This window comes from Mus musculus, chromosome 4, assembly GCF_000001635.26.
Source record: "Mus musculus strain C57BL/6J chromosome 4, GRCm38.p6 C57BL/6J".
NCBI lineage: Eukaryota > Metazoa > Chordata > Mammalia > Rodentia > Muridae > Mus > Mus musculus.
Window position 1 is genome coordinate 11147175 of NC_000070.6, and position 112626 is coordinate 11259800.

The following is a 112626-nucleotide window of genomic DNA, read 5'->3' on the forward strand; positions in this document are numbered from 1 at the left end:
GAGAAAAGGTTACAACAGTTAGCGACAGAAATAGAAACTGAAACCACAACAACCTAAAAGCCTACCGTTACAAAAACAGAGTTTCACAGCAGTGGGGGTTGGGGGTCTGCTCCAGGTGGCTTCCAGAGGAGGGAGGCAGCATAGGTGACTTCATAGCAGATGAGACTGGGACGCTCCCTTCTGAGCAGGATGCACGGCACCCATCCTTGTGTCCTAAAGCCCACCCCCTCTTTTTCTTGTTTATTCATTCCACCATGGCAGTCCACAGAACACGCTGTGGACTGGAGCCGTTGTCACTGGGTGAACTTAAAATCAGTCAACAGCTTCTGAGAGGTATCGGTTGGATCCAGGTTTGCCTTCAGGTAACTTAGTCAACGCCTGGAAAGTACCACGACTGAAACAGCAGGGCCTTCCTGAGGCCAGGGGCTTAACCTGTCTCTTCAGGTGAGCCTGTGTCCAGGAGCAAGGGCTGGAAGCCTGTCACCTGGCAGCACGGAGGCTGTCTCGTAGCTAGGAGACTTTGTGTATGTGTGCTTGTTCAATTGCTCTGTACAAAATGTGAAGCCAAGGTCTATTTATTGATTCATTTGTTTAACATTTGGGCTGCAACGCACAAGAGCTGAGATAAGAGAGTTTGTAGACGCAACATTGAAAAGTCACATATTCCTTGGCACCAAGAGAGGATATGATCTGCATATGGAAATCCCATGATGTAACCCTCTGAAACGGCCGTGGGAGACCTGCCAAGTTCACCATCAAGTTGACTAAGCTCAGTTCAAACAAATAGGCCAAGGCTGGTCATAGTTTCAAAATATTCAACCTTTAGACCTGGTTTCTAAGGTGTTTTAGTTTGTCAGACAAGCCTATCTTTTCTCCCTGATCCCTGCCATGAACTCGCTGACCTCATGAGCCTTCAGTATTGAGTATATAGGCTGCCAGGGCAGCTGTCATTTGATATGTGAACAGGTTTCCTTCTCTGGATCCTGAAGGAGAATTCTGATCAGTCCCTCTCAAAGGGAGGATTAAAATGTAGTTTGGTGGCTCTCAACGGCTGCAGGATGAGAATTCCTGGGGTCAAGCACAGGCCCCAGTGACTCACAGGTTATGTGACACGACCAAGTCATTTAACACCTCTTGATGCCATCCCTTCTCAGGTAGGCCTTGCTACTATTACCCCATCTGTTCTCCAGCCAGTCTCAGCTTCTCTGTGACACCCTTCTCTTCAGTAATACCTGGGTGTCATTTCTTCCCTAATAGAAATCTGAGATGAGACCAAAATGTCCCTGCCTCCCACTCCCCTCTAGCTGCCTGGAGCTCTCCTCTCTAGCATCCTTTTTCTTCACTTTTGTTTTTGTTTTGGGACAGTCTCAGATACCCGAGACAGGCCTCTAACTCTATGCAGCTGTGGTTGCCTCCAGCCTTTGGTCTTCTTGCCTCTACTTCCCAAGGGTACAGGTGTGTACCACCATGCCTAGCTCAGAAGTTCCTTTACAAGATCTGGTGGGGCTAGAGAGAAGACTCCGTGGTAAAGAACACATGCTGCTCGTGCAGAAGCACCCACGCATCATCTTGCAACTGTCCAGGGGATCTGACACACTCTTGTGGTTTTCATGGGCACCAGGCACACACATGGTGCTCACACATCCCTGCAGGCAAACACTCACACACCTAAAATAAAAATAAATCTTAAAAGTATTGCATGGTTGCATGAACTGAATTGTGTCCCCCACCCTGAAATGCATGATAAGAAGCCTGGTCCCTGGCACTTCAGAGTGTGGCTAGACTTGGAAAGTTAGATAGACCATCTGATCTCATTGCCTTCCTTCAGACTTTTACCCTCCAAAGGGCTAGACACTATCAACTCTTCTGGGAACCTGCTTAAGGCTGCTGAGCAGACAAATACAGTTAAGACATTTTAAATTTTGTTTTACTTTTAAGATTTATTTATTTTATGTGTATGAGTGTTTTGCTCACATGTATGCCTGTGTACCTCAGGTGTGCCTGGTGTCCACAGAGAAGGGCCTCAGATCTCTGGAACCAAGGATTTGGGCTTCCATACAGCTGGGAATCAAACCCAGGTCCTCTTTAAGAACAAGTGCTCTTAACAACTGATTCATCCCTCTAGCCCTACAATTAGACTTTCTATTCCTATTGTTCTTTTTAACCTCTCCCAAGCAGGATTTTCCCAGTACCCACAAACTGTTGTATCAGGGTTACCACTGACCACTACCTAACAGATCCAAAGCCACTGGGCTATAGGTTTGAAATCTAGTGTCCCTGGGCCATCACTGGGGGCTTCTTTGCAGCTGCTCAGACTTTCTGGAGGAAGCTATTTTTAGGGACTCTAGCATGACATTCTCATTTTTCCACTTTCTAACAGGTTGTTTCTTTTCCAGCCCTCTTCTGAATCCAGTCTTCTTTACAGCACTCCACTCACTTCTGTTGCTCTAAATATGACAGAACCACCGAGAAGTCACACCTTTACCTCAGCCATTCCACCTCTCCCTGGAGCTGCAGACCAAACTCTCCAATGGCCCTGGACATTTCCACGGAAAGACCTGAAGATCATTTCCAGTCCAACACCCATCCCCATCCCCACCTTTCCTCTATTGCCCCCATTTCCTTTAATGGTGTTAGGATTCACCAGCAGTCAGAATCCCACCACCACCCCATACACAGCTCAGTCAGTCTCACCTCTTAAAATAAACCATGCTTTCAAGATGATTTTCAAGATGGCTGCTGCCCATTTCCCTGCTCACCTCTGGGTTCTCCTCCTGACTGAGGGCCTGTTGGTCATTGAGCCTACTCATTTTTCAGCAGCCTTTTTTTTTTTTCTTTCAATACTGGGTATTGAATCAAGAGCCTTGTACACAGTAGACAAGTAGTGGGCACTGAGCTGTATCTCCTACCTTTAATCTTTAAAACTCTTTTATTTCAAGTAACAGGAGTTGCTCAGGAAGGCCTTGCAATCTCCCTGCCTATCCTTCTGAGTCACTGGAATGACAGATCCATACCACAGAGTATGGCTTCTCATCCTATCTCCAATACAATGCAGGCTTGCTCTGGCTGGCAAGTTCCCTCCTGACAGTGGCCCCATCTAGCTAGGTGACCACACTGCCTTCCTGGCTGCCAATGACCCTTTAGCTACATTGCCAGTCTCCTGCAGTGACTGGTGGTGGCAGGGCCTAGTCTCACCATTCCCTCTACTTCTCCTACTAGCCGTTTCTTAGAGCCTCACAGAGCCTGCTTGCTCACTGGGTCATTTAGGGTTTGGCTCAAAGCTCATCTCCTGGAGAGGCCTTTCTTGAAACCCTCCTCTCACCTAGCACTTGCTGGAAAGTCAGAGAAACCAGCACACTCAGGTAACACCCAAACTACGAGCCTAACATCTTATCAGATACTTCATATTTATTACTTCAGTTAGTTCTTAGAATAGCTTTTTAAAGGGCACCCCCCCCCAAATCCTTATTTTATAAATCAAAAATCTAAGGTGAGGAGAGGTTCAAGGTCCCAAACTAGCCCTCTAACCCTACTTCTTACACCCACTTTCAATCCTATTCTGTGCTATGGGTGAGATGGGCTCTAAGAGGCTGGTTCTCCAGGGTGGGCTGTGCTGGGGAATGGGGGTGGGTGGGCCAGGACAGTTTTCTATCACTCTTGCATTTGGCATTTGGGCGGATATAGCCACCTAGGTGCATCAGTGTGTGCTGGGGAGTGCGGGGGACAGATCAGAGCCCATCGAGCTTTTACTCCCACACTTGGAAGTCTAGAGCAGGAGCACTGCCATAGGCTCGAAGTTAGCCTAAGCTAAGCTAAGGAGAGCAAATAAACAAAACAGAACAGAAACATAAACAAACAAAAAGCAACAGCCAAAACCGAGGCCAGCCTGGTCTACAAAGTGAGTTCCAGGACAGCCAGGGCTATACAGAGAACTCCCCCCCCCCCCGCCCCCTGTCTCAAAAAACAAAACAAAACAAACAAACACCCCCCCCTAAAAAAAAGATCTGGGGTAGGCATAAATTCTCTCGGGTCTAGACACCTTTATGGGTTCCACTCTTAGTACCAAAACACAAAACAAAAACTAAGAAGACAATTTATAGAAGTTACAAAAGTTGCAGAGCCCCCCTCCCCCGCTTTTTTTTTCAGGGTGCAAAGGTTGGCACCTAAAGCTTTATGCATGGTAGGCACAAGCTCTACTGCTGAACTACATCTCCAGCCCAGAAACTGTAGTCTTGAGCAGCTATTATGCTTACAGTTCTGGAGCAATCCTTCACTCCTAGCTCTGTCTTTATGTTTCATTTAGAGAGTAGAGTTCCACTTGTTCCAGCACTTGGGAGGCAGGAATAAGACCCACACAGGTGTAGACTACAGTGGTCTGTCTACACAGCTAGTCACAGCCTGCCAGGGTTACATAGACCCTGGCTCAACAAGAGCGGCTGCAGAGATGGGTCTGAGGTTAAGAACACTGCCTGATCTTCCAGAGGACTTGGGTTCAATTCCCAGCATCAATTGTCTATAATTCATCTTAGGCTCTGACACCCTTTCTTGGCCACTGTGGGCACTAAGCATGGATATTGGGTACAGACACATATGCAGACAAAACACTCATACAAAAAAGAAGTGGGGTCCAGGAAATTTCTTCCTTTTTCCTTGTCTTAAGTCATTGTTCTATTCTTGTGACGAGACACCAAGACAACTCTTAGGAAAGAAAGCATTTAGGTGAAGCTTGTTTACAGTTTCAGAGGTTTAGTCCATTGTAACCATGACGGGGTGGCAGAAATACTACTAGACAGTAGCTGAGAGTGCTACATCCAGATGAGAAGATAGCAGGAAGAAAAACACTGGACATGCCCACAGTGACAAACTTCCTTCAAGAAGGCCACACCCACTCCAACAAGCCAGGCCCCCTAATACATCTCAAGAGTGCCACATCTATGAGCTGGTGTCAGCTATTCTTATTCAAACCACCACACTTCTGTTCCAGGCTTTTTGGTACATTCTCTTCATTTGGAATAATGGAATTTTAAGTGGCTGGTGATCTTAAATGCAATCTAGACCAGCTCTGCATTTTCCCTAGACAGCTAGCAACAGTTTGGCCTGTAGTCAAAGCCCATCTGAATGTCTCTGTTGGTACACAGACTGAAAATGACCGAGCCGACTTCACTTTGGGATTCTCTATAGTTCTGCAGTATAGCTTAACAGTTCGGTGATTTATGTTGGAAGGAGGCCTGTAGGGTCCTCCTTTGTGGCTTGGGAGGAAACAACATGCTTTAGCAATCTCAGCGCAGCTAGCAGCGTGACAGCCACACCTAATTTTGTGAGCAGGAGGCAGGAGCATTACTTGTATCTGGATGATGGCATAAATGTGATTCAGTCCTGTGATCCTTCAAACAAAACTTGAGGTTGAATTCCTTTTTGTTCTGGTAGATAAGGAAGAGTATTGAGTACCCCAGAAAACAGACAAGGGTACTCTGACAGATGGAGAGAAGGTCGCCCAGGGCAGGGGGCAGCCTGGAACTGGGTACTATAGCAACACTCTGAGAATTAGCCTATGAATTAAAGGATGGTTGCATTCAAGGGGTCTGGCCAGGCAAAGAATGGCCAGGTCTTTTGTCATCCAACACTGAGAAGATTGTGTTGCTGGTGTGTGATTTGAGTTCAGATGCATGCAGACAGCTTCATGCTGCAGAGGTGACTTTACTCCTGTGTCTTACTTCATACAAGTATGCAAACCAGAGTGTTCCAAGCAGGGAGGCAGCAGGAACGACCCACCCTGGTATCCTGATGTGGGCAGTAGGCAGTCAAGGATTTTGGTGATTTCTGTTGTTAGTAGGAATTTCAAAACAATTTTTAAAACGAAGAGTAACATTCCTTTTAATATATCTAGTTCCCACCCCTCCAGACAATGTCAGTGATAAAATACTACTTTCTCATAGGGACAGGCATATAAACTTTCTACAAACAATTATCAGTGTTTCTTGGTACATCACAGGAATAAAACAAGTACCAGTGGTGAGGCTATACACAGCAGCAAGAGTAAACAGAAAGCAAGTGATGCCTGAGGTAACAGATGGCTTTCCTTTCCTTTTGTGGTTACTCTATCACTGAGCTAACATGCTTGGCCTGATGAAAAAAATAAAAAACTTGTTAATAAGAAATGGGTATGTCTGTGATGGGCCTTTTGGGAGATTTGTTGCTGTTGTTGGTGGAATGATTTCTGTTGTTGTTGTTGTTATTGTTGTTTGGGTTTGATTGGTGTGTTGTTTGAGACAAGGTCTCTGGTAGACCAGATAGACCTCAGCTTGGAAGATGACCTTGAACGCCTAGTCTTCCTGCCTCCACCTCACAAGCTAAGATTACAAATACGTGCTACCACCCTCCTCTGGGCTTCTGGCTTTTCAGTTTGTATTTGTTCATCTGTTGTTTTAGGTTCAGTCCTAAAAAAACAAAAGCAAAACAGCAAACCTCCTGCATTTAATGCATTAAAGCAATTATTTGCTGGGTATAGTAGCACATGCCTGTGACCTAAGTTCTTCGGAGCCAGAGGCAGGAGAATCAGAAATGTAAGGGCAGCCTGGGCTACACAGTGAGGTTTTGTCTTGTTTTTAATTAAAAAAAGGAAAAGGAAAAGAGAGAGAGAGGGAGAGAGAGAGGGAGAGGGAGAGGGAGAGGGAGAAGGAGAGGGAGAGGGAGAGGGGGAGGGAGAGGGAGAGGGAGAGGGGGAGGGAGAGGGAGAGAGTAAAAGAAAAAGAAAGAGAGCGAGCAATCATTTGTTTGCTTAGGATTCTGCCTTTTTGGCAGGACTCAGTGGAGTCAGCTTATCACAAAATGGTCTGCTGAAGCTGGAACTGCCTAGAGGGTCCTTTTCTCTCATTCCTATCTGGTATCCTGGCTTGGATGAGATGAACTGTGCTCCAGGGCCTGGCTAGGCATCTTTTACCTTGTGGCCTCTTAACACAGATGGTTTGAACTTCTTCACTGCATGACTGAGTCTGTCCTGTCTTGTGGTTGTCTTCTACTAGACTACAAAGCAGACACTGCCAGATTCTCTTCATGCTCAAAAGTATAAGTCCATTACTGGTACACTGTGTGGTCAAAGCACCAACAGAGCTAGCCCAGATTCAGGGTGCATGGGTATGGGGTAGAGGATTATATTTCATGATGGAGGCCTATGGTGGCTGTCTCTGGAAGCATCATTTACCTCAGGTTGTTTCTGTCATAACAAGGTACTGCTTTCACAGCCCCCCCCCCCCTTGGTTTTTTCGAGACAGGGTTTCTCTGTGTAGCCCTGGCTGTCCTGGAACACACTCTGTAGACCAGGCTGGCCTCGAATTCAGAAATTCACCTGCTTCTGCCTCCCAAGTGCTGGGATTAAAGGCATGCACCACCACTGCCCGGCTGCTTTCACACTTTTGCCTTTAGGAATAACAAACTTATTAAGCTGCACGAGGTAAGTTTTTTTTTTTTTTTTTAAGAAAAAAACTAGACTTTTATAATTGTTAATAAATTTTGGTTCTAAATGGGAAGATGACCTCTAGATGGGTTCCTTCCCTCCTCCACCCCAAACCCCCAGGGACACAGTGGCCTCTAGATGGATTGATTCTTAAAGGGAAACAACAGATGGTAGGGCTCCTAACATAGCAATAATATTTGACAGAAAATATTTGATTTGCCAAAATCTAAAATCCAGACTGAGCACAGATCACCCTTGAAGCATGTATGGTCAAATGATCAACACATACTGATCATTACCTGAGTGTCAGACCAATTCTCTGACTCCCTGCAGAGAGCAGAGGGTCTTGGAGATCAAAACCCATTTCTCCCCTGGAAGGCTCGGTGTTTTAAGTGTTTTTTTGTGGTCTGGAATGGGTTCCCCTCTCCTAATTTGGGGTTGGTAAATTAAACAACAGGGAGCTGATGGGCCCACAGTTTCAGGAAAACATGTCCAGGACTAGCCTGGACCAATCACCAAGAAGAGAACCCCTGCTGACAGGAGAAAAAGCACACAAACAAGGTCTTTGTCTCATGTCAAGAGGACGAGGAAGAAGCCAGATATTTGTCATCTTTATCTATAACCTGTTTCTTTGTCCGCACATCTGTATAGCCCAGCGGTTCTCAACCTTGTTAATGCTGTGACCCTTTAATACAGTTCTCATGTTGTGGTGACCCAAATATAAAAACTGTTTTTGTTACTATTTCATAAGTATAATTTGCTACTGTGAATTGTAAATATCTGTGTTTTCCGATGATGTTTTCTTAGGTGACAAACAGGCTGTGACTCGATGGTCTATCCGAGACCTAGGAGTCTCTTGAGACTACCAAGGCCAGAAGATTACATCTCAGCCCCACAGAATCCATATAACTGACAGGACCAACATGACTCCTGTCACTCCTAGTTAATCCCCCAATGTATGTGCAGTAGAGCTTTGGATTAGACTCTCTTTATAAATGTAGTGTCTCATTTTCTTCTCACTATAAATAGCTGGTGAGGACCTAGGCGTCCTGTGAATGTTTACATTTTGTAAAAAAGGTCATAACCTCCTCAGTTCTTATAAGGCTTTAGATGCAGACCCCTGGGAAGAAACAGAGGTAATTCTTCACTCGGGGTTCCTCTTTTCGGAAGTTAAGGCCCTTTAGGCCGAGTTCTGGCCTCCTCTGCCCGACTTTTGTCTTTCTAGAGCAGACTCTTGGGGGGCAAGACCTGAGAGCTTCCTGTTCAAGTTCATAAGGCAGACTAGGCCCCGGCTTACTGTCTAAGGGGTGAGGAATGAGTGGGACACAGGCATCCCATGTATTTGGGGCCCTGACTTCTTTTAAAACAATGTCCAGCGGTGGGTTGCCTTCAGCATCGCGACTATTGGTTTCTCTCCACACTGACCAGAGGAGCAACTACTATCCCTAACCAGCCCCTCAGCAAAAGGGGGCTGAGTGCCTTGTACCCACACTCTGGGCTCCTCACTCAGCCGAAGCGGCTCCGGGGGTCGGGCTCTTCTCCTCTCGGTCCCGCCGGCTCCCACCACGGCCAGTCCCGGGCCGCTGTTCTTCCCCCTCCTCCCGCTCACCCGGAGTGTTCTCCGGCTCCCGCTTTGTTGCCCGGGCTTGTTTCTGCCCCGGGCGCGCCGCCGGCCCAGTGCCAGGTCACGTGCGTTAGTGACAACCTCTCGCAGGGCGGCCCCGGAGGCCCCCGCGCAGCCGATTGGTCGGCCTGCGGCTGGCGCGGCTCGGGGCGGGGCTGGGAAGCCGATCAGCTGTTCCCAGAGCTGCACAACAACAAAAGGACCCGGACGGGCCGGCGGCGGCCAGGGCAGCGACCGCAGCGCAGGAGCCCGGCCTGCCGCAGCTACCTCAGCACCCGCAGCTCTGCTCGGCTCACGTAAGTGCGGGCTACACAGGCGGGAGGGCGGCGGTTGGTTGCCCGCTCTCTGGCTTTCATGCCGGACTCTCTCCCTGCCGTGACGAGCACGGCGACACCGAGAACCTGCGGGTGACGGGAAACCTGCTCCGTTACCCGGAGACCCGCCCGACCCCTCCTGACCTCGCGCATCACCGAGCCTGCACCTGTGGGGAGAGCACTTCCCGTCGCTTCCGTCCTCATCAGTTTGGTCGCTGGCACTTGGGGTGTGCTAGAGACTGCTGTGGGTTCTAAATACTTCGTTTCAGTCGCGACCGCCCTGCGAGGCCCCAACATTGCTTATTTAAGCGGAGGAAACTTGGAGGCACAGAAAGTAATTTTAAGGCCACACAGCTAACTAAAAGGAAGCGGTGTTTACTATTTGCAGAGGGATTTCACGTGCAATTCCTTCATTTTGCTTCCACTTTCACGGTGTGTTTACTCCGTGTAAAAGTTCAGAGCAGATTAACGGGGAACCCCTTTCCACCTGTTAACTCCTTAAAGACTAAAGGAGTTCCTGGCTGAAAGAGCTCTTTCAGAATGCTGAGTAGTTTTGAGCTTGGGTCTTCGGACCGACATCATTACAAATGCCCCAAGATCTTTCTCCCCCCCCCCCCCCTTTGGTTTTATTCGAGACAGGGTTTCTCTGTATAGCCCTGGTTGTCCTGGAACTCACTTTGTACACCAGGCTGGCCTCGAACTCAGAAATCTGCCTGCTTCTGCCTCCCAAGTGCTGGGATTAAAGGCGTGCACCACCACGCCCGGCTATGCCCCCAAGATCTTAAAAATCACATCTTTGGTGGTGATTGTAAGGTGTGAAAACACTAGGCAGCTTGTACAAGCCTCAGCCACTATAATTTTCAAAGTCCTTGCTGGAAACCATGGCCTACTAATTTTTGTGACCAGTGTCTCTTTTGTTTTTCATCTTGTCTTTTACTCCTTTCTGCTCCCTAGTGTATTTCTCATGGAAACGACTGCTTTCAAAAGTTAAGGTTAACAAAGCAGTGAATTACCAACCTAACCGCTCTCTGTTCACTGTTTTCAGACTTCTGAACAGGATGTGGTAAGTCCTTGTAAATTAGCTAAATAGACAGAGGTGTAAGGAGCACAGGCAACTCTTTTGGCTTGGTATTTTTGTAGTTCAAAATTGATTTTTAAATTACTTGAATCAAAGGTGGCCCATGCCACCAAGTACTAAACAGGTGGCAGTGGGAGAATCAGTTCAAGGCCATCCCTTGTTTCTGACTAAAAGAACAAACCTTTTTATTAGCATCTTTGTTTTTTTGAACTGCTAGGTTCTCTTCTTCCACCATGTATATTCTGGGGATCACACTCAAGCCATCAGGCTTGCCACCATACACGTTGCCATGTTGAGTTATCTTTCTGGCCCATAAGAAATCATTTTTGTTTGTTTGTTTTGTTTTAATTTATTTATTATTATATCCAAGTACACTGTAGCTGTCTTCAGATGCACCAGAAGTGGGCATCAGATCTCATTATGGATGGTTGTGAGCCACCATGTGGTTGCTGGGATTTGAACTCAGGACTTTCAGAAGAGCAGTCGGCACTCTTAACCACTGAGCCAGCTTTCCAGCCCCACAAGTAATCGTTTTAAGGTTGCTTTTCATCAGTATGTTTAGCCAGCTGGTATTTCAAAACTGCATTCATCAAAGTTGTGGGTGCTTTTGTTGTTGTTTTTAATTTTAAAAGATGTTTTTGGAGCCTCCTGCTGGCAGCCAAAGCCACTGAAAAGTGCTAGTCTCTGAAGTTTTTAGAATCAGGCTGGAAGGAGCCTGAGGTCATGTGCAGGGAAAAGCAAGGAAGGCACCAGGTTGAAAGGATTCCTGCCCTACTGCTGCCTCAAGACACCAGCTCACTTGCTGTTGGGCAAGTTATTTTCACTTCATTCTGGAGCTCAGTTTCCTCATCACAGGTCAGAGAAATAAATCTCTCAACTGCCTATCACAAACCATAAGCATTCTGAGATATATGTATATGTACATATATATGTATATATATATATATATGTACACACACACACACACACACACACACACACACACACATATATATCCTTCAAAGAAAAAAATATATAACTAATTCCCACATGTGGTAGAAGGACCAAGTTTCCAAAATCAACAGTTAAGTCCACACCATCTTTCCCTGGGTATGTATCTCAAAACTGAGAAAAGTGCCTGCTGGGTGGTGGTGGCCCATGCTTTTAATCCCAGCACTAAAAAGGCAGGCAGATCTCTCAGGAGTTTGTGGCCAGTCTGATCTACAGAGTGACTTCCAGGACAGCTAAAGCTACACAGAGAAACTGTCTCAAAACAAAAACAAAAACCAAACCAAGAAAGGCATACCAGCAAGATCTTACAAAGTAATCACTCCACTGTAAGTTCTCAAAGGAGAATGTTTTACCCACAAGTAAACTCAGCTACTTTCTCTGTCCACAAAATATTTTACTCATATGTGATAAACAAGATAAAATGTTAAATTTTAGGTATGACTTTTAAAAAATTATGCCTATAAGAAAACCAAAAAACAAAGAACAAAGGAAAATGGGCCAGATGCTAACAATGATTAGACAGAGTGGTAGAACAGAATCAATTCATCTTCATGTTCTCAACTTATTATGACTTACTTTTGTTCATCTTGGAGATTAAAAAGAAGATAGCATGTATTTTTGTAATGCAGGATAGATATTTTATATTTTTGGTTGTGAGCCTAGCCTTTAACGGCTGAGCCATCTCTCCAGCCCAATAGAGATATTTTAAAGCAAGCAAACAGTAATGGGTAACACTTCTTGGGTAGATGATCAATGACCATATGGGCAAACTCTGAAGCCTTGCTGCTCCTCTTGGTTTCTACAAAGAACCTGCTCCCCTCTTGGAGCTACCATCTCTGGGGAGGTGCCAAAAGGAATAGTGGCTATTAGAAGGGTCATTTTCTGGGTCATCTGTGGAAGGACAGGGTATTCAAGTTTAGGATGAGTTTTAAAAGATGTTTAATTTTTATCTCCCCCCCCCCACACACATGTACAGAGAGACTAGATAGATGAGAGAACATGCATGTAGGTACTTGCAGAGGCCAGAAGAGGGCATGAGATCCTTTGGAGCTGGAGTTAGAGGCAGTTGTGAACCACCCGTGGGGATGGGCATCAAACTCTAGACCTTTTGCAGGAAAGCAAACACTCTTAACTGCTTAACTATCTCTTCAGCCCCTAGGATTTTTTTTTTAAAAACACAACAGCACTATCTTATGTGGATGCTTAAATTTTCAGTACTTATGTTAACTACCAAAAACATCATTACAATGACATGTAATTGATATAAAATTATTAATGAGATATTTAATGTTTTTCAGTACCAAATCTTTCCAATACATTCCAGTATATACCTTATATGAGTGGCATAATCAGATGCAAAGTTCTCACAGGAAATACTTAAAGCATATTTAGGTTTTTTTTTTAAAAAGATTTATTTATTTATTTATTTATTTATTTATTTATTATATGTAAGTACACTGTAGCTGTCCTCAGACACTCCAGAAGAGGGAGTCAGATCTCGTTATGGATGGTTGCGAGCCAACATGTGGTTGCTGGGATTTGAACTCCTGACCTTCGGAAGAACAGTTGGGTGCTCTTACCCACTGAGCCATCTCACCAGCCCACATATTTAGGTTTTTTGTTTTAAGAATAGTTTATTGAGGCTGGGTGGTGGTGGTGCATGCCGTTAATCCCAGCACTTGGGAGGCAGAGGCAGGTGGATTTCTGAGTTCGAGGCCAGCCTGGTCTACAAAGTGAGTTCCAGGACAGCCAGGACTATACAGAGAAACCCTGTTTTGAAAAACAAAACAAACAAACAAAAACAAAAAAAATAGTTTATTGAGTATACAAGGGAGCAGTTGGCTGGGTAAAAGCTAGAATACTCCCTGCCTGGCTTTGTGTTTGGTTGATAAAGTTTACAGCTGAAAAAGATGTAGTTGAAAGTTTGACTCAAATATCAGTTTACTTAAGTTGGGTTAAAATTGAAAATTAAGGGATGGGAATATGGTATATATACCTTTAATCTTGGAGTGGGCAGGCAGAGACAGGTTGCTTTCCTGTGAGTTTGTAGTCAGGCTGGTCTCCATCAAAAGTTCTGGGGTAGGCACATAATAAGACCTAGTTTTTATTTAAAAACAAAGCAACCTAAATTGAGGGACTGGCAAGACAGTTCAGTGTGCACAGGTATGTGCTAGTGTACACATACATACATGAAAAATTTTAGCCAGGCATTGATGGTACATGCCCTTAATCCCAGCACTTGGGAGTCAGAAGCTGGAGGATCTCTTGAGGTTGAAACTCGCCTGGTGTACAAAATGAGTTAGTTCCAGGGCTTCACAGAGAAAACCTGTCTTGAAAGAAAGAAAAAAATTAAAAAAAAAAAAAGTAAACCAACAGAAGTTTTAAATGTTAAGATTTAAGCAGGGCATGGTAGAGTCCAGATATTACAGGCATATCCAGCCTCCCTGGGTTTGGCTGTAGCTAAAGGAGGCAGTTTGCAGTTGCCCCAATACCCTTGATTCCAGCCATATTTTGTGGCTTGTGGTCACTGATAGGGCCTGAATCCAAGTGCCAAGTTTGTCCCAAGGTGGTATCATAGGTGGAGGTTAAGGCTCTCACTCAGGATCACTGACGAATTCTCCTGTGGGTTCTCTCTACTCCACAGCAGTTCTAGTTAATCAGGACATACACCTTAATACTTAGGCGCGCTCAGCTCATTCAGCATAGTTGTACTTGGACTGATAGTTGCCCTCGTAACCTAAGATAAATTGGGAACGTTTGAAAGTGTCTTTACTCCCTCTTTCTTACATGCGCAAAACCTTTCATGTACACTCAACCTCATAATGACTCATTCTTTGGGTCAGGCAGACCACACAGTCCATTTTTTTTATAATTTCTCTTGATTTCTATTAGTCTGCAGTCCTCACAACCTGCTCATGTTCTTTCCAAGACAGTTTCAAAAAAACTGGTTACGCAAGTGATATTTCCTGTTTACCCACTTTTAATAATTAATGGCTGGGGATGATACATTACAACCCCAAAGTGTTTTAATGTCGTATTTTGAGATGTTTTGCCCTTATATGCAAACAGTTGTGGCATTCTATTTTATAAAAGAGAGTGGCCACAGATGTTTTAGCTGCACAGCCCAACTATTCTTTAAAGATGCTTTTGAAAGTGAGCTGGGTGTTGTATGTAATGTATGCAATCTTAGCTGATGCAGAAAGATCACTGTTTCAAACCAACCTGGACTAGAGTTAGAGTGAGACCCTGTCCAAAACAAAGCAGAGTCTATTTGTCATTCCTGTTGTGTTGATACTTCCTAAATTTGCACACCTGGCTAAAACCACACCCCCAAACTTCTATTCTACTGCCTAAGGTCTCTAACATGATACATTCCCCTAAGTCAGCACAGCAGAGATGGATGCATCTGTATTCCTGCCTCTAAATGCTCTCCCTAAAACTCAACTTATCCAGAAACCTAGTTCTTCCTGACCACCCCTCCCCCTTTTTTCTTCTGAGACAGCATTTCTCTGTAGTCTTAGCTGTCCTGTAGATCAGGCTGCTTACCAACTCCTGAGAGACCTGCCTGCCTCTGCCTCCTGAGTGCTGGAATTAAAAGCACGGCCACCACTGCTAGATTTTTTGGGTTTTTGTTTTTAAAATAGCATTTCACTATGTTACCTCAAGATGGCCAAGAAATTTGATCCTTTAGTCACAATTTGTCAAATGCTAAGGTTAATTTTCTTTTTTTTTTTTTTCTTAAGATTTATTGTATGTATATGAGTACACTATTGCTGTCTTCAGACACACCACAAGAGGGCATTGGATCCCATTACAGATGGTTGAGCCACGATGTGGGTTTTGGGAATTGAACTCAGGACCTCTGGAAGAACAGCCAGTGTTTAACCAAGCTGAGCCACCTCTCCAGCCACCCAGGGGTTTCTCTTCTTAATTTCTTCCCTCTAAGGTCCTGCAGGATCTGGTCCTACTTGGCCCCTAGCTTCTTCTTGTGACCCTGTCTGGATCTTAAGCTATCTGAACACTGCCATGCTCTTGCTTATGCAGGCTTTCATAGTATTCTGTCTGCCTCTTCTCCACTTCAGATCTCAGGTATCCAAGGTCACTTACTGGAAAGCTACACTAAGGAGGTCTGAGAACCATCTAGTATTATTTCTGCTACATCCATAATTGCTCCGTTTCACTTTCTATGGGATTCTTTTTCACTGCTGGCCCCCTGTGTCCAGTACTATGCCTTATAAATAGTAGGTATTCACTAAATATTTGTAGAGTAACAGTTGATTTGTGCAGGGAACTTTGAGCCAGGAAAGCAAAGAAATATTCTTGAGAAAATAATTAAAATTTCTTCTTTTTTTAAAAGATTTATTTCTTATTTATTATATGTAAGTACACTGTAGCTGTCTTCAGACACTCCAGAAGAGGGCGTCAGATCTCGTTACAGATGGTTGTGAGCCAACATGTGGTTGCTGGGACTTGAACTCCGGACCTTCGGAAGAGCAGTCAGGTGCTCTTGCCCACTGAGCCATCTCACCAGCCCTAAAATTTATTCTTGATGTGTGTTCAGTTTACTATGCTCTCAGATAGCCAGGTAGAAATGGGCACTTTTAACTGTACTTTGTGCTTAGATAAAATAAGCTGGGTTTTGTCATTTAGAACTCACCAGAACTACCTAAAGTAGGAGCCATTATCAATTGAAGTTGTGTAGCTTCCTAAATCTTTTTTTAAAATGTGTATGTGTAGCACATGTGTTGGGGTTGGAGGATAAGTATAAGTTGGTTCTCTCCTTCTACTGTGTTTGTCTCGGGGATCAAAGTGAAGTCATTAGGCTTAGACCTAAAGGCAAGTGCCTTTACCACTGAGCTATCTTACTAGCTCATCTTCCTAACTCCCCCCAACATAGCCCCCCAGATTTATCTATTTTATTTTTTGTTTGTTTGTTTTTGTTTTGTCTTGAGACAGGGTTTCTCTGTATAGCCCTGGCTGTCCTGGAACTCACTTTGTAGACCAGGATGGCCTCGAACTCAGAAATCTGCCTGCCTCTGCCTCCCAAGTGCTGGGATTAAAGGTGTGCGCCACCACCACCCGGCTTATTTATTTTATGTGTATAAGTGTTTTACCTGCATGTGTGTATATGTACTATGTGTATGCCAGGTGCCCTCTGGAGGATGTTAGATCTCCTGGAATTGGAGTTTACAGATGATTGTGAGCCACTATGTAGGTGCTGGGAACTGAACTGGTTATCTGCAAGAGCAACTCATGATCTTAACCATATTGTCTCTCTAGCTCCATCTATCTAAGCTTTAAAGTGAGAAAGGGGGAAACCAAGGTTTGAGTAACATGTGCACACTGACTCCTGACCCACTCACTCCACAGAGAATAGTGTTGCCAGCCCCAGTTCTTGCATGGGTAAGTTTCCACAGTATAAAATTTCCCCATGCCAGTAATATACAACAAATATAAGATATATTGAAAGACATACATAATGAATACAAACAGCAGGACAATAGGGTAGGGAAATGATGGCTTGTGGAAGCAAGAGAGGATTGGAAGTAAAGGCCAACCTTATCTCCAAAAACAAAAAAAACAGGAAACAAAACAAAAAAAAAAAACCTCAAACAACAACAGCAGCAACAAACTCACAACAAATAAAAATAAATCGCCATCTTCTGTTTTATTTTAGGGATGATGACTCTTCTTGCTCTTCATCTAAGTTGAAGAAACACTGTGCACTTTAATCTCTCGTCTGTGATATTGGGCCAACTGAAGACAGGGTTTTGAAATCTCAGCTATAAAGATATCTAGCCAAAATCTCAATCTTGCCTTAACAATGTTTCAGAGACTGAATAAAATGTTTGTAGGCGAAGTCACTACTTCTTCCAGCCAAGAACCAGAATTCAGTGAGAAAGAAGATGATGAATGGATTCTTGTTGACTTCATAGGTAAGGCATACGCAACAATTAATGGTCACAAGAAGTGGCATCAAACAAGCTGTGTAGCTGACAATAATCTTACATACTCTTGATCCTCCTGCCTTTATTTCCCCACCACACTTGGCTCAAAAGTGGGAACTTCTGGGGCTGGAGGCTCAGCAGTAAAGTGCTTCTGCACAAACATAGACCTTCTTAGTGTCCTCAAACATATATACATATATACAGAGAAAATGTGAACTCTTAGTTTTGTAACCCCTAAAGCCTGGTCCAAGTAGAGGTGCTTTGATAGGAAACCCTCATATGAGAAACAGGAAAGCACAGGGCTCATAATAAAAGAAGTCCTAATGCCATTCTTCAATGTCTGTGTAACAGTACACAGAGATTGGAAATTATAATTGTTACAAGCAAATATAAATGCCTTTGTGAGCATCTGTTAATATAGTATTGTCCTTTATTCTGTGTTTGATCTTGACGGGTGACTCCACAACTGACTTGTACCCTCCTGTATGCACTGTGGCTCACAATCTAGATACCTGCCCTGGTTTCTCAGCAGAGGAAGAGGAAGAAGATGAAGACATTGGTGAAGAGTCCTCAGCAGAGCACACTTCTGTCTTCTCCTGTTTACCTGCATCTTTGGAATGCTTGACTGACACCAGTGATTCCTGCTTCCTTCAGTTTGAGTCCTGTCCAATGGAGGAGAGCTGGTTCATCACTCCTCCCCCATGTTTTACAGCAGGTGGATTAACCACTATCAAGGTGGAAACAAGTCCTATGGAAAACCTTCTCATTGAACATCCCAGCATGTCTGTCTATGCTGTGCACAACTCCTGTCCTGGTCTCAGTGAGGCGAGTTGTGGAAATGATGAATATAACTCAAGTGGTCCCAGGTATGCTACAAGCACTTCATTCTCTGCATAAGTAGTCTGATAAGCAAAATTTTATTTCTACACAGAACAAAGCTAAGGCTTTAGAAGACTTAAAACTAATTGTGCTAGAAATTTACTTAAGTAACTTGGGCTATAAATACAACATTCAGGTCAAGATAGAGTTTTATAAGGTTATTAATTGTAGCATGCCTCAGTTGTATAATAGCCATCTCCTTTATAAAATCATGCTACTGAAGGGAAATGAAAAGACTAGTATTTCTGATAAGTATATTAGAATGTAATTCTGGTATATTATAGACTAGATTATTTTAGGGTATTAAATTCATGTCTCAAAATTGATTTTCTTCTATATATTCTTAGCTAAGTCATCTTAAATGGTGCTTAATCTTGAAAATCCAAGTATTTGTTCCGAGGGCTGCTCTCAGAATTCAGAAATGATGTTCTGTTACATGGTAGTCCGAAATGGAGATAGGTGAAGACCCAGTAAGCTCAGGGAAGAGAAGTGAGTTAAGATTAGTGTGTTCCAAATCCACCTTCCAGATACTCTGTGGCCTTCATCAAGAGAACATTCTCAGTAATACATCTGAGATGATTCTCACAAAAACCAAGTCCTCTTCTCCATCTCATCTGCTTACAGTCTGGCTAATCCATCATGCATGTCCATGGAACATGCCCTGTGACATCAAAGCATGTTGTGAGTGTTGCCACTGACTTATTCCTTTTTGTAGGTAGAGGATTCAGGTAAGTCTGGATCCTTTGGAGTACTGCACTGTCATCTGAAGGGCTCCTTTTGCATGGTTTAGGCTGTGGCTTCACTGGACCACTGTATATAGCTGGTTTCCCATCGATGGAGTATAAATAAAACTCAGGCAATGCTAACCTTTCTAGAATTACTAACCTCTTAAAACAGATACATTTTAGCAAGGCTAAATATATTTCCTCTTTCTTGTACCAAAACAAAAATCATGTCTTTATACAATCACAAAGTACCAGGCATAATCTGGGTCTTCAAGTGGCACTTTATTGAAAGCCATAATTTTGCCGAGTTAAGTGTTTTCAGCATCCCAACTAAAATATTTTAATTGCTTTATAGTTGCTTTAAGCATTTCTTCAGTTCTTAAAAATTCTTCCCTACTGATTCTGATGATTAGGGACTAGAAAGATGGCTCAGTTATTAAGAGCACTGGTGGTTCTTTCATGTAACCCAAGTTCAAGTCCCAGAATCCATGTCTGCTCATGACTGTGTCTCCAGTCCCTGTGTATGATGCCATCTTCTGGCCTCTATGGGTACTGCAGGGGTGTGGTGCAGATTTACAAGCAGGCAAAGCATTCATATACACACAAATGAATAAAATCTCAAAAAATTTATACTTATAAAAAATAACATGGTTAACAAATTATCACTTTTAATTTATTTACTGGCAGTTGATACTTTTCAGTACTAATGTACATTTGTGTGTGTATAGTCAGCAGCTTTGCATAGTAATATATTACAGTAGATATTCATTGCCAAAAATTTAAATATGTAGAAATGACATCCCTCAAGATCCACAGATGAATACTATTAACACCCCAGGAATATTCTTTGTTGTTTTTACTATATGGGCTCATACCAGTAACTATTCGCCTATACTCTGAACCCATGCTTTCTATACTATTAATGCACATATGTAGAGTACAACTAAAACAAATAGCATTAAGAAATTACTAGAGGGCTGGGATGCAGCGCAGTGGTAGTGTTTCAGATCATACTCTAATCTCCCCTAAGAACCTAGCCCCAGACAGCACTTCATCAACTTTATTCAACCAGCATCTGGGTACTGTATCTAGGACCTTAGTGTTTGTAACTTGATGCCACAGAAGTTGGTTTTGCATTCCTACGTCATAAGTATTAACATGTAGGTAGGACCAACAAACAGATAGCTTCATAAATGAATTATCAAAGGCCAGACATGGTGGTATGTGATTGTAATCCCAGCATTTAGGAGAGTGAGGCAGGAGGATCACTAGTGTAAGAGCAGCTTGAAATACACAGTGAGATACTGTCTCAAAAGGGCTATATATGTACATATGTTTCTAAATCAAGGTAGAATCAAGTGTTACTAAAATGGCAAGACTTTATATAGTATACAGTCCTTACTTTTGAGCAAGCAATAAACCCTGTCCTTCAAACACATTACTTCTACTCTGTCCTCAGGGATATCAGTAGAAACCACATGAGTATGAAGCTAAGTACTTATAATGGCTTTAGAGTGTATGTTTTATTGCATCTTAGCCTTTATTGTTTGTGAAAGTTTATGAACAACCATAATTTTAAGTAATATATGTCTTCAATTGCCCATAGTACCTCAGTTTTAATAAAGAAAAATGACCATGTCCTAGGAGTAAAGTTAAAATGGCATTTTAAATCTTACTAGTGATTTAATAGTTCACCATTTAACATTTGTAGGGCCAGAAAAAGCTGCTTATAAGACTCACGGGCACAGAGTAAGTATGTTTACTTTGGGACCATATGATCTGTGTTATCAGTCTGAGCAGGGAGACTAGGAACTCAAATGCCCACCTTCTAACAATCATTGAGTTTATATTAGCTTTTTTTTCCTATTTGCTTGTTTCTTTCTTTTATACTTTTATTTTTCCCTACTACTAGGGATCAAGCCCAGGGCCTTGTACATACTGGACAAGCATTCTACCATTGAGCTGCATCCCAACCCTCTGTTAATTTCCTAGTGGGATCTTTTAGTTCTACTGTGTGTATGCATGTGTATGCATGCATATGTATATATTTCCTCTGATCATTTTTAGACAAAATATGTATACCCTTCCTGAATAAAATAACTGGTAAAAAATCTTAAAACTCAGACTGGCATATAGCTCAGTTTATAGAGTGCTTGCCTGGTGTACAAGAAAACTTAGGTTCAGCTGCTAGTGAATAAACTGGATGTGGTGGTGCACACCTATAAACACAGCCCTAGAGGGGTACAGGTGGGAGAATCACAAGTTCAAGGTCTTTCCTGGCTAAATTGAGAGCTTGAAGCTGTCTGGATAGAATAACCTATTCAGGAATCATCTTATTCATCACAGTTGTGCTGAGAATGTAGCTATCTGGTCAAGCATTTGTCAGCTGTGCAAGAGGCCTGAGATCAGTACACAGCACTGCAGAAAATGAACTTTGTTATGTGTTAATATAGCTTATACTAGTTCAACTTGATTGGCTTTTAGTATAGAAAACAATCTTACTATATACAACCATGTTCTAAGATACATGGTTTTTGGGTTGGGTTGGGTTTGGGTTTTTGAGACAGTTTCTCTATGTAGCCCTGATTGTCCTGGAACTAAAACTCTGTAGACTACAGTGGCTTCCAAATTCAGAGATCTACCTGCCTCTGCCTCTTGAATGCTAGGATTAACGCTACAGCCTGGCTTAAGATACTGGTCTTAAAGCACTTCCATATAAATGTCATTCCAAAATATGTACTTCTGTGGCATAAATAAAAAACTGATGTGTGTAATAGGCATTGACTTCTTACCTAGAAAAATGTCAAGTTGGTGGAATGTCCTTATATGCATTTCTATGAAATATGATTCACATGTTACCTAGGATATTTTACTTGTATCCAGAAATCATCTGCGAAGGTACTGTTGATATATATGCTTTTTGATCAAATTTGAAAATTAAGAATGAAATATCTTCAAAACAGTTGAAAGCTGGGTGTGATGGTCCATACTGGTAATTCCAGCATGTGGGAAGCTGAGGCAGGAGGATCAATAACTCAAGGCAAGTGTAAGCTACATAAGAAATTGAAGGCCATTCATCCTAAGCTACATGAGATTCTGTCTCAGAAAATTAAATAGAATTGCAGGTATTCAGTAGACGTAAGTTCTCCTGGAGAACCACAGCACATTTTAATTTAGCCATCTCTGGACAATACAGTCTATGTTTCTATTAAAATTAATCTTTCAGCTAGGAGTTATGACACATTTGTAATTCTAAAACTTGGGAGGCTGAAGGAGGAGGATGGCAAAATTGAGGGTAGCCTGGGCTTAATATCAAGACCAACCTCAAAAACAGTAACATAACAGTTGATTGGTATCTCCCTCCTACCACTCTCATCAAATGGTCATAAAATCTAAGTCTATCATCCACGAGACTCCAAGTTCTTACCCAACCATATACAAATAAGTGTAAAAAAATCAAATTACTAAGTATCTTTTTTAGTAATATACTCTGTTATTGATACACTTACTTTGGTCTATTTCAGAATGGAAGCCCAGAGTGAAATGGGGAAGCACATTCACTGCTGTGTGGCAGCACTTGCTGCTCAGGCAACATTTTTGGAACAACCCAAGAGTTTTCGCCCTTCCCAGTGGATAAAAGGACACAGTGAAAGACAGTCTTTGAACAGAAATGGTCTCCGTCGCCAGAACCTTACCAGGGATTGCCACACTCGACAAATGAAGCACAGTGGCTGGGTGGTTCACCAGCCCTGCCCACGCCAGTACAATTACTGAGAATGTTGAGTTATGTTGGTTTGTTTCCTTAGGTTTTGTGCATATGTATTGGATGTGTGTGTGTACAATGAAAGTGCTGTCTCCTTCCAGCCAAGTGAAGACCAATCGCCTAGTGTATCAGTGTGTTTAGACACTATCACAACCAGATTTTTGTGCTGTGTTTCACATAATGCCTTGCTCCTGACAATTACTTTTTAAAAAACCTTTTAGCATATTTTTGGAAACATATCAATACAGTGACAGTGTTTGGGGTTGTCTTTAAGTACAGTAAGGTATATATATGAGTTAGCATCTTAAGGACATTTCTAACCCCAAGTCTAAGAGTAGACATCTTTTCAATTTCCTTTATTTTGTATTATTTAATCTTTTGTGTAAGCAAAAATCTATTCTCAGGGTCAGCCATATACTTTATTGACCAGTACTTGATAGCCTTTTCTGTATATAATGAGTACATTTTTACACTAACACAAGCATTAACAGGTGATTTTTTGCCATGGATATAATGGAATTAATGGTTGAACTTACTTTTGAAAGAAAACTTGACATATTTCTGTATATATGTTTTTTTTTCTCCCAGATTAGTCATTGTAGTTCATTGTGGAATTCAGGTACATTAACTTTGGTGAACAATATATTCAGTAATTCTGATGTGACTCCACGATATGGTACAAATACTACAGATGTCGTGGCCAAAAGCATTTGTTTCATATGCAGAGGGAAAAATCAGACCCATGAGATGATATCTGGAATCTATTTGTAGATAACCCACAGAGCAGTCAGTATTTGGAGATGTCTAGATTCCTAACTGCCAGCTCAGCTAAAAATGCACAAGCCCAGGCACTCAGTGACGTCATGCTTGTGTCTGCCACAAGAAAGGGAGAGAAACAGTGGTAACTCCTCAGACATGGAGCCTGTCTTCCCAAGGGATTTCTGGTGGCATCTGTTTGCGCCTAAGTGAAGATTGATGGGTTGGTTTCCACAAGCTTTCGTTTTTAAACTTCACAATATCCTTAGCCACTTTGGCCTCTCTTTCCTCCACAGCAGGCGAGTACTAATACTTACCACAGCAGGAGAGTACTAATACTTACCACAGCAGGCGAGTACTAATACTTACCACAGCAGGCGGGTACTAATACTTACCTCCCTCACAGAGTTGTGAGGATTGTATACTGATTGGAAGTGGGGCTGTCAGAACTGAACTCTGTGAACTTTCAGGGTCTTTCTCCTGAACCTAGTTGTGGGAGGCTACGGCAGTTTACTGCCATGATTATTCTTCAGGGTTGGTGCTAATGAGGCTAGAGCACAGGGTTCCACTCATATATACCAGTTAACGTGGTGTAGAGGAAAGTCCATTCTCTTACCTCTATCTGGTCAGCTCTTAAAGAATAGTTTTGGTGGATTTTGATGAGCCATCCACACTTGCTGGAAGATTAAACACATTTACAGCTTGAAGCACATTCTAATACCATTGCCGCATATTCAAAGTGCTCATTTCCCTAGCCCCTTTGCAACCATAACTAAACATTTGTTTATGAAATAATTTCAAGGAAAAAAAGAAACATACTGTTATGTGAAGTATTATTCCTGAAGCAGCTTGATGCAGGGAACCCTGGGAAACTTTCAGGAAGGTACAGTGCTTTTCTCTGATGAGGCTGGGCATTTAGAGCTGCAGTCAGATGGGGAAGAGAGTTAACACTGGCTCTGATTAGGTGCCAGGCAGGATGTCTCCTAAGAACAGGAATCTAGACTTAATTCTTTCCTTAAGTCTTTTCCATATTGACTTCCCCTTTTATTTATTTGTTTTCTAATTAAGGGGCCAAGTCTGTAGAGTTTGTTAAACTGAGAAGTTGTTACTATTTGTTGTCATGGAGGTGTGCATATTTTATACCACAGCTATTATAGGGTCATATGTTGGTAACTTGAAATAGACCAGTTAAGTGTCTTCTGGACAAAGGTTCTGAATCCATGTAGCTTTGCCCCTACTCCCTTACATCACACGAAAGCTGTCTTACAAGCTGGAAGTTCAGCCGTCAGAATTTGTTTGGCCAGCATGAATTGGTTTATGTATTAAACTATACTTTTTTTTTTGTTTTTTTAAAAACCTTCCCACCACATTTATTTATCCCTTAAGTACACTTACATCTCTGTCACTTACCGACTTTTCATTTGCTTTGTCTATGCTTAGTGTTTTGTTCCTGTAAATCAGCAAACAATCAATTATTGGGATTTTTTCTTTGGGGTTAAGATTACCACACCACCTATAGTAAGTGGGTAGCACACTGTGGTTTTTGTGTGAGAATCTAACATTTATATCTAAAATTGGCAAGTTTTTAATCACTAGGTGTTTTGTTAGGCAACTATAAGTCTAATAACACAGAACAATTTTTTTGAAACCTGGCCAAAAATACATTTTATGAGTTAATTACTCATTATCATCATCACCATCATTTTGCTATTATACCTACTAGTGGTTTACAGTGTTCTTCAATGCACTGAAAGTACAAGTAAGAAGACCCCAAGAGTTGAGGATGTAGCTTAGTGGTAGAGGATTTGCCTAGCATGTGCAAGGTCCTGAGTTCCATCCCCAGCACTGTAGGATGAAAACAAAATAAGCAAGACTCCAGAATTCAGTAGTACTGACCATTTCTAAACCAATAGCCTAGAATAATGCTTGCAAAGTCTGGAATACATGGTATGTATCAGTCATACATCTGGAGTCTTAATTTTTTAGCTTTTATAGTAGACCCCACATTCCCCAAAGTTTGTATTTTATGTTCAGCATTTTAGAATGTGTATTCTGTTAATTACTATATCCTGGGTTATATTCTGTACTGTACATAGCTACTTAAAGCTCGCCATACTTATCTTTTGTGACAATTTGTATTTGTATGGTTGCATAGGTGGGGAATTTTTTGCAAGATGAAAAAAGGTTGGATTTTACTTGCCACTGCAGAAAGTTCAAAACAAAACAGAACATTAACTTTCTGTATATTTTTCCAATTCCCATGCAGACTGTTCTTGTTTTATTAGGTCTTTGGTTTTAGCAAAAAGAGTGTTTACTTAAAATGTGTGAGGGTTCATATGTCTGGTTGTCGTTTTTGTTTCTCAAATCTGTACAGGTTTACAGTCTTCGCTTTTGTTAAAGTTTGAATTGCTTTGCTATTTTGCTCTGTCCTCACAGAGGTATTCAGTCTCTGTATACTCTTAAAAGAAGAAAAAGCAAAGGAGGGTATCTTTATTCTTTATCGTTTTCTTTGAGTTGGAAACAAAAGTATGTATGAAGGACTACAACTAGAAGATAGACATGCATTTAAATAGGCTAGTGGAAAAAAGTTTTTACCGTTTTCTTTCTGTTTTAGAGACAGTTAAAAGACTGCTCCTTGTACTGGGAGATACCAGTGTATGCTTCTATTGTTGCCTTGAAATTATCTTTTTATTTTTTAAGGCCTATAGATACTATTACCTTTAAAGTCTTTAAAGTTAGGTTTCATGCCAGCAGCCTCTAATGTATTATAAATGGCAACCCTATCTTCTTATTCTGTTAAAATTGTATATGAACACCTGTCTATTTTACAAACTTACATATATGACAGTGTTGTCTACTTTGTCATAGGCCAGTTTCTCTTGAAATGTGACACCAATTCAAGTGGCTTAGGTGCAGGGAGAGACCAAGAATAGATGCAGAGAGGCAGGAAGAGAAGTTACTATTCAGAGGAAGGCAGCTTAAATGGATGATGTTCTGTGTATCATTGATAAGTTTCCTTGTGGTATTGAAAAATGTTTCTAATTGTACTTGCCTGATGTTTTAGTATTGTTTTCTAGATGGACTTGTAAAAACCAAACCGTGATTTGTGAGGTTAGAAGTGTGTATTTGGGGGCCTCAGGTGTGTGTGTGGTTTTATTTTCCTCCAGACGTTTTGAACTTTAGTCAATAATTGTGTGTGTTATTTTTAAGAAGTAACTTTTATTTTTTCTCTAGTAAAATTGTGAACACATTTTCCTTCTGAAGGCAGGATATGAGCTATGGATTCTGAAAAGTATTGTAGGTTGTACTATGTGCCTTCTTAGTGTGTTTATGGGCACAATGTTTTCTCTCATCAACTTGAAACTTAAAAGGGACATTTTGGTTAGATTACTGTACACCAATCTATGCATAAATGGCAGCTTGTTTTCTTGAGCCACTATCTAATTGTTCTTTTTTTATATATAAATTTTTTTATATTGATTGGGTCAGAGATGGTCAGTTTTATACAGAATGAACAGCACAGCACTTTGCCAAAAAACCCCAAAAAACAAAAAACATGTAGCATTGCTTAACCATTGTGTATTAATACCAGTTCTTTGTAATGGGTTCAGTAGTGCATTTTGCACTGCACAGAGTTTTTAAATCTGTCAGTAAATAAAATGTCCTTTAACTTAACATGTGGAGGATTCTTTTATCTTCATGGTCATTACTCTTGAAAGTAATACAACTTACTTAAAGCACTTGCTATTTAGCATTGCTTTGTGCAAAAAGTTGTTTGATATGCACTGTAAATGTTTCTTTTCAAAGCATGTTACTGAACACATGAAATCTCAATATTCAATAACTGCTGGGGTAGAAGTATTGTTGCAAATACAAGGCCAGCTTGGGCTACATAGCAAAACCCTGTCTTTTTAAAAAGCCTTTGTTAACACATATACTATCGTGTGTGTGTGTGTGTGTATGTATGTGTGTGTGTGTGTGTGTGTATATATATATATGTGTGTGTGTGTGTGTGTATATATATATACATACATACATACATACACACACACACATATTTTTCCATCTAAAGTGAGACATTATTTAAATAAAGAGGAATTTAAGGGTGATCTCCAACTAGTACTTTTCCCACTAACCAATCTATTCTTTAGGGGGAAAGGCTATATGGGTACTAAGCTTACATGTGTATCTGTGTACCATTTGCATGCAGTGCCCATAGGAGGCCAGAAGAGGGTGACAGATTCCCTGGGAGTAGAATTATAGACAGTTGTGAACCACCAACCTGGAATCAAATCCAGGTTCACTGGAAGATTAACCAGTGTTCTTAACCACTGAGCTATCTCTTCAGCCCCAAAATTATTTTTCTTGAGACAGTGTTCCAGAGTGGTCTTTGAACTCTTGATCTGTTATTTTTCAAATTAAGGTAGAAATAAACTTGTATTTGAAGGGCCAGAACTTTAAAAGTGAAGATTTTACTTCTAACATGAATAAAACTTCAGTTTTTCATTAAAATTTTCTATGTATGCATCTTTTGTGTGTGTGTTGTTGGAGGGAAGAAGCTAACTAAAAGTTAATGCTGGGTGTCTTCCTCAGTGGCTGCTGCTTTATTTTACTGAGGCAGGATCTCACATGAACTTAGAGCTCTCCAGCTTTCTTGAGGTGGCTACTCACTACCTAATACTTAACTTGGATGCTGGGGCTCTTAGCTCCAGTCTGCATGCCTGCATAGCAAGTGCTTTACTCACTGAGCACTAACCTCTTTTAAGTTTTGTCAAAAAGGATGTGTTCAAAAAATTACCTCAATAAACCTTAGTCTAAAAGCTGTTAGTAAAATGTAACTTAAAATTGGCATCATATTCAAATTAAAAAAAAAAAAAAAGGAGAAATCCACTTTATAGTTCAGCATTTACTGACTGCCTCCCAAAGATAAAACACTGGGGGTAGCAAGAGACTACAGACTATGGGAACACAGAGAGGTATGAATAGGCTTTTAAAGCAGAGTTGAGGACATGAGGGAAAAAGGATGGCAGTGACTAGTGCAAGCTACTGAGGATACAAGCACAGTACATACGGTCTATGCTACCTGTCTGCCAGCCCTTTAGAACCAAATCACAGGATGAAAATTACCCATCAAACTTTTGGCAACCATACCCAAGGGTTAAATTGTCCCAACAATAGAGAAATTGAAAGACGCCAGTGGGGAGACCCCACTCAAGTCTCTGGATGGCGCGCACCCAAGGAAACATGAAAGACCGTCTTGATGCAAACACATGAGGTAGTTTAATGACGGAGCTCCAGGCCGACATGTGTCTCACACAAGAGACAGAGGAATTGACCCCGAGGCTCAAAAATTAGGGGTTTATATAGAAAAAAAGTCGGGGGATAGGGGAAATTGGCGCGGTTACACACAATTGGACAGTTTAAACACCAGCAAGCAGTACATGCGGGTCGGGATAACAGCAACTCTAAAGGGAGGGTGCTTATCTTTATGGGCAGAGCATCTGGTTAAACTCAAACTATATCAGAAGGAGACCAGACCAGGTGGCCCATTACTTAACTGGGCTTGTCTGGAGATTGTCCTTGCATGCCTCTCTTATGTTTATGGCCAGTCAGTTCCTGGAATGACTTAACAGCCTTTGTGCTGGCCTGTCTGGTCATGCCCGGGCCTGTTCTGCTATGCTCTCTGCCTTAGGTCTGTAAACCTTCTGACTAGTCATCATGAGCCGTATGAATCATGGGCCTTGAATTTAATTTTCTTTCTTTCATTCCCTTCTTCTTTTACTAAATAATTCTAATCTTAGAATTTCAAAGGTCTGTATCCTCATGTGGGGGTAGAAATCATATTCTTCTTCTATCTTCACTATAGGTTGATATTGGTGTTGGAGAACCATAAGCTGCACTGCATTCACTCTACTCTTAACAAAAGCAATTCCCTTATTTATTAAGCAGGGTCCAAAGATCAAAACCCAAACATATAGTAAGAATTGGTCCGGCTAAAGCGGAAAGTAAAGTGGTTATTTGTGGAGATTTAAGAGTACCACGACTCGAACCATCCCTGTTGAGCTTCTCGATCTCGCTTTCTCCTTTCCAGTCTTTCCCTCAATTTCTGCATAGAATCTCTGATATTCCCGTGTGGTCTGTGTAGAAGCAGCATTCTTCTTTTAAGGTTGCACATAGTCCACCTTCTTTTAAAAACAATAAATCTAAACCTCTTCTGTTTTGTAATACTACTTCCGATAGGGAGGTCAAGGATTTCTCTAATGCATCGATAGATTTTTCTAGCATGCTTAAATCTTCATTTATAGCTTCTCTTAAAGATTGGATTCCTTGTCTACCCTCAATCAAGGCTGTTACGCCCATTCCTACTCCTACCGTAAGACCGACCCCCATCAACATAGCTAGGGTAAGGGAGACTGGTTCTCTTTTCAATCTCTTATTGGTATACTCATCTTCTAGGCGGGAAGCAGGATAATAATACATGTGAGGTAGGAGCTTAATTGTAACACAGAAATTACGAGAGGGGTCAAAAACACTAGTTGATACGCATGGGGTGGCTCTGTGTTACAGGACCACCAACTGACTGGATATGGCACAAGGTAATAGTTGGTATTTGTCTTGGACACAGGATGAGTCCGACCACATAGTGTTGGTGGGAAGGGGGAGGTATCCCTATGCAGAGACCAGGGCTCCTCCCTGACACTTCAGTCAGGGTTAATTTCTTTCCTGTTCCCCACGAGCAGGAGGCATGACTACTGGTTTTATTAAAATCCCCATTAAAGGCAATCCCTTCATAGTAGGGAGGGCCTGAGGATAGGCATAGCCAGCAGTCAGTAGTAGCATCTGGATCCTTGCTGTTAAGGGCATAAAAGGCTCCTCTAATCAGGTTGAACAGTCTCTGTCCTGTGAAGGGATCTGAGGGGATTGTGGTCGGGGGGGTCTTGGGGGGTTACAACCTTGAGGGGGTTCTCAACTATCAGAGCCGGGGGTTTGGGTTTGGCAGGGAGGCCCTGTTCCGGAAGGACCTTATTAGGTTCTATGGGCACTGGGGATGGATACTCTCTACAGTCAATTTGATTTTGAAAACTAATCCAGAGTCTTTCCCTACTGCGTCCAATCGCAAACCTCAATTGTTTCCCTTAAGCCAGCTCTGTCGTTCTCGTTTCCCCTGGTCAGTAAACTTTATACGTATGGGGTTGCAACAATTATCTTTACAAGGTCCATTAGGGCTGTTGAACCAGGCACACCGGCTTTCAAGGTATTCAGAACTATCTCAGCACAGTAAAAGTCCGGTGCCCCTCTACACTGATGCCGAAGCTTTCGTGGTTGGCTTTGGCCAGGGCAAACATAAAATTCTGCAGACCGAAGATTGGCTCTAGGTAGAACTGTCCCGAGCATCCAAACGTGCTCCCTATCCCGCTTGGGACACACTGTTTATCAGGTGGTGGTTTATGAAGGTTGGTATGGTCAGGGAGGTCCCAGGTAAGTGACTCTGCTACTAACTTACAAATATCAGGTGTGAGGTCAGGCCACCAGGTCCACAGGGGTTGAACTGCAGTGGTCGACCATACAATGTCCCCCTCCACATTAAGCACTTCCCAAGTTTGTTGAATTGGAGTATGAGGGTTGAAGTCTCTGTTCTGAGTCGCTCTTGTAATGCAAGTGCAACTTAAGAGGGTTATTAGTCTTTTCCAGAGTTCACTCATCACGATCAGTCTCAGGGGGAGCCCTCTTGACGTGTGAGGCATGAACCCAAGAGGGGACTCCTTCTACTTTAAGTGCAGTGGGTGTAGTCAATAGTACCAGGTAGGGTCCTTTCCACCGAGGCTTGAGGTTCCCCACTCGGTGCCTCCTCACCAGGATCGTGTCTCCCACTTCAAACTGATGTGGAACCTGTAAGTCACCAGCAGCGTAGGTTTCTTTCAACTGCTCCCAGGTTTCTTTCCTCATGACTTCAAGAACCTTCAGCTGGGCTAGGAGGCAAGATGAGGGAATGGAGGAAACATCAGGACAAGTTCTATTTTCTACAGTCACATAAATAGGCAGGGGCACCCCAAACATTAGTTCGAAAGGTGTTAGACCTGAGGCTCCGGGAGTGTTCCGGACCCGGAATAGGGCATAAGGGAGAAGGGCTGTCCAATCACTCCCGCCAGTCACCAAGGTCAATTTAGTCAAGGTCTCTTTTAGAGTCCTATTCATTCTTTCTACCTGTCCTGAACTCTGGGGTCTGTAAGCACAATGTAACTTCCAATTTATCCCCAGCTGTCTGGCCAGTCCCTGGCTTACCTGGGAGACAAAGGCAGGCCCATTGTCTGACCCAATTACCTTAGGTACCCTGAAACGGGGAAGGGTTTCTTCGAGTATCTTCTTAGTCACATTAGCCCTTTCTCTCTTGGTGGGGAATGCTTCAACCCACCCTGAAAAGATATCTACAAAAGCTAGAAGGTACTTATTTCCATATTGGGCTGGCTTGACCTGGGTAAAGTCAACCTCCCAGTAAGTCCCAGGCCTATCTCCTCGTAAGCGTCTTCTGCCATGGTGCTTGCTGGACCGGGCATTAGTGAGAGCACATGCTCTACAGTTCTTCACTAGGTCCTCTACTACCTTCTGTAGTCTAGGGATATGGTAAGGGGATCTATTGACTAGTTCTATCATCGCTTTTGGTCCCACGTGAGTGAGGCAGTGTATATTAGTCAAGTATTCTAGCCCCTCTTCTGTGAGGATCCTTCTTTCTGGGATCTTCTCAACCTGCTAGGGTGTGATTTTGACTACTAAAGTCATTGGCCCTTGTGCTGCCTCCTTGGCCACCTGGTCAGCCATCTGATTTCCTCTTCCTATTAGTCCAGCCCCCTTTTGATGTCCTGGGCAATGGATGATCGCCACCTTGCGGGGCAAGTGGACAGCTTCTAACAAGCTAAGAATCTCTTCTTTATTTTTAATGTCCTTCCCAGCAGAGGTCAATAGTCCATGTTGTCTGTAGATTGCCCCGTGAACATGAGCTGTTGCAAAAGCATACCAGCTGCCGGTATAAATATTGATAACCTTTCCCTTTGCTAGCCTTAAAGCTTGAATTAAGGCAGTAAGTTCTGCTTTTTGGGCTGATGTCCCTTCAGGCAGGCTGCTGGCCCATATAACAGATTTCCCGTCCACTACTGCTGCCCCAGCTCTGCACTTACCCTCTACCATGAAACTGCTTCCATTGGTGAGCCAGGCTACCGTTTCAGGCCAAGGTCGATTGGCTAGGTCTGGCTGAGTCCCAGTTTCCTCCGCCAGTATCTCCTCACACTGATGTACGGGGGTCTCGTCAGCTTCAGGCAGTAGGGTGGCAGGATTAAGAGTGGCAAGTGGAGCGAAAGTCACTTGATCAGTCAATAACAAGCTCTGGTAGTGGGTCATCTCAGCATTAGTCATCCAGCGGTCTGGTGGCTGCTGAATGATGCTCTCAAGGGAGTGCGGGGCCACCATAGTCACATTCTGGCCCATAGTTAGTTTATCAGCATCTTTCACCAGTACAGCCGTAGCTGCTATTGCCCAGAGGCAGGAGGGTCATCCGCTGGCCACAGGGTCCAGCTTCTTTGACAGATAGGCTACTAGGCACTTCCAGGGTCCTAGGGTTTGAGTGAGGACCCCACCTCAGGCTACTCCATTTCTCTCATCGATGTATAGGGTGAAAGGCTTGTTTAAATCAGGCAGTGCTAGGGCAGGGGCCTGTAGCAGTGCCTTTTTGAGAGTTTCAAAAGCCAATTGATATTCCTTAGCCCAAATGAACTTTCGTTTTTCTTTTGTTAAGGGGTATAATGGGGCTGCTAAAGTAGTGAACCCTGGGATCCAGAGTCTACAGAATCCCGTAGTCCCCAGGAATTCTCTTACCTGGTGAGGGGTGGTTGGGGTCAAGATCTGTGTCACTGTCCACTTCCTAGCTTCTGTGAGCCATCGTTGCCCATTCTTCAGGGTATATCCCAGGTAGGTCACCTCAGTCCGGCATAACTGTGCCTTCTTAGCCGAAGCCCGGTACCCCAACTCACCTAACTCGGCCAGAATTTTCTGAGTCCTGAGTTCACACTCTTCACGTGTTTCTGTGGCCACCAAAAGGTCATCTACATATTGTAAGAAAGTCACCTGGGGATTGTTGGCCTGAAAGGAGGCAAGATCTCGATGTAGAGCTTCATCAAACAAGGTGGGTGAATTCTTAAATCCCTGAGGCAGTCTCATCCATGTGAGCTGCCCGGATCTTCTGTTCTCTAGGTCTTGCCATTCAAAGGCAAACAAGGGCTGGCTGTTGGGGTGTAGTTTCAGGCAAAAGAAAGCGTCTTTAAGATCTAAGATTGTATACCAGGTTCGTTCGGGTGGCAGCGTGCTGAGCAGGTTGTAAGGATTGGGCACTGTTGGGTGGATATCTTGAACTCTTTTATTGACCTCTCTAAGGTCCTGTACAGGGCGATAGTCATTCGTCCCCAGTTTCTTTACCGGGAGTAGGGGGGTATTCCAAGGAGACTTACATGGGACTAGGGTCCCCTGTTGGAGCAGTCTGGTGATATGGGGGCGTATGCCCTCCTGCACTTCTCTGCCCATGGAGTACTGTCAGACCCCAATGGGAGTGGCCCCAGACTTAAGTTCAATTACCACGGGGGGGAACTAATCTGGCCATTCCCATTCCCCGTTTTGGCCCATGTCTGAGGAAATCGAGTAAGCCAGTCCTGTAGTCCCTCAGGGGTTTTCATTTCATTTTGATAAATCTGATACTCTTCTCCTAATTGTAAAGACAACACTAAGGTCTGAGGTGTCTCAATCCCCCAGGACAATTCTGGTCCAGAGGGGGCAAATGTTATTTGTGCCTTTAATTTGGTCAATAAGTCTCTTCCCAGTAAAGGCATAGGGCACTCCAGAATGACCAAAAAAATGAGTGAATTAGCTCTTTCCTAGGTCCACTGTCCGGGAAGTGGTCCATGGGTATGGTTTCTACCCCATGGCCCCAATCACTAGCATCTTTTTGTTTTTTTTCTTACCCAAAGGTGTTTTGAGTACTGAATATTCTGCACCCGTATTGACCAAGAAACTTATAGGGGTCCCCTTCACTTTTAATGTTATCCTAGGCTCGGGGAGGGGAGCTGAGCTCTGTCTCCTCTAGTCTTCATCATCTTCAAGGGACAGTACTTTTGCTCCCTGTGTCTTCTTGGGGCACTCGAGAGCCCAGTGACCTTTGTCTTTGCAGTGTGCACATTGATCTTTTTCCAGGGGTGGTCTATCTCTTCTGGGTCTCCTTGGCCCCTGCCGTTTCTCATCTCCCAGGTCCCCTGACTGCCTAGTCCTGTCTCTTTTATCTCTATCTACTACTGTGGCCAGTATTCGAGTCAAGAGTCTTTTCCTGTCTCTCCTGTCTTCATCCTCTCTCTTCTCTCTCTTTTCTCTTTCTTGTTTCTCATCCTCTGTCTCTCTCTTATGATATACTTTCTCAGCCTCTTTAACCACATCCCTTATAGTATAATCTTGTAATCCCTCAACCCGTTGCAATTTCCTTTTGATGTCGGGGGCTGACTGTCTGATAAAAGCCATAATTTCAGAAGCTCGCTGCCCTTCAGACATAGGGTCAAAAGGGATGTACCTTCTGTAAGCCTCCATGAGTCATTCAAGAAAGACTGAGGGGGAGTCAGTCGTCCCCTGTATAACCTCTCTTACCTTAGCCAAATTTGTGGGCCTTTGTATGGCACCTCTGAGACCCGCCACTAGAGCCCGCCGGTAATTAGATAACTGTTCCCTACCTCATGCCGTGTTATGATCCCACTGAGGGTGGGTCAAGAGGAATCCTTCATCTATCTCGGCCGGGGTCTGGACAGGGTGTCGGCATCATCCCGGACATTCTTCTGAGCTTTGAGAATTCTCTTTCTCTTCTCAGTGGTGAACAAGGTCTGTAAAAGCTGTTGACAGTCATCCCAAGTAGGCTGATGAGAGTACATCAGGAACTCTATCAAGCCTGTAAGCCCTGCAGGGTTTTCTGAAAAGTGAGGGTGATTAATCTTCCAGTTATAAAGATCAGAGGAAGAAAAGGGCCAATAATGTAAAAGTTGTAAGTCATTCTGATCGGCTGGGGGTGGCCCAACAGCCCTAAGGGGAAGTGCTACAGTGGAGTCGGCCGGTCCTTCAGGGGTGGCTCCCCATCAGCTCCTCGTCCCTGTTGAGGGACCTCCTCTTCCTCCGGTCCCAGGGACCAGGGCCAGAAGAGGGGATGGAGGAGCAGAGGGTTGGGATACAGGTTGGGGAGCTCGAGGATAAGGTGAGGGCAGAGGAATAGGCCACTCAGGGGGTTCTTCTATTTCAGGGTAGATCTTAGAGGTGGGTGCCGGTGGAGTGCTGTGCTCGCCATCTTCTTTAGGCTGTGGCTTCGGCTTCGGCTTCTCTTCACAGCACTCTCTTGGACAGGCAGGATCCTGGAGCCGGGACAATGGGGTAGGAGGAATGGTCGGACCCACTGGGGTGGGGATTGTGCCAAATCCTCCCACACTGTGATGTATGGCTGTTGGTCTGGGTGTGATCCCGATCCTTCCTGAAAAAACAACAGTCCTCACGGCCCTGGTTGGGGGGTAAATCAAAAGTTCCCTTGGGCGGCCAGCGTACCCCAAAGGCAGGCCATTCTGAGGTACAGAAAGTCTACCAGGTTTTCTTCTTAACTATTACTGATAAATTTTGTCCTCTCGCCCTAATGTCCGCCCAATGGTCCTCAGTTAAAGACAAAGGGGTTGACACAGTCTGTCCCATGACAAAAATCAGAAAAAACAAGAACAAAACAAGGACAAAAGACACTAGCACATCCAAACACACTTGCCCGCATCTGGACTTAAACAACCAGCCAAACGCGACCTCTGACGGGGTGGGATTCCGCTTCCACTCATTTCCCAGTAGAAGGAGTACTCAGTCTCCTTTGTTCTGAAAGATAACAGTCAGGCTCTCCTGACTTCCTTCCACCCTTGGCCAGGTTTGCAGCCTGCAGCCCTAGGACGTCTCCTTCCGCAGCCACTGGGTCCTCATGGCCCACAGCGGCAGCTGCCAGAAAACTGAAACCAGACACAAACCCAGTGGCACTGCACTCAGACAACATGTAAGACTCACACAGACATACCTCCAAGGGGGTCTTCGGGGTTCCTGGGTGTCACGCAAATCCCGAACGAGCCCCCACATGAAAGACCCCTGTGGGGAGACCCCCACTCAAGACTCGGGATGGCGCTCACTCAAGGAAACATGAAAAACCAGACCATCTTGATGCAAACACATGAGGTAGTTTAATGACGGAGCTCCAGGCCAACATGTGTCTCACACAAGAGACAGAGGAATTGACCCCGAGGCTCAAAAATTAGGGGTTTATATAGAAAAAAAGTCGGGGGATAGGGGAAATTGGCGCGGTTACACAATTGGACAGTTTAAACATCAGCAAGCAGTACATGCAGGTCGAGACAACAGCAACTCTAAAGGGAGGGTGCTTATCTTTATGGGCAGAGCATCTGGTTAAACTCAAACTATATCAGAAGGAGACCAGACCAGGTGGCCCATTACTTAACTGGGCTTGTCTGGAGATTGTCCTTGCATGCCTCTCTTATGTTTATGGCCAGTTAGTTCCTGGAATGACTTAACAGCCTTTGTGCTGGCCTGTCTGGTCATGCCCAGGCCTGTTCTGCTATGCTCTCTGCCTTAGGTCTGTAAACCTTCTGACTAGTCATGAGCCGTATGAATCATGGGCCTTGAATTTAATTTTCTTTCTTTCAAAATCAAAATATTTTATTCAGTGATCTCACATTCTAAATCCAGTCCCCTCAGCAGTTTACACAGGTGAAAATGATTAGCAGTCAAAGAGATGACCATCCTTTTTCTGAGATAAACCAATCCTTTGAAATCACAACATAGGCTGACTTGGTATGGTAGCATAGAGCTCCAGGCCCCACCCTGCACCAGCTTGCCCGGAAACACCAAGGGACTCAGGATAAGGCCACAAAGAGCCAAGTACAAATCTCAGGAGTCTCAAAGAGCATTCAAATGGTCATATGGCATCATTATTTGAGGGATCTTTTTCTTTGAGGAGTCTAGACTGCGTCACTCAGGAAGAGAGCCACTGAATACTTTGTTAAACTGAGAAAATTGCTAACTGGAGAGAGGCAGAAGGGTCGGGGACTCAAGGTCATCCTTGACACAGCAAATTTGAGGCCAGCCTAGACTATGTGGGACCCTGTCTGAAAAGAAAAAAAGTTTCTGAGTGTTAAGGAGTCAATCAATATTTCATTCAAAAGAAAAATAAACCAAAACCCCCAAAATATTTCATTCAACAAGTCTGAAAGACTTGAAATTAGGAAATAACTTTCAAAAGAAAGGTTTTTGTTTTTTGTTGTTTTAGGGAAAGGGATAGTTAGGCAGGGTCTCAGGGTCCCAAACTTGTGGCCCTCCTCCTTCCCCTGATTATCAAGTGCTAGAATTTATAGGTGTGCTCATCTAGCTCAAAAGAAAGCCCTATGGATCTAGGGCTGGTGAGATGCTCAGTGGGTAAGAGCACCCAACTGTTCTTCCGAAGGTCCAGAGTTCAAATCCCAGCAACCACATGGTGGCTCACAACCATCTGTAACAAGATCTGACTCCCTCTTCTGGAGTGTCTGAAGAGCTACAGTGTACTTACATATAATAAATAAATCTTAAAAAAAAAAAAGCCCTATGGATCTAAAAATATTGGACAAATGTGTTAGAAAATGTCAGTACAGCCCTAGAGTTGTACACAAGTGCCTAAGGGACTACTGGCCTAAAGAATCTTCCATAAAATTCGTGCACTTAAGAAACAAATAGGGGCGGGGATGTAACTAATTTGGTGGAGGTCTTGCCTAGCATGTACGAAGCCCAGACACATTAGATGAAATTGGGTATGGTGGTATATGCAGGTAATCCCAGCACTTGGGGTGGTGTAGGTTAGTATGATCAGAAGTTTGGATTCTGATTCTTAGAACTATGTGAATTGCTCTTGTACACCTAGTCATAGAACTAGATTGGTAAAACAGTAATTCTTATGATATAGCATTTATTGAAGGACCTGACACAGCAAAGAGTTTTTATGCTCTAACTAAACTATTTGACCTATGGACCAGAGGTACAACTTAGTCAGTGCTCTTTCCTACTAGGCAGGAGGTCCTGAGTTTGGTCCAAAGTACTGCCAAAACAATGTAACTAAGACCAACCCATTTCTTGTAGATTTAATGTTTCTCTTATTTTTTGTTTTTGTTGTTGGGGGTCTCAGTGTCTGTCTCTCTCTGTCTCTCTCTCTCTCTCTGTGTGTGTGTGTGTGTGTGTGTGTGTGTGTGTGTGTGTGTATAAAAGTGCTTGCCATGAAAGCCAGACACCTGAATTCAATCTCTGAATCCCAAAGTAAACAAGTGAGCAGACTCCTAAATTGTCCTCTGATGGCCACATATGTGCTGTGACACAGATGCTCCCATAATTTCCTCAGGTACATACTATTAAAAATAAAAACTCAAATTCATAGTCAGGCAGTGGTGGCACAGGCCTTTAATTCTAGCACTTGGGAGGCAGAGGCAAGCAAATCTCTGAGTTTGAGGCTAGCCTGGTCTACAGAGGGGTTCCAGAGCAGACAAGGCTACACAGAGAACCCTGTCTTAACAACAACCACAACAAAACTCGGTACATAGTTCTTCATTTGCAATACCAAAGTGTGAAAAGCTCTTAAAACTAAGATCATCCATTAAGTTTGGCAACAAACTTATTTCCCCTCCCCCCAATCTGTCTTAACTGACCTAAAACTCAGTTGTCACAACATTCTCTATAATGGCTCTCCCAAGTCTGAAAGTCTTTGCTGTTTTGTTTTTCTGTAACTATTAAAGTATTAAACAATGAATCAAAGATAGAGAGGTGCAAGGACTGAAGTGAGGGCTCATCCACTAAGAGAGCTGGCCAGTATTCCAGAGGACCCAGGTTCAGGTCATCTATCTCAGCACCCACACACCTAACTAACTTAATACCCACACAGTAGCTCCACCTTAAACTCCAATTCCAAAGGATCTGATGCCCTCTTCTGGACTCAGAAGGCACTTCATACATGTAGTGCACAGTGCAGGCAAAACACCACTTACTAAAAAAAAAAACAAAGAAAACAAAAAAAGGAAGGGCTTGAGAAATGGCTTTGTTATAAAGCACTTGCTATGCAAGCATGAGAAACTGAGCTCAGATCTCCAGCACCTATAAAGGTGTACAAAGGTAGGTGCTGTACACCTGCTATCCTAATGTTGGATGGTGGAGATAGGAGGATTACCTGGCCAACCAATTTAGTCAAATTGGCAAGCTCTAGTGTAGTGGCTATTCCTGGAAGGCTCACCTTTGATCCTAATCTGGAAGGTACAAGTTTCTGACCTAGATCTTGGCACGGAGATCTTGGGGCACAGTGGCTATGAATCCCAGATTAAGACAGGGAGATCTCTGAGTTCAAGATCATCTGGACCTTGGCACACACCTTAAATCTGGGCCATACCATCTGCTGGAACCTACATAAGGACATTGGAAGAAGGAAGATTTACTCTCTCTTCTTCTCCTGCTTGCCTTGTGGGACTGAAAAACTGCTAGATCCTTGGACTTCCATTCACAGCTACTGCTGACCATTGTTGGGGAGTTGGACTGAGACTGTAAGTCATCAACAAATTCCCTTACTATATAGAGACTACCCATAAGTTCTGTGACTCTAGAGAACCCTAACTAATACATCTAGGTTCAGTCAAAGATTATTTCAAAACCTAAAGTGGAAAGCAATTGAGGAAGACATCTAATTTCTACCTCTGGCTTCTGTACATACACATCCCTTGTCTCTTACTCACACACACACACACAATTTTTTTTTTAAATTAAATGTTATATTTGGCTGTAGGTACATTACTTCAGGCCCCCTGCTGGGATGTCAAGAAACATGGCATGCCATACACTCGTTTATGCTCTTTCAGAACATATGAAAAGCTCTTAATTTCAAAAGTTATCCAGCTTCCATATTTCTGGTTTACAGATTATAAACCTTTCCTCAGAGAGAAGCCAGGTCTGGTGGCACAGGCCCGAAGTTCTACCTACTTTAGAGGGTAAGGCAGGGTTCCAAATTCAAGATCTGCATGGGTTATGGAGTGAGTTTTAGGCTAGCCTAGGCAACTTAATGAGACCTTGTGTCAAAGTAAGATATAAAAAGGGACTGGGCTAGAAGCTCCAAGAGGTTAAGATACCAGCCTCTTACCTTTGCTACTATTCTAGTTATTTCTTGGCTTTTCAGAAAACAGATTACTTCACACATCATTTTTGTCTCATATATTCTCTTGTGGTTGTTGTCTTTAGTTGTTGAGATAGCGTTTCTCTGTGTAGCCTGGCTGTCCTGGATCTCACTCTGTAGTCCAGGATGGTCTTAAACTCAATCATGCACCACCATGCCCAGCTGTCTCATACATTCTTAACATATTTGTATCTAACAGCCTACTCGTTAGAATATATTTTTCAATCAACTATCAGTTTAAAAAAAAAATCTGGTCCCTGGTAATGCAGGTGTGTAGTACCCCAGCCATGTTACAAGCTGAGGAAGGAGAGTTGCAAAGTCAAGGCCAGTCTAAGCAACCTCTTCTCAATCTCAAAAAGCAAAAACTGAAAGAGTAGCCAGGATTCCAGCTAAGCAGTTCAGCATTTATGCAAGAGGCTCTAGGCTCAGTCCTTAAATAGGTAACTATTGTCTTATTTAGAGGACAGAACTATAGTGTACAAAAATAAGGAATCTGAAAGGTCTACAAAGAGAAGGCACAGCAAAGACCCAGAGACAAGAAGTATGTCAGCTGGGTTTAACTTTATTTTAAAGAAACAGGATTTTATTATCTTGCCTAGATTAGCCTTGGAGCCTGGACTCAAACAACCCAGCCTCAGCTTGTCAGTAACCAAGACAACAGATAAAACCCCTGGCTTTTGGGAACTTATTTTTTTCCTTCCTGAAAACGAATATGGAAATAATCAAAATAACTACTTCAAAAAATGCTGTAGAGGTTAAGTTTACTGGCCACAAATTTTAGGACATGTACAGTAGACTCTTCTGAAAATGCCAAATTTCCTAAGTGCATAAAGACATTTTATACTTTTTTGAGACAGGGTCTTTCTACATAGCCTGGCTTTCTAGAACCAACTATGTTCCACCTATTCTGCTTCCCAAGTGCTGTCATTAAAAGTGTGAGTCACCACACCTGTCAGAATTTTATATCTTAAAGCAAGTAAATGTAAAGCTGGAATGACTGGGGGGGTGGGGGTCACTAAAGGCAAACTTAAAAAGATGAACAATTGGTGTTAGAAAGATGGCTCAAAGGTTAAGAGCACTGGCTGCTCTTCCAGAGGTCCTGAGTTCAATTTCCAGCAACCACATGGTGGCTCACAACCATCTGTAATGGGATCTGATGCCCTCTTCTAATGTGTCTGAAGATAGTGACAGTGTACTCATATATATAAAATAAATAAATCATTAATATATATGTTATATGAACAAGTAAATATGTAACATGATGCTTTTAAGGAAATATCTAACATGGATCTTGCTATGTAGACCAGACTAACCTCACATTTACAGAGATCCATCACCTCTGCCTTCTGACTGCTAGGATTAAAGGCCTGTGTACAGCACCACAAACGGCTAAATTTGTTTCTTAACTTCTGTTGAGGAGGAAGAGCAAAAATAGCTTGTATTTATTAATCAACTCTATGATTGGTCAATATGGAGTCTCTGTACATTTTCAAATTTGATGTTTATCAGTATGTATTAGCTATATAGAAAGGTTTCATTTTAACATTTTATGCCTGCATAAAAGTTTGATCATATTTGCCTCCCACTATCTACTTTACAAATAGTCCCCTATTTCATGTCTCGCCTTCCAAGTGCTGAGGATCAAACCCATGATAGGCCAAGTGCTCTACCACTGAGCTGTAGGTTCTACATGTGAAAACATACCATACTTCCCATTCTGAATGTATAAAGGCTTGTAAGTACCTTGTTTTACTTTTTAATTTATTTTTGGTTTTTCAAGACAGGGTTTTGCTGCCTAGCCTTGGCTGTCCTGGAACTCACTCTATAGCAGAGGCTGGCCTCAAACTTAAGAGGTCCCTTGCTTCTGCCATCTGAGTTCTGATCTTAAAGGTGTGCACCACCACTGCCAGCTTGCTATCTTAGTTTTCGTTGATTCAATCATTCTAATTTTGCTTTTCCTATGGCTACTCTGTTCACGTAATACTTAGATATGCCCACAGTACATTTTTAATGACGTACGTACACTAACTTATGCGGTTGGACTTATGATACTTAAGACCAATCCCATGTAAACGACAGCCCTCGTTTTCAGTGTATCCTGGCCAAGTTCACCTACATAGGCCACCAGTTGGCACTTTTAGGACAGTGTCTCACATAATCTAGGCTGGTCTTGAAGTCACTATGGAGCGGGGCTGTAGGCCATCAGTTTTACTTCCACTCAGATAACACACCTCTGCTTTCTTGCCATAACGGGTTAGATCTCAAGCTGTACAAGACGACAGCTCCAGCAAAGGGAGGTAACTCCCCCCCCCCCCCCCAGTCTTGATAAGCAATTATGGGTTGGGTGAACGCTCCTTAGGCCTAGACAAGGCACTGGGTCTCCTCTGATCCTGTCTACGTGTAAAGCTGGGAAAGTAAGCTTTAGCCGGTGTGAAGGACCATGCGAAGACCCGGGAAGTGTGACGAGGGCCTTCCTGGGCTCTTAACCACAGCGTGGCACAAAAGGCCCACCGCGGCCGGAGGCCTCCAGGTGCATCTCGGGAAGGGCCGGGCCGCGCGGCCGCTGTCCTTGGCGCCCTCGCACCGGCTCACTCCGGACCAGGATGGCTAAGCGCGGGACCGCCGGCCTGCGGGAGCCCTTCCTGCGCTTCCGCGGCCTGGGGGTGGTCTTTGTTCCCCAAGCGGCGTCGCGCCACGGGACTGTGTGTGCCGTGTCACCCGCAAGCCCGGCCTGAGGGTGCGCAGGGCGCCGAGAGGTAGTCGGAGCCCGGGGCTTAGGAGCGGCGCGGGGCGGCCCGCCACGTCCCGGCAGCGCTCGCAGGCGGGAGGCGCTCCCGCGCAGGCAGTTCGCGCGGGCTCCGCAGGGCGCGCTGGCTGCCGGGCAGGGCCGGGGCGGGGCGCGGCGCGGCGCGGCGCGGCCCGGGCGCGCACGTGGTGCGGACCGTCCTGCTCTCCGGCCAGGTCCCCAGAGCCTCGGCGCTCGTGCGTGCGGACGGGGAGGGCGCCCGCTGGAGTCCCGAGAGGTGGTCAGCGCCCGGAACAGGCGTCTGAGGAGAAAGGCAGCGCGCGGCGCCAATATTTCCCGCGCGGGCTCTGGGAGGGAGCCGTAGGCAAGAGCGGAGTGGCCGCTCGGCGGCGCGCGGGGACAAGGCTCCCACGTACCTCGTCCGGCCGCGCTGAGGCACCTTCCTGTGCGCCGCCGCCCGCTCGTCGCCCGGCGGATGGCTCCGGCTCCGCACGTGGCGGGCGGCGCGCTCCGGCGTGTTTACATTCTGCGGCCGCTCCACGTTGTGCTGCCGTCCTCTCCTGCCATTGGCCGGCTCCTCCCGGAGGGGTGGGCCCTAGGCTCCCGCTCCCCGTGCCTCTGAGGAGACTTGGGGTTCCCCACCCCAGCCCTCCCAAGGCCTCTGCCAAAACGCGGAGCCGAACCGTAGCCTGACACTCCGAGATCTAAGAGCCACCGTGAGGGGGCCCGGCGCGAACTGGAAGGCGTGCGGGAGCCTGTGGTGGGCAACCAGCATGGGGGAGGAGCCTCTGAGCCGTGCAGCCGCGGCGCGCGCAGGTGAAGCGCCGAGAGGGGCGGAGGAGCACGGTCCAGGAGGGCAGCCGTACGGCCACTCGGCGCCCGCCCGCCCGCCAGCCCGTCCGCGCGCACTGAGGGCAGGGCGCGGCGCGCGCGGGCGAGCTGGGCGGGCGCGGGTGGGGGAGGGGAAGGCGCCGGCCGAGGTGTCAGTCTGCGGCGCATGCGTGCGGGGCGGTCCGGGCCCGGCCTATATATTGAGTTGGCGCCGGCGCCAGCTGAGCCGAGCTGTGGAGGGTCTGGCGGTGAGGAGGTATTGGGGACAGGGGCATGCGGGAGCTAAGGGAACCACGTCTGGCGGGAGCCATGGGAGAGGAAAAATGGGGGGCGGGGGTGGGACAAGAAGTAGGAGACTGGAATTCAGGGGTTCCCGAGGTTGGTCCCTGTCAGGATTCTTGTCAGGAGGCCAAGCAGAGGCAGGGGATGGAGTGTGTCCCCAAATGAGAGGCCACGGCAAAGCTTCTCTGGGAGCTTCTCTGTCCATCCTCACTTGGGGAAGGTCTCCCGCGCGAGAGGATTAAGGTGGGATCACTTCACGGAGAGATTCTTAAGCACGGTTTTCTCCTTTAATTCCCCCCCCCCTTTCCTTCTGCTCTTCTGGAATTGGGGTCCCGTCACCCCTGCAAGCGACACTGCCCGCCGGGTGGGGCTGGGAAGGAGGGAAAGGAGCCTGGAGGACGTGACACCAGAAGGTTCCCTCCACCCCCTGCTTCCCCGCCACAGCCGCTCTCCAAATTGGCGCGGAACCGGCTTCTCCACAGCCCGCTCTTGGAGGCTCGTCCAGGCGCCTGGCGGCCGAGGCCAGGACGTGCCTTTCCCACCCTGGTTGTCCTGGGGAGTGCATGAATGGCCCAGATGATCATCTAAGGGTGCTAGGGGACTTTGCAAATTCCTGAACGCACTCGCGTTCCCAGTGTACAGTTAAGGAAATGAAAGCATGAATGTAAAATTACTGAGATAGCGAGTGTATTTCAGAAAATAGTGCAGTGTTTTATTTTTAAAGGTTTAGGCCACCTTCTAGTAACGTTAGTTGGTAACTTCTGAATCAGTTTTAATTTGGAACTTGAAGATTATGGATGACTATGTTCTTGATTTTGTTTTTCTTCTCCCCTATTTAGAGGTTTCATAGTCCTTGAAGAGAATGTCAAGACGCAGGTAACAGTGTTAGTCTTGGAGACATGTTTCAAAATTAGCTGCTGCTTTTGAAATATATGACGTACTAATTAAGCTTCCTTTCTACAATTCATCACAGTAGCCGTTTACAAGCTAAGCAACATGCCCAGCCCAACCAGCCAGACTCTCCGCAAGAAACCCAGATAATTCAGGCCAAGAAGAGAAAAACAGCACAGGTGATTTAAGGAAAAAGAGGGAGAAAGGGAAAAATATTCCTTGCTGAAACCTTAGTTTACATGTTCTTTTCTATTCTTCAGGATGTCAAAAAAAGAAAAGAGGAGATCACCAAGAAGCATCAGTATGAGATTAGGGTAATGCAGAACTGGACAGGGTGGGCTGGGGAAGAATAAGAGTGGAATCATGTGTTATTGCCTTATAGTGGGAAGATTCTGATACTTTAGAGGTGAACTTGAAGGAGGTTCATATAAGCCTGAGTCCTACAGCTGCAGTGTAGATGGCTTAGAAGCAGCTGGTTCCCTTTGGTAAATCCCTCCCTTTTGGAGCTGGCTGGTATACTAGGTCTGCCTATATACTGCTCTTTGTTCATTTTCAGACTACAGTGGAGGGCCCTAATAGCTAATGAGTGGCATAAAAAGGATGTGAGATCACTGTCAGTTTGGCAACCCGGCTTTGGGATCCCTTCCTATGTGTTTACTTGGAGATGGTAATTCTTTCAAAAAGATTCTCTAAGTGATTCCACTTGACTAAATTTTTTGATGTTTTCACATTCAAGTATTAGAAAACACGTTAAAAAGAGCTATTTTTTAAAAAAGTATCCTTGCTAGAATTTCTAGATTCAGAGAACTAGTCTTAAAATTATTTCACTTTACATTAAAATGCATGTTATTATTTCAGTACATTAAGTATTGTATTACCTTGTATTACCAGGCTTCGTTATCTAACTTAAGAAGACTAATATGAATTATATGGCTTTAAAAATAAAATACAGGGCTGGGCGTGGTGGCGCATGCCTTTAATCCCAGCACTTGGGAGGCAGAGGCCAGCCTGGTCTACAGAGTGAGTTCCAGGACAGCCAGGGATACACAGAGAAACCCTGTCTCGAAAAAAACAAAACACAAAACAAAAATAAAATACGAACATCAAATTGGCTATCATTTGAAATTGTAGAACAAAAGCCAAGGTTTCTTAATGCACTAACAAGTTTTTCTCTTTCTGTTTTGAAATGACAGAATTGTTGGCCACCTGTACTGTCTGGAGGAATCAGCCCTTGCATTATCATTGAAACACCCCATAAAGAAATAGGAACAAGTGACTTCTCTAGATTTACAAATTACAGATTTAAAAATCTTTTTATTAATCCCTCACCTCTGCCAGATTTAAGGTAAAGAAAATTTTTTAGTAACTTTATGCTAAACATTAAAAGTGGTAGAATTAAAGCAATGCCAGGTATTTTCTTTTGACTTTAATATAAAATATGGAAACTTGATTTTGGGGGGGGGGTTTGTTTGTCTTTTAGTGCTTCACTTACTGAAAGTAAGCATGTATCATTCTACATGAGATATTTGCAAATGATAGCAAGTGATATACTTAAAACCCAAACTTGGGTTTTACTTAACTTGCTTGGTAAATGTTTCTAGACATAGCAGAACTGAACTACTTTTTAAAATGTAGCTTAAATTTGCCTAGTTAAAATTAGAACATTTTTAAATGAACAGTAGTTTCAATTGACAACTCTACTTACTCCTTACCAAGTTTACTATCAGTTGTGATATGATTAAGAAGTAGAGCTTATAGAAAATATTCATATAGTAATTGACATTTGACTTGAATAAGCAAATTAATGGAGGCAGACAAACTATCTCTGTGCCTGATACTTTGTTCCACCTTAAAAATCATTATAAATGATGCTGCTATATTTTCAAATGTTGAAACTTAATTATCACTGTGATCATATACTTATTTTTACATACACATATATTTATTTTTATCTTACTGGGTGATAATGATACGTGCCTAGCACTCAGGAGGCAGAAACAGGCAGATCTCTGAGTTCAAGGGCAGCTTGGTCAACAGAGTTCCAGGATATCCAGGACTCCTTGTTTCAAAAAACCAAAGTTATTTTAAACCATAACTTTTACAAATTATAAAAAAAAAAAAAAAGGATTATGTAGCATTCCTGAGATTTACCAACAAGGTGGAAATCCAGTAATTGCAAGTTGGAGTTGGATATTTGAAACTTGTGTTTATGCTACTCTAAACAAAACTTGTATAGGTCACAACTATAAATTATGTGTTTCCTCTCCTTACCCCCTTCCCCATGCAGCTGGGCATGTTCACAGGAGGTTTGGCAAAACATGTTACAAAAGGAAAACAGATACGTGCATGACAAACATTTTCAAGTTCTGCATTCTGACCTGGAACCACAGATGAGGTCAATACTTTTAGACTGGCTTTTAGAGGTATGTTCTAAAAGACAGAAATTTCTTTTGCATCTATGACAGAAGAATATGTATATGGGTATTTGGTATATGCCTTCCATGAGACTTCAGAGCATGTTGCCCACAGTGTAGTTTGTAACACCTAAAGTAGAATAATGACTTGATATTTTTTCCCTTGTAGTGCTGGGGACTGAACCAGGACCTTATATGCTAGATATAATCCCAGACCAACTATCTTTTTTAAGAATAAAATCAGGAGTTGGGAGCATAGCTCAATAGTAGTGTGTACTCAGTACCAAAGCAAAGAGTAAAGTCCTAAGAACACATCTTCAATACAACCCAAACCAAAATCAGAAATCCCTGTTATGTGTTAGGTCTGTTTCTAGTTGAGGGGGTGCTCAAGGAGAATGTAGAGTTGACTAGATTTTGAACATAGGCATACAAAGGACCAGCTTTGGAGGCCCCCAGACATCATTTTTCTGCCATGAACGTTGGTTACCCCAAGCCCTTAAGCCCTTTACATCCTATTTAGCTTCCATTGTAAAATGTGCTCCTGTTCCTTTTAGAAATACACTATACTCCTGGGTATTGATGGTAGTATATCCCTGTAACCCACAAAGGCTGAGGCAGGAAGATTGGGAGGTTAAGGCCAATCTGGCCTAATAGCCAGTTCCAGGTCAGATCGGTTACACAGTAAAACCTTGCCTCAAAACAGAAATAAATGCCAATAATTTAAAGGAATACCAGTAATTCTGAAATGCCTATAGATCTATACAAATTTTTTTTCTTATCTGTATTATTGTAAATTACTTGATGTTATACTGATTTTCTTCCAACTCTGGATTATCTGCTCTGTAGCCTGATGGGAGATGGTAGATTAGATTGAGGAAAGAGGATTTACAAATTTCAAGCAAATCAGGGTAGGTTACAGTGATACTACCTCAAAATAAGGGGCAGGTGGGATGTATACAGCTTAGTGGTGAAATGTTTGCCTAACACATGGGGAAGCCCTGGGTTTAATCCCTAATATTAGGAGAATGTAGATTCATTCTGAGGGAGAAAGAAAGGGTGGACCTTTTAGTAGATAAAAATATAGTATAGCTCAGAAATGTTTCCAAGACTAAAATGAGGTTGTTCTATCAGGTCATTGTCCTTAAAGATGATCCATTGATAGCATGGAAAGGAAACAAAAATTGTTGAGTTTGTCTATTTTCATTTGGGGGGGATTTCAAAATTGAACATGAGGTCCATTTCTAGTGATAATGGCATCAGTGTAATTAAGAATTATGATAACTACAAGTTTTTACTTTTTATGCTAACACAAATATTTTCAGTCTGAGAATGTAAAAAAAAGATTGTTTGAAAAATCCTAAAGATTATCTCTTTGAAATACAACATCTATTCCTGATTTTAAGACTTTATGTGTAAATGTGAGTGCAGGTGTCCAAGGAGATCAGAAGACGGGCATCAGATCTAGCACTAAGATTATAAACAAGGGTGAGCTAGCTGCCTAGAATCTGTACAAGTTCTTTGCTACTGGGTCATTCTCCAAGCATCACATTCCTGATTTTAAAATAGTATAAGACAGGAACAGAATAGTTCTTTAAAATGCTTCTTCTCATTTTCAAAAAGGTAGATAATGGCAACCCACTTCATGGAGTAACAATGAAAATTAAACTTTCCTTTACATATGAAATTGGCACTGTTTATTAGCAACAATAGTGAAATGTGAGGGCAATTCCTACTAAACCAAAGACATGGGAAGATCTTAATCACCAATGTTACTAAAGTAGCTTGCAGTAAAATAGGAAAAATAGTAACATGGAAAAACTGTAAAACTAGGAGAGCAAAGATAACAAGCTCACTCTAACAGTACGTGTTATTCCCTCCCTTATGTTAATAACAGCATCCTGAAAAACAAAACTTAGCCTCAAAGTAGCTTGTAATTTGGTATAGTAAATATGACGTTCTATTTTGGATAAATTCAGGAAATAATATTGAATATTTGGTTCTTTCAGGTTTGTGAAGTATACACTCTTCATAGGGAGACATTTTACCTTGCCCAAGACTTTTTTGACAGATTTATGTTGACACAAAAGGATGTAAATAAAAATATGCTTCAACTCATTGGGATTACCTCATTGTTCATTGCTTCCAAACTTGAGGTGAGTTCTTAAATTTCATCCAGATATATTTACTGTAAATGTAGTTTTTAGATAAATACATTAATCTCAGGATACTGCCATTTTCTGAACTAAATCTTTATGGAAAATAATTGTCTTATTCTTTATAGTGGGGATATAAGAAGTTATCATAGGTCAGTGTTGTTACATAATTATATAGCACCTGAGTTCACAAGAATGGTCTTTAGATGCTAATCAGTCAAATGCAAGAACTATTATGCTGAGTAAGAATAATGGTCTCTCCAGCCTAATATTTTCCTAATGTTGGTGTGATGTTAAAAGAAAATTTAATTGCCTTAAACTTGCAAAAATATGTAATTACCATCTACTACTTTTTAATATACTGTTGGCTGTTTCCAGTGCTCTTTGCAGCTGTATCATTTTGAGGGGTTGAACACATTAATATCCCAAAATATGTTTTTTTTTCTTCCAAGTGTATCTTCTGAGTTTTATGTTCTCTCCAAATTCTACAATGTATGGCAGATCAGTTTTTAGAGTCAGCCTGTACTATTGTTTTGGATCTTTATATATCCAAGTCTATAGTTTGTAGCCACGGGTCAGGTTTTTCTTTTAACCCTCTGATAATTTCTAATTCTCAAGATTTTTAAGACAAACTTGCCATCAGCCAAAACATAATCTTTTTCTTGATTGAACCCAAGGGCTTGCCTTTCCTTGGCAAGCACTTTTGAGTCAGAGTGTCATGATTTAGCCATGGCTACCTGGAACTTACTACCTAGGCCAGGTTGGTGTCAAATTCACAGATCTGCCTGCCTCTACCTCTTGAGTGCTGGGATTAAAAACATGATACCACACCTGGCCTTCTTTTGTTTCTGAAAGTATAGATTCTACTACAGCAAGCATAAGCCCAGTATTTTCTGATAAATATACTTTTGTACTAGGATAATGTGTTTAGTTTCTAGACCTTATTTTTGTTGTTTTGAGATGTGCTGAGTGGCCCAAGTGGCTCAAACTGTCTTCAAACTCACTCTCCAGCTGGAAGATGACCTTGATGTTCCTGCCTCCACCTACCAACTGATAGGATTACAGGCTTATATGCAGTGTTTCCTACATATTAGACAAGCAATCAACTAAATGAGCCACGTCTCCAGCCCAAGACACTATTTGTTGAGTGTCTTGTTTTAGTTTGACCACCAAACTGTACTAAAAAAGGTTACTATTTCTTAACTGAAATAACAGATTAAGATTGAAATACAAGGCCAACTCCAGAAAAATAAACCTTGAAAATGAGTATAGTAGCAGATAATTACATACCAAAAAATCTTAATGTGGTTTTGATTTCTAATCACTTTGTGAAGCTGTCCTTAAAACTGAAGCCTACATATATATATGGCTATATATAATTTTGTTTTCATTTAAGTTGTGCTTAATAAAAAAAATTTCTTAATTAAAGGAAATCTACGCTCCTAAACTCCAAGAGTTTGCTTACGTCACTGATGGTGCTTGCAGTGAAGTAGATATCTTAAAGATGGAACTCAATATATTAAAGGTAATGATAATGTCATTTTTTAATATAATTGTGAGTGATAATTTTTTAATATAATTGTGAGTGAAACTTGGATATAAGAAAAAGCCAAACTTAAGGGCCAATGAAATGACTCAGCAAGCTAAAGGGACTTACTGCCAGGCAGGAATGACAACATTTTGACTCATGGGGGACTCACATGATGTAAAAAGTTGTCTTTTTAACCTCCACATAGTAGTCACATCATGTGCCCACCCCCAAATTAAATATAATTTTGAACAAATTTTTAAGAAGAACCGAAATTGAGGTTTTAGTCTGAGCATATAGTTCTAAAAGTTTGAAGTATTAATATTGGTTAATTGTTGGTAAGGAAATTTATTTAACCTCTAAACTCTACTATGTACATAATATGATATGTGTGTGGTATGTGTATATACACACATCACACACACATTATATGTCATAATTAATGGGGATTTAAAATTTTCATTGACAGGCTTTAAAATGGGAACTTTGTCCAGTAACAGTCATCTCCTGGTTGAATCTTTTTCTTCAAGTTGATGCTGTTAAAGATGTTCCTAAGGTTCTTCTACCTCAATATTCTCAGGAGACGTTCATCCAGATAGCTCAGGTATTGTATTGACTCTGTTACTGGAAAATATAAGTCATGAACTACACAACAAAATGGCAGAGATAAATCGTCAACAAGAAAACGTTTGACCCTTAAAATTCGGTTTTCAAGTATTTACATTGCTTAATAATTCTAGAAAAGAAAATCTATGCTTTAGGATTTGGGATTAAAATAAAAATCTTTTTGATATAAAATGTGGAAAAAATATGTTTTCAACTAGTTGTCTTTAGGCTGCATAGCCCTGGCTGTCCCAAAACTTTGTTCTGTAGACCAGGCTGACCTTGACCTCAGAGATCCACTTGCCTCTGCCTCCCAAATTTTGGGATTAGAGGTGGCATATACCTCAATGCCTGGCCTGCTGTTCTTTAATTCAAATTAAACTTTCTAGGCCAGCATATTCTAAAAGAGTAACTTTACAATAAGTAACATCTGAAGGCTGTACTTCTGTGAAAGCAACTGAAATCTTATTCTATGTAGGATGTAAAATTGACATTTAGTGTTGAGTATTAAGTCACTTAAATTAGAATTTGTATTTTAAATCTGTAAGTCAACAAAGTTGTGGAATACTTCTAGTATATAATTTTTAATATCCCTATTAAAAAATTTTGAAACTGTTCCAAAATTAGAAACTTTTTAAAAGATTGATTTATTTTATGAGTACACTGTCACTCTTTGCAGACACACCAGAAGAGGGCATCAGATGCCTTTACAGATGGTTGTGAGCCACCATGTGGTCGCTGGGAATTGAACTCGTGTCCTCTGGAAGAGCAGTCAGTGCTCTTAACTGCTGAGCCATCTCTCCAGCCCCCAAATTGGAATCTTTGATTGTGAAAAATTCCACACTTGACTTCAGTGATGGTCACAAAGAAAACAGGCACATTAAAAATATTCTATAAAATTGAGGATATTTGTTTGTGAATTGAGTTCTGACATGAGTTTCAGCTCCCAAGAGATCTCACATACTTGTAAATACTTTAAGATTCCAAACATCCAGATTTGAAAATACTGGTCTCAAGTATTACTTAGATAATAATCTGTGGTAGTATTTCACTTGCAACTCCTCCAGTTTCTACCACCTTCTTACCTGATGTGTGAGTACAAATACTAAGTTTTATTCAATGGACAGGAAATCAGCTTAACCTTCTGAAATCTGGCTGTGCAACTACTACTCTTCCTGCATTACCAAGATAATACACCACTTACCTAGCTAGTTGCTAAGAATGTTGCATTCTAAGCCGGGCGTGGTGGCGCATGACTTTAATCCCAGCACTCAGGAGGCAGAGGCAGAGGCAGAGGCAGGTGGATTTCTGAGTTCGAGGCCAGCCTGGTCTACAGAGTGAGTTCCAGGACAGCTAGGGCTACACAGAGAAACCCTGTCTCGAAAAACCAAAATAAAATAAAATAAAATGTTGCATCCTAGTCTGTCTAGTTTACTGCGTCCTTTTAAAAATGAAACTGCTGATTTAAAATCCCACAGTGGGCTTAAGTAGTAGTGCTCCAACTTGTAAAGGTCCTGTATGATGTAACAAAGCTACTAGATTTCCTTGCTTTCCACTGCCCACCTTGGATAAGGAACAAAGGTTTTCCTTGCTTATTATTTCATGAGAATTATTACCTTTGGCAACGTTCTGTTTCAAACATTCTCTCTCACCAATTTTCTGGCCTAGCCCGTTACCTAATTCAAAAGCCCTCACAAGCTTTTTCCAATCTAGATGAAGTGCTCACCCTTCTAACATTATCACTGTGCTCCTAGAACTTACTCCCTTTCCTGCAATTCTGAGTCTGGATGGTAGCTTATTTACTTTATAGTTATATATAAAATAGGGACTCATTTATGTTTCTCTTAAATTACCTTTTTTTTTTTCCTTGTTAGCTTTTAGATCTGTGCATTCTAGCCATCGACTCTTTAGAATTTCAATACAGAATTCTGGCTGCTGCCGCCTTATGTCATTTTACCTCCATTGAAGTGGTTAAGAAAGCTTCAGGTAAGACTATTTTGTTGACTTTGTACCTGTTCACAACTTTTTTTTTTGGTTTTTGGTTTTTTGAGACAGGATTTCTCTGTGTAGCCCTGCTGTCCTGGAACTCACTCTGTAGACCAGGCTGGCCTCAAACTCAGAAATTCACCTGCCTCTGCCTCCCGAGTGCTGGGATTAAAGGCGTGCGCCGCCACACCCGGCTGTTCACAACTTTTAATGGAACTACAGATACCTTAATACCTTACCAAACACAAAATAAAACAATTTAGTTGATTTTTATTTTGCTAAAAGTACTTAACCCTTAGTGTATTTCCATAGTCATAAAAGAAAATAAATTCCCAGCCAAGTGGAAATCAAATACCACAATTTTAATTTGTATGAATAGAAACTGGTTTAAAAGCTTAGAAGTGAGCCTGGAAAAATGGATCAGTGGTTTAAAGCACATACTGTTCTTGGAGAAGACCCAGGTTTGTTTCCTAGCCCTCATATCTTGTTCTAGCTCCAGAATATCTAACACTCTTCTGATCTCTGGGCACTTGTGTACATGTATACACATTCACATAAATATAAATCTTTAAGCAAAAAACAAGAACAAAAAACACCTACCCTCAAGAGAGTCAGATGAGTAGCAAATCCTATAATCCCAGCACTGAGGCCAAATCAAGAGGGAAGCCAACCTGTGCTACAGAATGACCCTTGAGAAAACTATTAATTCTTTTCAGCTTTAACGTCATGTAAGGAACAGTTTGATTAACATTGTATTAACTTTTTAAATCTAGGTTTGGAATGGGATGACATCTCGGAATGTGTAGACTGGATGGTGCCTTTTGTTAGTGTTGTAAAAAGTGTGAGTCCAGTGAAGCTGAAGACTTTTAAGAAGATACCCATGGAAGATAGACACAATATCCAGACACACACAAATTATTTGGCTTTGCTGGTATGGTTTTTTGTTTTATGTGTTTTATGGGAGGTTGTTTTTTTTTTTTTTTTTTTTTTTTTTTGCTGCCTTATCTTTCATTGTTTTTAAAAATCGTGCTATTTAGTTAAGTCCTGAAACTAATGGGGTAGAAGTTAGCAAAGTTTATCTAAGGTCTGAAACTACTGTGCATTACTACTTAAGACAGTTATTTAAGATGATAAATGGGAAAGTAATGACCATGTTGACTTAAAATATAAGGGAGATAACTAAATTAAGGCAGACTTGATGATAAGGGCCTAGGATGCACACTAACTAGTACTAGGGAGGCTGAGGCAGGAGGATCATAAGTTCCCAGGCCACATAGTAAGACCCTATCTCAAGAAAAATATTACTGTTAAGCAGCTTAAAATCAAGACCAGCAGCCCAGATAAGAAATTAGAAAGTTTTGTTGAAATAAACAAGGCTGATCTCTAACTCGGGGATCCCTCTGCCTCTCAAGTGCTAAGATTAAAGGTATGTACCACCCCCCAGCCCCCAACAAAGATAGAGACTCTAAAATTAAGTTTGGATAGAAAAAATTGGTAGAGGTCTGGTATTACTACATACTTAGTTTATCTTAACTGTTAATTACTGAATAATTTCTTCACATGTACAGAATGAAGTAAACTATGTGAACATCTACAGAAAAGGAGGGCAGCTGTCACCAGTGTGTAATGGAGGCATTATGACACCACCAAAGAGTACTGAAAAACCACCAGGAAAACACTGAAGTTAACAACCTGGAATTGAACAAATAATGGATAGTTTCATATAAATGAGTTTTACAGAAAAGTAGTGCTGTAACTATCCTTGTCTAAGGAGTTACACTGCCATTCTTTTACTTAAAAACTATATCAATTTGGCACTAAATGCCTAGGATGCACAAAATCCTGGGTTCAATCCCCAGCACTACAAAAGGAAACAAAACAAAAACTTCAAAAAATTGGCACTAAAGAAGTATTTCCTATAAAAGAGAACTTGTTTACAAAGGTGACTTCACTCCCAAGGATAGTGGATGGAAGCCAACAATTTAAGCTATAGCAGTTGTTTCTGTTTGTTACTGTGTTTCTTTAAAATTCAGTGTTACTGTATTTCTTTTGATGAACTAGGAATTTTATCATTGGAATATGGACTAAACTAGTGCTACCTTAAAGGATACATTAGCTGACACAGAACTTTGAATCTAGATTTTATATTCTTAAATTCCTATACTCTTGAATGGTGCAATTTGTTTTTGAAAATAAATTTTAAGCTTATTTACAAAGGTTGTTTTGTAATAAAGTGACTAATTTATCTAAAGCAGTTTGTAACAAACGATAAAACTTGAATTTTATGAATGGTAAAGTTCAATCTGTTTTGAACTAGTTTGTCTGCCTTGCCATATTTCTTAATCAGTAAGGCACTGAACCAAATGTTTAAACTGTGCTCTAAATGGGAGAACCAAAGAAATTATAAACAAGATATAAATGCTTTGGCTTCTTCTACTCGGGGGTTTTACTTGATAGAAAGGTTGCTTTATAATCTTTTTGTGTATCACAATTTGGGTAAAATTAAACACTTTTTCAAACTATATAAGAAAGTCACTTTATTGCACACTAAGATATCTCTAAGGCGCTTTATGTTTGCAAAACTGGTGGTCCATTTTTAAGCCCCATATTATGAGATGAGGACTGTGTCAACATGAAAAAACTTTAACATATGACCTAAACTATTTTCTTATGGCAGAAAATATTAAATGTATACTTACTCCTAGAAATTTATTTATTTAAACTTGCTGTATATAGAATAGCTACTTATACATTAAATATTTTAAGTTAGCCTTTGAAAAGGAAATTTGGGCCTAAAAAAGTTAATTTCATTAGAAAAAAAATGGTACCAGGCATGAACCTTGTCTCTCTTTGAAGAAATTATAAACTATTGTTAAGATATGAAGTTTTTGTATAATTTGTTTATAAACTAATTTGTTTCAGTTTGTTTTGGTCTAAAAAGAAAACACCACTAAATTGTACATATGTATTATATAAACTTAATCTTTTAATACTGTTTACTTTTAGCCCACTGTTTAAAAAATAAAATTGAAAAAAAATTAACTAACTGCTTAAAAGTAAAGTTTTGCCATTGCTTGTAGAAACTTCTTTTTCCTTCTCTGTGCTGCCAGCTGTAATACTTCTTCAGGGTTGCTTGCATTCAATTCTGTTTGGCCAATGGCTTTGATCTTAAAACAGAAAAGTGTTATTAGAAGTTTGACTGAAAAAAATTGTCACAGTAGTACACATAACTCAAAGTTAAAGTTAACTAAATCAAATTAAAAACTACAGAAAAAAATGGCATCACATTGATCCACTTTTAGTATGGTTACCTGGAGGGACATTTAGTTACACTAAATAAATTTCTGTATGCTTATGTGATTGTATATAAGATGGTTGTCTTTAGTAACAACATCTTTATAGTTAAAGTTTGAAAGAAATCACAAGTCATGTTTCATAAACGGGCAAAGTAGCTATGTTCTCAGAAGTAATTAGAAACACCATGACCTACTAAGTTAAAAATCTAGTTTTGTGTTTTAACTGTCTGTCTCTGACCGAAATTTTAAAGCTATAATTAGACTAGAACTTTCTGGATCAAGGAATGCATATGGGCAAAGGCTGGTGGTGGGGTGGTAATACCTTAAACAAGCCATGGCATCTCAGATAATTGGTAGAGAAGCACAGGTATTTGAGAGAAATCATACACCTCATCCGTGTGGGTGCTATAAAAATCGTGACAGGATTGATAAGGAACAGTGGGCTGAGTGAACAGCCCTGTGATGGAGCACTTCATTAACATGTATGAGGCCATGGATCTGTCTCTAGCTCTGTGACCGAAACTAAGAAAGAGCAAAGGAAGGCCCAAGGACTACCTACCTAGAGGATGAAATTTAAGAATAAGCAGGAGATAACTACATGAAAGCATAGAGCTATAGTTGGGGGTGGGGTTGATGAATAGAAAGATCAATGATCTAATGAAAGAAGCCACAGGTAAACAGGAGGAGGAGGATTGAAAGTATTTACTGGCTTTTGTATCTGTTAACTCTTGAAAGGGCAATTAAAACATAGTCGTGGCAATATTTAAATGTATAGAGTGGGAAATTTTAAAAACCTAGGCAGAGGGATCAGAACTGGCCAGAGATAAAGCATAGTCAAAGGACTGACATTAAGGATAAAATAGGTTACCAACTGCAGAAATTAGTTAAAATGCCAGTGGGAATGGAACAGCAAAACTTGCCTTCATCAAGTTACCATGTGAAGAGTGGGCTTAATGCATACAAATACAAATGACCTTCAAGGTGAACAGTAACTAGAAACCAGTTGGCATTCCTAAGTCCACAATGGTTAAGACTAATTCCCATAAAGCCAGTAGGTTGTCTTTTTTTCTAATCTATCCCAAGAAGAGCCAAGGAAATCATTCAAAATGGAAAATGTACAAACTAGGGATTTAACAGGAAAAGTCTAAAATAACAGACTTTCAAAGACTGTTGAGGCTACTAAGATAAACAATGAAAGAAGCTGAGGAAATGGGTAACAATGGTTTGGTAGTGGCAAGACTGTATGGTTATGACTTTTTAAAACAATCAGGGCTTTTCCAAGAAGTAAAGAAAGACACAAAATCCATATCTAAAAGTTCTAACAGTCAGTCAACCAGTTTGACTACCATACTTGGCTCATTATCAGATAACCTAGAAAGCTTAAGAAATGAATTTAAAAGCTTGTCTGTTGATGCTGAGCAGACTGTACTTGCTGGACTTATGGTTGAGTAGGGAAGGGTGGAAAGAAGGGGCTGACTGATGGTGGAGGGGGAGGTCACAAACCTAATTTTGACAAACACAGAAGCAAGAAAGTCAGACAAGGCTATGGGCATAATGAGTTATAGTAATAAGACAGAAAGCACACTTGACAATAAGATCAATGTAAAGGTAGTGAGTAGAACTGTGGCTGAGAGGCCTCTAAGTGTGAGGGGTAAAGGATAACCTGATCTGCAGGTAGAAGAACCAGGAGTCAAATGAGACAGTAAGGATATGTAGTTAGAACCTTTAAAGGAGAAAGGGTTTTAGAAATAATATAGGGGCGAGCCACGTATGGTGGTGCACATCTTTAATACTAGCATTTAGGAGGCAGAGACAGATGATCTCTGCCTTTGAGGCCAGCCTGGTCTATATGAGTTCTAGGATGGCTAGGGCTACATAGTAAGACCCTGTCTCAAAAAATAAAAGTATCTAACAGTCAAGGTTGCTCAAGAGACTCCCAAAATGGCTACTGCTGTTGGTTGCCTCCCAGAGGTGCAAGATAAGTACCTATTCCTGAAGATACTGTATACTTTAGACACAGGGCCAAGGGTCCCTGAGCTGAGCTGACCTGAAAGCCCCCTCCCTGAGGACTAGCTTTCATGGTACCAGAAGACACCAGGCAAGCTTCTCAAAGAAGGAAACAAGCAACAGTCCTACTCAGCTCTGACACCTATGAACCACAGCAATAACCAGCATGGTGCAGTAACCCCGAGAGTGAAACAGTGGGACTTATACCTTGGTGGTAACCAACAGCTCTAATTCGACGTAAGACCTTCTGAACAAGAGGCTAGTAAAATCTTAAAAAGAATCTACAACCACCACTTTATCAAACCAGCATAATTCCTAGCTACATTTTAAATATTTGTCCTTATACCCTCATTCCTCATCAATAAAACTCTGCACCAGAGACCATTACATAAAACCACAACTAATCAAAGTATAGGGGTGTAGAGTCCAGTACCAACAGATATGGCTACGAAATAACTCCAGCACCTAAGCATCAGGGATCATTAAGGAAGAGGGGTCTTAAAGGACTTAAAAAACCAGAGGATAAAAGAGTTTGGTGTGAGATTGGATCTTTTAGGAGTCTTAGTGTCAGTAGCCCATAAACCCTTACCAACGTGAGCTGAACATAAACAACAGACACACTAAAAATAGACAGGGGAAAGCCTACAAGGCCCAATCCTACACAACTACAAGCAATTAAAGACTGTAGAGTGGGAGAAATAGTCTATACTAGAGAAGGGTACACCCCCAACTGGTTATTAGTTATTGCATATGTCCACATACATATACTTATGTAACGATTTCTGGAGGGTGGGGGTGGGGGAAAAGACCATAAATTTGAAAGAGGAAGAAGGGTATAAGAGAGGGCTTGGAGGGAGCGAAAGGAAGGGGGCTGGGGAGACAGTTCAATTGGCAAAGTGTTTGCCATTCAAGCCTGAACTGAGTTCAGGTTCCCAGACCACCATAAAGGCTGACCACCATGGCACACACGTCTGTAATTCTATCCTGTCCCTGTGGAGAGATGGAAAGTGAAAACAATTCCCAGAGGCCTACAGATTCCTTAGTCTTATGAATCCTGCAATGAATGAAAGACCCTGTCTCAAGGTAGAAGGCAAGGATCGACACCCAAGGCTGTCCTCTTGACTGCCACATATGCACCATGGCACACGCTGCCCACATTTAAAAACTACAAACACAATGTACACACACTATTTAAAAAATGGGGGAAGGTATGACATTTAACCAAGTAGGCTAACTTCATGTTCTTTATTCCTCTCACACATTTTAGGGTACTATATAGTCATATACTTTATCTGAGTACGTCTTAAAAGGTACTAACAGCATGCACTTTTACTAATGAGTAAAATCAAGAGAGTATCTGCAGTAATACTGAGTGTAAGATGGTTCAGTGGATAAAGGAGCTTGCTGCCAAACCTGATATCCCATGTTTCCATCTTTGACACTCACATAGTAGAAAAGAACAGAGTAATGCAAGTTGTCCTCTGATTTTAGACCATACCCACACATACATAGAAATGTTAAATAAATTTAAAGAAAGGAGATACATGAGTCAAATTTAAATAAATTACTTATTCAGTAATTGTTGGGCAATAACTAAAAGACAGGAACCTCAGATGTAGGAATAAGCCAAGTCCTCACAGAACTGTTCAGTAAATATATAGCATGTCAAATGTCGGTAAGTGTTACAGAAGAGTAAGAGTTGGAGAGGGTGGTGGGGCATGTTATTTTGGAAGATGACAGGGAAGGCTAACCACTAAGATGGCAAAGAAGAAACCTAAAGGAAGCTGAATGTTCCTGAACAGAAAATGTCAAAAGTCCTTAGAGAATGAGTGTTCTTGACATGTTTAAACAACAGTAGGAATACTTGTACTGAGGTCAGCCGAAGGGAAAAGGAAATCAGCTCTAAGGATCCTGTGAGATGAAAAATCATCTGAAGATTTAGAACAGAGATATAAATGTTCTAGTATGTTCACATTAGCATGACAAATAATGACAACTAAATTCTGGTAGTAAATGAACAAACAAGATCTTTGCACAATGGCAAAATTCTAAATTGTTTAATATTCTGGAAACAGCATTACTGAAGAAAGGTGTAAGGCAACTTACTGCAATCTGTCTTTTATCTGTTTCTCCTCTTTTATGATGAAGATCTGAATGTATCAGTTAAGAATCATAAAACAACTGCTCTACATGATACCATCTCAAGTGCTTGAGACTGGCTGAAGTAGTTTAGCAGACAAAGGAGCTTGCTCTCAAGTCTGACAACCCAAGCTCAATCCCCAAGACCCATATGGCAGGAGAAGAAAATTAACTTCAAGGTTATTCTCAGTGTGTGTATGAGTCACACACATTTTGGAATATGTACATACATACAATCATATATATAATATTCCTTTTAATCCTGAACTGTTTCTAGCTTGGAAATATGTCCAATGAACTACTTCTGTAAGCAGACATGAACTGCTTTATCACATGCAATGGTGGAAGGATACAAGTCAAGTACTCCAAGATTGTGACGTCCCAAATGTAGTCATAGTAGGAATCCATAGCGTCATGGCTGCAAAAAAAAAAAAAAAAAAAAAAAAAATCTCATTACTTTTATGCAAAAAGGCTTCAGCCTTATGCAAAACAAACAAACCAAAAACCAAAAACAAAACAAAACAAAAAAATACCTGTTTTGTTCCTGCAATGACTTGAAGGCTGTTTTGTAGTCAATTTCTCTGAGGAACTGACATAAAATTGCCACCTATGTAAACAAATGATTTTAAAAGGTAACATGATCCTTCTGGTATGAGAGGGTAATCTTTATTTTTCATATTTATTTATCTTATTCTATTGGTGTTCTGTACATGTTTGGTACATGTATATCTGGGCACCATGTGTCCTTGTGGCCTGTAGAGGCCAGAAGAGGCCAAAAGAACTCCCAGAACTGGAGTTAGAGATGGCCGTGAGCTGACATGTGACTGCTGGGGTCTGAACCCATATCCCCTGGAAAAGAAGAAACCAGTGATCTTAACCACAAAGTCAAACTACTCTCCAGCCCCACAAATATACTCTTTAGAAGACTTGAAATAATATTGGATGAAGTCAGTTCATATTCATGGATCCCATTTCATTTTCACTTCAAAAACCTTTACCCAACAGTTTTCTGTCTCTCTGACCGAAAACTCATTATCAGTGACCTAAATTACAGTTTTAGATCTTTCTTCATTGAACAAGAAGTTGAAGATGGAAATTGCCAAGCAAATGTCCCAGCATTCAAGGATATAGACACATGGAACTGTACTTTTAAAAGCTGCAGATATGTATCATTTTTAAAAAACACTAAGTCATCAGTCTCTAAACACAGAAGAAAGCATCCAGCTCAATCAGGCAGGTTCTGGATGCTTACCTTGGCAGGAAATGGGAATACGGGTCACTGCTATAACACTTACTAGCATTTGTAAAGATCAGGGTTATTTCTAGTATTAAAAAAAGCAAAGGGGGCTGGAGAGATGGCTCAGCGGTTAAGAGCACTGACTGCTCTTCCAAAGGTCCTGAGTTCAATTCCCGGCAACCACATGGTGGCTCACAACCATCCGTAATGAGATCTGGCGCCCTCTTCTGGAGTGTCTGAAGACAGCTACAGTGTACTTACATATAATAAATAAACAAATCTTTAAAAAAAAAAAAAAAAAAAAGCAAAGATTGGCTGCCATATCCAGGGTTCCATCCCATAATCAGCTTCCAAACGCTGACACCATTGCATACTCTAGCAAGATTTTGCTGAAAGGACCCAGATATAGCTGTCTCTTGTGAGACTATGCCGGGGCCTAGCAAACACAGAAGTGTATGCTCACAGTCAGCTATTGGATGGATCACAGGGCCCCCAATGGAGGAGCTAGAGAAATTACCCAAGGAACTAAAGGGAACTGCAACCCTATAGGTGGAACAACATTATGAACTAACCAGTACCCCGGAGCTCTTGACTATAGCTGCATATGTATCAAAAGTCGGCCATCACTGGAAAGAGAGGCCCATTGGACTTGCAAACTTTATATGCCCCAGTACAGGGGAACACCAGGGCCAAAAAGTGGGAGTGGGTGGGTAGGGGAGTGGGTGGGAGGGTATGAGGGACTTTTGGGATAGCATTGGAAATGTAAATGAGGAAAATACATAATAAAAAGTATTTTAAAAAAGCAAAGGTTAAAAATACAAAGTTGAAATGAAAAAAAGAATCAAAAACAAAAAAACAAAAAATGGGTGGTGGTGCTTCCAGCACTCAGGAGGCAGAGGCAGGCAGATCTCTGTGAATTTGAGGCCAGCCTGGTGTACAGAGTGAGTTCCAGGACAGGCAGGGCTACACAGAGAAACCCTGTCTGTAAAAATAAAAACAAAAACCAAAACAACAGCAGTAACAACAAAACATATATGTCTTAGGACCTTTACAGAACTGTATAATCATCATCGTGAATTCTAAAGTACCTCCCTGTAAGAAATCCAGCGCCCCAGAGCAGGAACTCTTCACTCTTCCACTGAGCCTCTCGGAAGCATCAGACCACACTTTTGTCTCTACAGACTTGCCTATTCTGAGCATTTCTTACAAACGAATCAAATCCTATATAGCCCAGTCTATCTCTGACTTAGCAATTTTCAGTTAATCCATTCTGTAGTACACATATGTAATCCATGCCTTTCTATGGCTGCAGGGTTTTGAGGTATAGATACATCATTTTACTAAACCATTCATTATTGAATGGACACTGGAATTTTATGCCCCTGGTATGAACATTCAAGTACACCCTTTTCTAATTCTTCTGAATATTTTTAACTAAAAGTGGAACTACCAAACCATTTGCCAAAGTGGTACGGTTTTGTGTTCCTGTAGCACGAGAATTCTAACTCTTCCACAACCCTGGCTGATTACATTTCCCCAATGACTAGTATACATATCATCATAATAGGAGAACATGAAGTGTTTCTTTTCCAGTGAAATTCAATGATCAATGTTTACTAACTCCTACCTGCATCTAGTTCAGGTCTACAAAGTATTAAGAAATTTAAACATGCTAAGCTACTACCAGCCATTATGATATAAAATAAAAGCTACTTTCTAGTATGAATTTACATATTAAGCCTAACAGACATAAATATAAGCCAATACTACAGTATCACAAACTAACCTGTGTATGACAATTCAGCAAAGAACAGCATTTTATCATTCGTTTTATCACCTACAAAAAGACAATAATTATTTTCAAAAACCAGCTCCCACTGAGTGTAATAAATGTATCACTCTGCTACAGGATGTCAACAGAAGAAAAGCAAGAAGGATGGTGGAGGACAGCAACTATGTGGGAATTCAGGGCTTTCCATTCAATTTTGCCAATTTAAAAGTACTATAAAGAAATAAATTACTAAAAATTCTTTAGATCTTACTTTAAAAACTTGTCAAGTACTGAAAGTTTTCATTTGTTATATTATACTAGTGGTCTAAATTAGGGTTAATTGCAATGTACTTAAAAGAGCCAAGAGTAATCCGGAATGAGGTAGAGATGGAAAAAAACATATGTCAATGGTATGTAGCCAGCAAGTATAAGTTCAGATCTAATATAAAGACCTAATGGCCAGCATAAGAAAGAATTAATGTGGGCTGGAGAGATGGCTCATTGGGTAAGAACACTGACTGCTCTGCCAGAGGTCCTAAGTTCAAATCCCAGCAACCACATGGTGGCTCACAACCATCTGTAATGAGATCTGATGCCTTCTTCGGGTGTGTCTGAAGACAGCTACAGTGTACTCACATACATTAAATTAATTAATTAATTAATCAAAAGAAAAAAGAAAATGAAGCTCTGTGCTGGGGTCGGGGATGTACCAGTGTTATGTGAGTGCAGGGCATTTGCACATAAACCCTGTGCTTGCACTGCCCTGTGAGTGAGCTGTGGGAAGAAGGTGGTGCTGAGTTTCATTCTGCAAAGCAAAAACAAAAAACAAAACAACAAAATAAAAAGAATTAATGTTGTCTTGTGTGTTGAGTGAGATCACAACATCCCAAGATCATAATGGTGCTCAATGTGAACTAAAAAATACCTCGTAAGAGTGGATCTGAGGAGCCAGCATGGTGCGCACACCATCAATCCCAGCACTCAGGAGGCAGAGACAAGGGGAATCTCAAAGCCAGTCTTGTCTACAGAGTGAATTTCAGGACAACCAGGGCTAAGTAGAGAGACCTGTCTCAAAAAATGACAAAGAGTGGACAAAAAGGCTTTTTTTGGTGTGCTTTTTAAAGATTTATATATCATATCCCAGGCTGGCCTCAGACTTGTAGTGAGGTAGTTAGTAATCGTCCTGCCTGAGCCTTCCAAGTGCTGGGACCATAAGTAACTACCACACAGCTGATTCCGGTCTTATCACAAAACAGGCTAACTATGGAAGGCTGTGCACATTTACTCCAGTGTCCTTCGTAGGTTTACCATACACACATAAGAAAGGCAGCTAGGCAACGGAATCTATCTGATTTGAGAGCTAAGTAGATATTCTAACAGGATGAGTTAAGTGAAGAAAAAAACTAACCACAGTGCTCGGGACTGGGGCTCAGTGTTCGGTATTTTGGAGGGCTTTGTGGAAGGGCATGACAAAGACACAGACATCAGTTCTGAACAGGCTGAATCTGAGGAGTGCTGGGGTGTGAGGTGGGAATAGCAAAGCAGGAACAAACATTTTATACCAGCGCTGAAAAGGAGAGAGCGGCTGGGCTTGGTGCCAGGTGCCTGTAATGATAGCACTGGAGAAGATGAAGCAGGTATTGGAGTTCAAGACTAACAAGGGCTACATATCAAGACTGCCTCCAAAAGGCCAAAAATAAACAAATAGAGAGCAATGTGGTCTAAAGCCATCAACCTGACAGTCATCATCACAGATATAGCTAAGTTCTACCCTAAGGGGACTCATAAAGAAAAACATGAAGGTAGGCAAGAGGGAAACAAGGCCCACAAACAACTTACTTGGTCTGTATATACATCAGGAGGCACAGCCTTATTAAAGAAGTCAGAGCACACAGCTCCTGCCTGGAGGTAATAGTGAAGAGCTGCCGAATGCTGATTTGTTGCTAAAGTACAAAACAGGGGTAAAGAGTTACTTGCCATTAAAATGTAAGAATTGAAAAGCATGCAAACACTAAGTTAAAGATAAGACTCTGCATGGAACAGCAGATAAAGGTGCTGCCACCATGCCTGAGTTTGATCCTTAGGATCCACATGGGAAAATGGGAAATGACTTCCACAGGCTGTCCTCTGAATTCTACATGTACACACACACACACACACACACACACACACACACACAATATTTATAAAAAGATTAAAACTGTGTATATGCATTTGCCTGAGTAGTGGTAAAACTTTGTATTTATTCAGAAACATTGTGAAAACTCCCTTCATTTAAAAATAGAAAAATATCAAAGTTATACAATAAATTCTTAACCTCCTAAAATCTAGCTCAGATTTCTCATTAAATTTATAGTACAAGATTTATTATATGGAGGTTTGTTTGTTTGGCTGTTTGGTTGTTTGGTTGGTTTCTTTGAGACAAGGTGTCTCTGTGTAGCCCTGGCTCCTGGAACTCACTCTGTAGCCTTGAACTCAGAAATCCACCTGCCTCTGCCTCCCAAGTGCTAAGATTAAAGGCGTGCACCACCAATGCCTGGTCTATTACATGGAAATTTTTATTTCCCAGACTAGAAATATATTTCTATACTAATTTTGAAAGGTACCTCAAAACCTATATAGCTAGTGTGCTTTTAGACATTTAGATTTGGCAATGCATTCTTTTGGAAGCTAGGATGAAAATAAGTGTTAACAGCAATAAACTAGGCAGTGGTGTCACATGCCTTTAATTTTAGCACGTGGGAGGCAGGTCTTTGAGTTCAAGGCTAGCATGGTTTACAGAGTTCCAGAACAGCCAGGGCTACGAAAGAAACCCATCTCAAACCCTCTACCCCATGAAAAACAAAAACAAACAAACAAAAAACCAATTAGCTGACTGTGGTGATAACCTATAATCCAAGTACTTGAAAAGTAGACGCATCATGTCGAAGGCCATCCTCAGCTAAGTCATGGATCCACGGCCAGTGGACTACAAGAGACCCTATCTCAATCCTTGCATCCCCTCAAAAATATTATTAGATAGATGAAAGTTCATTTTTTTCTCTTGAACCTTTAAATTTTGAAATTTTTATTTTAAAAATATTGATCCCCAAAATGATACCAACCAGAAATTTTATCTGTATAGTATTATGAATTTTGAAAACTTCTATTTACTTGGAAAATCCTATGACATAGAAGTGTTTAAGTGCGGTAGAAATTAATTTCCAAGAATACAGATTCTAGAAATATATATATCTTTTTTTGTGTGTGCACACATGTCTACATACTTGTGTTCTCCTGAGTTTGAGACAGGTTCTTACCACATAGCCTTGGCTGGCCTGGATATTACTATGTGTCTTAAACTTGTAGCAACCCCCTTTGTCAGCCTCCCAAGTGCTGAGATTATAAGGATAAGAAACCACACAATTACAAGTTTTACATTTATTTATATTACTTATCTTATGTGTACATGTACAGGCACACATATAAAGGGCAAAGGGCAACTTTCCAGAGTTGATTCTATGCCCTGGACAGTGAACTCAGGTCATTAGGCTTGGTGGCAAGTGCCTTTACTCACTGAGCCATCTCACCAAGTCCAGGCTAGAATTTTCAAAGAGCAGTTTTACAAACAAGCTCATATTACTAGAGCTGGGGAGATGATGGTTAAGAGTACACACTGCTCTTCCAGAAGACCTAACTTCAATTTTCAACATCCAAATCAGGTGGCTCACAACTCCTTTTAACCTCAGCACCACAGGATCCAAGAAAACTAACACCTCTGTCCCCCCAAAGCACTCCTATACATGTAGTATACAGTTACATAAACACACAAAGTAGTAAAATAAAACTCTCTCTCAGAGCTGGAGAGATGACTCAGGAGTTAAAAGCACTGACTGCTCTTCTAGAGGTCCTGAGTTTAATTCCCAGCAATCACATGGTGGCTCACAGCCATCTATAATGGGATCCAGTGCTATCTTCTGGTGTGTCTGAAGTCAGCTGTACTGTCTCATATACATAAAATTAAAAAAACAAAAGGTTCTTAAAAATCAATCTCTCTCTCTCTCCACACACACACACACACACACTTAACCCCAGAAAAAGTAAAATTTGGAAACTCCAAATATCCACTATTTAAAGGGAGGGGACACTAGCTGTTAAGACTGCCCTGTTGCTCTTCCAGAAGATCCCATGTCAGAGGGCTCACATTGACCCTAACTCGGGATCTAATGCCCTCTTCTGACCTCCTTGGCATCACATGTGCATGCACATAAATACACACATGAATAAAAGGTAAAATAAATAATTTTAAAGATTTAAAATTTTTTTGAATTAATAATCTTTATTTTTTATTTTCTTTTGAGGGGTATTTGCAAGAGCAGAGGGCAAATATGGAGGGATGGAGACATGAATGGTATTGGGTGCATGATGTGAAGTTCATAAAGAATCAATAAAATAAAAAAGTATCATAAAGTTAAAAGCATCTAATCCAAAAGTAGAATAAATGAAACAATCCAATTTATTCTCCTAATTTATCATGAAATATGGTCAAATCTCAAAGTTTAATAAAGCAAACTGCAGCTATCAAAATAAAGCAATTGACATCTTACTTACCAAAATAAATATCCGCTTGAATAATTAGCCAAGCATGGTTGTTTGGATTTATACTGAGTGTATATCGAACTAGCTCTTTCACAGTGATTGCTACAGCTTCAAAATCCACGGATTGGAGGCTGAAGGAAAATATTATGCAATACTGTTTTTAAAGTCTGTTTCAAATTCCATACGTGCATTTATTAAAAAAACAAAAGACACAACCAGGGTCTCAATAGCCACAGTACAAATACAATCTTTACGTCTGCCTATTACTTAGATCAACAACAAAATTCTGTTTTCTAGAAGCCACAAAAGTACCTAGGGCTCAAATACTAACAATATTCCTATGTGATCTTCTATTTACCCAGGACTTTTCACAAAAGCCCTGGATTCCGTGGCCTGGTGAGTTTACAAGTTAGGGGTGGCAAATCTACCACTTTATACAGCAATGCATACAAAAGCAGGAGAGGGACAGGCCAAATGCTTTGGCCTGGGGTCAATGCGGAAGCCTGCAGTTACTAAACCAGAGAAGGCAAAAGCTAGTGAGGGAGAACTCAGTTCTCCAGCCAGAAGCACATGCTCAGTCAGATCGTGGCATTTACAGGGAATGCAACAAAGCTCGGTTGGCCTAAGGGGTTAGACTTCATCATGACCCATAACTGTACCCAGGACAATGAGGACAGAACTATCACTATTATTAACAAACGACCAGTTCTATATTTACAGCTAAAGCAGTTAAACTGAGAGGTTGTTTTACTGAATGTATAAAATGTTAACAGATCTAAGACTCCTATCTACATAGCAACCAGTATTAAAATAGTAACCATGAATCCAGTGTCACAGACACTGTTCTTGGAATGCCATCCAAGACTCTTGATTAGAAGTATGTTTTCTGGTCAAACAGGCAATTACAGCTTTGTTTTTTTTTCTGCTCTTCTCCCTCACTTCTGATTTTGTATGGGGCCGAGGGGGGGTGGGTTGTTTTTGTTTTTGTTTACCTCAACTCAAAGATCCTCCTTCCTCGGCCTGCTGAGTTCTGGGTTACAGCCATGCACTACTGTCAGAACATGGTCCAAGAATGGAGATTTCTAAGTTTTTGTGAGAATGCTCCAAAAAACCAAGACAAGAGTCTTATGATCTCAGTTTCTTCAAAAACACAGAATTATTCTTGGATTATGACTCTACTCTTCCTCCAGGAGATAGTGAGTTTATTTCAGACCATTCATTACACCAGGCTACTGCTATTTGTTTATATGCCTCTATGGAAAAACAGACTCTTGCTACTTGTGACTTGCTGGACAAAGGAAGCTTGTCCTTGGGACTAGATTCTTGTTAATCTTTAAAGTATAAATTGTCTGATGCTCTTAATAAAGCTGGCTATTGCAGGACATTTTAGTCCGACTCATTTATCAGCTCTTTTCTCCCAGGTCCCACACATCCCCAGACCTGTTGTTTCCCACCTCCAATTGTGAGCTGGGAATACACTCTTTGTATTTACTGTACTACCTTTGTACCTGTGTACTAAACCTTCTCTTCCTCAAAGAGATCCGTAACACTGATAAAATAAGGTTGGAACCTGTGCTTCAAGTGCACAATAAACTTAGGAGGGATGGCAGAAATTGGAAAGAGAAACTTTGAGCCATAAAACTGGCATGATACTACACCCCTATAATCCTACTCTTGGGAGACTGAGACAGGGGGACTGAGAGTTCAAGACAGCCTAGACCACAAAAAGAGACCCCATGTAAAGGAAGGAAGGTGAATGGATGGTTGGTCCTAACAAACTAAAAGGTTTTGGGTCCTGAAAAAAAAATCACAGCACTACAAGAGATCTGTAGGGAATTCTATTGTTTTGTTTTGTTTCGAGACAGGGTTTCTCTGTGTAGCCCTGGCTGTCCTGGAACTCACTCTGTAGACCAGGCTGTCCTGGAACTCAGAAATCCGCCTGCCTCTGTCTCCCAAGTGCTGGGATTAAAGGCGTGTGCCACCATGCCCGGCTCTGTAGGGAATTCTAAAACAAAGTACTTTCGTAATTGTTAGGAAGATAACAACTATAGCTGAGAAACACCAAGATGTCTGTAGAATCCTACACACTTGTGGTCTTCACTTATCTCAGAGTATTGATACCAAATAGGATAATTTCTAAATACATTTATTATATACTACTACTTACTTAGGTATGGAAGATGGCCAGATAGAAATGTGCTCGGCTGTGATATCATTCACAATGTCCTCCTTTGAGAAAGAAAAATGTGCATTTGACTTTTAAGCAGTGTGGTTTAAAGAAATTCCTTTTCTATAATTTTTAAATGAAATTACAAGATACTGACCCGAACATTGTGAAGCTTCACAAAGAGTGATAAAATAATAGTCAAAACCAGTGGTTCCTATGAGGAAGGAAACACAAGAACAGTTAAACAGTGTGTGCACCTACAAGTGCGCCCTGTCAGTCTCAGGGACACCAAGTATTTTCTATTTTCTTTCCTTTTTTCTTTTTCGTTTTTCAAGAGAGGGTTTCTCTGTGTGGCCCTGGCTGTTCTGGAACTCATTCTGTAGATCAGACTGGTCTAGAACTCAAGAGATCCACTTGTCTCCGCAATCCCTAAAGGCTTGGACCATCACTGCCCAGTGCCAAGTATTTTCTTACAAGAAACCTTTATGTTTTGGGAATTTGGCATCTGGAGTGGAGCACATTAAATTTTTTTTTGGTTTCACAATAAAATTATAGCACATAATATACACTTAAATCATCGCATTTATACCCCTAGCTTATAATCGCTATTGTATTAGGGTCTTTTTCCGCTATTCTTTTCTTTCCCACGTTCTTGGGAGAGCAACGCTAGGAAACTGAGCCACACCTTCCGACCTCCTGGCCCTCAGCAATGGTTCAGCCACTGAGTATTTCCCCAGCATCTTCCTTTATGTAACTTTTGATAGCTTCAGCCAGGACTGCTAGCTACTTCCAAAGAATTGACCTATGTATTCATTTAAAGTAATGATATTTAAAAATCAAAACCTAGATATTGACCATTAAGTAAACATGATGTTGGTATCAATTAAGAAATAAGCCAGAGCCTCGCACATTTAGGAGAGACTTATATGTTGGAGGGTTCGGGGGCGGGAAGGTTGTGATTTACTTTTTGTATATTATTTTGAGACAAGGTTTCCTTACATACCCCAGGCTGACCTCAAATTTGAAGTCCTATCTCAGCTCTCCAAGGGCTTGTATTGCAAGTGTGCAGAACTGTGCACCAGCACACTAACTTAGGCAAAGACATTCTTAGTTTAAAAGGACCTCACTGTGCTCATTAAACCAACAAGTACAAAATCCACCTCTTGATTCAGATTACCCCATGATCAATAGAGATCACTATAAGCACGTTTTGTTTGTGATTAAACCGGCAATTGAGATCTCCACTCACTCCTAAAACTCAGTAATCACCAAAACACTTACCCGGAGTTTTTTGATAAAAGAAAGTAGTTCACTCCTACAAAAAAAAAGTTTATATGCTTAATATCAAACATTAAAATAAAGAAAGAATATAAGTAATATGATGCCTTACTCCTCTCTCTTAGTTCCAGTTATGAAAAGTATGTGTAGCCACCTGGTGGTGTAGTACAGGCCTTTACTCCTAGCACTTGGCAAGTGAGGTAGGCACTCTGAGTTCAAGGCCAGCCTGGTCTATAGCAAATTCCAGCTAGGGCTACACAGAGATTGGTTTGAGAAAAAAACAAAAAGGGAAAAGTATGTCATATCCATTGTTATTATAAGCTAGTAACATTTCTTCCCTATTTTAATCACATAAATTCCTCAGTACTATCTAATTGTAGACTGATTTTTAATTCGGTATTAAATTAAATCTCTGGGATGGAAGTTGGCTCAGGGGATCAAGGCACTTGCCAACAAATATAAGGATCTGAATTGGATCCTTGGAACATACTTGAGAAAACAGGAGAGCACCAACTTATCTAATTGTCCTCTAACCTCACACACATGCAACAAGTCTCCTTCCCAACAAAGCCATTAATTAATAATTACATTGATGGTAGACAGTCTCCTTAAACAAAACAGTATTTCCAGGAGAGGCTAGGCAGAGGCGAGCACGAGAAGAGGACCCAAGAATTCTTCTGATTACATTTACTCACATTGCACATACATACACATGTGTTTCTTGGTTTGATGGTGGCGATCAGGAGACAACTTGCAAGAATTGGCTCCTTTCTTCCAGCATGTGAGTGGGATTGAACTTGAGATGTAAGACTTGGTGACAACCCCCCTGAGCCATTACATCAACACAATTTTTTTTCTCCTTTTTGGTTTTTGAGAAAGGGTCTCATTCTGTAGCCGTGGCTGTCCTGGAACTCTCTGTGTAGACCAGGTTGGCTTGAACTCAGATATCTTCCTGCCTCTATCTCTCAAGTGATAAATGGGATTAAGTGTGTGCTACTATGCCCATCTCCAGAATTTTTAAGATTATACATTTTGAGTTTTTGTGTTGTGGTGTACAGAAATGAACCCACAGTCTTGTGAACATTAGCCAATACTTTGCCAGTGAGCTCCACCAAAGCCTAAGATTATCTATCTTTACAAATCTATAGGATAAAGATGTTCTGGGAAAAGTACAGGAAATGTAAACAAATGCAAATGCAAAAACAGCACTGAGAGAAACATACCGATACATTATGCCTAATGTGGATTCCCTCTGCTTTATCAAACTAACTCTGCCATCATTTCCTCGTTTGTGCTGGTTAGACACACTGCAGATCTGAACAACAACTTCCCAGAGGTCTTTAGCGGTCCGTCTACTCTCTTTAGGGCCTGGAAGTTCTTTGCAGGTGGCTGCTAAAAGCTGTCCAAGCTGGAATGTGAAAAACAAAACTATAGTCAAGAGAATCTAATTCACATGATAGTCTTATAATAAGGGCACAATGGAGGGAAGACATAGATAACTCCCCAAACACTCACACACTTCCATTCAGTATTCAATACAACGTTTGAGAGCTTTCCTTCCACCATAGGCTCCCAGGGATCTAACTGAGGCTGTCAGACTTGGTACAAAGCACCCTTACATGCTGAACTACCTCACCAGCATCAGTCAAGATAAAATTAAGATTACAGAAGGTGGATGATCTAAAGTTGACTTAAGGCCCTAAAATGTAGAACCAACCTTGGAATAAAGAATAGAACTGAAAGGAAAAGAGAAGAGAAGAGATGGGCCACAAAAAGGGGAGACTACAAGTATAAATCAAATTCAAGGCCAATGGGATGGCCCAGTGCATAAAAGTGCTTGACATGCAAGCCTGACTGTACCTAACAACTTCAGTGTTATCCCTAAAACCCATGTTTAAAAAAATAAAAGCCACAGCTAGATGTGATTCATCTGTAATTTCAGTATTCCTACTGCAAGATAGGAGGTAGAGACAGAAGAGTCCCCTGGACGATTTTCAGCCAGCTAGCTAGGAAATTTGGCATGGCAGAAATAAGAGGCTCTTCAATTCCATCAGGAAACCCCAGTGCCCACAAAACTGAACCTGGATTTTAAAAGTTCTTTAATGGAGCCTCTACTATTTTAGGTCGCTTCTTCTGGAGAAAAAGCAGAATTGTGACAAACAAAAACTGTTGGGGTTTTTTGTTATAAAAATTTTCAAACAGAAAAATCTAAATAGTTCACCAAATATCTGATACTCCATAAATACACTTCAGCGTTCGCTTCAGATTTTGAGTTATACAGCAGCAAAGAAGTAACTAACACACCATGCATCATGTGCTAATTGAAGATCACAGAATTTATTCAACAGGTAAATTTAATTAAAGGTGAGATCTTGAGAGTAGTGATTATGTCTAAAATTCCAGCACTTAGGAGAGGCTAAAGTAGGAGGAGCTCAAATGTGAGGCTAGACTGAACCATATATCAAGTTTGAGGCCAGCCCAAGTTACATTTTAGAAGTTTTCTCAAAAGGAAAAATCTTACCCCACCCCCAAATGTTAAACATCTCAAATAAACTGAACCCTATAAACCACCTTGAGCACATGTGCTAGATAACATATAGAGCACAAGATATAAAATTAACTGCTTTCAAGAGCTTACTATATCACAAGGAAGACAGACTGTCACACAGCAGAAACAATGTTAACACTATGACAAAATCAAGATGAGCACAAAGCTAGCAAGAAGAGAAAGTGATTCATCCATTTAGAAGAAAAGAAAATTTGGAAACACATAAGCGAGTGGAGGGCCATTCCAGCCGGGAGAGGAGACAGGACAGACAGAGCACAGAAGCATGAGGAGCACCCTGGGAGCACTGTGAGGTCCGCAGAGGAGGTTAGCAGGACATGCACCTACCAAAGCACCGTAAAGGGCCTTGTGGTCAGACTGAAAATCTCAAGTGAGGCTGGAGAGACAGTTTAAGAGCACTGACTGCTCTTCCAGAGGATCCAAGGTGAATTCCCAGCACCCACATAGTTGCTCACAACCTTCTGCAACTCAAGTATAGGGGATCCAATGTCTCTTCTGGCCTTTGAGGACACCAGACATGTAAGAAGGGCACAGACATGCATGCAAGCAAAACACACATACATGTATAATAAAGTTTAAAAACAAAACAACAACAACCAAAACCTAACCGAGTTGTTGTCCCACAAGGTCAATACTGCTGGCACTCTGCTCCTGCTCCCTAGCCGTCTACTCAAGAGTGTCAGTGAACCTTGTGCCTGTGAAGCCTATGCTGTTGCCATTATATTACAACGTCTCCCTTTCTGATCAGAGGAGGCTAGATGGTCTTGTATTATTTCAAAAGAGACTATTTTAGTCATCTGCTAAAAAATTTCCCTTGGTTATATGATTATGTATTGTGTTAAAAGATAACACAGGCTTTACCCTCAACCTACTAGCCCAGCCACACTCTCAGGATGGTTCCCTTTCTTAATAGATAATAGACAATTTCTATTTTAAAAAGAAGGGGAAAGGGAGGTGGCAGAGACTGCATACACATCGCCCTCAGCATTTGTTGGGAACCTGAGGGAGACAAATCATTGAGTTTCAAGGCAGCAAGGTTTATATACTAAGACACTGTCACAAATCAAAGGGTGCTTGGGTTCTCATGTTCTTATACACACTAGGAAAGAGCTCTTGAAACTAAGCTACATCCCAGTACAAAACATGGACTTCTCTACCAACTGACAAGTGTGTGCCTTAATTAATGAGGTACTACAGAAATCAGACAAATTTCAGAGTGGTAGGAACTAATGAAATGGGTACATTAATAGAGTACTAACAATATAAAGTACCAATACTCTGATAATCATTTTAGATTAAACATTAATTACCTTTACATATGGGTTATTCTGAAATAAAAATGCAGGAACTTGCAGAGTAAGATATTCATTTTCTCTCCAGTTTAGCATAAAAGCAACACACTCTTCAGCTACAACTTGACGAAGGGGAATATCTAAAAAGCAAGGAAAGAAACAGTTTGAGAAGCCAAGCTTGGGAACAAAAGGTCTTTAATCTTAACACTCAGGGAGGCAGGAAGATTAGAAGTTCAAAGTCATCCTAGGCTACACAACAACTGTAAAGGCAGTGTGGGTTACAGAAGACCTTACCTATGAAGAATGAATGAATGAATAAATAAATAAATGTACTAGAAATAATTTAAAATACAAAAGTAGCATGGAAAAAAGTCACCAAAGCTTGTTTAACCACTGTTTCCTTTTAAATAAATATAATGACGCATGTTGTCAATTTTTATAGCTCAAACCAGTAATCAGATTGTACCATACTTTAGGAGTAAGAACATAACGCATCCTTAGTCACAATGCTAAGTCAATGAATCTGGTGCCTGCATCCAGAAGAGGTCATTGGCTCTCCTGGAACTGGAGTTGGAAATGGTTTCTGTAAGTCACATGTGAGTGCTGGGGACTGACCCCAGGTCCTCTCTAAGAGTAGCTAGTGCTGAACTGCTGAGTCATCTCACCAGCCCCTCTCGACCTTTTGTTCTGTTTTGTTTCAGACAGGTTCTCTCACTGAATCTGCAAAGGCATCCCTACACATACGCACACACTAGACAGACTTTTGTTTTTGCTTCTTTTTTAAATGAAAACACCTTTCTTTTCACATCCTGACCCACAGAGACAACAGTCTACAGTTCCAACTCTTCTAGTGGCACTGACAGCCTTGACCTCTCAGAGATTCACCTGCTTCTGCCTCCTGAGTGCTGGAACTAAAACCGTGTTACCACCAACCGGAGCTTCATAACAGGATATCATAAAAATGTAAGACCTAGCCGGGCGTGGTGGCGCACGCCTTTAGTCCCAGCACTCGGGAGGCAGAGGCAGGCGGATTTCTGAGTTCGAGGCCAGCCTGGTCTACAGAGTGAGTTCCAGGACAGCCAGGGCTACACAGAGAAACCCTGTCTCGAAAAAAACCAAAAAAACAAAAAAGACTGAGAGGCAGAAAGAGGCCCAACTGTAGGACAGGCAGAGTGGCCCAAATACTCAAGGGACAAAGGCAGAAAGATCACTTGAAGCCAACATAGCCAACACAGCATAAACTATCCTATGTCTTAGAAAATAAAATTACAACATGTAATTTTACTATATGTAATTTACATGTATTTTACAATGTAGTTTCTACAATGTGGTGAGTGGTCCAGCAAAAACTCATTTCACCCCAACCCCAAATCCTTAGAAACTTCTGAATGTACTCATACCAGGAAATAAGATTTCTACTTGTGTAACCAGTGAACCGAATTCATACTGGTTTAGGAAGACCTTAAATATAATCAACGTTCTCCTTCTAAGAGAAAAAGCAGCCACATGAAAACAAGAGCAGAGATCAGGGAGGTGCAGTTACAGCCATGTAACCCAGGAATCCCAGGAGAAACTAGAAACTAGGAAGTAGACAAAGTGTTTCCCATGTCTTCAGGAGCATGGCTCTGGGTCACACAGATTTCCAATTTTAAATCGCCTGGTTTGCATAGCCATTATGGAAACCCCAGGGAAGAAAGTTTCTCCCGTTACCAATATTCTCAATTCACTTTTAAACCCAAATTGTTCCAGGATAGAAATTTTCCTATAGAGGTAAAGTTACTGCAACAGACCCCTACCCAACACACACCCTACAATTAAGTAAATTTTGCATTTGGATTTGTTAACCAATCTTACCAGGAAGCCTCATTTCCAAATATCCTCGTACCCTACTGATAAGGTCAGAAGGAGGTCTCTCTCCTGACTGCCCCACTCCAGCCTCGTGAGTGCGAATATCTAAAAGCAGCATCTCATTCAGCATAACCTGGCGGAGTTTTGGTGAGAACTCTGTCACCAGCTCCAAACAAGCTGTAAAGAGCTGTTTGGAGTGAGGAAAGTCCTATAAAAGAAAGAGAACAGGCAGTCAATCCTCTGAACCAGAGCATTATGTATCTTTACAGGGACTGAGAAAAAGGATACAATTGTATCTAGGAGAATGAGGCTAAATTATCTTTTTCTTTACTGTTGATTTATTACAATAAATACCTATAACTACATGAATTACTAAACAAGTTCAACAGATATTATACCGTAACAAAGACTTTGCTATTATTCAAGTATATGATTTTATGACAAGAACCATTCTCCACCCAAGATACTCAGAATCTGACCCTGAAATAGGTTTCCCATCCCACACTTTTTGCATACCACCATAGAAGTATATATCCAACAAATCCACATCCTTTCCTACCACACACTGTAAACTACTATCCACCCACCTATCACCACTCTCCATCTTGTTCTCATTCTAACAGTCTGACTTCCCTAATCACAATAAAAAGGTTTTCTCAGTTATCTTACTGGAACAGGGGCTACACCCCAGTGTTCTGCTAGTCATTTTACTTATTTGTTTCTTAGGACCTCACGACGCAGCCATGTCTGTCCAGAACTTCCTATGTACACCAGGATAGTTTCAAACTCAGAGATCTGTCCTCCTAAGTGCTAGGATTAAAGGCATATAGCATCCATCACACCAAATACTTTTTTCAAAAGGAGTTTTTTTGAGCGTGTTTTCAAGACAATTTCTCTGTGTATCCCTTGCTACCTTTTCCTGTTTTATACCTGTGTGGTATCCATACTTATCACATCATTCTTGGACCTGATAGTGCTCTGCTCTAGGATCTCATCCAGTACATTAAAATCAGGAAACAAGGGATGGAGAGCTTAGAGCACTTCTCTCAAAGAAGACCTAAGTTCCAGAAAGCAATCAGGTCTGGTAGATCCCAACCTCTTGTAACTCTAAATTCATGGTGCCTCTGGCACCTGTACACATTATACACATGCCATTACACGCCTACACACAGATACATAAATAAAAATAAAAATCCTTTTCATAATTAGCAGACAGGGCTTTCTGTTCTAATTAGAGAAGTATGAGGTGTAGTGGATGTGCCATGGTGTGTATGTGACAACTTCAGATTGCTCTTCATCTTCTACCTGTGTGAGACAAGATCTCTTTGTTTTGTGCACACTGAGCTGGCTGGCCCAAGAATTCTGGAGTTTCTTCTGTCTCTCCAGGCTCCTGCTACCATGTCTAACTTTATATGAGTTCTGAACTCAGGCTCCACATCCACGCACCAAGCACTTTACCCACTAAACAATCTCACCAGCGTCTGAAGAATGTCTGAACAAATGTTTAATTTACATTTGACTCACCTTAACAGTACTGCAGTGTAAACCTTTGGCCATGAGAATGTAAACCAAATCTCTTGTTAAATTGTCCTTAATTCCTAGGATAACACTACTATATACAGAAGGTACTTCCCACTAAAAAAATAAATAAATAAATAAATAAGTCATAAACGCACATACAGAGAAAGGCAAATCTAGGTGACAATTTCTCAATGATCTCTGATTGCATTTTTTTTTTAAAGTATCAAAAAGCACATAATTTTCAAACAGAAGGAAAATAGCAATAAAATGTTAATAATTGTAAACATTTCACTGTAGAGATCACTAGTGAAGGACTAAAGTTTCTAAAGGATGCTGCACAGTCAACACAAAGGACCAAGAGTGGGGTAGCACATGCTAAACATGTACAAAGCCACCATGACACATGATAGGTAATACTGGTCCTCATTTTACAAATGATAAAACTGAGGCAGGTACACCAAGGAGATAGATGGAATATATACAGCCATTAAGTACAGAAACTGGAGGGCAGTTTGCTTATTATTATGCTATGTTTTCCCCTTAAAACTAACACCAATAAACATACCATAAATACCAGGAGAAATCTTAATATTAGAAACAACTTCCACTACACTGCATTTGTGTATTAAAGCCTTATAAACTATAAATGAATTTCAGGCTTTTCCTAAACAGTGTCACCAGGGGAAAAAATATAGTCAGAAATCTTGCCAAAAGGCTGGAAAGATGGTTCAGTTATAAAAGGCTAGACTCAGCCTGGTGGTGGTGGCACATGGCTTTAATCCCAGCACTCAGCAGGCAGAGACAGGCAGATCTCTGAGTTCAAGGCCAGCCTAGTCTACATAGCAAGTTCCAGGATAGCCAGAGGCTACACAGAAGAAATCCTGTCCCAAAAAGAAAAAAAAAAAAAAAAAAGGTGATGGGTAGCTAGGCTCACAACCAAAATATGAAGAAACACTGCCATATTATTTGAAGTTTCTGCTATGGTTACTGCCTCTTATCCTGAAACTACAACCCACTAATAGAGTTTCTTATATGTATTTTCACTTTTACTATTTTATTTTGAGTCAGAGCATGGCCTGGGAAGGGCTCCTGAAGGCCAAGCCTAGCTGAGGAACAACTGGTAGCTGAAGGCTGCTAAAGAACAAGTTTTCCTCAGGTTTATCCTCCAGAAGATGGTCTCATATCAATGTAAACATGGGCAGTATTAAATGGTTCTAGAAGCTATAGAAAAAAGAAATAAAATTAAAGACTTAAAGTTGGGAGAAAGTTTTTGGATCGAGGTCTCAGAAGAATGGGAAAGGAGTTTATTTGCAAAAATAAATGACCAGGGTTGAAGGTGTGGCTCAGTGGCCTACTACTGCCCAGAGTGAGAGAAGCCTCAGGCTCATTTCTCAGAACCAGAAACAAAGCAGACAAGAACAAAACCCTTGAGCCCTGTTAGGTAAAGACAGGATAAATAATATACATTTTTACCTATATTTACAGTTGTGTTTCAAACCCAAGGAGGTGTTCTCACAACAAGTAAGACATGATCTCTGTTACATTACTGGGTATTACTGTATGTTTCCCTTTTTTCGTTCCACAGTCAATGGTAAAGATACAATTGTGGTCATGTGAAAGTCTTAAACTATTAAAGGAGTCCTTATTATTTATAAATAAATAAATAGGCAGAGACTGCGGTTTCTCCTAGATTACAGTACAGAAGTAAGAAATGTATTCTTAAATGTTTCTTACCTTATTTGACACAGTCCAAAATTGTCGCTCTGAAGTCATACCATGCAATTCAATTAAAATCTGTCTAATCCGCCAGGGATCCACTGATAATATAAGCTGATGTTCCAACTGGCCAATGTTGACACTTGCTGAGGCTAAGGAAGAGAGCTCTATTTCAGCTAATGATTAAACTCAAACTTAAATGTCAAATTTTAAATATGATACAACTAAGAGATATAGCATATGTGAAGTGTCGTAAGTTAAAAGTAGAAAACATTTTGAAAATAGAATTGTTTGTGTAACTCAAATTATATATTAACTTTATTTCCACACAGAAAACCTACAATGTGTGCCCTTAGTAAAGTGAATACACACACACACACACACACACACACACACACACACACACACACGAGTAGAGTAAAAGTGTAACAGTGAATTAACTAGCCCACAGAAAGAATTTGCAGAAATATGGAAAAAATGAATATAAACAAGTCTCCTTTGTAAACATATATTAACAAAAGTGTGTATGTACTATATCTTTATTAGCAATAATAAAGCATGCGGGTGTTTTTAACCCATTTTTTACATTGTGCATGCATGTCCCTACATGTGGAAGTCAGACATCCACAGACAATGGTTCTCTCCTGTTACCAGGTAGGATCCAGAAGCGAGATTCGGACCATCAGGCTTGCCAGCCAAGATAGGTGTTTTATAGGGAAAGAGAAAGAAGAAGGGGGCTGCAGAGACGGCTCAACGGGTAAGAGCACTAGCTGCACTTCTAGAGGTCCTGAGTTCAATTCCCAGTAACCACATGGTGGCTCACAGCCATCTTTAAATGGGATCTGATGCCCTCTTCAGGTGTGTCTGAAGATAGCTACTTATATACATAAAATAAATAAATCTTAAAAAAGAAAAGAAGGAAGGTTTCCCATCCCACCCCCAAAAAAACCCAAAATGACCATAGGAAAAAAAATCTAATTTTGGCTCAGGCTATCAACAATCAATGGCATACACACACCTAGGAGTTTTGTGGGTTAATATTGTTCTTTGTGTGGTTTTAAGGCTAACATATCTTACTCATAATAGAACTGTATTTTGTATTTAGATAGGTAAGGTCACAAATGAGAGAAAAATCAAATAAGATAAAAATGACAATGTTCTCAAAGTTAAATGCTTAGCCAGCGACTAGCAGCAAGCCATATTGGCTGACCATCCCAATTCCTTTTGGTCCCACGTTTCCTTACCAATCTCCTCTCCATTCATACTTTTACCCTCAAGAACATATGAGCACTATGGTATCTAGGTCTATTCCCCAATCTATAAAATATCCATAAGCCTCTAGCTCACCTGAAAACCAAGAACTGCTCACACAGAAATCTAGCCACAGCAGACAGATTACAGTTCTATTAACTATCCACAAAAATACCAACTAAAACACAAAGAAAGCCTTAGGTATATCTTGAAGAAGGACAAAATATCAGCTAGCAGAATAGAGCTAACCTGGGATATCATAAAATGAAGTCACAGGTTTAATGCACAGATTTACTCTCGGGGATCTCTTTCTCATTTGATCAACAAGCAGCTTTCGTTCTTCATCTTTCAACAGTGTAATGAAAAGCTCATGAGACGAAATCATGAAGACATACTGCAGATCTTCCAACCCCAGACACACATTCCTAGAGCAGTACAAAACATTATAAAACAAGAGTATGTACATTTTTATTTGGGAAAAACATTCATATGGACCAATTATTAGTCATAAGCCATATTTAAAGCTATCATTTCATAAATTATATAACAGTATTTTAAAACACATGTTACATTTTTCCTTTGGTTATTGCTTAAATTACAATGTCAGTGCTATAATAAACTAAAAAACAAAAAAGGAGTCTAGAAGGCAACTACATGACTGGTAATTTTGAGTGCTTGCTGTTCTTTTAAAGGACCTGAGTTCGGTTCCCATCACCCATGACAGGCAGATCACAATTGCCTGTAACTCCATCTCCAGAGGATCCAACGCCCTCTTCCAGCTTCTGTGGGTACATGCATGTACACACACACACACACACACACACATACACACACACACGTTTTGAGTACTTAACCTTAAAGCTAAATATTACTAGACAAATTTCAACTTAGTTTATTTTTCAAATGGAACTTACTAATTAGATATATAGACAGTATAAAAATATAAACACAACTAGTAAAAGATACTTTTCAAGCTGGGCATAGTAGTGTATACCTGTAATCCCAGCATTTGGGAAACAGAGGAAGGAGAACTGAAAGTTCAGGGCTAACTGGAGTTATGTGGTGAGGCCTAGTATCTAAGCAGTAAATGCTGTGGGTATAGCATATCAGCAGAGGACTTGCCAGCAAGCCCCGGATTTGATCTCCAGGATCTCATAGATACACATTTCTCAGCAAGGCATGATGGTGACACACACATTCAATCCTAGCAGTCAGGACTCTGAAGTCTCAGGATTGTGAGTTTCCGGAAAACTAGATAATCACAGCAAAATCCTATCTCAAAAAATAAAAGCTGGCTTGTGGTGTGGGGCAGGAGAGGTGCAGGGAGGGCAATATAGCTCAAGAAGGTTACAGCATTTGCTGCTAAGTTGAATTCCCAGAGCCTACATGATACAAGAACAGAATCCTTTGTCCACTTACCTCCACACAGACACCCTTGCATGTGCTCATACAGAAACAGACACGAATACACACATATACACATAACATTTTAAAAAAATGTCTAAAAAAAGAAAAAATATATTTCTCATGAAACTAAGTTCTAAGTTTAAAACAAAAAAAGGTACTCACTTTAGAAAAGCAGCCATGTTTCCTTTCAGAGAATCTGAAGCTTTTTCTACGTTTATTGATCTTGAACATACCTAGGAATTAGAATTTTCATTTGAATATGCATCTCAGTTTGAAATGTTGAGATTTCAAAATAAACACCTCATGTTTAGGGTGTGTATGTGTCTGTGTGTGTGTGTTTACTGAGTATGGATGTTCAGCCTGGATGTCTACTTGTGCACATGTCCACGCCTGATGTCTGCAGACCTGAAGGTGGCACTGGACAGATTCCCTGCAACTGGAGTTACAGATGGTTGGGCTGACATTGAGTGCTGGGAATTGACCTGATTCTCTACAAGAACAGCCAATGCTCTTAACTAGTGAGTTGTCTCTCCACTGCTCCAAATAACTGAACGTTTATGTTTCAATCACTAACCACTGATTTGATTAAGTAATTTAAAACAAAAGTCCAAGGTAAGAATTCATTAAAGAAAGAAGTGGGACCAACCATTTTCATAAATTCAGGCATATGTAGTTAAGAATAACAACTTGTGAGCCGGGCGTGGTGGCGCACGCCTTTAATCCCAGCACTTGGGAGGCAGAGGCACGCGGACTTCTGAGTTAGAGGCCAGCCTGGCCTACAAAGTGAGTTCCAGGACAGCCAGGGCTATACAGAGAAACCCTGTCTCGAAAAAACAAAAAACAAAAAAAAAAAACCAAAAAAAACAAAAAACCAACTTGGTTGCTTTAAGTTCCTATCTAGGATCTGCCTTCTATTCTACTAAGTTTCAAGAACTCTTCTAACATATAAGAAGAAAAAAATACTGCTAAGCACCCTCAAAAAAGGAGTAATCCAAATACCTATGACAGATTACTACACTGAGAAATAAAGTTATAATGCTGTTTTTGTTGTTGTTGTTGTCTTTTTCTTTTTCCTTTGAGACAGGGTCCCATATATTCCAGGCAGCCTCTAATTTGTCATGTAGCTGACAATGACCTTGAACTTCTCATTCTCCTGAAGGAATCTCAGTGCTGCCATTGCAGACTTGTGTTACCACAACCGTATTACATGTTGATGGGAAGGAGCCCAGGGCTTTTGTGCAGGCTAAATAAGCACTCTATCAAGTAAGCTACATCTTCAGTCCAGTAAGAAAAACTTTTCAGAGATCAGCAATGATGCTGGATACAAAACATATAAAGTGCATCATGCCTGTAATCAATACAGGTCCATACTAAGAAACGTGTAAAGTTAGGCGAGGTGCCACATGCCTGTGATCTCAGCACTTGCTAGACCAAGTTAAAAAGATACCAAGTTTGACACCAGGTAGGCGAAGCAATCGGCCTGTATCTCAAAAGGAAACAATTAAAATTTGACAGCTGACAAACCACTCAGCAGTAACTCTGAGGATCCCAAGGACAGATTCCAGCATGCACTTAACAAGCTCAGTGTCCCTGAAGATGCATGAAACCCAGCTCCAAGAGAGCAGAGATAGGAGGACTCCTGGGCCCTGCTTGTTTTCTGCACAGTGGAAAAACCACAAGCTCAAGGATCAGCAATGAGACCTTGATTCAAAAGATTAGGCAGAGGGTGACAGAGGGTGAGGTGAGTTAACACCCTCTTCTGGCCTCTGAGCTCATATAAAGGTGGATACACATATGTACATATGCTCACTTGAACACTGAAATAAATTTTTTAGGTCTGGTGAGATAGTTCAACAGGTAAGGGAGCTTGGAAAAGCATGATAATATTTGAGTTCCAACACCAACCTCTCTCTACATGTGTGCAATTGCATGTGTGCGCGCGCACACACACACACACACACACACACACACACACACACATATACAATAAGCAAATACACATATAAATATAATACGACGTTGTTAAGTTTTTAAAAATTAAGACCTGGGGGCTGAAGCCAAGTGTAGGGTTCATGCCTTTATCTTAGCACTTGAGAGGCAGACATAGGCAGTTATCTCTGGGTTCAGGGCCAGCCTAGCTACATAGATAGTGCTAGGACAGCCAGGGCTATGTAGTTAATTGTCTCAAAAAAACAAAAACAAACATACAAAAAAAAAAAAAACCCTTGGGGACTGGAGAGACAGTTCAGCAGTTAAGAGCACTTACTGCTCTTGCAGAAGACCGGGTTCACTTCCCAGCACCGTAACAAATGGCATACAGCTCAGCTCCTTGTAACTAATTCCAGAGGCTCTGATGGCTTCTGGCCTCTGCAGGTACCTGCACACACATGGTGCCTATAAACTCAGGCAGACACATAAACACGCACAGAAAATAAATCTTAGGCAAGCGTGGTGGTGTAAGCATTTAGTCTCATCACTTGGGAGGCAGAGACAAGTGGATCTCTGTAGATTTGAGGGCAGTCTGGTCTACACATCAGGCTTAATAAATAAAAACAATGTTTCTTTGAAGAAGAAGAAAAAAGCAGATCATTAGGGTACAGCCCTAACTGCAATAGAGCAGAGCAGTCAGTGAAACAGCAAAAAGAATGCAAGCAAAGAGCGCAGCAGAAACAAGGAGGCAAAGGAGGAAAGGCCTGCGTAAAGGGCAGAACACAACACTGGGGCTCATGCCTACTTCACCACTGGGAGGCTGGGCACAAGAACAATGAAGCTGAGGCCTGGGCTACACACACACATACACACACACAACAGGAAGAAGTTGAGAAAGGAGAGGAGGAGAGAGAGGAGGAGGAGGAGAAGGAAAGGAGAGAGGGAAGGGAAGGAAGAAGTAGAAGCAGAAAGAAGGAGAGGAAGAGGAGGGGCAGAGGAGGAGAGGGAAGAGAGGGAGGAGAAAACAGAGAAAGAGGGGGAGAAGAGGGGGAAAGGCAGCTGCTGCTACTCAATTTGTTAATTCTGTCAGCTCTTAAGCACAGAAAAGAAACACAAAGGTTCTATTACCATAGATAGGGGAAATGCCTTACCTCAAGGAGAAAATCTATTTTTTCTTTGTTTGGTCTAAGAAATAGTTGATTGAACTGGACACTAATTGTTCTGCCTTCCAGTACATCTCGTACTGTGTTGCAGACACAAATTTTAAAACAGATTTCATCTAGAGCTTCATTTCTACAAAACACAAAAGTAGAAAAATGAATGTTTTTATTATAAAACGTGAACAGTTTTGAGAATTAACATTTATGATGTTCAGTATTCTACTAAATACCATATACCAATTCAAAAAAATGTACAAAAAAGAATACAAAAAGAATTCTAAAGATTAAGCAAGTGAAAGAACTGTACTACAAATAACTTTCTCACTGCAAGATTTTTAAAAGAAACTAAGAAAAAAAACAAAACAAAACTGTAAAATGTCCCCACTGGGCTGAAGGCTGGCTCAGTGACTAAGAGCAGCACTGGCTGCTTTTCCAGAGGATGTAGGTTCGCTACCACCTCACAGCTGTCTCTAACTCCAGTTCCAGAGGACCCAACACCCTCTTCTGACCTCTGGAGACACCAGGCATGAACAGGGTATATGGATACTCAAGCAGGGAAACAACCATATACATAAAAATAAGCATTTGTTAAAGTGTCTTCACAGAGTTTTAGAGAGACAGATAACTCAGAGGTTAAGAGCACTTGAGTGCTCTTCCAGAAATCCTGAGTTTAACGCCCAACAACCAACCACAGGGTGGCTTAGAAGCACCTATAATGGGATCTGAATCCCTTTTTTGATGTGCATGAAGACAGAGCACTATTACATATAAAATAATGAATAAATAAATCTTTCAGAAAAAACTCTGTAACACTTTTTGTCCATTATATCAGCAAATCTGAAAATAATGTTAATAATTTGTAGGTAACTTGCAAGTGTAATTTCATAATCCACAAAACACTTATTCTGATATTCAAAGATCAAAACTTACCCCTGTTGAGCTTTCTGAAAAAGTTCCCTTAATACCGATTGTCGGAACTGGACTGGTAAAGTGAAAGTTAAGTTATCTTCAATGAAAATCTGCACTACTTCCTAGAACAAAGACAGGAAATTGCACTCATGTAAACAAAACAAAACAAAACAAAACAAGGTCCAACAGGCTGGCTTTCTTTCCATGGGTCAGAACGTCGCTCAGCTGGCAGAAGGCCTGATTGTCTAGCAAAACTAAGCCTGGCTTCAACGTCAGCACTGCTTAAGACTAGAAGTGGCACACGACTGCAATCTCAGAACTAGGCAGTAGAGGCAAAGTTCAGAGCCCTCCGAAGCTAAAAAAAAAAAAAAAAAAATTATAAAGCATCCTCTTTAAAAAATTCTGAAATTAGACTAAGAACAGAAATAGTTCTTCCTTTCTCAGAGTTGAAGACCATAGGCCACAAGTGAGAAGCAGAAAAGAAACTAATGAAGCCTTAGCTTCTAATCAGAAACAAAAACAAACCACAAGCACAGCAAACTTTAGCCAAGAGTACATCATATATATACCTCTAACTGCAGCATGTGGGAGGCTGAGGTCAGAAGCTGAAAAGTGAAGACCAGCCTGAACTGCACAGTGTACCTCAGTCAACTGAGCAATCAATGTTTCTATCTATTTATCAATATACAACAGCAACAACAACAAAAAACGTTCAAATAAACTGTAAAGGATTATTCATGAAACAAACTTCTAAAAACAAACAAACCAAAACAAAACAAAACAAAAAACCTTAAAATAATTAAAATTAATTTCCCAGGGAAAGCATGCTAAGAAACAACTGCAATAAATTTAAATGATCTAAAATATACTACTTAGTAAATTATAGAAAATACTACATATTACATGTGAACCCTGTCAGGTCTTTTTGAGCTATGGAGAAAGAGGAAAGGAGGGAGGATAATGTGGGAAAAGGATTTCTGCTAATATCTGTTCAGGTTAGCCACTAACTAAGAAACAAGTGGTCTCAAAGCTATAGATCCCCCACCATTTCACCTCCATACAAAATATGACAATGCAAGAATCCTCAGAAATAAGTCAGCCAGCCACTGGCCTCCTGTGAGAGATACCATTATCTGCTTCACTATTGTAGCTTGACTAACACAAAACAGAAACCTACAGGGTTCATGTAAAGAGTCCTAGCCAAATAAATACCTAAATACAATGTCTGAGAGACAAAACATTTCTACACATGCCAACTGCCATACATTGCAGTTTCAACAGAATGGCTTTTTTTCTTTAATTTTGCCATTTATGTATGTTGTTTTTGAGTTTTGTTTTTTGTTTATTTGTTGTTGCTTTTGTATGGCTGTCTATATGGATGACTGTGTGTCAGAAGAGGGCATAAGATCCTTTATAGGTGGTTGTAAGCGCCAATATAATTGCTGGGAATTGAACTCAGGACCTCTTGAAGAACAGCTAATGTTCTTAACTGCAAAGCCATCTCTTCAGTGCCTGTTTTCCCCTTCTTAGCACCTCATTATATCTAAGTTCTAGACCTGTTATTTGGAGGTTATTTACATTCACAGGAACATGAGAAAGAGGAATGTTCCAAAGGTCTTATTTGCACAGGCCTTATCCCGTGAAGGAGCTTTTGAAAGGCTTTTATTACATAGCCCTGGCTGGCCCGGAACTCACTCTGTAGACCAGGCAGGCCTTGAACTCAGAGATCCAACTGCCTCTACTTCCCAATGCTAGGATTAAAGGTACATGCTACCACATCCAGCTGACCTTATTTTTTTCAAATCAAAAAAATAAATTAAAATAAAAAATTAAGGACCTTCTTATAATCTATATCTTACTCTAATATAGTGATTCACAACCTTCCTAATACTGTGACCCTTTAATACAATTCTTAATATTGTGGTGAACCCCGACCATAAATAATTCTCATTGTTACTATATAGCTGTAATTTTGCCAACATTATGAATCATAACGTAAAAATCTGATGAACAGGATATCTGATATGTGACCCCTGTAAAAGGGTCATTCAACTCCCAAAGGTGAAAGTCACTGTTCTAATAGACTTACTAGACCCTCTATAAACCTGTATTACTAAGATGTAAAAGATGTCTAAACTGTAATTAATGCATTAGTACCTACCATTCAACTTCTGAAAAATTTAATTTCCTACTCAAAACAAAACATTAAAAAAAAAAAAAAAAAAAAGCCAGGCAGTTGCAGTGGTACACACCTTTAATCTCAGCACACTGGAGGCAGAGGCAAAGAAGCAAGGGGATTTCTGAGTTTGAGACCAGCCTAGTCTATAGAACACATTCCAGGATAGCCAAGGCTACACAGAGCAACTCTTAAACAAAACAAAAACAATAAAAAGGGCAAGAACCAAAAAAAAAAAAAAAAAAAGGAAAAAGTTTACAATCTTTGTTTTTGTGTATTTTTTGATTGGCGAGGAAATGAAATTTTAGAAGAAAATAATGAATTATTAACCTGGGATAAAAGCCCAGTTGGAGAAAACACAAAGTAAATTTCAGCATTTGGAAGGGTGAGACAGGATTACCAGTTCTAGGCCATTTTGGCATATAGGAAAACCCTGCCTCAAAAAAATTCAAAATTTAAATAAATAAAATAAGAGGCAGGAGAGATGGCTTAGCAGTTAAGAGCACTTGTTGCTCTCCATAGAAGACCCACCTTCAAGACCCAGCAACCACATGGTGGCTCACAGCCCCAGTTCCAGAGGATCCAACAGCCAAAACATTCATGAACATAAGTAAAATAAACTAAATAAATTAGAAATAAAAATATTGCTGGAGGGGTGGCTCAGTGGTTAAGAGAACTGACTGTTCTTCCAAAGGTTCCGAGTTCAATTTCCAGCAAACACATGGTGGCTCACAACCATCTGCAATGTGATCTGACACCCTTCTAGCCTGCAGGCATACATGCAATCAGAACACTACATGTAATAAACAAATCTTTTTTTAAAAAAAGAGGAAAAGATAGCTAGATTTGGTGGCATATACCTTTAATCCCAGTAGATACAGACTCTGAGTTTGAGACCAGTCTAATCTATATATTGAGTTTCAGAACGGCCAGAGGTACATAACAGAGAGACCTTAACTCAGACAAACAAGAAAAGGGGAGGACAAGTACCTAGACAGGACCTTCATTATAATCTGAGACAGGGACCAGGCTCACTGACAAAGGGGAGTTTGTAACCACGCCTTTAATCCCAGCACCCAGGAGGCAGAGGCAGGCCAATTTCTCAACCTGGTCTACAAAGTGAGTTCCAGGACAGCCAGGCTGTACAGAGAAACCCTGTCTCGAAAAAAAAACAAACAACAACAACAACAAAAAACCCAAGCTATGCTAAGATAAAAATGAGATCTCAGGTTTCCCTATAGAAGTGATGAGCAAGCTTTTCTTTCAAAAAGATATCAGTAACAGTGAACACACATGACTAATTACAATGTCTCATCTGAGTCACATAATCATCTTAAAAAATGAGGTAACTTTTAATCCCAGCACTTGGGAGGAAGAGGCAAGTGGATTTCTGAGTTCAAGGCCAGCCTGGTCTACAAAGTGAGTTCCAGGACATCCTGGGCTATACAGAGAAACCCTGTCTTGAAAAAACAAACAAACAAACACAAACAAACAAACAAAAAATGAGGTAACTATATTAAGGATTACATTATTTTTGGGACTGGCTCCAAGCCACACTTGGCAAACAGTGATAGCAGGATCTGAACATAGTTTGTTTCTAAACTTGTCAACTGCACCTCTATATTCACACCTCATATCTTACCTGATAGCTGCCAGATCGTAAACAAATATGGACTTGACTGTATGGAGTCAATTGTTGAGAGTTATTATCAGAAGAAGGTACAAGAACATCACACGCTTGACAATAGCCAGCTAACCGCTTCTCATCTATGGTACAATGAAGAGATAATGAACCTATCTGTAAAGTAAGAGTTATATATCATTACCCATTAATGAAATATACACAACAGACTAGTACTCCTTAGTGCATTTTAACAGTACAAGAAAACAATAAAGAAAATTTCAAATAGTAACAAGGTTAAATATTTTGAGCAGAGATCGGCAGAACATCATTCATTGACCAAGTGCAATCTGTGATCTGATTTTGCACGTCCCTTGAGCGAAAAATATTTTATAGGGTTGAAAACAACAAATACCCAAGACAGTCTGAATATGATCCACAAAACCTAGCTACTAATTGTCTGGCCCTTCCTTTACTTTTTATTTACTTATTCAGAGAGTGATTATCACTCATCTGGCCCTTTTCTTTTTACTGATTGATTGTCACTCATCTGGATGTTTGATTGATTGACTGAAGTGATTGACCATCACTTCAGTAGGTATGGAAAATAAGACAGTAATAATGAGTAACAACTCTTAGACGCCTACACAATGTTAAATCTACATCTTAGAATCTTCTTTCAAAATTATTGGGAATGTTACTACCAAAAATATTTGTAAAGACACAACATATTTTTTAAGTGAATTTTTAAGTAACTCTACCTAAACTTCAACAAACTTCGCCATTCCTCATAGCTGTAGATAAAACAAGCCTAGATCTAGAGCTGCAGCTCCATGGGAGAGCTCCTGCTCAGAAGCAGCAAACCACGAGACTGAGTCCTAGCACTATAAAACACGGGTGAACAGGGAGAGTCAAGTAAGCGCTGATGGTATTTGATTCATTTGTATAATGAGGAAAGAAAATTAAAATTGATTTTCCAGGTTCCTACAATTAAAAAAAAATTACACTTAAAAATTCAGTCCTTTGAGGCTAGAGAGATGGCTCAGTTCTTACACACGCACACACTGCAGACCTGAGTTTGGTTCCCACCACCCACGGTGGGTGGCTCACAACCACCTGTAATTACAGCTGCAGGGGAGGGAACACCATCTACTGTCTTCCAAGTAAATCAGCACTCACATGCACATACCCTCACACAGATAGAAACTGATACCCAGAATGTAAAAAATACATCTTTTTTTCTTAATGTAGTCATCTGAGTCATAAAAAGAACCTTGTCACATAGAGCAGGCTGACTCACAAATATCCTTCTGCTTCTGCCTCCTAAAGGATGGGATAAAAGGAGTGTACCACCAAGCCAGTCTAGCACTCTATTATTGATAATGGACACAATATGAACAACTGTTTCAAGTTCCTATTGCCTTGACACCCCAGCATGCAGTGTAAAAATAAAATTAGGATCCAAAATAAACTTTTTTCTCTTAAAGTTGTTTTTGGATATTTTATCACATAACAGGAAAAGAAACTAAGATATCAAGTGTGGTGGTTTGGCCCCAATACACTCATGTGTTTGAATGCTTGGCCAATAAGGAGTGGCAGCATTAGGAGGTGTGGCCTTATTGAAGTAGGTGTGGTCTTGCTAAAGGAAGTGTGTCACTGTGGAGATGAGCTTTGAGCTCTTCTACACTCATGCTATGTATGCCCAGTGTGGCACAGTCTCTTTCTGCTGTCTGCTGATTAAGATGTAGAACTCAGCACCATGTCTGCCTGCATGTCACCATGCTTCTAGTCATGATGATAATGGATTAAACCTCTAAAACTGTAAGCCAGCCCCAATTAAATGTCATCCTTTACGGGAGATGTCATGGTCATGGTTGGTGTCTCTTCACAACAATAGAGACCCTATCTAAGACAACATGAAAATAACACACATTTTTAAAAGCTAGTTTGTACTATTCCCTTTTAACATTCCAAATGTTCTGCAATGGGCACACTGGCTTTGACTGTTGGTGCTGGGATGGAACCAAAGGATTTGTGCATGCTAAGAACATATTCTACCATGAAACCACACCCCAAACTGTGTGTGGTGTCATACATCTATTAATCCCAGCACTTGGGCCAGCCTTGTCTACTTTGTGAGTTCCAGGTCAAGCAGAGCCACATAGTAAGACTGTCTTAAAAAAACAAACAAGTTATACTCTAGTATCCAACACAGCTTTTCTTTAGAAAAATTAAAGCAAAAAAAAATCTCCATAGATTTTTAAGGGACCATATATCGTTCATGACTGTACTTACCTCTGCAAGTAGTTCTTTAGTTCTAAAAAACTTCTCTCTTGCGTTTTCATAGATGGCTGAATCTGTGGAGCCTTGCTGGAAGTATGCTGCACCCAAGTCATAACACACCTGAAAAAATAAAAATCAATTGGCTTTGGAATTTTTGTGGACTTGAGAGTGGATGGTGGTGGTGCACACCTTTAATCCTAATGCTAAGGAGGCAGAGACTAGCTCGGTCTACATAAGAGTTCCAGGACAGCGGGGCGTAGTGACGCACACCTTTGCCTTTAAACCAGCACTCGGGAGGCAGAGGCAGGCGGATTTCTGAGTTCGAGGCCAGCCTGGTCTACAAAGTGAGTTCCAGGACAGCCAGGGCTATACAGAGAAACCCTGCCTCGGAAAACAAAATCAAACAAACCAAAAAACAAACAAACAAACAAAGAACAAAAACAAAAACAGAAAAAAAAACAAGAGTTCCAGGACAGCCAAGGCTACACAGGAAAAACCTTGCCTGGGAAAAACAAAACAATATCGGATAAAACTCAAATTTATTTATTCATTTATTTTGTTTGTTTTTTGAGACAGGGTTTCTCTACATCCCTGGCTGTCCTGGTGCTCACTACATAGAGCAGGCTGTACTCAAATTCACCTGCCTCTGCCTCCCAAGTGCTAGGATTAAAGGCCCTAACCACCATGCCTGACTCAAACTTATGTTTAATAGCAGGATAACAAAGAAAAAAGAAGATAAGTAAAAAACATAATCAAAAGGAAAATAACAGGCACTAATTTGGATCTAAGCAACAGAATAAAACAAAACAAAAACTAACAAATGATTTCAAGTAACACACAACATTATTTGGAAGGCCAAAGAATTACGTCAGAAAAATAAGAGAAGGAACAGGAAAAAAGCCAAGTCAAACTGCTCTGGGGACAGTACCACTGTAGCCATTCTCCCCACTAGATGCTAAACTCATGTTAGTTATGCAAAGCCTCCCGCATTCCACACTGCCCCTGCAGGCTACATCTGTCACTGCTGCTGCCTGCAGGATTCAAAAAAACAGACAAAACCAGTGTGCCCATTTCCACGTCTCTGATTTATAAGCTCCCCATTCAGTCTAAACTAAGAATATCAGATATCTGTAGAACATTCTTACTTTCAAGCTAGACAAAGCTAGAGAGAGGCAATAGCTAAAGTGCTCATTTGCCTGCTACCAGTTTCAATAGGTAAAAAACGTCTCCCCTCACAGAAGAGAACAGAAGCAGGAAGCACTCCACAAACGGACAAGGATCAGTGTCTACCATGACAAACTGACAAATGTATTGACTAGAAAATTCTAATGATTGCTTTCTAACAGTAGAATGTGCATATTTTCCAAGAATGCTGCCCCTTTCCCCTCACTGCCCCGTTTCCCTCGCTCTCTCTCTTCCTCCCTGGCCCCGCTGAGACAGGTTCTCAAACTCAATGTGTGCTTAAGGATGCCCATGAAGTTCTGACGCTGTGCTTCCACTACTGAGTCCTGAGACTACAAGCGCACATCACCACTCCTTTATTTTTAATGTGATGCAAGCAAGGGATCATACCTAGGATTCTGAACATGCTAGGCAAGCACTCTACAAACTTATTTACATCACCAGCCTCCAAGAACCTTGTCTTAGATTGATGCCCTTGTTCAGTATAGACTTCAAAGAAGTAAGACTTCAGTCCAGTAAGCCACTCTTAGAATACCAACATGAAGAAAAGTGACATTAAAAAGCAAAGAACATCAAGTCATAGAGTGCAGGCTTAAAAACCTATCACCATTTTTTTTAAAGATTTATTTATTTATTATATGTAAGTACACTGTAGCTGTCTTCAGACACACCAAAAGAGGGCGTCATATCCCATTACAGATGGTTGTGAGCCACCATGTGGTTGCTGGGAATTGAACTCAGGACCTCCGGAAGAGCAGTCAGTGCTCTTAACCACTGAGCCATCTCTCCAGTCTACCTTTTTTAAAAAAACAAAAAAAAAAAACAAACAAGTATATACCTCCTGTAAATTCTCACTATGTCTTGAAAAAATGATTACCTTCAGCTACTCCTAACACTGAAAAGACAGCCTTCATAATACTGTCTCATTTCCACCTCTTTTCTGAATGAAAAGTAGGGGAAAGATGCCATGTTTATTTGTAAAATAAAGAAGAGAGTAGCCTTTAAAGTTATGATCTAGCATTGCGTGGTGGCATACACCTTTATTCCCAGCACTCAGGAGGCAGAGGCAGGTAGATCTCTGAGTTTGAGACCAGCCTGGTTGACAGAGCTAGTTCCTAGACAACCAGGGCTACACAGAGAAACCCTGTCTCAAAAAACTAAAATCATCATCATCATCTAATGAATTTTAGTCCCAAAAAGGCAGTCAACAAGTGTTTTAAAGCTTCTATTGTCCTCAAGGCTCTGTACTAGAAAACACACTGTAGTATGCAGACCTCACATACTTAAGAGTCTTAGGTTGATTCCTAAGTTTTATTTTTTTAAAGATTTATTTTATATTTTATTTTATGTGTACAGACATTTTGCCTACATGCACAGATGTGTGCATCACATGCATGCCTGGTGTTATGGATCTTCTGGAACTGGAATTACAGACAGCTGTGAGCTGCCATGTGGGTGCTGGGAACTGAACTCCAGTCCTCTGGAAGAATAGAAACACTCCAACTGGGAACGTATCTCCAGCCCTTAGCTTCATTTCTATAGCTGGAATAAAGACTATGACCAAAATCTACTTGGAGAAAAAGGTTTTTTTTTCATCTTACAAGTTTTAGTTACATTCTGTAACTGAAGGGATTCAGGGCAGAACTCAAAGCAAGAACCCAGAGGCAGGAACTGAATGAAGCAGAGGCCATGGAGGTGGGCTGCTTACTGGCTTGCTCAATCTACCTCCTTATACAACCCAGAACCACCAGGGGCATGGGCCCTCCTGCATCCATCATTAATCAAGAAAATGGCCCCACAGGCTTGCCCACAGCAGAGTCGGAGGGACTCATATTCTCTGTGCATTTCCCTCATCCCAGATGACTCCAGCTTTTATCAAGCTGACAAAAACAAAACAAACAAACAAAAATCCCAAAAAAAACTAATCAGAAGATCTAGTGAAGAAAAGGGAGGCTGACACATAAAATGACAATTGATAATTAAAATGTCTTTTTGTCCCATCTGTATAGCCCTGGCTGTCCTGGTACTTGCTCTGTAGACCAGGCTGCCCTTGATTTCCTTTGCTTCTGCCTCCCCAGTGCTGGGATAAAAGGCATGTAGTACGTTGCTGGGATAAAACTGAAAATTATCAAGGGAACTAGGAGCCCAAAATCAGAGAAAGAGACAAGATCCTTAAGAAGTCAGTTATTGGGGCTGGTGAGATGGCTCAGCGGGTAAGAGCACTGACTGCTCTTCTGAAGGTCCTGAGTTCAAATCCCAGCAACCACATGGTGGCTCACAACCATCCGTGATAAGATTGGATGCCCTTTTCTGGTGTGTCTAAAGACAGCTATAGTGTACTTACATAAAATAATAAATAGAATCTTTAAAAAGAAAAAAGTCAGTTATTTTACAGAAGCCTACATTTTCAGCCTACCACAATGTTAGTTTTTGTTGTCTTCGGCGATCTAATTATATTCTTAATATGAATGTACTGCAAATCAATTCAAAAACTAACTTCAAAAATAACAAACTTCATGAAACTTTTTTCATTTTCTTTAGAAAAATCTCCTGTAAAGGCCAATAAAACTTTCTAAGATGTAATGGCCAATAAAAATCTAGTATATTACAGGGCTGGAGAGATGGCTCAGAGGTTAAGAGCTCTGACTGCTTTTCCAGAGGTAATGAGTTCAATTCCCAGCAACCACATGGTGGCTCACAACCATCTGTAGTGGGATCCGATGCCCTTTTCTGATGTGTCTCAAGACAGTGACAGTGTACTCTCATTTACATAAAATAATTTTTAAAAAATCTAGTAAATTACATATGGTGCTACGTGTTGATAATCCCAGCAGTTATGGGGCTAATGTAAATTCTGCTCACAACTCAAGTTTCAGGCCAACCTTTGCTATAATAGAAGTGTTTCTTTAAAAATAAAGACAGACAGACAGACAGACATTCAAACCTAAATCACAGAATCAAAGGCAGAAATACCTGGCACTGCATCTCCTCAGTTCTGATTTTCAACCCAGCCGTAGAGTTCTCAGTCTCCCCATTCACCGTGCCTGGCTCCACGGCCAGCAAGTCTAGAGTTCTCATCGTGTGAACATACAGATCCTTGTTTAATCTCAGAGCTGCTTCCAGGACCAAAATACAATCAGCAGCTTGTTCTTTTAGCTACAAATATTAACAAACAAAACCACAACAATTAGTAGGAGTGCATGATAAGACTGTCTCATAACAGCAACTCGCACACGCGCGCACACACACACCCGCCTTAACCCTTTATAACATGCAGAAACCTAAGACTAGAAGCTTCTCTACATGCTAACCTGTCCCTAAGACCTAACACTGCCCCTACTCACCACTTTCAAAATGTTTTCTGTCAGTTCTTTTTCCTGTTGCATCTGATTCATGCTGAAAGAGAAACAGTTGAAGATCACTGAAATGTAACTCTTAAGACACAAATGTAAAAGTCTCATTTAAGACTCTCGTTCTTCAGCATGAAGTTAATTGTTTGAAGCATGTTAACAGTTTCTTTTTCGTTTAAGCAAACAAATCACATATTATTATGGCGATCACTAATTTACCAGGGCCTTCTCAAGTGCTTTGCACAAAACTTTCCATTTAGGAGTAAAACAAACTAAGCATAAAGCACTCCTATACCCCACCACAGTGGAGCTTCAGGAACAATCAAGGTAGGAAACGGAGTGCAGAGGCCACTGTGAACTACAGCAGACCCTGACTTTAAAACAAAACAAAAAAGGGAAGGAAATAAACCTACAAAGAGTAATCAAGCCTACTAACAACAAAAGCTTGTTTATCTAAAGAGACACAGAGGGGGCGGGAGAGGGCTGAGCTGTTAGAAGCACCTGAGCTGAGCACTTGTTGCTCTTCCAGAGGACCAGGGTTCAGTTTCCAGCTCAAAGCCTAGTGTAATATAAGTTCCACAGGATCCAGACCATCTGCCCTAAGCCATCAAGCATGCACATGATACAATTACATATGTGTAGGCAAAACACTCAGTAGCATAAAATAAAACTACATTTTAGTGATGGCACAAATCTTTAATCCTAGCACTCAGAACAACACAGAGGAAGGAGCAATGAGTTCACAACCAGCCTGATCTACATAAGTGAGTTCCAGGCTAGTCAGCCAGCGACATAATAAGACCCTATTTCTCCCGCCCCCCCCCCCCCCCCCAAAATAGAGAATGGGTCATATGGAGCTGGAGACATGGCTCAGTGGTCAAGAACACTGGCTGATCTTCCACAGGTTCTTAGTTCAATTCCCAGCAACCACATGGCACCTCACAACTGTCTATAACTCCAATTCCAGAGCACCTGGCGCCTTTACACAAAGGGAGACCACCAATATGCATAAAAATAAATCTTTAAAAGGGGGGAGAGGGAGAGGGAGGGAATGGGTCACATTACAAAGACTGTGTCATTGCTTATGTCCTAGTATAATGCTGCCACTACCTGGAATCCTGGCAGTTCCTCCCTAGGTGGCTTGCTCTTCTGAGATGTACTGAGGTAGAGCACTGGCTGTGTCCGCAGAGGTAATTACTGGCCCCTGCTCTATCCTCTCTTCCTTGACATTCTGGCTCATGAAGTGAACAGAGCAACGGAGACTTGCTCCAACTGTACTCTGGCACAAGTCCTAAAGAATGTGGCTAACCATTAAGGCCTGTGCCTCTTTGTAAGGGTAAGTAAGCAAACCTCACTCATATCAAGGCAGGAAGTGTGGTGTCTAGTTCTCAAGTGGAAGGAAGTGCCACTTAGAATTTATGAATTGGATTTAAAGCTCCATATTTAATCAAGCTTTTGTAATGAACGTCATACTGATAGCACTTGTAAGTATTAAAATAATTTCCCCAGGTACAAAACTAATTAACACACATTAAAGACAGTTTAATTATATGGAAAACAATCTTCATCCTTACTCCTCCAGCTCTCCCCGCTCCATCAACCCAGCCTGCATGCAGGGCCTGTCCTCCTATCTCTGTGCCACTTCCTCTGTAACATGAGTTAAAAGCCTATAAAACAACTGTAAATTATGATGAAAAATGTCACCAGTGATGGTTCTGTCAGCCAACTTACACATTTAGTTGAGGGGGTCCAGGTTTAGCCTGTTTGACAGGAAAACTACTTTGAACAATTGTCCTAATTGCCCTAAAGAAAAAGATAGGGAAAAATTAATTAAAAAGGCCAGTTAATAATAATCAGTGTAACTTTAAAAATGTGAGATTTCATCCACAGTTTCAGTAATACACTTTTCATCGACAAAGCCATAAATAAAATTTCTCTACTTTCAGATTCACAGTCCCAAAGATGCCCAGAGACGCTTGGAGCAAAAGGAGATCCTTAAAAGCACAGCTTCCGAAAGCCATGGCGCAAGGAAAGGAGGCTGCGCGCCAGCCAGCGGGCTTCAGGGCTCACCATCGGTTGTAGAGCAGGATGGCCATGGCAGTGGTTGGGGGCAGGGCTGACAGATCCATGTCCACGTGCTTGGTCCCGGGAGGGACCTTACTGATGCACAGGAGCTCATTCAGCAGCATGTTCAGCACCGGAACAGACAGGCTGAAGAGAAAAAAGCAAAGGTGCATGCATGTCTGCACGCTAGCTGCACAAGCCACATAACACAACTCCTGCTACGCGTGAAAATAATACTCACTGTTCAAACACACATCTAACGGTTACCTATCAGATTCCAAGATCTTTTACTTAAACAACACGAAAGGGAACGATGCGCATCCATGACATACGTATTACCAACCTTCTTTCATTTCTTCCCTACTTACTTCTCAGACTACAGAGATTTCAGATTATATCTAAAACATTTAGCTTTCCTGTTTTCAAATAAGGTCCTATATGCAACCCAGGCTGGTCTCAAACTGGCAGCCTCCCCATCTCAACCCCCAAGGTGCGGGCTTAACACGTGTATACCACCACAACCTGCGAAGAAGTGAATTCTTAACAAAATGACAGAAATACTTTACATTTCCTAACACTCAGCAGGGAGAGGCATGAGGATCTTTGTGAGTTTGAGGATCTCTGTGAGTTTGAGGACAGTCTACACAGTCTACACAGTGAGATCCTGTCTCAACACCACCATCATTACCACTATTACCCCACCCCCTAAAAAAAAAAAAGAAAAAGAAAAAGAAAAAGTAACTTACTTTCATCATCAACTAATCAATTGGTTAGTTGGTTGGGGAATGTAGCAAATAATACCTTACTTGTCAAGCATGCATGAAGTCACAAATTAATTCCCAGCCCCAAAAAACCTAACGGGTACTCAATCTCCCAACTGTTTCATATACACCATGTATGTCTTAATGTTTCAAACATTACCATGAACACATATGTCTCCTGTTGTCTCAGGTTTCCCTTTGGATTAAAAATCCTGCAAATCAGACATGGTTCTACACACCTAGATTCCCAGCATTTATAGGGCAGAGGCAACAGGAGGAGCCAAGGGCATCCTCCACTACAGCACTTGACAACAACCTGGGCTACATAAGATTATGTTTCAGCCTGGCGGTGGGGATGCACGTCTTTAATCCCAGCACTTGACAGAGGCAGAGGCAGGCGGATTTCTGAGTTCAAGGCCAGCCTGGTCTACAAAGTGAGTTCCAGGACAGCCAGGACTATACAGAGAAACCCTGTCTCCAAAAAAAAACAAAAACAAAAACAAACAAAAAAAAAAGATTATGTTTCAAACAACCAAAATTATATTTAATGCTGAAGAACATATGGTAGAAAAAAAGTGTTTTGAAATACTCTACTGACTGAAGTATAAATTTCAGAAGCCGAGTGTGGTGACACCAGCTACGAGGCAGGAGGATTTGAAACCGGTCTGAGCTATACAGTGGACTCCTGCTTAGGAAAAATAGTTAAGACCTTAGAATTTATAACAGTGGAAATGGGCTGGAGAGGTGGCTTTCGTACAGAACCCAGGTTTAATCTTCGAGCACCCACATGGCAGCTCGCAGCTCCCAGGGGTCTAACTCCAGTCCCAGGGGGTCTGAAGCTCTTTTCTGCCTTCCAAGGGCACCAGGCACATTTGTGGGGCATAGACATTCATGCCATCAAAAACACCCATATACATAAAATAAATAAAAAGTTATAATAACCAGAAGCTGGAAAGAACGCAAATGTCCCTCAACAGAAGAACGGATACAAAAAATGTGGTACATTTACACAATGGAGTACTACTGAGCTATTAAAAACAATGGATTTATGAAATTCTTGGGCAAATGGATGTATCTGGAAGATATCATCCTTAGTGAGGTAACTCAAAAGAACTCACATGATATGTACGCACTGATAAGTGGATATTAGCCCAGAAACATGGAACACCCAAGATATAATTTGCAAAACACAAGAAAATCAAGAAGAGGGAAGACCAATGGGTGGATACTTCATTCCTCCTTAGAATAGGGAACAAAATACCCATGAAAGGAGTTACAGAGACAAAGTTTGGAGCTAAGACCAAAGGATGAACTATCCACAGACTACCCCACCTGGGGCTCCATCCCATCAGCCACCAAACCCAGACACTATTGCATATGCCAGAAAGATTTTGCTGAAGGGACCCTGTTATAGCTGTCTCCTATGAGGCTATGCCAGTGCATGGCAAATACAGAAGTGGATGTTCACAGTCATCTATTAGATGGATCACAGGGCCCCCAATGGAGAAGCTAGAGAAAGCACCCAAGGAGCTGAAGGGGTCTGCAACCCTATAGGTGGAACAATAGGAACTAACCAGTACCCCCAGAGCTTGTGTCTCTAGCTGCATATGTAGCAGAAGATGGCCTAGTCAGCCATCACTGGGAAGAGAGGCCCCTTGGTATTGTAAACTTTATATGCCCCAATACAGGGGAATGCCAGGGCCAAGAAGTGGGAGTTGGTGGGTAGGGGAGCAGGGCGGAGGGAGGGTATAGGGAACTTTCGGGATAGCATTTGAAATGTATATAAAGAAAATATCTAATAATAAATAAATAAATAAATAAATAAATAAGGCTGGGTGGTGGTGGCTTACACCTTTAATCTCAGCACATTGGGACGAAGAAACAGATCTCTGAGTTTGAGGCCAGTTTGGTCTACAGAACAAGTTTCATGAACAGAAACCCTGCCTTTAAAAAAAAGCAAATTATGGGCTGGAGAGATGGTTCAGTGGTTAAGAGCACTGACTGCTCTTCCGAAGGTCCTGAGTTCAAATCCCAGCAACCACATGGTGGCTCACAACCATCTATAACAAGATCTGGTGCCCTCTTCTGGAGTGTCTGAAGACAGCTACAGTGTACTTTCATAAAATAAATAAATAAATAATTTTAAAAAAAAGCAAATTATAAAAGAAAAAAAAAAACTGGAAACAAACTAAATTATTGCTAATGAAGGATAGCTAATGCCACTGTGGTGGTTTGTGGTGAGGTGGGAAATTGAGGCTGGTTTTGCTATAAAGCTCAGGCTGACCTTGAACCACTGGTTCTTCCTCCCTCAGCTTCCCAAGTGCTGGGATTATGTGTACACACCACCATATCCAACTAGCTAATATTATGTTAGGTAAAGATACAAATCAAAACCTTATACAGGATACAATAACGTGATTTACAAATATAACAAGTTAGGTATGCATAATGTCAGCAACTTGGGAAGTTAAGGCAAGATAATCACGAAGTCAAGGTCCCCTTCAGTTACACAGCCAGATCATGGTCAACTAGAGCTACAAAAGATCCTATGTCAGGAAAGAAAGAAAGAAGAAAGAAAGAAAGAAAGAAAGAGAGAGAGAGAGAGAGAGAGAGAGAGAGAGAGGAAGGAAGGAAGGAAGGAAGGAAGGAAGGAAGAAAGGAGAAGAAAGAGAAAGAGAGAGAAAGAGAAAGAGAGAGAGAAAGAAAGAAAGAGAGAGAGAGAAAGAGAAAGAGAGAGAGAAAGAAAGAGAGAGAGAGAGAAAGAAAGAGAAAGAGAGAGAGAAAGAAAGAGAGAGAGAAAGAAAGAGAGAGGGGGGGGTGGGTAGGCACTGGACAGATGCTCAAGTGGTTAGAGCATGTGTTACTCTTTCAGAGGCTGTGGGTTGGATTACCACCACACACATCCATCTGTAACTCCAGTTCAGGGGATGTGATGCCCTCTTCTGATCTCTGAAGGCACTCACATGATACATGTACATACATGTAGGCCAAACATTCATACCTATAAAATAAACCAAAAAAAAAAAAGTTCAAATAAAAAACAGAATTTCTAAACAAAACAAAAATAATAAAAATAGAAGGAAGCGTTGACACTCTTGGTGGCACTGCGTCCCTAGCACTTCTGAGGCTTAGGCTCAGTCTGACACTAAAAAACCAGAACACTGGGCAAACCAGGACAAAAAAATACACAAAAATGTTATGTCTGTCTTTATACGTTCTTCAGGTACTCCTTTTATTTTTTAAATTGAAAGAAAGGATTAAAATAAGTAAATTTCTAAGCATCCCTTTGGAACTATTTGCGTTTAAGTCAGTCAATGCTGACTTGAGTAGCGATGGTAACAGTTTGGGGAGGCGTCAATGATCCCTGGCCAAAAAGTAACAAATCCAAGAGTAAATCAACTGCTAACCAAAACATTTACAGCACTCAGTCTGGACTTTCTCATGTTACCACGCCTGAAGCAATAATTAACTCAGCTACTAGTGGTAAAAAACAGAGACCCTGGCTGTAATTTCTAGTACCACAAGAAGACAGTTTTCTCTTTACCTTAAAGGGTGGTTTATCTACTGCAGCTTTCCTACAGAGTTGGATGGTTTGAGTTACCCTGCTGTCCTGTCTGGTCTCTTAACTTGGGGGCTCTAGTAAGCCTGCTGCCTCAGCCTCAGGCTATTGGGACTACACACATGTCTAGGTTTACTTTCTTAATACCTTCTTTACATGCTTGAATGTTTTGCCATGAACATGCAGAAAAGTAATTTATTTTAAGCCACTATCAGAAAAACATTAGAATCCAGACAGAAACAAAGACATTCAAACACTGCTTCAAATGTAATGCCATTTACAGCTTTATACCTTTTCTCCAGTATGTCTAAATCCCACTTCAAATGTGCAGCAACTTTAAGAGCAAGAAGCTTTAGGACGCGATTTCTCTTGTTATCAGGTGGAGGCTGGACTTGGTTTTGCTCATTAACTGAAGGTTTGGAAGCCTGCTCCAAAAACTGAACTATAAGCTGAACTGGTGCAGGATCTAGGATTTAAAAGAAATTAAATTCTTAAAGTTTTCGTTATAAAAACGCAAAAGGATTCGCGTATACTAAAGACTATGGTACTTGGGGGGCACGAAACATCTGGAGGTGTGGTCAGAGACAGCTGCAGATCGGCGTTTGCCAGCTTAATTAATAAGCAAGAGGGTCTGGGGACGATTCAAAACTGATTCATAACAAAGCATTTCACAGAGAAGAACTAAGCATTACAGGTTCCCAGTTCAAGATAAGACCAATGCCAATTGGAGGAAAGAAGTAGTGTTTTGACAGGGGTCTTTTATTGAACTGTCTCTAGCTTTGTTTCCCACCAGTAAAGTAGCGGCTAATGCCACTTTCTTCACTATAATGAAGGCTTCGCTAAGGACCGCAACCTATTTAAAGAGCTAAGCACGGAGGCTTGGCACCCTAGCCCCTAACAATGTGTCAATAGGAAAGCTCTAAAAGCACTGAGATACACTTGGTAAAACTGCCCCACCAATGATGCCAACTTTTCACAAAGTAGTCTCCTACAAGGCCAAATTCGGATGAGAACTGAGCAAACTAAAGGTAAAGACCTTACATTGTACCTTTACCAAAATGCCCGAAAGAGGAAAAGGGCCATGTTCCTTGCCCAACACGGGTATCCCTATACAACAGCCGAAGCAGCTGTTTTCGGGGGATTTATATTAATTCGGGGTTCAACAGTGAAATACACAATCCCCTGGCTGAATGAACCGAAGGCTACGGCCGGCTCTAGGCTCCGCAGAGCCGCTCTCCCCTCACGAAGTCACCCCCAGGGCCGTGCGACATCGGCGACCCGACCCCCGCACGGCGAGTGCGGGCGCCCTTCGCTGTGAGGACCGCGGCAGACCGAAAGCCTTTGTCTGAAACTTTCCGCAGACGCTCCGCGGCGACGTTCCCGGCTGAGGCACCGTCGAGCTGGGCCCAGCGGCGCCGGCCAGGCCTCAGGCAGCGGGGGACAGAAGGCAGCGGGCCGCAGACCACGCCCGCCCGCCCGCTCGCTCGCTCGCTCACCCGGACAGGCTTTGCGCAGATGCTTCTCCAACAGCGACTCCTCCAGCAGGAACTCGAACCAGCAAGTCTGCGGCGGGGTGCAGGGCCGGCTGGAGGTGGCCGCCTCCCGGTCCGCCGCCTCCGCGCTCATCCTGCCCCCGCCGCCGCTGCTCCCGCCGCCTCCGGGCTCCAACCTGACCCTCGCCCAGTCCCTTTATCCAGCGAAACCGCCCGGAACCTCTAGTCAGCTCGCACAGCCCAAGATGGCGTAGTAGTCGGCCAGAGTCCGGCCCCGGATCCGCAGCTAGCCACGCTCTCGACCAATCCCAGTTAGACTTCGGAGGAAAGGGGCGGGAACAGCAGACTGCTCCGCCCCTTAGCTGCCATGGAGTCTCCTGGCCCTTCAGAAGCTAGATTCTGGCGGGGCTCTCCAGATTCTCTGGACATTCCCAGAGAAAATGAAGCGAGTTCGATGTCTTCGTAAGAAAACCAAAGAGACCAAATCTAGTTGCTTTGTCTTGGGTGCTTTACCTTTTTGAGACTCCTTCCAGCCTAACTCCTCTCCCCGTTTCCCAAGGCTTATTACATAATTAAGATCCAACTTTCCTGGGGTTGGGGATTTAGCTCAGTGGTAAAGTGCTTGCCTAGCAAGCCCAAGGCCCTGGGTTCGGTCCTCAGCTCCGGAAAAAAGAAAAAAAAAAAAAAAAAACAAACTTTTCTGCGACTTCCCAAGACTAACTCTCGGAATAAGAAGCTAGTTAATTTTCCTCAGATCTCCAGTCTAGGCACAGTAAACCCTATTTTACGCGTTCCACCATTCTGAAAGGTCCTTAAGTATCATTATCAATAAAACTAAAAAGCATGGTGTAGTGGGGCATTCCTGTAAAACCCAGCACTTGGAGAGCAAAAGCCAAAGCCAGATTGGTCCTTCTAGAGAGTTCCTGTGATCAGCTGACTGGCCAGCTGATCCGGACAAAATACATCCAGAAGAAAGTTTGAAGAAAACTCCCAGACATCCTATACACACCTCATAGAAAATTTCAGATATGTGTTACTAAAGATGATTGTTTTCATAAAGGGACCCTGAGAAACAAAGAAAAAAATTCAGATTTAGTCAGTTTCTTTTAGATGCTTCTCCTGTTTTGTTTTGCTTTGTTTGAAACAGGGTTTCACTCTGTAGCCCAGAATGACCTGGAACTATGTAGCCCAGGCTAAACTTGAACTTGCATCCATTTTATTGAATCAACCACCCAAGTGCTGGATTATAGATTAAGCTCTTTGTGGGCTTTTTTGGGTGGTTATCTGTTGTTTTGTTTTCAGATTTCTTTTTTTTTTTTAAAGATTTATTTATTTATTATATGTAAGTACACCGTAGCTGTCTTCAGACACTTCAGAAGAGGGAGTCAGATCTTGTTACAGATGGTTGTAAGCCACCATGTGGTTGCTGGGATTTGAACTCTGGACCTTCAGAAGAGCAGTCGGGTGCTCTTACCCACTGAGCCATCTCACCAGCCCCTTTAGATTTCTTTTTAAAAGAATAAAATAAAACCATGTATAGAATATGTAAAACTATTCTATAAATATTCTGATGGATCTTATATCCTTTAGGACTAGCTGGGATAAACTGGGCAGTGGTGGCGCATGCCTTTAATCCCAGCACTTGGGAGGCAGAGGCAGGCAGATTTCTGAGTTTGAAGCCAGCCTGGTCTACAGAGTGAGGTCCAGGAAAGCCAGGACTATACAGAGAAACCCTATCTCGAAAACAAAACAAAACAGGAATAGCTGGGATAGCAAGCCTTTGATTGATCGAATCGAGGCTTTTATAAACCAGCAATAAATTTAAAGCTATTATAAAGTCATGTTAATGCTTTCAACTTCTTTGTATCACTTTGTAAAAAAGTATCTAGCTGAATGGAGAACTCAGCAATCTGAAGAAATGAAGTCAGTCAGTGTTCACTGATTGCCGTGTTAAGTTGGGGCTGAGTTTCTGAATTATTTTGTCTTTAAATGGCAACTCCCACCCTGGTCCTTTAAACTTTAAAGCATTCTACAGTGGCAGACAAGATTGGCAAAGAAAATGGCTGGACAGATACCTCCAAGTTAACGTTTTCAAGTTGCATAGAGGGAAGAATATAGTCCTCTGGCCAGCGGGAAGTCTGCCACTGCCAACTGAGCCTCGGGAGGAAAACTCATTAGAACCTCTCTCACTTCCAAGTAATAAGCTTGTGTGTGTGTCAAGATTTAAAGCACAAATTCTTTGGTGTATAGATCAGACACCAACTCATGGTGAGCTTTTAGGACTGGATCTCAGAATTTTCCTCAGTAGCCAAATATTGTCTCATTAATACATCACGGGACGATCACTGGAAGGTCCTCTTTGCCATTCCTTTCCCCGTGCTGTTAAGTCAGAGTTGTCAGAGGCAGAGCCACCCTGACGTGAGTCTCTAAAGTTTTATCTATATACTTTCAAAATGAGGACAGATGTAAGTATGCCAGCAAATAATGTGATTCCTTCCAATAGGCACTCAATCCTGGTGTGGTTGTACATGCCTATATTCCCAGCGTTCACAGAGTATAGAATGAGTGATAAGCTTGAGGCCAGCCTTGCTACATAGCAAAACTCTTAATAACAACAAACCAAAACTCTATACCACATATCAACAAATCAGAGAATATAGATCTTGGTTTCTCTCCCTCCTCCTCCTCTTCCTCCTCTTCTTCTTCATCATCTTCAGATTTATTTTCAGGACCTGGAGAGAAGACTTAGGAGTTAAGAGCACTGGCTGCTCTTCGAAGGCACTTAGGTTCAATTCCCAGCACACAGGAGGCTAACAAACATCTGTAACTCCAGATCCAAGGGACCTGACACCCTCTTTTCTTGCTTCCTCAGACATGTGGCACAGGCATACATGCAGGCAAAATACTCATACATATAAAATAAAAATAATTAAAAGACTTTTTAAAATTAGTGTGTATGCACCCTGGAGGTCAGAAAAGTATGTCATCAAATCCCCTGGGAACTGAACTCTAGGCTCCTGCAAGAGCAGGACGGACTCTTTTTTTTTTTTTTGAGAGAGAGAGAGAGAGAGAGAGAGAGAGAGAGAGAGAGAGAGAGAGAGAGAGAGACTATGTAGCCCTGGCTGCTTTGGAACTCCCTATATAGACCAGGTTGGCCTCAAACTCACATATCAGAGGCTGCCTCTGCCTCCTGAGTACCATGATTAATATTCTGAGCCAGAACACCTGGCTACCAGCACTCTTTACCTCTGAGCTTCTCTCAAGCCCCTAAGAATAAAGCTCTTAAATGTGGTCCACAAAGCGCTATGGAACCACTGTCCTTAGTGATTAATTTTGTCAACATGATGCAAGCTAGAGTCACATGGGATTTATTAGAGATAATGGACCTATAAGATTCCTGGCAAGTCTGTACTGAATTGTCTTGATTCACCTTACTGGAGGTGGTACCACCTCTCATCCTAGATGATATAAGAAAACAAGTTGAGCAGGCCACAGGGAAAAAGTCAGTAAACAACACTTCTTCATGGCCTTTGCATCAGCTCCTTCCTGTAGGTTCTTGCCTTGTTTGAGTTCCTGCTCTGATTTCCCACAGGGCTGTGGAATTATAAACTGAAATATACTTTCCTCTGAAACTTGTTGCTGGTCATATCTTATCACAGTAATAGAACCCTTAAGACAGCTCCAGAGAAGGCTCCTCAAGATCTTTGTGATGGTTTGAATGAGAATGGCCTCGATGGGCTCATACAGTTGATTGCTTAGTCCTCCGTTGGTGGAACTGTTCAAGGATTAGGAGGTGTGGCCTTGTTGTAGGTGTGTCACTGGGGGGGGGGGGTAAGCTTTCAAAAAGTCCATGCCATTTCCAGTAGTTCTCTATTTCTCTGCCTCACACTTGTGGATCAGACGGAAGTTTTCAGCCACTGCTCCTGCCTGCCCACTGCCACGCTCCCTGCCATGATAGTTGTGGACACTAACTTTCTGGAACTGTGAGTCCCATTAAATACTTTTTTTCATAACTTACCTTGGTCATATTATTTTGCCATAGCAACAGAGCAATAAGACAGGCATTATCAAGATAAGTATTGTCAATGAGACTATTCAGAAATTGTCTTTTCAACAGCCTGACTTGTTCTGATACCCAAGTGAATGTCCAATGGGTCACATCTAGTTGAGCAAGTATATACATGTTTGGATGCTGGTGAACCTGAACATGTTCTTTGAGCTGGGAGATGGTCATGAACAGCAGACCACTTATCAATCAACAAGGTTTAGAAGACATTAAAAAAAAAACTGGTTCTTGAATATAGATAATTTAAAGAACTCTTTTAGAATTTATATGAAAGAGATTCTCTGCCATATTTACTAATATTGAAATTTCCAGAAAAACAACAAAATCTCTCAGAAAAAAAATGGCACTGTTGTTTTGGCACATGTCAGAAACACACAATACCTTCATGTACCCCTTTTGAGCGGTATCAGTTTGTTCTGGCTGGCTTGCAGAGGTGGGCTGAAGGATGCCCTTAAATCTGCTTTGTCCACATTGCACACAGTGAAAAGAACCACCACAAGGTGTGATGAGGCTGGAGAATGGCAACTGTACCATTTGTCCACAGGCATGACGAACCTTTTGTTGTTCTTCAAGACAGGATCTCACCAGTAGCTCTGGTAGTCCTGGAACTGACTATGAAGTCCAAGCTGGCCCCAAATGCAGAGATGCTCCTGTCAGAGCAAATTCTTACTCCCTAGAGTCAGAGGTCTTCTGGGTGGTACTTAGTGGTGGAATGCTAGCCTAGCATGCATGAAGCTCTGGGTTAGATTCTGAGTACTCAACATTAACTAATTAGTTAGAAGGCCTTAGGTTCAGACTTAATATACACAGCCTGTATTATAGAAAATGCAGTATGTAGATGAGGAGTTACCAGGCTGTAAGGGGAAACTAGAAGCCTGAGTGCTAGAATGGCAGATCCAGCAAGCACCAACTAAGTGCTACCTCCCCTTTGCAAATGAACATGGGCAGAAGGGACTCAGCTCTAACTGGGAACATTTACTCTGCTAGGTAAAGAAATAGGACACTGCTAAGGCCCTGTCAAACTCTAGCCATTCAGAAGTTGCTGACTCCCAAGAGCTTTTGGGAGAGCCAATGAATTACCTGACCCAAAAGCAGGTAGCTCATTAGTTAGGAAATAGTCTATGATTTTTAGTCACAAGCCTCCATCAGACTAACTAAAGGGCTCCAAGAACAAGACTAGCTGTGTTGGATATTAGATGTAGAACGTAGAGATGAGGCTGTAGCTCAGTGGTAGGTCACTTGCTTAGCATGTACAAGGCCCTGTGTTCAAATCCCTATACTTTCCCTGAGCATCTCACAAAATACAAGGGCAGGGGAAGGACCTAAGTTTGACAACCAACATCCACATGGTGATTCACAGACATCTGTAACACCAGTTGTAGAGACTATTATGCACATATGTGGTCCGAAGACATTCATGCAAGCAAACACTCCTCACACACACATAAACTTAAAAAAAATTTTTTTTAATAAAAATTTAAGAGGAAATTGTTTTTAAACAAAATCTCAATTGTTTGATTTTACAAATGAAGATTCAGGCTAGCCAGCTGCTGGGGTGAAAACCTGCAAGCTTAGAGGGGCAGAGAAACCACCCAGATGACCTTCCTTCTTAGGTAATGTCCCAGACACCTTACCTCTCTTTCATACCATCTCAGAAAATCTTCAAACTAAATGCCCTTCCCTTCTACTTCCTGCGTGTCTCTCTATAAGTCCTCCTGACTCCTCCTTACTGTTTCTTTTTTTTTTTCTTAATAATC

General features: G+C 41.4%; 3 protein-coding genes and 1 long non-coding RNA gene across 17 annotated transcripts; 2 read left to right on the forward strand and 2 right to left on the reverse strand.

Moving 5' to 3' along the window:
- Positions 1-9266: 9266 nt before the first annotated feature.
- On the forward strand, positions 9267-27205 carry Trp53inp1 (transformation related protein 53 inducible nuclear protein 1). Of its 2 annotated transcripts, NM_001199105.2 has the most exons (5): positions 9267-9373; positions 17137-17395; positions 17916-18273; positions 20723-20760; positions 22536-27205. In NM_001199105.2, exons 2-4 carry the CDS (start codon positions 17284-17286, stop codon positions 20742-20744), a joined length of 492 nt encoding a protein of 163 aa, NP_001186034.1. In that variant the 5' UTR covers positions 9267-9373; positions 17137-17283; the 3' UTR covers positions 20745-20760; positions 22536-27205. The 2 variants fall into 2 exon arrangements, with proteins under 2 accessions (NP_001186034.1, NP_068697.1); NM_021897.4 differs by lacking the exon at positions 20723-20760.
- A 1579-nt stretch (positions 27206-28784) lies between these two features.
- Positions 28785-44056, reverse strand: A630034I12Rik. Of its 4 annotated transcripts, none has more exons than XR_001784241.2 (3): positions 35287-41934; positions 32704-33661; positions 28785-31500 (listed from the first exon to the last, which is right to left on the reverse strand). It is a non-coding gene; the product is annotated as an RIKEN cDNA A630034I12 gene (long non-coding RNA). The 4 variants fall into 4 exon arrangements; XR_001784242.2 differs by having other exon boundaries at positions 32704-32835; positions 33398-41934; XR_001784240.1 differs by adding an exon at positions 43971-44056 and having other exon boundaries at positions 28788-31500; positions 32704-36068.
- On the forward strand, positions 43259-57605 carry Ccne2 (cyclin E2). Of its 7 annotated transcripts, none has more exons than XM_006537574.4 (12): positions 43259-43338; positions 45507-45543; positions 45641-45737; positions 45819-45872; positions 46752-46903; positions 47846-47981; positions 49979-50125; positions 51555-51650; positions 52123-52257; positions 54131-54242; positions 55016-55173; positions 55811-57239. In XM_006537574.4, exons 2-12 carry the CDS (start codon positions 45530-45532, stop codon positions 55922-55924), a joined length of 1215 nt encoding a protein of 404 aa, XP_006537637.1. In that variant the 5' UTR covers positions 43259-43338; positions 45507-45529; the 3' UTR covers positions 55925-57239. The 7 variants fall into 7 exon arrangements, with proteins under 7 accessions (XP_006537637.1, XP_006537638.1, NP_001032211.1 ...); XM_006537575.4 differs by lacking the exon at positions 43259-43338 and adding an exon at positions 44164-44370 and having other exon boundaries at positions 45644-45737; positions 55811-57284; NM_001037134.2 differs by lacking the exon at positions 43259-43338 and adding an exon at positions 44177-44370 and having other exon boundaries at positions 55811-57605.
- Ints8 (integrator complex subunit 8) lies at positions 51984-107091 on the reverse strand. 4 transcript variants are annotated; one of them, NM_178112.5, is made up of 28 exons: positions 106807-107085; positions 105602-105776; positions 100997-101137; positions 100658-100729; positions 98921-98972; positions 98550-98732; positions 94407-94514; positions 92133-92288; positions 88336-88436; positions 87397-87538; positions 84479-84549; positions 83159-83334; positions 81677-81810; positions 79946-80056; positions 78428-78629; positions 76592-76713; positions 73939-74123; positions 72719-72752; positions 71595-71651; positions 71438-71499; positions 69283-69401; positions 66532-66635; positions 64708-64758; positions 62218-62291; positions 62038-62102; positions 61652-61695; positions 57290-57409; positions 51984-52277 (listed from the first exon to the last, which is right to left on the reverse strand). In NM_178112.5, exons 1-27 carry the CDS (start codon positions 106934-106936, stop codon positions 57293-57295), a joined length of 2988 nt encoding a protein of 995 aa, NP_835213.3. In that variant the 5' UTR covers positions 106937-107085; the 3' UTR covers positions 51984-52277; positions 57290-57292. The 4 variants fall into 4 exon arrangements, 3 of the variants coding, with proteins under 3 accessions (NP_835213.3, NP_001153067.1, XP_017175881.1); XR_390345.3 differs by lacking the exon at positions 51984-52277 and adding an exon at positions 65618-65757 and having other exon boundaries at positions 57207-57409; positions 106807-107091; NM_001159595.1 differs by lacking the exon at positions 51984-52277 and having other exon boundaries at positions 55754-57409.
- Between the last annotated feature and the right edge of the window lie 5535 nt (positions 107092-112626).

Bases quoted from the DNA above. Each gene is read 5' to 3' on its own strand.
- Trp53inp1 (NM_021897.4), top strand. From the start codon at position 17,284: ATGTTTCAGAGACTGAATAAAATGTTTGTAGGCGAAGTCACTACTTCT. The intron at 17,396-17,915 runs GTAAGGCATACG...CTCACAATCTAG, and splicing joins GATTCTTGTTGACTTCATAG to ATACCTGCCCTGGTTTCTCA. The intron at 18,274-22,535 runs GTATGCTACAAG...GGTCTATTTCAG, and splicing joins TATAACTCAAGTGGTCCCAG to AATGGAAGCCCAGAGTGAAA.
- Ints8 (NM_178112.5), bottom strand. From the start codon at position 106,936: ATGAGCGCGGAGGCGGCGGACCGGGAGGCGGCCACCTCCAGCCGGCCC. The intron at 74,124-76,591 runs GTAATTAATGTT...TTCACATTCCAG, and splicing joins AGAATAACCCATATGTAAAG to CTTGGACAGCTTTTAGCAGC. The intron at 66,636-69,282 runs GTAAGTAAGATG...TTTGTACTTTAG, and splicing joins TCAAGCGGATATTTATTTTG to CAACAAATCAGCATTCGGCA.
- Ccne2 (XM_006537574.4), top strand. The intron at 47,982-49,978 runs GTATGTTCTAAA...TGGTTCTTTCAG, and splicing joins TTTTAGACTGGCTTTTAGAG to GTTTGTGAAGTATACACTCT. The intron at 55,174-55,810 runs GTATGGTTTTTT...TCACATGTACAG, and splicing joins CAAATTATTTGGCTTTGCTG to AATGAAGTAAACTATGTGAA.